Source organism: Equus quagga, chromosome 13 (genome assembly GCF_021613505.1).
Source record: "Equus quagga isolate Etosha38 chromosome 13, UCLA_HA_Equagga_1.0, whole genome shotgun sequence".
In the NCBI taxonomy this organism is placed as follows: Eukaryota; Metazoa; Chordata; class Mammalia; order Perissodactyla; family Equidae; genus Equus; species Equus quagga.
In genome coordinates, this window is record NC_060279.1 from 87,512,225 (window position 1) to 87,623,012 (window position 110,788).

At 46.4% G+C, this 110,788-nt stretch overlaps 3 protein-coding genes, 1 long non-coding RNA gene and 2 pseudogenes across 5 annotated transcripts; 5 read left to right on the plus strand and 1 right to left on the minus strand.

Moving 5' to 3' along the window:
• The first annotated feature begins 5,135 nt into the window (after positions 1–5,135).
• Positions 5,136–15,961, plus strand: LOC124250320 (sialic acid-binding Ig-like lectin 14). Its single transcript, XM_046682127.1, has 7 exons — positions 5,136–5,169; positions 5,235–5,618; positions 5,846–6,124; positions 6,359–6,406; positions 10,824–11,081; positions 11,187–11,322; positions 15,922–15,961. The coding sequence occupies exons 1-7, from the start codon at positions 5,136–5,138 to the stop codon at positions 15,959–15,961; spliced, it is 1,179 nt and encodes a 392-aa protein (XP_046538083.1).
• Positions 15,962–16,620: 659 nt separating this feature from the next.
• LOC124250321 (sialic acid-binding Ig-like lectin 13) lies at positions 16,621–19,220 on the plus strand (annotated as a pseudogene).
• A 4,162-nt stretch (positions 19,221–23,382) lies between these two features.
• On the plus strand, positions 23,383–24,371 carry LOC124250322 (myeloid cell surface antigen CD33-like; annotated as a pseudogene).
• A 3,500-nt stretch (positions 24,372–27,871) lies between these two features.
• LOC124250713 (sialic acid-binding Ig-like lectin 14) lies at positions 27,872–57,619 on the plus strand. Of its 2 annotated transcripts, XM_046682851.1 has the most exons (8): positions 27,872–27,905; positions 27,973–28,353; positions 51,477–51,860; positions 52,096–52,374; positions 52,594–52,641; positions 55,309–55,566; positions 55,672–55,807; positions 55,922–57,619. In XM_046682851.1, exons 1-8 carry the CDS (start codon positions 27,872–27,874, stop codon positions 55,959–55,961), a joined length of 1,560 nt encoding a protein of 519 aa, XP_046538807.1. In that variant the 3' UTR covers positions 55,962–57,619. The 2 variants fall into 2 exon arrangements, with proteins under 2 accessions (XP_046538807.1, XP_046538808.1); XM_046682852.1 differs by lacking the exons at positions 27,872–27,905; positions 27,973–28,353 and adding an exon at positions 51,338–51,409.
• Positions 46,770–51,143, minus strand: LOC124250715 (uncharacterized). The gene is made up of 3 exons (XR_006891599.1): positions 51,054–51,143; positions 47,227–47,271; positions 46,770–47,159 (listed from the first exon to the last, which is right to left on the minus strand). It is a non-coding gene; the product is annotated as an uncharacterized LOC124250715 (long non-coding RNA).
• Positions 57,620–79,241: 21,622 nt separating the features above from the next.
• On the plus strand, positions 79,242–96,553 carry LOC124250323 (sialic acid-binding Ig-like lectin 13). Its single transcript, XM_046682129.1, is given in 5 exon segments — positions 79,242–79,362; positions 79,429–79,806; positions 80,010–80,288; positions 80,514–80,561; positions 96,312–96,553. Coding segments are annotated over 5 exon segments (987 nt in total). The 5' UTR covers positions 79,242–79,322.
• The last annotated feature ends 14,235 nt before the right edge of the window (positions 96,554–110,788 follow it).

Below are 110,788 nucleotides of genomic sequence, written 5' to 3' on the forward strand. Positions count from 1 at the left end.
GGGCCACGTGCTGAGCCACTCCCGGCCCTCCGTGTCCTCTGTTCTGCGTGGAGTGAGTTTCTGCGTGGAGTTAGTTTCAGGAGGCTGGTCTCTGGGATGCTGCTGCTCAGCAGATATGACAGAGGACAGTGGATGGAATGATCTCCAGCTCAGTTGTGATGAGACCGAACAGCTCACCTTTATTCTCTGGTTCAGCTTCAGGAAAACCCAGGGACACAGAAGCACTCTGTCCTGCTGGTGCCAGGACAAGGGTGTTTGTGGTGCTCGTCCTGGTAATCCTGGGTCCTAGACATGATGGGACCTTGAGGGAAGGACCTGAGGCCTGTCCATGGTGTGGCTGAGGCACAGGGGTCCTGAGGATGGGAGACTTGGGGAAGTGGGGTATGGGGCAAGGACAGGGCAGGGGTGACAGCAGCTAAAGATCCCCTCCTCTGTGCAACCTCTGCTGATGCTTCCATGGCGGGGCAGGGTGGGGAGGGGGGGAGGGATTTGAATGTTCCCTGCACTGCATCGCACAATAGCCAAGCCAGGCAGGACCTGGGGCTCCTTGAGGTCGAGTCTGTTCACCTCCCAGCAGAGCTCCAGAATGGAGCTGGGCTCACAGTGGTGTCCGGTGAATGCCGGTGGAACAAACCAGCTGGTCTCCCAACGTGGGAGGTCAGAGAGGTGACTGCAAGAAAGGAGGGGAAGCCTCCCCAAAGATGTCTAGGCATCTGTACCACCTGGAGCTGACACCATCATGGGGTGCAGACATGGCCACCAGTAGGGGTGTCAGGGTGACCACGTGGCAGGGCTGGAGAAAGGAAGGCCAGAAATGAGGCAAGACCTGGAGGCCACTGAGGAAATCGAGAAGTGCCAAGCGTCTCGGGAGCAGAAACAATGAAGGGGGGAGGTGGGAAGAGCCCCCTCCACTGCTCTGCCCCAGGCAGATCTTGCCTCCTCATTGACCCTGGGCACACAGCAGGGTCCTATAGCTGGGACTCTCCCCTCTTGTCCCCTGAGAGTCCAGCCATGTCCAGTCTGCTGACTTGTGCCCAAAGCAGCTGGCCGACAGAGCCTGCAGCCCCACAGTCCGGCTTGTGTTTTTCCCCTCACAGTATCTACCAGGCACGTGCTGTAGATTGTCTGTCTCCCTCGGGATGGGGAACATCTCAAGGGCATGAACAGGGTCTGTTGTGTCTCCTGTTTGCCTCCAGCTCTAACATGGAGCTTGGTCTGTGTTTGTTGAGTGAGTTAATGAGTGAATGGCTGCCTCCTACTCTTTGTCTAAGACACTTACTGATCTTTTATACCCCAGACACTCACACGGAACCTCCAACACCCCATACCTGGAAGAACTCACTGCCCCTAGAGTCTAGAACAAGGATTCTCCATCTTGGCTCTGCTGACCATCGGGACTGGGTGATTCCTGGTTGTCAGGGGCCCATCCTGTGCACCATAGGATGTTTAGAAGCATCTCTGGCACCTACCCACTAGCTGCCAGTCCCACCGTACTCTCAATCTGTGACAATCAAAGGTATCCAGACAAATTCATAGACACACAGAACATAGCGTGGTTGTGACCAGGGCATTGGGCAAGGGGAAATGGAAAGTCATTTTTTTAATGGCCACAATTTCAGTTTGGGAAAATGAAAGATGGATGGTGGTGATGGTTCCAAAACAATGTGAATGTACTTAATGCCACTGACCTCAGCAATTAAAAATGGTTAAAATGGTAAGGTTTTTGTGATGCGTATTTTACCATAATAATAATTTAAAAAGCAGCCAAAGATTTACTCAACCACTTCACCAAAGAAGAGAAACAGATGGCAAGCAAGCACAGGAGGACATGCTCAACATCGCTTGTCATTAGGAAATTACAGATGAAAGCCAGCAGGAGATATACATCTATTAGAATAATTTAAAAACTGAACAAAAATAAAAGATAAATAATCTTGATAATAGCAAATACTAAAGACAGGTGGAGCAGACAGAATTCACACACGCTGCTGGTGGGAACACTAATGGTACAGTCCCCTTGGAGAACAGTTTGGCAATTTAATATAAGGTTAAACCTCCGCTTTCCATATGACCGAGCTATCTGCTTCCTGCATGTTTATTTACCCAAGAGAAATAAAACCGCATGTTCCCACAAATGCCTGCATGTGAATACATACAGCAGCTTTATGCATAGTTGTCCCAAACCCGGAAACAACCCAAAATGTCCTTCAGTTGGTAAGTGTGTTCAAAATGGGGTACGTTGAAACAATGGGGCACCAGCCAGCATTTAAAAGAAATATATTATTGATACACATGCTTAGTAACATGGAGAAACCTCAAATGCATTATTAAAGATGGATGAAGCCAGATTTTGAAGACTGCATTTTGCTGGTTCCATTACTACAACACTCTGTAAACAGCAAAACAAGAGGGATGGAGAACAGATCAGCACTATTTAGGGGTCATGGGTGGAGGGAGCATCTGGCTCCCCAGAGACAGCATGAGGGAACGTCTTGGGTGACGGCTCCCTTCAGTCTCTTGACTGTGGTTGTGGTTACACACTGAAAGACATCTGTCTATCCTCTCAAAATTGTATACGATGAAAAGTGAATCTCACTGTGTCTGAGTTGAAAATAAATTAAAAATAAAAAACAAAATGAGAGCCAGCTCTGATGGCCTAGTGGTTAAACTTCGGCACTCACGGCTTTGGCGGCCTGGGTTCCCTTCCCTGGCACAAACCACACCACCTGTCTGTCAGTTGTCATGCCGTGGCAGCAGCTCACATAGAAGAATTGGAACAACTGACTACTAGGGTATGCAACAATGTCCTGGGGCTTTGGGGACAAGAAAAGAGAGAGAGAGAGAGAGAGAGAGAGAGAGAGAGAGATTGGCAACACATGTTCGCTGAAGCCAAATCCTACCCTGTAGAAAAACAAAAAGCAAACAAAACAAAACAGAAAGCATGATAAGATGTCTCTACATTACCACTAGAATTGTTAAAATTTAAAAGACTGATAATTTAAAACACTTTATCAGTTAAATAAAAGTTAATAAAATAAATAGTTAATAAAATAAAAAGTTTTAAATAAAGTTAAACTTTAAAACTGATAAAGTGTTTAATGAGGGTGACAAGATGCTAGAATTCAGGTATTTTTGCAGACAGGGCTGTAAAGGTTAAAACCGTTTTGGACAACAGTCTGATAATTTCTACTTAAGTTAAGCACATGGTTACTCTTTCATCTAACAGTTCCACTTGTTGCATGTACTATTATTTGAGGGTGAAAATATGTCCATAAAAAGACTTACTTCTTAATATTTATGGCCCAAAACTCAAAAATCTCAAATGTCTGTCAATAGATCAATTAACAAAAGATTGCAGTATACCCACAAAATGGAATACTACTCAGTAATCAGACATTATGAATGACAGAAACATGCAACCTGGATCCATTTCAAAAATAGTGTGCTGAGTGAGGGAAGCCAGACACAACTGAGTACGTTTCTAGGAAAATCTCAAAAAGACAAAATTAATTCACCAAGATAGACGGTATATCAATGGTTACCGGGAGTGCAGGTGGGAGTGATGAGCTGCAAATAGTTGTGGGTTTTCCTTTTGGGGTAGTGGAAACACTCTATCTCTTGATGGTGGAGTCATAACTGGGCTGTATACATTTGATGAAATCCATAGAAATGCAACTTTCAAGTGGATATATTTTACCTTATGTAAATTATAAGTTTCCTTAAAGAAACACGAGAACTCACAGAACCTTCCAGTCCATGAACTTGGTATAACTTTTCTGGACTGTGAAAGCAATTGCATTGGGGTTTCCTTTATGTGCCACACTCTTACTTTTTTGATAACCCAGAACTAGTATTATTTTACTTATAAGAGAATCAATCCCCTATGTACCAAATGAGGGTGCAAAATCTCAGTTAGTAAGGTTGAAGGAACAGTTCTCTAGACACTACTGTATTTGAAACATTTTCCAAATCGATGGTGGCAAATGCATTTATGTCATTGGTGGCAAAGATTTCCCAGACTTATATGACACAGAGTGAGATGCAAAACCACATGAACTGAACCTAAAATTTTAAATGTAGCTGTACATTCCACTCGTTTTCTAGAAATATTATGTTCGTGAGCCATTATGTAACTGTGCTAAGAAGATGATTTCCATGACAGGAAGCACTAATCTGCATGATGAGGATCTAAAACAATTCACTCCAGTCCACACAACGCTGAACGGCGGCATTCAGGGAAAAGATGTTTCCTCTGCACTGGCTCCTAGGACATGTGCTCTCCTCTTTGTTTTATATGAGGATGCTGCATAGTTTTTATTTTAGACACGTCATTGAAATTTCATGAATCAGCATACAATAAGTTAAAAAAAAACCTCTACTCATATTTTAGAAATAACACAGTGTTCTTGCAGGACACACAGCAAACTCATCAAAGACTGAGATCTAAAGCCCAACAGTTGAGTGTTTGGGGAAGAAGTGACTCCATCGGGTGGGGAGCATCTCATGGGCATGGACCAGGCGGGTCATTTCCCTTCTTGTCTCCAGCCTCCCCAACACATAGATGCTCACTAAGTGTTTGGAGAATGAATGAATAAATGATCGGATGCTAATTTCACCTCAGTTAGCACTTCCTTCTTTTCTTCTACCCTAAACCGTCACACAGACCCTAAAGTATTCTTTACCTGGCAGGACTGACCACCTGGGCTTTAGATCAGGCTGTGACCTTCTGTGGCCCAGCAGGAGCTGACCAGCTCCCTGGTGTAGACGACATGCTCAGAAAATCACCCTAGATGGGAGGCCCTTAGAGACTCACTGTGTCCCACTCCTCAGATGGCCTCAGAGGGCCTGGTCCAGGTTCAGGTTCTGGAGGGAATCCCTGAGATGGGGGCAGGACACAGGGTCTGCTCCTTTTCTGCTCTCCCCTGGGTTGGAATCAGGGTCTCTGGATCGTGGGGTGTCTGTCCCATCTGTGCAGAGGGGGAACAAGCTCCAGTCTTCAGTTCCTCTTCTGTGAAAGGCTGAGGTCATGTGCTCCTCCCCAGCTTCCGTTGGGCGTCCCCACAGCCCCCTCACTCCCTAGCCTTCCCCTTCTCTTTTCAAACACAGGAAAGATGCCCAGAACCCTCTACTCAGAGATGCTGCCACTGCTGCTGCCCCTGCTGTGGGCAGGTGAGTGGGCCGAGGGGAGAGGGGCCGGCAGGCAGGAGTTGCAGCTGACCCTTGTTTCCCCTCAGGGTCCCTGACTCGGTATGACACATTCTGGTTGAAAGTGAAGATGTCTGTGACTGTGCAGGAGGGCCTATGTGTTCGTGTGCTCTGCTCTTTCTCCCACCCATGGGATAACTGTACATACGCTGTCCCAGCCCACGGCTACTCGTTCCAGGAAGGAGCAAATATAGACCGGGATGCTCCTGTGGCCACAAACAACCCAGATCGTGAAGTGCAGGAGGAGACTCAGGACCGATTCCACCTCCTCGGGGACCCCCGGACCTACAGCTGCTCCCTGGACATCAGAGATGCCAGGAGGAGTGACTCTGGGACATACTTCTTTAGGGTGGAGAGAGGATCTTTTGTGAGATATAATTACAGAGACCACCAGCTTTCTGTGCATGTGATGGGTAAGGTTTGGGGTCAACGAAATGACATATGGATGGGACTGAGGGCTCCAGGGCACAGCTGGAGGGGATCTCCTACTCCTCACCCTGGGAGGGGCTCAGGGGGACCCAGGAGGATGGGACGCCTGAGCTGTTGGGATGAAGATGGCTGGCTGAGGCAGAGGTTCCTCTTAGAGTGACACTTGGGGTCCCAACTTCCAGGTTTGTGTCTCTATCTCTCCCCTCCTCAGCTCTGACGCAGATACCTGACATCCACATCCAGGGTATCCTAGAATCTGGCGACCCCAAGAACATCACCTGTACAGTGCCATGGGCCTGTAAGAGGGGGACACCCCCCACCTTCTCATGGAGCGGGATGGCCCTTACCTCCTTGGACTCCAAGAATCCCCATTCGCCAGTGCTCACCCTCACCCCGGGGCCCCAGGACCACGGCACCAATCTCACCTGTCGAGTAATATTCCCTGGAGCAGGAGTGAGCACAGAGAGGACCATCCAGCTCAACGTGTCCTGTGAGTGTCAGGCCAGGATGGCCAGGTCCCTGAGGGCAGTGGGTGTGGAGGAGGAGGAGGAGGAGGGGGAGGCAGGGCCTGTGATACTGGGTGCTGGGTCCTGCAAGCTGGCTCTGGGGAGGAAGGAAAGAGGACTCCCAACCCCATCTCTCCCCCTTATTTCTAAAGTACTGGTGGAAAAGGGCCAACACCCACCTTCTTGCCACTGAAAAGGGAACAATTATGTCTGTCCAGATGCGCCACAGAACCTGACCATCAGCGTGTTCCGGAGAGAAAGCACAGGTAGGGAGCAACCTCTCCACTCTAGGGGTTGTGGTGGAAGCAGGGTCTGTCTCCTCCTTTCAGAGCAGAGCTGGGGCCCAGAAGTCAGATGGGAGAAAGGCTCAGGCCAGGTTTTGGGGCAACAGAGGTGGGAAGCCTCCACTTATTCATCAGCTTAGAAACTGTCCTCGACCCACCGATGACCCTGTTCTCAGGGGGCTGGCATGGCCTCTTCAATGTCCGATGGATGTGCTGTCCCCATGCCAGGGACACATCCATGTCCCAAATCCTGCCCTCATTCTCCTTAGGATCTGGATCCCACCTCCTCCTTCAGCCTCCTTGGATCATTTTAATGTTAGTTTCTAAAATAGGAAGCATAAAGTGTGTCTTAGTCTGGTTGCCATTACAAATTGCTCCAGACTGGGCAGCTTAAACAAGAGGAATTTATTTCTCACAGTTCTGGAGGCTGGAAGTCCAAGATCAAGGTGTCAGCCATTGGGTTCCTGGTGAGGACTCTCTTCCTGCCTTGTAGATGGCTGCCTTCTGGTTGTGTCCTCACAGGGCTGAGAGAGCCAGCTCTCTGGTGTCTCTTCTTATGAGGGCACCAATGTCATCACGAGAGCCCCATTCTCATAACTTCATCTGACCCCAATCACCTCCAAAGGGCCCCTCCAGATTCCTTCCAAATACCATCACACTGGGGGTTAGGGCTTTAACACATGAATTTGGGGGAAACTCAAGTCCATCCCCAGCAAAATTTAGTAGGAATAAAACAGTATTCAGAACCTGTGTACCTCCCTCTTGGTTATCTCCCCAAATATAACCTATGCATATACATTTAAACAAACACACATATGTACACATCATACTATACACAGTGCTCTGCATCTTTATTATTATTTTTAATAAACTTTTTATGTGGAGTAATTTTAGATTTAGACACAGTACAGAAAATTTCCATAATCCCTCAGCCAGCTTCCATCATTGTTAAAATCTCCCATCACCTTGGCAAATTTGTCACAACTAAGGAAGTGACATTAGTACATTTCTTTGAATTCAAGACATCTTTGTCTCAAACTTAGTGTGTCATGGATACACGATATTGTATTGTATCAACTCGAGATATTGATGACTCCATAGTTTGCTATTTGGAAGTAAATTATACAATACGGTAATTAATTGATCCCCTGATGGTTGAAAACTAGAGTGTTTCCAGTCTTCTACTCAGACAAATAATACTGCACTGAATAAACTCTTACAAACATTCCCCGTGTGTGTGTGTGTGTGTGTGTGTGTGTCAGATAATTTTCTGGAAAGGAAAGTCCTGGATCAAAGGGCACGAGTGCAGTTTCTACAGATGTTGCCAATCCCACTGCATGGAGGTGCTTCTGCTTCTCCTCCCACCTGCAATGTGCCCCCTTCCCTGCTGAACGTGTCCATCCTCTCTGATCTTAAGTGGACTGACGGTCATGTTAAGTTGCAGTGTCATTTTGTGACTAGGTTGAATATCTTCCATTATGTTTAAGAATGGTTTGTATTTCTTTGCGGACTTTTTCTTGATGGTTTGAAGAAGCTCTTTTCATATTACAGACATCAGCTCTGTGTTAGTGGAAAGGATTGATTTCCAGTCTATTGATGGCCTTTTGACTTAGCATATGGAGATTTTCCCAGGCAGAAACATGCATTTTTCTTCTGAGTTGCTCTTATTGGTGTACCCGGTGTTGGTTCTGACTGGTTGGCAACAGCCAACTGTATCCATCTTTGCCCAACTCTACGTTCAGTTCAAATTGGTGCTTGATATTGACCAAGATGGGAGTATTCACCAAGGAAATTGGCAAATAGTGTAGATCAGGACTCCTGCCTCCCCCCACCATGAATAAGCTGGTTGTTAAATATTTACTAGTAAACCACTGGGTACATTTATCAATGTTTTCTTTTATCTCTCTGACTTTCCCCAGTCTAATATTGATTTTTAAATCTCCCATAATTTCTTCCAGCAGCCTCATATACAAACACTCCCAAACATGCCCATTGACTCAAACCTCACAGAACTATTTCCTTTTCCCCGAGCATGCAGGTCATTTCACACCTCCGCTGTATTTGCACATCTTGTACCTTCCTCCACAAGGTCCTCCCATCAGCATCATCCTCTAACCAGTTCCCACTCAATCTCAGGCTCTGTTAAGCCTCTCCTCCTCCAGGAAGCCCTCCCTGTCCTGAGAGTCTCAATGCACTCCCCTCCTCAGGGCTCCTTCCACTGGATTTGTCCCCATCACAAGCCATGTTGTCATATTGCTCTGTGGGGGCCTGCTTTTGGGGATCTCACCAATGAGGCTGTAAGCTCTCATGCACTTCCAAATTACCAGGTCTTAGTGAAGCATTGTAAGATCAAGTGACATTATATAAAGATTAAATGACGAGGATCTTAGATGAAAATCTGGGATCTGCACTGGCATAGATGGCCAAGACAAGTGACCTGGGGGTCAAGGCAGTTCAGGAGAATGCACAATAGCCACTTGGAAAGGCTGCAATGCCTGCTCCTAGCCCTGTTCCCTTGGGGCTGAGCCAAGACAGTATGTGCTCCTCAGGGAGTGGAAGAGAAGACACAGATCTGCATCATGGAAGGAAAAGAGAGAGAGACAGAGACAGAGAGAGACAGAGGCAGACACAGAGAGAGCCCCTAATGATGTCTTGGGCACAGCTGTCTTTCTGTCTTGCCAGGAGCTCAATCTCTGGGCAATGGCTCCTCTCTTCCAGTCCAGGAGGGCCAGTCCCTGCGCCTGGTCTGTGTCACCAACAGCAACCCTCCTGCCATGATAACCTGGATCCGGGGGAGCCTGACCCTGAGCACCTCGAACCCTGGGGTCCTGGAGCTGCCCTGGTGGAGTTGGGGCACCATGGGAAATACGTCTGCCGAGCTCAGCACCTGTTGGGCTCCCTGCAAGCCTCCTTGAGCCTCTTTGTGACCAGTGAGTGGGAGCACACCTGGGGAAGGATGCCTGGGTCCTTGGGAGGAGAGAGGCTCCTCTGATCCCTCTGCTCTCTCTCCCGACAGACCCCTACAGCTGTTTGGTAGTTCCTGCTCCTGGAAGTGGGGAGGCAGGATCTGGGTGGCATTTTGGGGACTGTTCTTAGAGACATGACCTGGGTCGAGATGGAGAGAATACCCAGACTCCACCACCTGGCTCATGGCCACCCCATCCTACTTCAGGAGGCCTCTTATTTATTTCTGTTCCAGATGCTCCACAGAACCTGACCGTCCACGTCTTCTGGGGAAACAGCACAGGTGGAGAGGCCTGGGTGGAATTGAGGTCTCAAAGGTCTAGTCAGGGGACTGTGTGCAGGTTGGACCGAATGAACCCCCGGCACTCTTTCCCCTCTCTTGTCCTGTGTGAGCTCTCGCCACTTCCTGTCCACTGACAAGACTCTCTAGGGTCTCTGTGAATTCCTTGTTGACCATTCATGTCACCTCCAGTTGCCTCCTCTCTCTTGACCTTCTCTCTCCCCTCACTGTCTCATGACATCCTTTCCCTGGTTCCCTCCTCCTTCTCTGACTGTCCCGTCTCCATCTCCCACGAGGAGACTGAGTCCTCACATCTGGGCATGGAGCATCCAGCCACTTCGTGCACGGTGGTCAATTTGTCCATCCTGGTACTTCCAATTGGACCTCTGCCCTGAAGACCCTCACAAATCCCTGTTGAGCTGAGATTGTCCTAAGTGTCCTCCCCTCCCCCTTCTTGGGCCCTTCCTACCCGAATCACCTGAGTCAATATCCTGGAAGTCACTTCAGACATCTCTGTGTGTCACCCTACACTCCCCGTGACTCAGTGAGTTTTGATACTTGACTACCTGAAAATGTCTCAAATCCCTCTCTTCCTCCATCCACACGGCTGCAGCCCCACATCTGGCCTCCATTCTCACTCACTCTCACCTGGACATGAGTGAGAACTGGACAGGACCAGCCTCCTCTCTGGACTGCCAGCCTCCAGTCTGCATCCTTCCACCTGCCAGATTTTGGACTCCACAGGAATCTCTACATACCCCAGAGCTGACCTTCTTCCTTCCTTGCTCAGAACCCTCACAGAGCCCCATGTGGCCCTCAGGGGAGAAGCTGAAAGCATCACCTTGTGGAAGCCTCAAAGTGGTCAGACCTACGTGTGTCAGCCCCTGCATGGTTCACACACCAAGGTCCACTGCCTGGCATGGTCCTTCCTGCATCTAGACATGGTCAACTCTTCCTCAGATGTCCATCCCCTGTCCCTGTCCTCCATCCTCCAGTTGCCTCTCCTTCCCCCACCTCACTTCATGATCTTCACCCCGCTCAACCCTTGCTTGCAATGCTGTCTCAGGAACACTATTTTCCATTCCTGCGTCTGTGGGAGGGCAGAGGGAGACAGGGCTTCTCAGCCCTGCCCTATGGCTCTCTCTGTCTCCCTAGTCCCAGTGGTCCTGCACAATACCACCTCCCTGCGAGTCCAGGAGGGCCAGTCCCTGCGCCTGGTCTGTGACACTGATGGCAACTACCCAGCCAGGCTGAGCTGGTCCTGGGGAAGCCTGTTGCTGACCCCCTCTCAACCCTTGGATCCTGGGGTCCTGGAGCTGCCGCGGGTGGTCTTAGAGGATGGAGGTGAATTCACCTGCCAAGCTCAGCACCCTGGGGGCTCCTACTACATCTCTGTTAACTTAGTTGTGGAGGGTGAGTACAGCAGGATACCTGCGTTCTAGGTGTGGCCATGAACAGGCTCAGATGTGGACTTTAGGAACCTCATCTCTCCATCCTTCTCCCCCTTTTCTCCAACAGGTATCTCCTCTTCCTTCCTCCACATCTCTGGGGAGCAGCGGGGCACCTGGCCTCTAGCCCTCACCCTGCTCAGGGGGGCCCTAATGGGGGCTGGCTTCCTTCTCACCTATGGCCTCACCTGGAGCTACTACACTAGGTGAGAAGCGCTTCTCAAGGTGTCCTATACCGGGGGACACCTTGGGTGGCTTCACCCGCATTGTCCTCTCCAGAGCACACCCTCCACAGCATCATTGTTGAGCTCTATTTCCCCTGCAGGTTCAGAGGATCCCAAGGGGATAGCTTTGCAAGGTGTGACTGAGCCCCCTTCCTCCCAGCCATTGAGAGTTGTGGGCTCCAGAACCCTGACAGGTGGATGAGGATCCATCAGACCACTGTGTCCCGAGACCTTCAAAGGCACATCTTTGTGGAGCCAGGAGGGGCTGCATGACATGGCCCTGCCTCCTCTCCAGAAAGGACCCTTCACCTCTGCTCTCCAGGACTCTTCCTGATGGTTCTACACAAACGTTTGGAGGGCATGTGAGGAGATAGATATTTTCTAATATTAATTTGAATTATACTTCAAGTAATATGTTGCATCTGCATGCTTGCCTTAATGTGGTTTTGAGAAGCCCACAATTCAACCCCATAATATAATGTTATAAATTCCCCAACATATTATTCTTTAAAAACAGTTCATTTTAAAGGGATAGTTTTTTTCAAGTCTTCAGTGCATGGTTGTGTATTCTAGTTGTTAGTTCTCTATGCGAGTCTCTGCCACAGTAAGACAACTGACAGAAGGATGGTTTGGTTCCATGACTGGGAAATGAGCCCAGGCCATGGCGGTGAGAGTGCCAAATCTTAACCACCAGGGCTGGATGAAAAGATATTTTTTAATTAGAAGAATAAACTCTTTTATATTGATCTGAATATTAACCATTTCAATGGCTCTTCATTCCTTTGTACACATTCCAGTGTCTCTATTGTATCACTTTTCTCTTGCTTGAAGATCTTTTCATATATTTCTTGTAGCGGTGGTACACTGGGGATGAAATCCCTTGGCTATTTTTGGTCCAGAAAAGTGCTCATTTACATTAGCTTTGGAAGGATCTGTTTATTGTGTAAGATATTGTAGGTTGACATTTTTCTCCTTTCAGTTCACGTTCTTTGGCTGCATAGTTTCTTAGGAGAATTCTGCTGTAATTTTCATCTTTGTACTTTGTCTTTGTCTTTGGCTGGTTTGAATATTTTCTTTTTCCCTGAATTTAAATGATTAAAATAACATGTGCCTTGGTGTGGGAGGTGTGTGCGCGCGCATGGGTGTATTCCCACAGCTCCGCTTAAGCCCTCTGTTCCTCCTTGGTGAAATGCCCACCCAACTCTGCTGCCTTCTCTACCACCTTCTCCCTACCCAGCCCCGCACATTTGTCCTCCTCTGGACAATGGCACCTTCATTCCCATGTTAGTTCCTAGAGTCAGGGCTCTGGGAGTCACTCTAGATATCTCCCTCCCTCACCCTTCACACCTCCCTTCAAATTTCACTTCCTGAAAGTGTCCTAAATTGCTTCTTTCCTCCATCACCAAGACAGCTGTCTCCAGGATGGCTGGGTCTCCCCTCCGGAGATCTTGAAACAATTTCCCTCTGGCCTCTTGGCCACCGTCTCTCCCTTCCAACTCTTCCCTAAACTGGCCTCAAGGGGATCAGTTTGATATTTATAAGAACCTGCCCCTTTCCTGCTCAAAACCTTCCATGGTTGCCTGTTATCCTCGGATAAAGTTCATTTATCTGTCTCCCCTCACTGCTGGAGCTAGTTGAGTGTCTTCTTCCTATGTTATACACTTCACAATAAAAAAATTTAAAAAACTAATATTAAGTAGACCTAGCCATAAAAAATGCATGCTGTATGCTGCCATTTACACAAAGTTCAAAAAGGATAAAACCTAAATTTTGAAATTTAGGGGTGCATATTTTGTTGGCAAAATATTTTTCTCTAAGATAAATGCTAGGGATGAGATTAATAACTTTCAAGAAGTCACTGAGGAAACTTCCAAGTTCCCTCTGTGTAAAACCTTGGAATAGATAACTGACAAAGAAGGATTAAAGTTAATAAAAATTTAGATGGGAAAGCTCTTTATAATCACATCAATGCAAAGTAAAGAAAGAATGTAACACTATTTCTCTAATTTTGATACAGCAAAACTGAAAAAAATCAGTCATACAGGCACTCTCATGTGCCATCTGGAGCTGTAAATGAGGAGGGCACTTCTGGAAAATGTTGCATTAGCTTCACATGGAATTGGAGGAATCACCACCACTCCTGACTTTTTGCATCAAGTAAAATGCATTTTGCACTAAGATACAAAAATGCTGAATTTCAGGAACTTTAAAAAATAGAGCTTTATTTTTCTCACATAGTAGGAATTTAGAGTTGGGCTGGTGCTGGCCTGGATTCAGCAGCTTGGCCGAGCCCGCAGGACATTCTGGAGAGTCAAGAAGGGGGATGGGTACAGGGGAAGCTCAGTCCCCAAAGCAGAAGATCCGCCTGTCCCCGATTTTATCCTTCCCAGGCAGGTCATTACCTCTGAGTCAGCTGCTTTTCCTGATCTGAGGCCCAGATCTAGTACCTGTCTAGTCAGACCCCTCCCCTCAGCCCAGTTATTCCTATCCAGGGAGTCAATTCTGCTTCAGCACCACGGACAGCGTCATCCATACTTTTCCCCCAAGGACCAGGCTGTGTCTTGCCTGAAAAGAGCGCTCCCCTCTGGGCCCCCCCCCCCCCCCCCCCCCGATCCTGATGGGAGAATTGGGAGGAGCTTGGAGACTGGATATGACCTCCCAGTCTTGGCCAGCCCTTCTCAGGCTCCTTGCCACCCCCAGGAAATAGCACCTTATATTCCATCAGAGCGGGATTTCTCACATACCCTTGGTTTCTTCCTTCTCAGGGTAAACTCTACCTCTAATCTCTTCAGAAATTTCTCCCTGTCTGAGGAAAGCTCGCATGCCCTCCTCTTACACCTCTCACAGACAGGAAGGGCCTCTCTCCCCAACATGCTGATATATCTGCCTCTCTCCTCCACCCTCTCCCGCTCTGCCTCTCTTTCTCTCACTTAGTCTCTGGCTGGTACCCAAATAGAGTTCCGGAGGGAAGAGAACAAGACTCATGGTCCTTTGCTGACTCTATCTCCGTGCAAAATCATGAAAGATTTTTTAAAATTGTGTTTCAATGTCTGTCAGATAAATGAAGGAATGAAATATCAGGAGGCTGATGGAAGCGTTGTCTTTGGAAGTGACAGAAGACATGCAAAGTGTGAAGGCACATGACTGAGTTTGCTGAGACAGAGAAAAGTGTTCCGTGACATCAGAGATAGATCGCTGTCAGTGCAAGACCTACAGACTACAAGAGGGAGATCAGTAAGGAGAGGGGAATTAGGTGGTAACCCCGTGGAGGAGAATTGTAGAGGCTGGAAGAGCTGTAGAGAAGATGAGGAGAGATATTCTGTACATGTATGTGCAAGGCTAAGAGGAAATGTGAGGATGAGCAAAGATCCAGTCACAAGTTCTGGCTCACCCTGAACCCAAACAGCTCACCCAAGTTTGGCACTGGAGTCAGGGCTCCTGGCTCAGTCCCAGCCTCTGTCCATAGAGGCTCTCACTGCAGATGAATTCAAGAATTCACTCAATGCCTCCTGAAGCCCCAGGCTGTTCCAGCCCTGGAGTGGGTCCAACACAGAAAGGATTCAGTCCCAGGAGAGTCTTGGTGTCTCACTCCTCTGTCCCCATGAGACAGGCTCCAAGAAATCTATCTGGGGAAAAACAGATCCCCAAACTCCACTTACATGTTGACAGAAGTGGGGGCTGGTCTTCAGGAAGTAAGAGGGTGGGTTTCAGGTTACGGGAGGAATGAGGCTCCACCTGCTGTGGTTCCAGGAGAGAAAACCTCAGGTTTCACTTCCCCTGCTGTGGCCTGAGGGAGAGAGCGGTATTCTTGTCGAAGAGAGAAGTTTGTGGCAGAAACCGTAGATTTCAATCTAGAAAGAGCTCCAAGCTTGCTGACCACCTCAGAGTCACCCCCACCTGCCAGCTGGGAGATGCTGATGAGATGGTATCATGGGAATCTAGACAATCCTCTGAAGCCCAGAGATGCTGCTGCCATGGTGGCCACAACTGTGAGGGAGACAGCTCTTCTGGATGGGCTGCAGTCAGAAAGTGTTTCCTGCAGTGGTCCCTGGAGGATGGTGCAGGTAGAGTTTGTCACCTTCAGACAGTGACCATGAAGGAGGGCCTGCCTGTGCATCCTATCCCATTCTCCAATCCAACTCATGGATTTTCTGGCACGGATGTTAGCCCACTCAACTCTCACCTTCACATCGTGAAGGTGGCCAAAAGACACCATAATCCTCTGGCCGCAGACCCTACCAAACGTGGAAGAGAGAATCTAGGGCCAACTCAACCTCCTCAGGGAAACAAGGGCCCACAGTTGATCTCGGAGCTTCATATTTTCCAAGATGTGGGAAAGTGGGAAGACTTCACAATAAATAAATATTATGCGAAATATGACTGCCAATATATGACACTGTCTCTAAAGGTGACAAGTAGCCAACGGTCCCAGAAGAGACCCCTAGAGACAGGAACACACCTGCTCCTTATCTGACGGGTGTGGGAAGTGATCAGGATGCTGGGGCTGAGAGAGGGGGAGGCCAATGCAGAGGCTGCCCCTAAGGCCACACTCTGGCGTCTGAGACTTTTTCTCCTCCCCAGCTTGTACCAGACACCCCAAGTCTACACCCCTTTCACCTGAAGCGCAACCATCTTTCAGTTTAAACAGCACTGTCAGCAGCTTCTGTAAGAGGATTCTTCTCTCCCCACTGGACCGCAAGCCATGCCCCTGCCCCTAAGTACCTCCCCAGATGTTAGGGTCAAGGTCATGATCCCAGCACTGCATGCCCAGCGACCTTCCTAGGAGGCGGTAGGTCTATGGATAGAGCCATTGGAGGAGTTCAGTCCTTAACTAAAAACCTATGTGTGAATTTTCAAGCCAAATCACGGGCAAATAAAGAGGCTTTCCCTGGCTGTCCTCACGGGGAAGCCGCCCTCCCTGCACTCTTGACTCCAGGAGCTGGCCAGGTGGGACCTGCTTCTCCAGTACAGACAGCTGTGCATGAGCCCAGGAGGCAGGACTTGGGGGCTCTTGTCCTTCCTAGTGGCGTTACTAGGGCAAGCCCCTTGTCTGTCTGAGCTTCAGGGTTCATCTGTCACATGCAGAAATGGGCAAGGATGATATCAAATGGGCAGTCACAGCTGATTCTGTGGTCTGAAGTTTCCTTTTCTGGGCTTGTGGCCCTTTGTTCTCACCATAGGCTTCCTGTCTAAGCTTCCTCTGCCCTCCCACATCTGCAACGTTCTCTGCTCTCTCAGAGGCACCCCAGAAGGCAGACTATCCCAGGGCATGAGGACAGGATGTCGCTGCAGCTGCTGCTGTTGCTGCCCATGCTGTGGGGAGGTGAGTGGTCAAGGGGAGGAGGGGGCCCCAATTTGGGGAGGCCCTGGATCTCCAGGCTGAGTTTCTCCTTCTCCCCAGTGCCCACGGCTCAGGGTCAGAGTTACCAGCTGGAACTACGACAGTCCCTGACAGTGCATGAGGGCCTATGTGTCGTCGTGCCCTGCAAATTTTCCTATCCCTGGACAACCTTTGGAACCCTCTATGTGTCTTGGCTCTGGGAAGGAGTGTATAGAAACCGTGATTCTCTGATGGCCACAAACAAACCAGAGCAGAAGCTGCATGAGAGCACCCAGGGCCGGTTCTTCCTCCTCGGAGACCCCCAGGCCAGAAGCTGCTCCCTGAGCATCAGAGACATCAACCTGGGGGACAGTGAGACTTACTTCTTTCGTATGGAGAAATCCTTCAGGAAATACTCATATCTAGATAAGACGTTCTCTCTGCATGTGACAGGTATGGTAGGGGCCCAGGGAAAAGCCCCAGAGTGTGGGACACTGGAAATAGAGAAATGAAGGTTCTGTTCCTCCTGAGGTTGGGATGGGGTAGAGACAGTCAGGAAAAGACCCTGGGCAGGCTGAAAACATGCTGAGCTGTCCCAACCTCCTCTCTGTCCTCACCAGCCCTGACTTACAGGCCAAACATCCATATCTCGGGGCCCTTGGAGTCCAGCTGACCCAGAAACCTGACGTGCTCTGTGCCCTGGGCCTGTGAGGAGGGCAAATCACCCATCTTCTCCTGGCCATCAGCTGCTCTCACCTCCCTGGGCCCAAGGCCCCTCTTCTCCTCGGTGCTCACCCTCACCCGACGGCCCCAGGACCATGGCACCAGCCTCACCTGTCAGGTGAAGTTCCCTGCAGCTGGACTGACTGTGGAAAGGACCACCCAGCTCAACGTCACCTGTGAGTGCCGGGACAGGGTGCCCCCATCCCTTCAGGGGTGGCGCAAGGGCAGAGCTGGGGCAGGGCTTGATGTAGGAATCCTGCTAGTCCAACAGGCAGGGGTCCTCCTTCACCTGTTTCCATGGCTCCTGGGGGGAAAGGCCCAGTGCCCACCCATCTATTGCCATGGATGTTGAGGCTGCTACATCCTTCTGTCCCAGATGCTCCACAGAACATGGCCATCAGCATCTCCCAAGGAAATAGCACAGGTAGGAAATAATCCCTTCTGTCTAGAATTGGGATGGATGCAGGGTCTAGCTGGATCTAGAGCTCCAGTTATCCAGGGATTAAGTGAGAGATAAGTGAGAAACCAGGTACCAAGTTCAGACATGGGGACAGCACAGAGGGAAAGCCCCCACAATTCTCAACGTCCTGCCAGACAGCCCATCAGGTCAGAGACAAATCTACCTCATGGAGAGCAGAGAAAGATGGCACCTTAGCAGTGACCTGGGCTCCTGCCCACTCCCTCTTTCTGGGTTCCTCTCGTAGAGTCTGAGTCTCTCTCAGTCTCTGTGTGTCTAAATCTCTTCCTCTGAGCCAGTCTCCACCTGTATCCTTCCTCTTTGTCTTGACCTGTTTCTCTCATTGACCCTCTGTCTCTTTCTCCAGCACCCACCATTCTGGAGAATGGCTCATCTCTTTCAGTCCTGGACCACCAGTCCCTGCACCTGGTCTCTGTCGCTGACAGCAACCCACCTGCCAGGCTGAGCTGGGCCCAGGGGAGCCTGACCCTGAACCCCTCACAGCTCTCGAACCCTGGGGTGCTGGAGCTGCCTCGAGTAGATGTCAGAAATGAAGGTGAATTCACCAGCCAAGCACAGAACACTCTGGGCTCCCAGCACTTCTCTCTGAGCCTCTCCCTGCAGAGTGAGTGTCCAGGGGCTGCACACTGGACCTCAACCCTCCAAGGCCCCTCAGCTCACTGGTCCCTGGGCAGGTGGCCCCAGAGCCCTCTGTCCAAGTGCTGCAAGTTCAGAGAGTGGGGAGGAGTGAGGCCTTGGCACAGGTGGTCCCACATCCAGTGATGGAGAAGGGCCTGGAGAAGCAATGTCCAGATCCTACTGGGAGCAGAAGGACACAGGATTGTAGTGGGGCAGGTGGATCCATCCTTGTCCTATGTTCCTACAGGGAGATCAGGGCCGTGGCAGAGGTGATGCTGGAGGCCATTGGGGAAGCGGCTGTGAAGACCCTGCTCCTCCTCCTCTGCCTCATCTCCCTCATGTGAGCATTGTCCCAGGGGAAGGGGAGGTGTGGGGAGGGCAGGGGGCTCCTGGCTGAGTCCCAGCACCAGGGCTGAAGGGGCCCAAATGGCTCAAAGCATGAGGAAGGCATGAAGCTGAAGGGGGTGGGCTGGGGGTGGGGGATCCACAGTGGGAGCTACCATGACACGCCCACAAAGTGTCCAGCATGGTATGTACCTGCTGTGCTGCTCACCCGCCCTCTCCCACCTCAGTCACCCCTCCTGACCCTAAAAGGGAAGAAGGGGTGAGTCTGCTGCCCGCTGCACCACAATCCAATAAGACTGAAAGACCCTGGTCTCTTCTCTCAGGATGAGGTCCTGCAGGAGGAAGGCAGCCAGACCTCCAGGAGGCATGGAGGATGCAAACACCATCCTGGGTTAATCCCTAAGGTGAGTGACACAGGTGTCTGACCATCCAATATCTCATGACACACCTTCCCCATAATGGCCCCCAGGATTGCTCTGCTCAGCATGCCAAAGTTGAGCGGCCATCTTCCTCCCCAAATAAACTTCTCTGCTGGGTTGCCCATCACAGTGATGCAAACACCACAGGCTGGATTTGAAGGCCTGGTCTGATCTGTCTCCTGCTGGATTCTTCCCCCAGATTCCTCCCTCTACCTGCATCTGACAATGCCTCCTCTCCCAGCTGAGCCAAGGCCTCTGTGACTCAGAGACTTTGCACGTGCCGTTCCTTCTCCTGAAATGACTTTCCCTCGCCATTCCTGCCTCTCCAAGCCCTGTTTATACCTCAGGCTCAGTGGTAAATGCTACCCAGTATGGGTATGTCTGTGTGTGTGTGTGTGTGTGTGTGTGTGTGTGTGTGTGTGTTTCATTGTATGGCTCTGAACAGATTGACATCCAGGCATTAATTCATAGACTCATTTATCAAGTGTTATTGCACACCTACGATGTGCTAGCATTATCATAGGTGCCAGGCGGACTGATGAACACAACTTCAAAAGTCACTGTCATCCAAAGGCTTTGAAGAGACTCTTTTGTAAAGAGGATACAGGGGATCAAGGAGCACATGAAAAGATGGTCAACATTGTCAGTCATTAGAGAAATGCAAAGAAAAACCACAATGAAATATGACTTCACGCCCATTGAGACAATAATTTTGTGTATTAAACAACACCCAGAAAATAAAATGTGCTGGTGAAGATGTGGACAAATTGGAACCCTCATGCATTGCTTGTGGGAATGAAAAATGGTTCAGCCTCGTGGGAAACCCTTTGGAATTTCCTCCAAAAGTTAAATGTAGAATCAACATATTAGCAGCACTTCCACTTCCAGGTTTGTACTCAAAGGTATTGAAAGCGTGGATATAACAAATACTTGGACACCATTGTTCGTAGCAGCATTATTCCGGGGAGCAGTGGAACCAATCCTGGTGTCCACCAACTGAAGAACAGGTGAACCAAATGTGGTAAATACATACAATGGAATACCATTCAGTCTTAAAAAGAAATGAACAAAATTCTGAAGCATGCTAAACATGGATGAAACTTGAAAACAATATGGTAAATGAAAGGAAACAGAAACAAAAGGATTAATTTTGCGTGATTCTGCTTATATGAGTCACCTACAAAGGCAAATTCATGGAAGCAGAAAGTAGAATGGTGGCTGCTGGGAACTAGAGGATGCGGGATGGGGCATTGTTGTGTAATTGGGCAGAGTTACTGTTTGGGATGACAGAAAAGTTCAGGAAATAGACAGTGGGAATGGTTGCACAACACTGTAAATGTACCTAGTGTCACTGACTTGTACCTTATAAAATGTTAAAAATGGCAAGTTTGGGGGCTGGCCCCATGGCGGAGTGGTTAAGTTCGTGTGCTCCACTGCAGGCGGCCCAGCGCTTAGTTGGTTCGAATCCTGGGCACGGACATGGCACTGCTCATCAAACCACGCTGAGGCAGTGTCCCACATGCCACAACTAGAAAGACCCACAACGAAGAATATACAACTATGTACCGGGGAGCTTTGGGGAGAAAAAGGAAAAAATAAAATCTTAAAAAAATGGCAAGTTTTATTTTATGCACATTTTACCACAATAAGCAAAGGGAAAAAGATGGACTTCCATCATCAAGATGCTGTCATTATGGAGACAAGAATAAAAAATAAATAAAAATAGAGCATGTTTGATATTGATACATGTTTGGAGAAAACCCCTCAGGGAAAGGAGCTTATGACATAATGGAGTGGGTTTTCTGAATTGGAGAGCGTGATGTGATGGAGGTGATGTTTGAACAAAGACTTGAAGGCAGGGAGGAAGCAGGATCTCTGTTTCCCTAAGAGAAAAGTATTCCAGGAAGATGGAAAAGGGGGAGGAGTGAGTGCCGTGGTCCTGAGGCAGAAGCAGGCTTGGTGTGTGGAGGAAACAAGAGGCCAATGTGTGACAGCACAGGGAGGATGGTGCAGACCCCATGGGAGACCATCTCAGGCCAATGCAAGATCCTGGAAGCCTTTGAGGGGAGCAGACACATGAGTACACTCTCAAGTTAGCAGAATCCCAATGGCTTCTATGTTCAGAATGGGCCAGAGTGGGTCAAGGGTAGCAAAAAATAGATGCGGCATATCACTACTGTGTGCTCCAGGCAGGAGGTGATGGTGTCCTGCACCAGGGACAGCATGTAGATGGGGAGGATATATTTGGGAAACATTTTGGAGGTCAAGCCAAGTGAATTTTCTAATGGATGTGGTAAGTGAGGTAAAGAGAGGAGCAAGGATGCTGCTGAATTCTTTCCTCTGAGCAACTGGAAGAATGGAGTTGTGTTCCATGAAGGACATCAAAGAGTAGGGTTTTGAAGGGTGCCAATAATTCTGAGGAACCCCTTGATAGACAACTGGGGATGTCAGCTAGAGGTATGGATATGAATGTATGGAGGGCAGGAGAGGGGTCCAGACTGGGCATGTTAAAATGTATAGCCAGGGGCCGGCCTGGTGGCACAGCAGTTAAGTGCACACGTTCTGCTTCAGTGGCTCGAAGTTCCCCAGTTCAGATCCTGGGTGCAGACATGGCACCACTTGGCGAGCCATGCTGTGGTAGGCATCTCACATATAAAGTAGAGGAAGATGGGCACAGATGTTAGCTCAGTGCCAGTCTTCCTCAGTAAAAAGAGGGGGATTGGCAACAGATGTTAGCTCAGGGCTAATCTTCCTTAAAAATAAAAAACATATAGCCAGTGTAAGGTCATGACAAAAGACGAGGAAAAAAACACCAGAAAACAAGAGGGGGATGATAAGAGAATGGCAGTTCCTCAAAAAATTAAAAATACAATAATAATAAATAATAAAAATAATAAATAATAAAATACCGCTTGACCTAGCAATTCCACTTCTGGGTGTTCATCCAAAGGAATTGAGAGCAGAACACAGAGACATTTGCACACCCATACCCACAGCAGCGTTGTTCACAGTAGCCAAAGGGTAGGAAGAACCCAAGCATCCCTCAGTGGATAGATGGGTCAACACAATTAGGTGTATGCCCACCGTGGAATATTATTCAGTCTTAAAAAGGAAATAATTCTGACACGTGCTATCACATGGGTGAACCTTGAGGACTTGATGGTTAGTGAAATAAACCAGTCACAAAAAAAGGGCAAATACTACGTGATTCCAGTTATATGAAGTATCTGAAGGAGTCAAATTCCTAGAGACAGAAAATGGGATGCAGCGCTTTCTATGGGCTGGGAGGTGGAGGAGAAAAAGAAGTTTCTGTTTGATGGGCATAGAGTTTCAGGTAGTGCAAGATGAAAAGAATTTTTTAATTTATTTGGCTAGACGTCAAATCTAGAAGTCTAGAAAATACCCAGTAGCTACCAGGACCCACTGCAAATTCACCAGTGGCTGCAGCTCTAAAGCCCGACAGGACTGAGTGTTTGGGGAGGAAGTGACACCACTGGGTGAGGAGCATCTCAGGGACATGGACCAGGTCTACCATCTCCTTCCTTGTCTCCAGCCTCCCCAATGCAGAGATGCTCACTAAGCATTTGAGGAATGCATGAGTGAGTGAAAGAATGGCTGCTGCCTCCCTCCACCCCATGACATCCTTCTTTTCTGCTACCTCAGATGCTCACACAGACCCTAAATAATCCTACACATGGCAAAACCCACCATCTCGAACTCTAAATGAGGTTGTGATCCTTCGGGGTCTGACAGGAACTGACCATCTCCTTGGTATAAACATTAGGGCTCAGAAAAGCACCTCGGGTGGGAGGCCCTTAGAGATTGTCCATTTCCCACTCCTTATATGTCCTGAGAGGTCCTGGTCCAGGCTCTGAGGCTGGAGGGAAGCTCCAAGACGGGGTCTGCTACTTGCCTGCTCCCCTCTGGGTGGCACCGGGGGTCTCTGGGCCATGGGGTGTGTGCCAACTTTGTGCAGAGAATGGACAAGCTGTAGCCTGCAGTTCCTCTTCTGTGAATGGCTGAGGTTGTGGTCTCCATCCCAGATTTTCCTGATTCTCTCCACAGCTTCCCCGACCCAACACCCCTTCCTCTTCTCTTTCTAGACACACGACAGATGACCTGAATCTTCCATCTCAGAGATGCTGTTGCAGCTGTTGCCCCTGCTGTGGGCAGGTGAGTGAGCCGAGGGGAGAGGTAGCAGGCAGGGCAGGGGCTGGAGCTGACCCTCGTTTCCCCTTGGGGTCCCTGGCTCAGGAAGAGAGATTCCAGCTACAAGTGCAAGAGTCCATGACGGAACAGGAGGGCCTGTGCCTCTCTGTGCCCTGCACCTTCTCTCGTCCTCGGGAGTACCTGGTCGACTCCGTCTCTGCTCATGGCTGCTGATTCTGGGAGGGGTAAATCCACACCGGGATGCTCCTATGGTCACAAACAACCTAGATTGTGCAGTGTAGGAAGAGACCCAAGGCCAATGCCACCTCCTGGGGACCCCTGGACCTACAACTGCTCCCTGGACATCAGAGACATCAGGAGGAGGGGTATTGGAAAATACTTTTCTCGAGTAGAGAGAGGAAGTACAAAATGGAGTTATAAATCTAACCGGCTCTCCTTGCGTGTGACGGGTAAGGGGCAAGCTCCAGGTCACACCACAGGGAAAGGATATGGGCATCCCAGGCCAGGTCTGGGATGGGAGCCCCCCTCCTGGGAGGGCGTTGGGGTTCAGTGTGTGGGGGTTGGGAGGGAGGAGCTGGACCAAAACCTGAGGCTTCTCTCAGGGCCAAACATGGGAACGAACCTCTCACCTCACCAGCCCTGACTCACATGCCCAAGATCCTCATCCCGGGGACCAAGGAGTCCAGCCGCCCCAAGAACCTGACCTGCTCTGTGCCCTGGGCCTGTGAGTGGGGCACACCTTCCCCTCTTCTCTTACACGTCAGCTGCCCTCACATGCCTGGGACCCAGGATCCACCTCTCCTCAGTGCTCACCCTCACCCCACAGCCCCAGGATCATGGCACCAACCTCACCTGTCAGGTGAAGTTCCCTGCAGCTGGTGTGACTGTGGAAACGACCATCCAGCTCAACGTCACCTGTGAGTGCTGGGCCAGGACCCCTGGGTCCCTGAGGGTGTGAGGGGCAGGAATGCAAGTCTGGGGACACTTGGTTCTTTTGTCCTGGGGGCCTGGCTGAGGAGGGGACCTGGAAGGGTGCCAGTCCTCTCCCTCCTGCATTCTACGACTCCTGGGGTAGGGGGATGCCTACATTTCTCTCACCAAACCCTCTCCAGTGAAAGGGGAAACCCCTCTTCTCATCCTGGGAGCTCAAGAGAACCCAGAAATCCGTATCTTTCTAGGAGATGGCACAGGTAGGAGGGAGCCCCCGCCCATGTGCTAGTGACTCGGGTGGGGTCTCTGGCAGGTCAGGTCAGAACTGGGTGACCTCCATGATGGATGCTGGGGCTGGGCTGGAGGGGCTGCAGTAAGCCATGAGAAGCCCCCTTCAGGCCTCTTCCTTCCATATCCTCCAACTCTGATCTTGCCCAGATGACCAGCAACTTCCTCCCTGTGCATCCTAAATGTTCTCTTTCTCTTCCTCCAGTCACTGAAGGCCTTGGAGGAAGGCATGCATGCAGGCAAGTCCTTTACAATCTCTAGTAATTGGCTAGTCCTGGCAGGAGCAGTTTCAAGGTTAGAAGGCCCTAGATATCAAAACACCAGGAACACATATTTAATGCACGCCTGAACATACTTCTCCTGCTGAGCTCTCTATCTCACCAATGGCACTCTTGTCCCTGGCAACCAACCAGAGATCTAGACTTGTCCCACCCGAGCTCTCCGTCACCTCTTCCTGCTCACATATGTTGCAAAGCCTGTCTGTGCTTCCTCTGAATACAGCTTAATACAACCATTTCTTTTGAGCTGAGCTCCCCTCTTAGTCCATATCCTGCTGCATCCCTCCCATCTCTCCTCCCCAGTACAATAACATTACCTCTATAATTAAATACACTGCTTCCCCACACTGCCAAAAGGTGAGCATCCATACTACTTGGTTGGGCATTTGGGGGAGGGAAACAAGAGTCACCTTCAGGGCTTCGCTCCTCCCACACTGGCCTGCTCACTTGCCTCAAGCAGAGTAAGCTTTTTGCATCTCAGAATCACTGCTCAGCTCTTCCTCATGTGCTTATATCAACCTTCCCTACTCAAGCTCATCCTTTGAGCTCTACTTTTCCACTCATTTATTTAACTCTAACTAGTGTGTTCACCGCTGTGAGGGTTTTGAGCACGTGGTCAGCCATCACCCATGCATTCATCTACTCCTTCAGCAACCATCTTTCACTTGTCGGTTGTTCCGAGAGTTTGGGTAATACCTGTACTTTTACAAATACATGTGTTACAAATGCGAAGTGTTCCTGCTGTAAAGGACTTCCACTTATTGGGGAGGAGGATGAAAATAATGAACAAATAAGTGGCAAAAATGTACAAGTAATAAGTGCTCTTGAGAGAAATGAAATGGGCGAAGGGGAGGGATGGTCCTGGGGTCTGGAGTCTCAGAGAAAACACTTTCCGGAGGTGAAGGAGTGCGGTGTGAGCCCTGAGAGAGGATCACTGAGGGCTCTCTCAACAGACAAAGCAGCAAGTGCTAGGGCTCTGAGGTTGGGGCATCCCTGATGTGTTGGAGAAACAGCAAGTGAGACAGTGTTCCTAAAGCAGACTCTGTGGGGGTGGAGAGTGGGTAATGGGGGGGAGGGAAATGTGGGTAATGGTGAGGAGGAAAGCAGTGTCTGCTTTCCTGGGGTGGAATTTGGGGCATGAGGGACAGGCTGGTGAAAATCTCAAATGTCTGTCAATAAGTGAATAAATAAAAGATTACAGGATATCCACGTAATGGAATACTACTTAGTAATCGACACTCTGAACTAAAGAACCATGCAACTTGATCCATTTCAAAAATAGTATGAGTGAAAGAATCTAAACACAAATGAGTACATTTCTAGGAAATTCTCAAATAGATAAAATTAATTCACCAAGATAGAGAGTATGTCAGTGGTTACCAGGGGTGGACGCGGGGACGATGAGCTGCACATAGGTGTGGGTTGTCTTTTTTGGAGTAGTGGAAACGTCTATCTCTTGATTGTGGGGTCATAACTGGGCTGTATATGTGTGTCAAAATGCATAGAAATGTACGTTTCAAGTGGGTACATTTTATTTTATGTAAATTATAAGGTTCCTTAAAGAAAAACAATGAGAACTCACTAAACCTTCCAGTCCATGAACATGGTATAACTTTCTTGCCTGTGAAATCAGTTGTATTGGAGTTTCCATTATGTGCCACGTTACTGCTTTTTTCATAACCTAGAACTGTTATTGGAGACTCAATTCCTTACATATCAAATCAAAGTGCAAAATCTCTCTCTGTCAGTAAGTTTGAAGGAACAGTTATCTATTTACTACTGTATTTGAAAGGTTTTACAAACAGATGGTGGCAAATGCATTTATGTCACAGGTGTCAAGGATTTCCCAGACGCACATGATACAGAGTGAGATGCAAACCACAAGAGCTGAACCTAAAATTTTAATTGTAGCTGTATCTTGCACTCAAGTTTTGGGAAGTATCATGCCTTGTGAGCCACATGTAACCGTGGGAAGATGTTTTACATGACAGGAAGTGCTCATCCGTATGATGAAGAGCTAACAAAAATTCACTCCAGTCCACAAATCACTGAACGGCAACATTCAGGGAAAAGGAGTTTCCTCTGCACTGGCTCCTAGAACATGTGCTCTCGTTTTTGTTTTACATGAAGATGCTACATGTTTTTTGTTTTGTAGATGCCACAGTAACTTCATGAATCAGCATACTATAAGTAAAAAAGTAAAATCTCATACTCATATTTTAGAAAATTCTCAACATCCTACCAGGACACATAGGAAATTCACCAGTGGCTGCAGCTCTAAAGCCCGATGAGACTGAGTGTCTGGGGAGGAAGTGACGCCACTGGGTGGGGAGCATCTCCGGGGCATGGACCAGGTTGGTCATCTCCCTTCTTGTCTCCAGCCACCCCAACACCAAGATGCTCACGAAGTGTTTGGGGAATGAATGAATGAATGAATGATTGAATGATTGGCTGCTGCCTTCATGTCACCTGGAAACTCTTTCTTTCCTCTGTCCCAGACACTCACAGAGACCCTAAAGAATCCTACACCAGGCAGGACCAACCCCCTGAGCTCTAGATGAGACCAGACCCTCCAAGATCAGGCAAGAGGTGGCCAGCTCCTTGGTGTAGACCACAGTGCTCAGAAAAGCACCCCAGATGGGTGGCCCCTAGAGTCACCGTGTCTCATCCTCAGATGTCCTCAGAGATCCTGGTCCAGGCTCTGGGGCAGGAGGAAACCCCCACATTGGGACAGGATATAGGGTCTGCTCCTCTCTGGGTGGGTCTTGGGTTGTCTGGGTCATGAGGTGTCTGCCTGCTCTGCAAAATAGGGGACAAGCTCGAGCCTGCACTTCCTCTTCTGGGAATGGCCAAGGTCACTGGCTCCTCCTGAGCTTCCTCTAGGTCTCCCAGCAGTGCTGCCCCCAATTGCCTTCTTCTCCTTTCAGACCCAGGACTGACGTCCAGACCTTGCATCTCAGAGATGCTGCCACTGCTGCTGCCTCTGCTTTGGGCTGGTGAGTGGACTGAAGGGAGAGGGGGCAGGTGGGGAGGGGGCTGACTCTGACCCTTGCTTCCCCTCAGGGACCCTGGCTCAGCATGAAAACTACCAGTTGGAAGTGCAGGAATCCGTGACTGTGCAGGAGGGCCTGTGTGTCTCCGTGCCCTGCATCTTCTCCTACCCCCAGGACAAGTGGAATAACTCTGCCCCAGCTCATGGCTACTGGTTCCAGGAAGGGGCAAATGTACAGCAGGATGCTCCTGTGGCCACAAACAACCCAGTTCGTAAGGTGCAAGAGGACACCCAGGGCCGATTCCACCTCCTCGGGGACCCCCGGACCTACAACTGCTCTCTGGACATCAGAGACGCCAAGAGGAGGGACAATGGTAGATATTTTTTCAGGGTGGAGAGAGGAAAGGAAAAATGGAATTACAAATCTATCCATCTCTCTGTGTCTGTGACAGGTAAGAAGCAGGTCCCAGGAATCACCACAGGGGACAGACACAGGGGTCCCAGCGGAGGGATGGGATGCAAGCCGTCTTCGGGGAGGAGATGGGGATGCAGTGTGTTCAGGGCTCAAAGAGAGGAGCTGGGCCACAGCCTGAAGCTTCTCTCAGGACTGCACCTCAAACTCTCACTGCTGATCCCCGTGCCTCCCCTCTTCTTACCAGCCCTGACCTACACGCCCCACATCCTCATCCTGGGGACTCTGGAGTCTGGCCGCCCCAGCAACCTGACCTGTTCTGTGCCCTGGGCCTGTGAGTGGGGCACACTCCCCATCTTCTCCTGGACATCAGCTACCCTCACCTCCCTAGGACCCAGGACCCACCTCTCCTCAGTGCTCACCCTCACCCCACGGCCCCAGGACCATGGCACCAACCTCACCTGTCAGGTGCAGTTCCCTGCAGCTGGTGTGACTATGGAGAGGACCATCCAGCTCAACGTCACCTGTGAGTGCTGGGCCAGGTCTCCTGGTCCCTGAGAGTGTGGGGGGCAGGAAAGCCAGACTGGAAAAACTTGTTCTTTTATCTTTGGGGCCTGGCTGATTAGGGGACCTGGAAGGACGCAAGTCCTGTCCCTCCTGCATTTCTGTGGCTCCTGGGGGTTGAGAGGACACCTACACTTCTCTCATCCCACCCTCCCACTGAAGGGGGAAACACCCTCTTCTCATCTTAGGTCCTCCAGAGAACCCAGAGATGTGTGACTGCCTGAGGGATGTTCCAGGTAGGAAGGAGCCCCCTCCCATGGGACCTTGACTGGGGTGGGGTCTCTGCCACGTTGGGTCAGAGCTGCACTGTCAGAGCTCAGATCCGGGCTGGGGTTGAGATCTGTGGTTGGACTTGAGAAATCCCCATCAGGGTTCCTTCCCCAGTATCCTCCAACTCCAGTCTTGCCAAGAAGACCTGCAACTTCCTCCTTCCCCATCAGAAATGTGCTCTTTATCTTCCTCCAGTCACTGAAGACCTCGGGAGAATTTATTACCAACTTTATTTTTTAGAGCAGTTTTAGGTTCACAGCAAAATAGAGAGGAAGTTAGAGAGTTTCCCTTCTACCCGCTGAAATTTCCCACACATGCACAGCCTCCCCACTATGAACATCTCTCACTAAAGGGTACGTTTGTTACAACCCATGAATCTACATGGACACGTCATTATCACCCAAAGTCCATAGTTGACATTAGGGTTCACTCTTGGTGTACATTCTACGGATTTGGACAAATGTGTAATGACATGTGTCCACCATTATAGTACCATACAGAGTAGTTTCATTGCCCCAAAATTCTCTTTGTGCCCTTTTTTGGCTGTTGAATCCCAGCCCTCCCCTGATTTCTCTCTGGAGCCCAGCTCCCCCTACTTCTTTATTCCCATGGTTTACGGCATCTGGTCCCTTCACTGGACAGTGAATCCCATTGGGCCTTCTCAGCGGTGCCCATCAAACTGTTGACAAGTGATGCCCAGGGACACATCCCTCATCCTGGGTGTTGGGTTCCTGGGAGGCATGGCCAAGCAGTGTATGGAGAGGCATCAGGGTCTGACCTGAAGTTCTGAGAACTCCTCACTCCCACCCCTTTCTGGTGTCATGAAAGATGACCATTGACCTGAGGGATGCAGCCATTGGAGGAGGGCAGAGGAGATTCAGACCTTCTTCCTGGAAGGAAGGAGGCACAAAGACTTCCAGTATCCTATAGAGCTTTGTGTGTGTTTCTCCTTCTTGAAATCCCCTGAGGCCCAGAACTCACAGTCCAGCTGTGGCCAGGTCTGGTAGCTGTTGCAGAAAGACCCTGTGTGGAAAAGAACCTGGGTCTCAGAAGAGATGGAAGTTTCTGGACAGGAGTGTGGGAGCTGGATAAGAGGTGTTGCATGGACGGTGCCCTTCTGGAGAAGGCCGAGGTCCTATGATGGGTGGGAGAAGCTAGGGGTTGAGCCCTGGATGGGAGGGAATGTGGGCCCCTCTCTAAGTGCTGGAGAGGAGGGCACACATGTCTGTTTATAAAGATTGGAGTTCACCTCAAATCTCTCTTGCCCTCAGGGGAACCGGAGACCAGGGCAGGAGTGATTCAAGGGGCCATTGCAGGAGCTGGTGTCACCGCTCTGCTCGCTCTCTGCCTCTGCCTCATCTTCTTCATGTGAGCTGGGTTGGGTGTGAGCCAAGAGTTGGAGCAGAGGAGGGTTGTGTGGGCCCAGAGCAAGGGCGGGGGTGCAGTGATGGTGAGAACCCAGCTGGAACCCTTTGAACCAAGCATGAGTGTGTTCCCAGCCCTGGTTCCAGAAATCCAGGAGCTACATAGGGTGGCTGGTTAAAAAGTCTTGTTATGAAGGCTCCTGGGCTCAGCCCATCCTCAACCTGCCTTAGTCCCTCATGCCAGCCTCAAAAGAGTAGCCTGTGTCAAAGACCCTGCTGTCTCCCACCAGAGTGAAGACCTGCAGGAAGAAAGCAGCCAAGACAGCAGTTGGAGTGGGGGACATCCACCCTGCCACTGCAACAGCTTCCCTGGTGAGTGACGTGGGCATCCTGGAATGCACCTCTCCCTGGGTAGCCCACAGTCATGCTCCATTAGGCATGTCCAGAAAAAAGGTCATCACCCTCCCGCTTGTTTGAAAACGTAGGTTTTATTATTACAGTCATGTGCCATATAACAACGTTTCCGTCCACAGTGAACCACACAAACAATGTTGGTTGCATACCATACAGCCTAGGTGTGTGGTAGGCTATACCACCCAGCTTTGTGTAAGTACGCTCTAGGATGTTCACACAATGATGAAAGCACCTAAAGATGCATTTCTCAGAATGTATCCCAGTCGTTAAGCAATGCATGACTGTATTCGCCTATGTGAGGCCAACAGATCAAGAGACAGTCATTATTCACAGTTCCCAAGAGGACGGGGAAATGCCACACCACACAGGGCCATAGGAGGAAGCACCAGAGTTGGTCAGGAGGCATAGGAAGAAAGGAGAAAATGTGGGCAGGAACTTTGATTGTGGTTTCCATGGGAAAGGCAAGGTGAAGACAAGTAAGTTTAGGACTGGCTAATTTGAATAATTGCAGCAGACTCTGGGGTGCAGGTGCTGTCTCTAGTGTCTGCTACCTGGCCTGCAGTGATTAGGGTGGGAGGATAGTCTGGAGTGTAAGACTTGATCTATGAAGTGGTTGGGGAGAAAGCTTTGGACTTGTTGGTTTGCAATATGAAAGGCAAGCTTGGGGTGGGTCCTTTACCATTTTTAGCAATTGGCTAGCCCCAGCAGGGGCAGTTCCATGGTCAGAAAGACTTAGATGTCAAAAATCAGGAACTCGTGGTTAACGTGCCTCAAAACATACGTATTCTGGGCTCTCCATCTCACCGACGGCACTCCTGTCCTTGGCCCCCAACCACAGACTTGGTCTCGTTCCCCCCAGTTCTCCATCACCTCTTCCTGGTCCTACAGGCTGCAAAGCGTGTCTGTGATTCTGTTGAATACAGCTTAACACAGCCACTGCCTTTGAGCAGAGCTCCCCTCTCAGTCCTTATCCTGCTGCAGCCCTCCCACCTCTCCTCCCCAGCGCATTAGCGTTTCCTCCATAATGAATGCACTGCTTCTCCACACTGCCAAATGACGAGTGCCCAAACAACTTGGTCTGGCATTTGGGGCAGGAAAACTAGAGTCACCTTCACTGCTTCACTCCTCCCACACTGGCTTGCTCACTCACCTCAAGCAGAGCAAGCTTTTTGCATCTCAGAATCATTGCTTGGCTGTCCTCTCTTCTTCACACACTTATATCAACCTGTTCTACTCCTGCTCATCCTTGGAGCTCTGACCTTATGTATTTATTTAACTCTGACTAATGTGGACACAGCTATGAGATTTTTGAGCACATGGTCAGCAATCACCCATACGTTCATCTACTCATTCAGCAACTATCTCCCACTTGTCAATTGTTCTGTGGGATGCAATACCTGTATTTTGAAAAATTCACAATTTACAAATGCAAAGTGTACCTGCTGTCAAGGACTTATCTTTATTGTGGAGGGAATTTAAATAATGAAGAAGTAAGTAGTGAAAATGTACAGGAAATAAGAGCTCCGGAGGGAAATGAAATGGGCAAATGGGGAGGGATGGTCTGGGGTCTGGAGTCTTTGAGAAAACACCTGCAGGAGGTGAAAGAGTGTGATGTGAGCCCTGAGAGAGGATCAATGAGGGCTCTAAACAGACAGAACAGCAAGTGCCAGGGCTCTGAGGTTGGGGCATCCCTGATGTGTGGGAGAAACAGAAAGTGAGACAGTGTTCCTAAAGCAGAGCTCTGTGGGGGTGGGGAGGGAATGAGGATGGAGAGGCATGGAGGCTGCAAATATCACAGGGTTCTGCAGTTCACCATCACTTATGTACTTTGAGAAGAGTGACAATTTTCTAGGTTTGCCTCCGTTACAACTCACACAAAACGTTTCACATCTGAGACCATATGAGTGGAGGTTTTCCCCACAGCAAGTAAATCTCAGTGACATCAGCTGAGCGTGGTACAATTTAACTCAATTGTGATTGGTTGTCACCTGTGCTTCTGATCAACAGGTTGTAAATTGGAGGTTCCACGAACCCCCTCCTTAGGTTCAATCAGTTTGCTAGAGTGGCTCAGAGATTTCAGGAAAACAGTTTACTTGCTGTTTATCAGATTATTGTAAAAGGGTATGAGAATGGATTTGGATGAACAGCCAGATGAAGAGATGCATAAAGCATGTTATATGAGAAGGGGCAAGGAGCTTTCATGCCTTCTCTGGGAGAGGTACTCTGTCAGCACCTCCACGTGTTCACCAACCTGGAAGCTCCCTGAATCTCACACTATTGGGATTTTTATGGAGGCTTCACCATGTAGACGTGAGAGAATATTAACTCCATCTCCAACCTCTCTCCTCTTTGTGGAGGATAAGTGATGGGGCTGTAACTTTCAAGCTTCTAATCATGGCTTGGTCTTTCTGGTGACCAACCCCCATCCACGGGTCATTCAGAGTCACTTCCTTAGAACAAAAGGCACTCCTGTCACCCAGGAAATTCCAAGGGATTTCGGAGCTCTCTGTCAGGAACCAGAGTCAAAGACGAAACATTAAAACAGGAACTGGTGGCTTGCATATATATATATTCTATTATTTCACAGAAATGACCCGGCACTTATTTTAATGAGATCACTCTGGGTGCTGTGTTGAGAAGCTCTGTAGCAAGATAGAGTAAAAGACAGGAGAATAAACAAGGAAGACACTCAGATAATCTATGGAAGAGATGATGCAGACTGTATTAGTTTGCTGGGGCTGCCATAAAAAAATATCCTAGACTGGGTCGCTTAAACTTCAGAGATTTATTTTTTCACAGTTCTGAAGGTTGGACTACAAGATCAAGGTGCCAGCAGGGTTGGTTTCTCCTGAAAACTCTCCTTGGCTTACAGATGGACACCTTCTCACTATGGCTTCACATGGTCTTTTCTCTGTGCACCTACATTCCTAATGTCTCTTCTTCTTCTTATAAGGATATAAGTCATTTTAGGCCTTACCCAAATGTCCCCATTTATAATTAATTACCTTTTTAAAGGTCCTATCTCCAAATAGAGTCACAGTGGGGTTAGAACTTCAACATGTGAATATGAGGAGACACAATTCAGTGGATAAGACAGACTTAGTCCAGGGTAACAATGATGAATCTGGTGTGAAGGACTCAGATTCTGGACACATTTTGAAGGAGGTGCCAACAGGATTTCTTAATGGGATGGTAGAGTACATGTGATCAAAGAGAGCTCACTGCCTCTACTCCATAGGCGTCATAGATGTCAAAGATGAGTCCATAGATCTTCATAGAGGTCAGAGATGACCATAGATGCTATAGATGGCAGTGGATGTCAAACGTGAATCCACAGATACCTGAGATATTCATAGATGTCCCAGATGACTTTATAGAAGTCATAGTTGCCTGTAGACATTATAGATCTCCATAGATGTCAAAGATGACGCCACAGATGTCATAGATTTTCATAGATGTCAAAGATCCATAGACGTACATAGATGTACATAGATATCCATAGATGTCGATTAATGTCCATAGATACCAAAGAGGACTCCAATGTGGCTGCCTTGAGCAACTTAAAGAATTGAGTTGTCAATTCCTGAAATTTCCAACTCTGCAGGAGGAGTATATTTTCAAGAGATGATAAAATGTTGATCTTGTTACTACAAGTTTGAGGTACCTCTAGATGAAAAGCAGTTGGCAAAAGTTTGGAGCCCAGTAGAGTGGTCCAGGTGGGAGACAGAGGTTGGGACTCCTCTACATCAAGGTCTGGTAACTGATGGAACCACAAAGAAGAGAAGGGGTCCACAGACAGAGTTCTGGGAACCACCAGCATTTAGGGTCAAGGAGATAAGGTGAAAACAGCAAGAAGACCACTGAGGAAGAATAAATGACCAGGACGGTGTAAGGTTGGGTCCTGGTGTCCAAGAGGAGATGGAGCTTCAAGGAGGAGAGAGTGCTCATTTGTTCCAAGTGCTAAGAAGTCCAGTATGCTAGGGTCTGAGAAATGACCATTTAAGTTTAGCTAAGTGGTATCACAGCTGATCCTAACAAAAGGAGATCTGGTGGCCTGGAGGAGGCAGATGTCCTGATTGGACTGAGTGTATGAGAGAATTGGAGGAGAGGAAATGGAAAGACACTTGAGAAATGTCACAGTCAATCTAGAGCTGAGAAATGAGTCTGCAGCAGAAAATGGTCGTCCTCCTACATCCCCTGGAATTTCCTGAGTGACAGCACTCTCTTTTGTTGCAATGAGGTGACTCTTGGCGAGATCCTGGATAGAGATTTTCATCCCAGACTCCATTTCCAGTCACTGGAGAGGTACTGGAAAAGTCGTTAATGATTGATCTTGCCTTTGTGGAGAAGCCTCCATGAAAATCCCAAAAGTATGGAGTTCAAGGAGCTTCCAAGTTCGTGAACACATGGAAGTGCTGGGAGGGTGGTGCTCCCAGAAAAGACATGGGAACTCCATGTACCTTGTACCTTGCCCTATGCATCTCTTCCTCTGACTGTTCATCTCTGCTCTTTATCATATCCTTTTATAATAAGCTGGTACACAGTAGGTAAACTGTTTTCCCTAACTCTCTGAGCCACTCTAGCAAATTAATTGAACCCAACGAGGGGGCTGTGGAACCTTCAATTTTCATAGCCAGTTGGTCAAAAGCACAGATGACAACATGGACTTGTGACTGGCGTCTGAAGTGCTGGGGGAGGCAGTCCTGTAGGACTGAGCCCTTAGCCAGTGGGATATGATGCTATCTTTTTATAGCCTCAGATTTTCAACTGTAGGACACCCAACTGGTGTCACAGAGCATTCCTTGTTGTGGGGAATAAAACCCCACATCTCTGGAGTCAGATGAGTTGTGAGTGTGATAGTAGAGAGTGAAGGAGAGACACATAGGAGGAGTAGATTTTCATAAGCACCTTCTTGTGTATCCAGTGCCCGATGCATAGGAGAACTCAGAGAGACCGTGATCAGTATCTGTGTGACCTTGGGAAGTACCTAGCCTCTCTGAGACTTAGCTTCTTGCTCTGTATAATAATAATATTTTCCACGTGAATCTGTGTGAGTGTTCAGAAGAATAGGAAAGCAACCAATAAGTGCTATACTTGTTGGATAATTATATTAATGGGATTTAAGAAATGTTTGATAAAAGGAAGGAAAAATGAATAAACGTTGTGTCAGAGTCAAATTCACTTCACTGACCCTCTCTCTCTTCTCCCTGCCCCGCCCCCATTCCTGTGCTCTGACCACCTTTTTTCCTCTCCACACAGGGTCACCAGCAGGAGCCCAAGTCAGACAGCCCTGCTGACCCCACGTGCTCCGCAGGGACCTCCTCCGCCTTGGAGATGGAGGAGGAGCTGCATTATGCCTCCTCCAGCTTTCACAGGGTGAATCTTCAGGAGAGCACCTAAAGGACCCAGTGAGGAACCAATGGGGGCATCAGGCTCAGCCAGAGCATCCATATCCCCTACAGGAAGCGGGACCCAAAGGCTGATCCTTGGAGACTTTACACCCCCATAGACAATGGGTTTATAAACTGTTGTATGTGAGTTTCCTGCTGTACTGTAACTATATTAGGCTTTGCAATCAGAGAGACCTGGGATCTAATCCATACTCTTTTATTTATCAAGAGTATGACATCAGGGAAGCCACCTTACCCTTCCACATCTTGCTTTCATGATTTGCGAAATGGATGTAAGAAGTCCTACCTCACAGGGTTGCTGTGAGGATTAAATAATAGTACACATGGGAAACACCCTGCAGAAGTCCTGGTACGTTGTGAGAGTTGGGTGCATGCTAGTTCCTTCTCCCTTGAACAGAAAGTTCTCAGTGACATTTCACCCAGTGGCTGGGTGTGCTGTGTCCCAGACACCACATCAGCCACATGTCAGATCACTCTCTTCTCAAAGCCCTCCCGTGGATCCTGCCCTGACTGGGCCTCCAGCATCATCTCTCTATACTCCTGAATCTTCCCTTTCCATCCTGCCTACCTCCTACTAGTGCTTCTATAGGAAAAATCAGATATTAACATTTAGACAATTTCCTAAAACTCACAGATGACCGTAGTTAAAAATACTTCCCTATCTCCTCAGCTCATAAGAATAATTTACAAGCTTCTCAGGTTGACATTCTAATTCAGAGTTAGGAAACTTGTTTTAAAGGGTCTGACAGCAAATATTTTGGGTTTTACAAGCTGTGTGGTCTCTGTTGCAGCTATTCAACTAAGTGCTTTTAGCACAAGAGCAGTCACAGACAACAGTAAATAACATGACTTTGTTCCAACAAAATTTTATTTACAAAGGCGGGCAACCCATGGACTATGGTTTTCTGACATCTATTCTAAGTTGTTCTTCATCTCACCCGGCCTACCTCTCCACTGCCATAGGTAACCCATAAATCCCTCAAGTCTTTCACTAAGTATATGTATTTTGATGAATTCCTCACTGTCTTTGGGCATCCACGTCGTTCCTCTAGGAAGGCCCATCACCATGTCATCATCTGGCTAACACCTTCTTATCCTTTAAAATGAGCTGAGAAATATAGGTCTTGGTCGTAAAGACAAAGGGAAGCAGGAGCTCACATTCTTCCTTCCAGGAAAACCTAATATTTAATTTTAATAAAAATCAGTTTAAACAAAAATAGCCCAAAATTCACAAGCAGCATTCAACCCATCACAGAGGCAAAACATTAGGACATAAGTTCGTAAAGAGACACATATATACAAAAGGGAGATTCTGATGTGTGTAAAAAATGCCTGATCCCTAACTTCCTCGTGCCCTACATCCTCCTACAAAGGAGATGTGAGTCAGACTTCTGTTTATGACAATATCAGGGTGTGTCATATGTTTCAACCATGTGTTGAAAACATTAAAAATTGACAGACATACAATCCAGACAGGATGGTATCGACCCATTTTTCCCTACTGATCCCCTCTATTCACAACTGTAATTCTGTAAATGGTAAAAACTGTAAATGTAAAAAACTGTAAATGGTGCAAGGGACAACTGAAGGAGAATTCTGGAAGGAGGTAAGAAGATGGTGATCTGATTTAGGACCCCAGGACTGGAGGAACAGTACAAGCAGGGCATCTCGGTCCCCCACCCAACAGAGTCAGGACACTCAGACTCACCGTTTCCCAAATCCTGGCTGAGAAAAGGAGGCAGCCAGGCAGGCTCATCCCTCTCCTGGATGGAAGGATAAGCCCTCTGACTATATCAGTTGAGTCCTACACCACCAGCGAGGGGGATCCATTGGAGCCAGAAATAAGTGTCCAGGAGGCAGTTACCTTCCCCTCAGACCTGACACTATCCTCTCCTGCCCAGAGGCACTGGGGCGGGTGGACAGAATGGAAGAAAGGGATCCAGGCACAGTGTCTGATACTCCTGACCCTGACACTCGGTATTCTCCTTTGTCAGATGCGGACTAGCCTCCTCACTTTCATAGTTTTTGTTTACTTTGTTTTGGTGAAGCTGGCATGAAGCAAGCTATTTAAAGTAGCAGTACAGATGTCGGTAAACAGAGAATCTGAGCAAGAACATCCCCTTGCCAAGAGGCTGAGCCAGGAGTCAAATAGACATTGTCCACAGGAAGCACAATGCCTGATAGTGAACAGGAGAGGTGGGAGAAGGAAGAGAGACAGGAGACCAGCACCACCCACTCCTGATTGTCTGTTCCTCCCCTGGCTCCATCCATCCCGACTTCTTTGCCCTCCTGGCCCCAAACTGGGACCATAAGCCACTTCTCAGGCCCATCTGCACAGCTGGGAGCTACCTAAGCTTAAATCAAGTCCCTGTTTCAGCACCACGGACAGCACCAGATCCCCGCAGCCTGGGTCTCCCCAGCGGTCACAGTGCCACCTGGTGGATGGAGCCTCGTGGGCGGCTAAACATTTACCAGCCACCCATGCACAGGGGGAGGAGCTTGGGGAAGGATCTGGTAACACCATAGGTCAATGATGCTGGTCAGGGGTATCCAGGACCTTCCAGTGTGTGCCGCCATGCTCAGATTGAGGGATAGAGAGTTGTCCTGAGGTGAGGATGGTTTAGCCAGGAGTGTCCCCAGTAATTGGATGGAATAACAAAGCCAGTCCGAGGGCATCATTGATTAGAAAGCATTAATCCCTCACTTAGGGGGTCACTATGTTATTATACAGCTGTTGGAAGGCCTTAAGAGAAATAAGCATTCCTTTTAATTTTGTAGCTGTCCCCCTATCCAGCCTGAACACCTGAAGGAATGCTTTCTGTCTTTCTCCATCTGAGCTGATTTTCACTTTCAGTCTGGGAGTTTTTCCCTCTTTCCACGTTTTCTCACATTTCTGTCTGGAGCCTTCTGGTCTCTTGCTAGGTGATCTCAACTACTGCAGGGCTCCCACCCAACTCTGCCCAGACACTTCCTGCAGTTACTAGCCCAGGCTGTCCTGAGCCCCAGCGTCACGAAGCAGCAGGAAGGCTGCGTCCTAATACGGCTGGAAACAGGAACTTCCTGCCCTCCCAAAATTCCCCTAAGGTGTGCCCCTCTGTCAGTTCTGAGCCTGCTCAGGTGTTCCCACTGGGGACTGGCTTTCTCCTCCGTTATGGCCTCTCCAGGATCTGCTACATCAGGCAATCCGAGTCCTCCCCAGGTAACCCCTTATCTGAGTCCTCCAACACCAGAACATTGTTCACCAGCTCATTACCCCCAAAGCCTGCGTTCTTCAGGACTCTGACCTCACTCCTGTTTTTCTTGGCAGGGTTGGGGCCTCAGGAAAGGAGGGATGAGAAAATCTTGAGCCCCTTTGCCCCTCTGGAAAGGGGAAGATCCTGCATACAGGAGCTTGAAAGGAAAGGCCAGACACAGGGACACCACGATCATTGTCTCCCAAACCTCTCTCCCGCATCCGCAACCCACCCCTGCACACTAGGGAAGCACCTTGCTGAGTGGGCCCCACCCCTACACAGAGAAACAAACAAATGAACTTGTTAACCTCTCACTTCTGGGCTCCCAAACTGTTCCCTGTGGTTGTGAGTAGATGGAGGGAGAGGAAGGATATGTACACGTAAGTTTCTTTACCAAAATTAAAGCAACGCTCTATGCAAGAGCTTGCTACCTGTATGTACATTTGGGAAGCCTCTCATTCGGCACGTATCCGTCACCTGCTATGTAAGTTATCATTACTGTGTGCAAAGCAAGTCTACAGTGCTTGTGAGAGAGATGCACATTCTTGCCTCCAAGGACTCACTTTCTATTCTTGGAACTTAAGTACACAGTTAAGGAGACTCGTCGTCTCACCTGCTCTCTGCCCAATTCCAGTCTGTTCTACACAGAGAAGCCAGAGTAAATTCTAAAAACCCAATGCTGTCCCTTTTCTGCTTCTAACTCTCCAGTGGCTCCAAGTTGCTCAAATGGAAATAGCCAAAAACCTTTAAGTTGTCCCAGGTGTTACATGGTCCTCCTTATTTGATCCAGAGGGACCTGTATCTAGTGCCTAGAACAGACTACAAACCAAAAAGCCAACACATGCACAGAAGCACACACAAATTTGTTCATTTATTCTATCAAAGGATAATTTTTTTAAAAGGTAACATCATGGCTTATATAGATATAAAATTAACGTGTGTCAAAGATTTTCTTATTGTGATATAAAAACACATAACATGGGATCTACACTCTTCAGTAACTTTTAAGTGTACCGTGTCATTAACCATAGGCACTGTGTTATGCAGCAGAGCTCTAGAAATTTTTCCTCTTGCATGACTGAAATTTATATCCATTGAATGGAAACTCCCCATTTTATTTAACTCATTAATAGGAAAACCAGGTAGAAATGGAAGAAGCACAAATTTATATGGAGTCAAGGGATGTTGAAATGAATTTGCGAATGCATGTGAAACTGGCTAGGTGGGGGGATTCAAGTGGCTCCACAGCAGACAGAATGTACATGTCTGTGGTCGTGAACTATTTGCATTGCTATTAATTATCCAGAAATTATAACATTGTAAAATAGTTCAAAGGCACTAAAATGCTAGAATCAGACAGCTCCGGAAGGGCGTGCTCTAAAGAATGCATAGTTTTCCATGGAGACAGTCAGTCATCACACTTTGCTTCTTCTAAATTTTCTTGAAATTCATAAAGCAAATATTTTTTGGTCACCTAATGTATGTCAAGCGTTTTTCTAGGGAGAGAAGATTCAGCAGCAAATGGAAGAGACACAAGATCCTTTGTGAAGCTTGCATTTTAATGGTGGGAGAGACTGGCAAAAAATAATTAAGTAGATTATATGTTTATTATATTGACTGGTGATAAGGAGTCTGGAGATAAATGAAACAGGAAATATTATATAGGGGAGAGGGGATGGATCCTACTGTTCAATATGTTGTCCACGGACATTACCATTGAGAAGCTGACATTTGAGAATGCACACATGTGCACACACACAATAGGCATTTACAGAGACACATACACACACAGCTCAGACAAGCAAAGACCACAGACATACATATATACACACATACAGACACACAAACAGACAATTCAAATATACATACAGACACACACCTCAGACATGCACACAAAAACCACAAACACAGACACACACAGATATTCACAAAGACCAAAGAAACACACACACACATCACAGACACACACACAGAAACCAAATGCAGACACATACACAGAACAAAGAAACACACACACGCACCCCATAGATAAACAGACTACAGACACAAACACACAGACACATATACACAGACACACATGCCACAGACACACTCACACAACAGAAACACAAAATGAAGCACCAGCCATTGGCTCACTGGGAAGACTGGGGCCCTGGTTCTCAGACCAACTAGATTCAGTGTCCCAGCAGGAGATGAAGGTCAGGAATGCCCTGTGACTCTGGGCCACTTTCTACCATTTGGGCGACCTTTTCACTGTCTTGACCCACCCGCCCTGTCCACTGCCATCACCATCCACCTGCCGTTGCTGCCCATGCTCCAGCTGACCCTGTGACCTCCCTGTCCTGGCTACCGGACCATGCCTGGAGCAGCATGTGTCCACACTCAGACTGACCACTGGGGAATGGACAGGAAGGTGCGATTGTCATTCGGTCTTCATGAGACATGAAGCCGGGACAGGTGAGAAGGGAAGTGGACTCACCTGAGAGGAGTGGGGAGCAAAGAAGCACAAGGCAAAGAAGAGTGGGCTCTGGGGTGACAGCAGTGTGGGAGGCCCAGATACTAAGTGGCTTCTGTCCCTGGGGCTCCCCCTTGGTCCTGCTGTGAGGATCCCACAGGGGTGCGAGCGGAGTTCATGGAACACACAGGGAGTCCTCAAAGGTGTCTGGAAAGCCCTTCCCCTGCTCCTGGGCTTGTCTCAGCCCCAATGGAACATCCCTTTGGATACTCCAGCTCCTGCCTTGTGACCCCCTCAGAATCCTTACCCATCCACTCTGCCATTTATAACTGGGAGTTCACCTTCTGGCTGCACAGAGTAATCGGGTTTCCTACAAGCCCCTGCCTGTGCTTCCACGATCACACACTGTCCCAACAGGAGCTGGAATGGCCTGGGGTTTCTCTGCCTCCTCAGAGGTTAGAGACATTCTCAGGGACAGAGACAAAGGCTGTCTCATTGTCCCCCTTGACTTCACTCCCCTGAAAGGAGTAGATGCTCCAGATGTGGTTGTCGTGCTCATTCATTCATTAATCACCACTTCCCTCACACGGAGGTAGAGGGACACTTCCCCATTTTTCTCACCTCGAAGCTCCCCCTCTGGCTCCTCGTGAGTCCCACACCTGGCGGGACTATCCCTGTGGGGCATCTAGAAGCTGTGATTGGATGGGCAGTGCCTGCTTTCCTCATGTGTACAGCACTGTGGGAGGCAGAAGCCACGGACAAGGAGCCCAAAGCTCTGGGTTGGGTCCTCTTTTTTGTTGTGCAACCCTTATCAGGACCCCATGTGGAAAGTAGAAATCATAATTCTCCAAGTACCACACCAGCTCCACTAGCATATGGGTATCAAGTTCCTCTTCTGCAGTCAGTCACCTTTCTCACCACAGCCTGGGCTTCCTGCTGGGGCTTCCTCTTGGTCCTGTGACATCAAAGCCCTGTGAATTGTCCCCAAAGATGTTGATGCTGCTGCTGCTGCTCCCTCTGCTGTGGGCAGGTGAGTGAGTTGAGGGGAGAGGAAGTAGGTGGGGCAGGGGGCTCGAGCTGACTTCCATTTCCCCACAGGGTCCCAGGCTCAGGATGGGAGATTCCAGCTGCAAGTGCAGGGGTCTGTGACGGTGCAGGAGGGCTTGTGTGTCCATGTGCCCTGCACTATCTTCCATCCCCAAGCCTATGACAGTAACACTGACCCAGTTTATGGCTACTATTTGGAGAAGGGGCAAGTCCAGACCAGGAAGCTCCTGTGGCCACAGACAACCCAGATCGTGAAGTGCAGGAGGAGACTCAGGGCTAATTCCACCTTCTTGGAGACCCCCAGATCTATGACTGCTCCCTGGACATCAGAGACGCCAGGAGGAGGGACTCTGGACATACTTCTTTAGGGTGGAGAGAGGGTCTTTTCTGAGATATAGTTACAGAGAGAACCAGCTCTCTGTGCATGTGACAGGTAAGGAATGAGGTGAAGGAGAGGATACATGGATGGGTTCTGAGGGGTCCCAGGGCAGCACTGGGAGGGGACCCCCTGCTCTTCATCCTGGGAGGGACCCAGAAGGACACAGCAGGACAGGATGTGGAGGCTGGCTGGGGAGGAGATGGTTGGCCTGAGGTAGAGGTTGCTCTTAGGGTCACGCTTGGGGTCATCACCTCCAGGGCCTGGTTCTATCTCTCTCCTCCTCAGCCTTGACACAGTCACCTGATGTCCACATTCAGGGGACCCTAGAATTTAGCGACACCAAGAACATTACCTGTACTGTGCCATGGGCCTGTAACAGGAGGACACTCTTCACTTTCTCATGGATGGAGGTCTCCCTCACCTCCCTGGGCCCCAAGACTCCCCACACCTCAGTGCTCACTGTCACCCCAGAGCCCCAGGACCACGGCACCAACCTCACCTGTTGAGTGACCTTACCCAGAGTTGGGATGAGCACAGAGAGGAACATTCAGCTCAATGTGTCCTGTGAGTGCCAGGCCGGGACAGCCAGGTCGCTGAGGGCAGTGGGTGTGGGGGAGGGACAGGGGGACTCAAGGCCTGGGGTAGTGGGTGCTGGGTCCTGCAAGCTGGCTCTGGGGAGGAAGGAAAGAGGACACCCAAGTCCACCTCCTCTTACTTCTAAAGTTCTGGGGGAGCAGGGCCAACATCCACCTTCCTGCCACTGAAAAGGGGACAATTATTTCTGTCTGTCCAGATGCTCCCCAGAACTTGACCATCATCCTGTTCCAGAGAGAAGGCACAAGTAGGGTGTAATCTCTCCTCTTTGGGGCTGTGGTGGAAGCAGGGTCTGTCTCCTCCTTTCAGAGCAGAGCTGGGTTTCAGAGCACAGATGGGAGAAATGCTCAGGTCAGGTGTGGGGGCAGCAGAGGTGGGAAACCCCCACTTGCTCATCAACTTGCAAACTGGTCTCACCACACCAATAACCCTGCTCTCAGGGGGTTTGCATGGCCTCTTCCACGTCCAATGGATGTGCTGTCCCCGTGCCAGGGACACATCCTTGCCCCAAAGCCAGGCCCCATTCTCCATAGGATCTGGACCCTGCCTCTTCCTCCAGCCTCCCTGGATCTTGTCAATGCTAGTGTTTAAAATAGTAAGCATGAAGTGTGCCTTAGTCTGCTCAGGCTGCCATTACAAAATACCCTGGACTGTGTGGTTTATACAACAGGAATTTATTTCCCCCAGTTCTGGAAGTTGGAAGTCCAAGACTAGGGTGCCTGCCATTTGGTTCCTGGTAAGGACACTCTTCCTGCCTTGTAGACGACCACCTTCTGGCCGTGTCCTCACAGGGCTGAGAGACAGTTCCCTGGTGTCTCTTCTTATAAGGTCACCAATGTCATCATGGGAGCCCCACTCTCATGACCTCATCTGACCCCGATCACCTCCCAAAGGTCCATGCAGATACCTCCAAATTCCATCACACTGGGGGTTAGTGTTTTGACATAAGGATGAGGTGGAAATGCAGTTCAGTCCCTAGCAAAACTAAGCAAGAAGAAATCAGTATTCAGAACCCTGTGTACCTCCCTCTTGGTTATCGTCCCAAATATGACCTGTGCATATACATTTAAAATCACACATATGTACATATCATACTATACATGCTGCTCTGCATCTTTACTATTATTTTTAATAAGCTTTTCATGTGCAGTAATTTTAGATTTACATAGCACAGGGAATTTCCTTAATCCTTCACCCAGCTTCTCTCGTTGTTAAAATCTCCCATCACCTTGGCACATTTGTCACAACTAAAGAAGTGACATTGGTTCTATTCTGTGAACTAAACTTGCTTTTTTCTCACACTCAGTCTGTCTTGGAGATCCTTCTGTATCAAGTTCGTAGGAAACCTTCTCCATTCTTACTAATGACTCCATGGTTTTCCAATTGGAAGTTCATTATACTGTAAATTACTTAATTGGTCCCCCGTTGGTGGAAAACTATGGTGTTTCCCGTCTTCTGCTCAGACAAATGATACTGCCCTGAATAACTTGTACAAACAGTCCCCACGTGTGCAGGTGTCTGTCAGATAATTTTTTGGAGAAGAAAGTCCTGGATCAAAGGGTGTGTGTGTAATTTCTACAGATGGTGTCAAATCCTACTGCACGGAGGTGCTTCTGTTTGCACGCCCACCTGCAATATGCCCCCTGCCCTGCTGAGCATGTCCTACCTCGCTGACATCCTAAGTAGATTCACTGTCATTTTAAGTTGCAGTTTTATTTTGTGCATTATGTTTAAGAACGATTTGTACTTCTTTGTTGTCTTTTTCTTAGTTATTTGAAGAAGCTCTGTTCATGTGAAGGCCATCAGCTGTGTTTTAGTTGAAATGATTGATTTCCAGTCTATTGATGGCATTTTCACTTAGCAAGTGGTGATTTTGCCAGGCAAAAACATACATTTTTCTTCTGAGTGGCTTTTAGTGGTGTAATGGTGTTGGCTCTGAGTGTTTGGCAAGAACTAATCGTGTCCATCTTTTCTCAAGTCTGGGTTCAGTGGCCTCAAACTGGGTGCTTGAAATTGGCCAAAGTGGGAGTATTTACACCAAGGAAATTGGTAAATGTCACAGGTCAGGACTCCCCCCCACCCCAACCCTAAGTAAGCTGGCAGTTAAACATTTACGAGTAAACCACTGGTTGCATTTGTCAATATTTTCCTTCCTGCCTCTGACTTTGCCCCCTTTCTAATCTGGTTTTTTAAATCTCCTGTAATTTCTTCTGCTGGCCTCATATACACACACTTCCCAACACACTCATTCTCTTAAACCTCACAGCACAAGTTATTTTCCCATGAGCATACAGAGTCATTACACACCTCGGCTGCAGTTGCAACGTTTTTTTATTGAGATCATATTGGCTTGTAACATTGTGTAAATTTAACGTGGGCATTAGTATTTATCAGTTTCTGTGTAGACCTCACCATGTTCACCACCAGCAGTCTAGTTTGTATCCATTGTTATACATATGTGCCCCTTTACCCCTTTTTCCCTCCACCAACTCCTTTCCCCTCTGCTAACCACTGATCTGTTCTCCTGTCCATGTGCTTGTTTATCTTCCATATATGAGTGAAATCATACAGTGTTTGTCTTTCTGTGTCTGGCTTATTTCACTTAACATAATACCCTCAAGGTCCACCCACGTTGTCACAAATGGCAAGATTTTGTCTTTGGTGCTCTGTGTTAGGTGCATATATATTCATAAGTGTTATTTCCTCTCGGCAGAATGTCCCTTTTATCATTATATACCGCCCCTCTTTGTCTCTCATTCTCTTTTTCACCTTGAAGTCTGCTTTCTCTGATGCAAATATGGCAACACCTGCTGTCTTTGGCTTGCCATCTGCTTGGGGTATCATGTTCCATCCCTTCACTCCGAGCCTGTGTTTGTCTTTAGAGCTGAGATGTGTTTCCTGCAGGCAGCATATTGTTAGCTGTTGTTTTTTTAACCCATCGGTCTACTCTGTGTCTTTTGATTGGAGAATTCGATCCATTTACACTTAGAGTGATTATTGATCTGTCAGGGCTCAATACTGCAGGCGCTCTCAATACTCGCCTCCCCAAGACCCTCCTGCGCCGTCACTGACTCCCGTAGTTGCAGCTGGAATATTCCACTCTGAGCCCCAGAACCTGCAGGGAATCGATGGTCAGACAGAGTCCCCACCCCACCGGTCCCCTCTGCCCTTGGCTCACTCACCTGCCCACAGCAGGGGCAGCAGCAGCATCTCTGAGATGGATGGTTCTGTGTGTGAAAAGAGAAATGGAAAGTGAGTGGGAGGGGATGTTTTGGGGACAGTGAGGAGCAACGCCAGCTGCAGAGCTCATCAAGCGGCTCAGGGTGGCCACCTCCTCCCCAAAAGAGGAGGAGGAAGAGGAGAGGTGTTGGAGGAGTTCAGGCTCAGACTTCCTTGGACCTGGAGCTGAAGGTTGAAGAACCAGCTGACGCAGAGCCTCAGGGGCTGCAGCTGGAGCTACAGGGGACTCCCCGTCTGCTCACACCAACGTCTTTGGCTCTGGTCCTGCTCTCTGGACGTATAAACTTAGTTTCAAGACAACCTTGCTCACCTTCCACCCTCTGTGCACCTGTGCCATCCTCCAGGCACTTCCTCACTCCCTCCTCGGTCTCCCACAGCCCCGTCCTCCCCACAGGTCAGCCCTCACCACACCGGGCTGTGACTGTGTCTCTTGTTCCCACTCCTGACCCCAGCTGGTGCTCCTCCAGGGTCGGTCTCACCTCAGCCCAGCCCCCTGGGACACTCCACTCAACAGAAGGGAGACAGGCACCCAGGGTGCCAGAGCAGCAACAGGCTCAGCCAACAAGGGGACCAGCCCCAGCAGAGGCCCGTGGAGTCTGTCCTGTGCTGGGGAGAGGAGAGGAGAGGAAGTGTGGCCGGGATGAAGTAAGAGCCTGCAGAGTCCAGAGCTGGTGCACGGAGGAGCAGCAGAGCTTCCTCCAGTTGCCAAACCTTTCCCTTCCCTTTTCTCCTCCCATCCTCAGAGAGTTCCATCCTGCAGACTGACCACTGGCCACTGCGTGGACTGTGTCCCCTGTGGGCCAGACCAGGCTGCCTGGAGCACTTCACTTGCATGAACAGACTGAATCTTCTTGGTGACCCCCTGCATTAATCCGCTCAGGTTGCCGTAACAGAACACCACTGACTGGGTGACTGAAACAACAGACATTCGTTCTCGCGCAGTTCTGGAGGCTGCAGGGCCGAGAGCAAGGACTCGGCAGGTCCGCTTTCTCCTGAGGCCTCTCTCCTCGGCTTCGGGTGACGCCTTCTCCTCCCTGTGTCTCTACACTGTCTTCCCTCTCTGCGTGTCTGTGTCCTAACCTCCTCTTCTAACAAGGACACCAGTCCTGCTGGATTATGGCCCAGAGTAACGATCTCATTTAACTTAATTACCTCTCCCCCATCTCCAAAGACAGGCAAGTGCCGAGGTCCTGGGGATTAGGGCCTCACATATGAAGTTTGAGGGTGACGCAGTTCAGGACATAACACCCCGTGTGCATTGGCACCTCACTATGCACAGTGCTTAAGCCCCTTCCCAAAGCAGCACAGCGGGCACGAGGGAGCCACACTCAAGCCCGGGGCCATCTGGATGCAGAGCCCCCACCCCGACCCCCTCGTTGGAGGCCTCAGATGAGTAAGCCGCAGGGCAGTGCTGACCACCAGGAGCTTCTTGCTGAGGGTGGAACTCAGAATGGCCACTGAGGAATGGGCAGGGCCAGACATGTCTGCAGAAAACATCGAGCTTTTTTCTCGTATTGGATTCTCCCACAGACGAGAGCTGAGAATTGTGATCCCTCCATGTGACAGATGAGGAAACTGAGGCTTGGAGGGGAGAAGGGCCATAACCCCTGATTCCAAAGCTGAGGCTTCCTCCCAGCGCCACGCTGTGCTGTCATCTTGCTCCAAATGCCCGGCTCTCAGGTCTGACTTGTGCATTCAACACCAGGTGTGCCTGAAGCAGGGGGCTGTGAGCAGGTCAGGAAGCCCCAGGACCATGTGTAGGGGTTATATCCTGCGACACCCCCAGAATCCTGGCCCCGTCCACTCTGTCATTTATACCTGGGAGCTCACCTTCTGGCTGCACAGAGCAATCGGGCGTCCTACAAGCCCCTGCCTGCACTTCCACCATCACACACTGTCCCAACAGGAGCTGGAAGGGCCTGGGGTTGCTCTGCCTCCTCAGGTGTTAGAGACATTCTCAAGGACAGAGAGAAAGTCTGTCACATTGTCCCATTGACTCCAAGATGTGGTTGTCGTGCTCAATCATTCATTAATCATCGCTTCCTTTACCTGGGGGTGGGGGGAGCCTTTCCATCTTTCACTCATTGAGTTTCACCCACTGGCCCCTCCTGAGTCCCACACCTGGTGGAACTGACCCTCCGGGGCATCTAGAACCTGTGATTGGCCAGGCAGTCCCTGCTTTCCCGGTGTGGACAGCAGAGGGGAGGGACAGGCTGGTGAAAGTCTCAAATGTCTATCAATAGGAGAATAAATGAAAGATTACAGAATATCCACATAATAAAATGCTACTTAGTAATCAGACATTGTGAGCTACAGAAACATGCAACTTCATCCATTTCAAAAATCCCATGCTGAGTGAGAGAATCTAGAGACAAATGAGTGCATTTCTAGGAAATTCTCAAATAGACAAAATTAATTCATCCAGACAGAGAGTATGTCAGTGGTTGCCTGGGGTGGAGGTGGATGTGGAGGTGATGAGCTGCGATAGTTGTGGGTTATCCTTTCGGGGTGGTGGAGACGTTCTGTCTCCTGATTGTGGAGTCATAACTGGGTTGTATACATTTGTCAAAATCCATAAACATGTCATTTTCAAGTCGGTACATTTTGTATTATGTAAATTATAAAGTTTGTTAAAGAAAAACAATGAGAAGTCACAGAACCTTCCAGTCCATGAGCATGATGTAAGTTCCTTGACTGTGAAAGCAATTGTATCGGGGTTTCCACTTTCTGCCACATTCTTACTCTTTTTAACAACCTAAAACTGGTATTATTTTACTTAGTGGAGACTCAATTCCACATAGATCAAATGATGGTGCAAAATCTCTCTCTGAGAGGAAAGTCGAAGGAACAGTTCTCTAGACCCAACTGTATTTAAAAGATAATACGAATGTATGGCGGCAAATGCGATTATGTCGCAGATGTCAAGGATTTGCCAGACCCGCAAGACACAGAGTGAGACGCAAAACCACGTGACCTGTACCCAAAATTTTACTTGTGGCTGTAGGTTCCACTCGTGTTTGCTGGAAATATTACACCCTGTGAGACACTTGCAACTGTGAGAAGAAGTTGGTTTTCACGACCGGACATGCTCATCTCTACGGCAAGGATCTAAGAAAATTCTCTCCAGTCCACACAACACTGAACAGCAGCATTCAGGGAAAAGAAGTTCCTGTGCACTGGCTCCTAGGACATGTGCTCTCCCTGAAGTTTTCCATGAAGATGCTACATGGTTATAATTTTCAAGATGCCGTTGCAATTTCAAGAATCCACATACAGTAAGCAAAAACAAAAAAATTTTCCATACTCCTATTGTTAGAAAATAACCAACATCCTACCAGGACACACAGCAGACTCCCCAGTGGCTGCGGCTCTAAAGCCCAACAGGACTGAGTGTTTGGGGAGGAAGTGACTCCACTGGGTGGGAGCATCTCGCAGGCATGGACCAGGTTGGTCATCTCCCTTCTTTCCTCCAACCTCCGCAACAGAGGGATGCTCACTAAGTGTTTGGGGAATGAATGAATGAATGAATGAATGAATGGCTGCCACCTTCACCTCACTTAGCGCTTCCTTTTTTTCCTCTGCCCCAGATGCTCACACAGACCCTAAAGAATCCTACACCCAGGCAGGACTCACATCCAGGCTCTAGATGAGTCTAGACTCTCCTGGGTGAGGCAGGAGCTGACCAGCTCCCTGGTGTAGACAACGATACTCAGAAAAGCACCTTTTCTGGGCGATGGCCAAAAAAGACAGGAGGCTTTTGGAGACTCACCTTGTCCCATTCCTCAGCTGTCCTCAGAGGTCAGTCCAGTCTCAGGTACTGAGGAAAAGCCCCAAAATGGGGGCACAACATGGGGTCTGCTCCTTCTTTTGCTCCTCTCTGGGGGGAATCTCAGGCTGTCTGGGCCATGGGGTGCCCGCCGGCTCTGTGCAGACGGGGGATGACTTTCCGCCTACAGTTCCTGTTTTGTAAACGTCTGAGGTCACCTGCTCCCCCCAGCTTCCCGTAGTTCTCCCCGCAGGCTCTCCTCCCACTCACCTTCCGCTTCTCTTTCCAGACTCAGGAAGGACGTCTGGAACCCTCTGTCTGAGAGATGCTGCCGCTGCTGCTTCCCCTGCTGTGGGCAGGTGAGTGGGCTAAGGGGAGAGGGGACGGGCAGGGCGGGGGCTGTGGCTGATCCTCATTTCCCTTCAGGGTCCCTGGGTCACTATGACAGATCCCTGTTGGAAGTGCCGGAGTCTGTGACAGTGCAGGAGGGCCTGTGCGTCACTGTGCCCTGCAGCTTCTCCCGTCTTCGGAGGTACTGGATTCACGGTACCCCAACACACGGCTCATGGTTCCGAAAAGGGGCAAATCCACACCAGGATGCTGCTGTGGCCACAAACGACCCAGATCGTAAAGTGCAGGAGGAGACCCAGGGCCGATTCCACCTCCTCGGGAGTCCACAGTGGTACACCTGCTCCCTAGACATCACAGACGCACAGAAAAAGGACGAGGGAATGTACTTCTTTAGAGCAGACAGAGTATTTCATAGACCATATGATTACAGAGAAAATCAGCTCTCTGTGCATGTGACAGGTAGGTAGGCAATGTGGTCAAGGAGAGGACACATGAATGGGTCTGAGGGCCCCCAGGGCAGGGCCAGGAGGGGAGTTTCTGCTCCTCATCCAGGGAGGGACCCAGGGGGACCCAGGTGGACAGGATACTGAGTCTGGCTGTGGACGACACAGTTGGCCTGAGGCAGAGGTTGCTTTTTGGGTCACACTTGGGGTCCCCACCTCCTGGGCCTGGTCTCTGTCTCTCTCCTCCTCAGATCTGGCAGAGACACCTGACATCCACACCCAGGGGACCCTAGAATCTGGCCAACCCAACAACATTACTTGTACTGCACCATGGGCCTGCGAGAGGGGGACGCCCCCCACCTTCTCTTGGATTGGAGTCGCCCTCACCTCCCTGGGCCCCAAGACTCCCAACACATCTGTGCTCACCCTTACTCTGGGGCCCCAGGACCATGGCAGCAACCTCACCTGTCGAGTGACCTTACCCGGAGCTGGTGTGAGCGCAGAGAGAACCATCCAGCTCAACGTGTCCTGTGAGTGTCAGGCCAGGATGGCCGGGTTCCTGAGGGCAGTGGGTGTGGGGGAGAGGGAGGCAGGGCCCAGGATAGTGGGTGCTGGGTCCTGCAACCTGGCTCTGGGGAGGAAGGAAAGAGGGCGCGTGACTCCACCCGCTCTTATTTCTAAAGTTCTTGGGGAAAAGGGCCAACACCCACCTTCCTACCACTGAAAAGGGAACAATTACGTCTGTCCAGACGCGCCACAGAACCTGACCATCAGCGTGTTCCGGAAAGAAGGCACAGGTAGGGTGTAACCTCCCCTCTCTGGGGCTGTGGTGGAAGCGGGGTCTGTCTCCTCCCTTCAGAGCAAGGCTGGGGTTCAGAGCTCAGATGGGAGAAAGGCTCAGGACAAGTTTGGGGACAGTAGAGATGAGAAGCCCCCATTCGATCGTCAGCTTACAAACTGGTCTACTCCCACCACTGGCCCTGCTCTCAGGGGGTTTGCATGGCCTCTTCCATGTCCAACGGATGTGCTGTCCCCATGCCAGGGACACATTCTCATCCCAAATCTAGCCCTCATTCTCCTTAGGATCTGGACCCTCCCTCCTCCTCCAGCCTCCTGGGATCATTTTAATGCTAGTGTTCAAAATAGGAAGCATAAAATGTGCCTCAGTCTGCTCGGGCCGCCATAACCAAATACTCCAGGCTGGGCGGCTTAAACAACAGGAATTTATTTCTCACAGTTCTGGAGGCTGGAAGTCCAAGATCAAGGTGTCAGCCATTAGGTTCCTGGTGAGGGCTCTCTTCCTGCCTTGTAGATGGCCGCCTTCTGGCTGTGTCCTCACAGGGCTGAGAGAGCCAGCTCCCTGGTGTCTCTTCTTATAGGGGCACCAATGTCATCATGATAGCCCATGACCTCATCTGACCCCAATCACCTCCCAAGGACCCATCCAGATACCTCCAAATTCCATCACACTTGGGGTTTGGGCTTCGACCTACAAATTATGGGGGGATACATTTCAGTCCCTAGCCAAATTTAGTAAGAATAAAACAGTATTCAGAACACTGTATACTTCCCTCTTGGTTATCTTCCCAGATATAAGCTATGCGTGTACATTTGAACACACGCACACACATGTACACATCATGCTGTACACACTGCACTGCATCTTTATTATTACTTTTAATAAACTTTTCATGTGGAGTAATTTTAGATTTATGTGGTCCAGAGAGTGTCCATAATCCCTCACTCAGGTTCCCTCATCATTAGAATCTCACATCACCTTGGCACATTTGCACTAAGGAAGTGACATTGGGATTTCTGTGAACTAAATTCATCTTTTCCTCAAACTTTAGTCTATCTTGGAGATCCTTCTGTATCAGAACAGAGGAAACCGTCTTCATTCTTATTGGTGACTCCATGGTTTTCCAATTGGAAGAATATTATACTACCAAGTACTTAATTGGTTCCCCATTCGTGGAAAACTATGGTGTTTCTAGTCTTCTGCACAGACAAATATTGCTGCTATGAATAACTTGTACAAATATTCCTCGTGTGTGTGTGTGAGTGTCTGTCAGATAATTTTCTAGAGAAGAAAGTCCTGGATCAAAGGATGTGTGTGTAATTTCTGCAGATGTTGCCAATCCCACTGCATGGAGGTGCTTCTGCTTCTCCTCCCGCCTGCAATGTGCCCCCTTCCCGCTGAGCATGTCCGTCCTCACTGATCCTAAGTGGACTAACGGTCATGTTAAGTTGCAGTGTCATTTTGTGACTAGGTTGAATATCTTCCATTATGTTTAAGAATTGTTTGTATTTCTTTGTGGACTTTTTCTTAATGGTTTGAAGAGGCTCTTTTCATATTACAGACATCAGCTCTGTGTTAGTGGAAAGGATTGATTTCCAGTCTATTGATGGCCTTTTGACTTAGCATATGGAGATTTTTCCAGGCAGAAACATGCATTTTTCTTCTGAGTTGCACTTATTGGTGTACTCGCTGCTGGTTCTGACTGGTTGGCAACAGCCAACTGTATCCATCTTTGCCCAACTCTACGTTCAGTTCAAATTGGTGCTTGGTATTGACCAAGATGGGAGTATTCACCAAGGAAATTGGCAAATAGTGTAGATCAGGACTCCTGCCTCCCCCCACCATGAATGAGCTGGTTGTTAAACATTTACTAGTAAACCACTGGTTGCATTTATCAATGTTTTCTTTTGCGCCTCTGACTTTCCCCACTCTAATATTGATTTTTAAATCTCCCATAATTTCTTCCAGCAGCCTCATATACAAACACTCCCAAACATGTCCATTCACTCAAACCTCACAGAACTATTTCCTTTTCCCCGAGCATGCAGGTCGCTTCACACCTCCGCTGTATTTGCACGTCTTGTACCTTCCTCCACAAGGTCCTTCCATCAGCACCATCCTCAAGTCAGCTCCCACCCACTCTGGGGCTCTCTTAAACGTCTTCTCCTCCAGGAAGCCTTCCGTGTCCTGACAGTCTCAGTGCATTCCCCTCCTCAGTGCTCCCTCAGCCCAATTTGTCCCCATCACAAGACATATTGTCATATTGCTCTGTGAGTACTTGGTTTTGGGTATCTCACCAATGAGACTATGAGCTCTCAGACACAGCTAAACTAGACCGGTCTTAGTGAAGCGTCATTGAAAGACAAAATGGCAAGGCTCATAGAGGCAAATCTGGAATCTGTGTTGGCACAGATGGCCAAGACAGGAGGCGTGGGGACCAAGGCGGTTCAGGAGAATGCACAAGGGCCAGTTGGAAAGGCTGCAGTGCCTGCTCCTAGCCCTGTCCCCTTGGGGCTGAGCCAAGACAGTATGAGCTCATCACGATGTGGAAGAGAAGAAACAGATCTACATGATGAAAGGAAAAGAGAGAGAGAGAGACAGAGAGAGAAACAGAGAGAGAGCCCCTAATGAGGGTCTGGGCTCAGCGTTCTCTCTGTCTTGCCAGGACCTGAAGCTCTGGGCAACGGCTCATCTCTTCCAGTGAAGGAGGGCCAGTCCCTGCGCCTGGTCTGTGTTGCCGACAGCAACCCTCCTGCCATGTTGAGCTGGACCCGGGGGAGTCTTCCCCTGAGCCCCTCCGCACCCTCAAACCCTGGGGTCCTGGAGCTGCCCCGGGTGGTCTTAGAGGACGGAGGAGAATTCACCTGCCAAGCTCAGCACCCTGGGGCCTCCTACCACAGCTCTGTGAACCTGGTTGTTCAGGGTGAGTACAGCAGGACACCTGCATTCTAGGTGGGGCCGTGAGCAGCCTCAGGTGTGGACTTTAGGGAACTCATCCCTCCATCTTTCTCACCCTTTTCTCCCACAGGTATCTCCTGCTCCTGCCCCCACATCTCTGGGGAGCAGTGGGGCACCTGGTCTCTAGTCCTCACACTGCTCAGGGGGGCCCTAATGGGGGCTGGCTTCCTTCTCACCTATGGCCTCACCTGGATCTACTACACTAGGTGAGAAATCCTTCTCAAGGTGTCCTACACCTTGGGGACACCTTGGGTGGCTTCACCCATCTTGTCCTCTCCACAGCATCAGTCTCTCATTGCAGAACTGTGTTTCCCCTACAGGTTCAGAGGTTCCCAAGGGGATAGGGGCTTCAAGGTGTGACTGAGGCCCCTTCCTCCAGGTGGTGCTGAGGTCTGGGCTCCAGAACCCTGACAGGTGGATGAGGATCCATCAGACCACTGTTTCCCAAGACCTTCAATGGCACAGCTCTGAGGAGCCAGGAGGGGCTGCGTGACGTGGCCCTGCCTCCTCTCCAGAAAGGACCCTTCACCTCTGGTCCCCAGCACTCTTCCTGATGGTTCCACACAAAGGGCTGGAGGGCATGTGAGGAGATAGGTGTTTTCTATTATGAATTTGAATTATGCTTCATGTAATATGTTGCTTCTTCATGTTCAACTTAATATGATTTTGAGAAGCCAGTAACTCAATCCCATGATATATTGTTATAAACCCCAGAATATACATATATTTTTTTCTGGTGGTAGTGCTCCTTTGTTCAGAGAATAGCATGGGCACAGGGCCCACAGGACCACAGGGCAGCATGGGGACAGAACCCAGGGGCAGGACTTTATTAATAGATCTTGGTCTTACACTATTGGATAGGGAACTATTCCCAGCCAGACATTTTAAAACATACTCAGGCAAAGTTGATATAACTTCTTGATAAAAAAGTCAGCTCAAGCATTCCAACCTTTGTGATCCTATCAACACACTTTTACATTTCATCAATTCAGTTGTAACCTGAGTCAGGGTCTTAAGGCTAGTCATTATTTTTTCGGTTGTCTTTTTCCTTTTTAATTTGGCCTTTTCATAGGTACCAATAAAAATTATGATGAGAACTCTCACAAATCTTTTCCCCCAATTTAGAAGTTTTCCCAATTTAAATGATCGATTGTCTGGCCACACTGACAAGTAGGATCTTAACAGTGACTCAACCAATAAGCTTAACCAGGAATTCAAGAGGCATCCACAAAAGAGATCCAGAAAGTGCACTCCCAAAAATAGTCTAAGAAAGTAAAGGCCTTCCTTGCACAGCAAGCAACAAAGGTTCAGATAGCAAAGGCCCCTTAGGAAAGCAATTGGGACCCCTTATCACCAACTCCCCTGAGAGCTGACACAGCCGGACAAAGAGTATGTCCCGGAGCCCCAGTCAACGCGACTAGCCACCAAGATGCATGCCGGTACATGCATCCTCCAGAGGGCAGAGACCAGAACGGTCACAAAGCCAACCTCTCAAGACATAGAACAAGACAAAAAGCCCAGACAACCGGCTGTAGAGAGATTCCTGTGTCTCATGACAAACAACAAAAAAGACAGAGACAAGGAAAAATACTATCACTAGGAGGAAAAGGGTCTACAACCAGTGAGTACTCAAATCCTAGAGTCGCTGAATCCAAGAAGCTGGCCTCACCAAAATTTTCTCCTGCTAATCTAAATTTAGAAAAGCAAAAAAACTCACCACTCTTTCTTCCATTGGATCCTGCAGGCAGAGATCTGGGGGACTGACGTGGTAAGAACTCCTACCTGTTTCCAGTTCTCGTCAGGGATCCGGGATCTCTTGGCTGCAGCAGTCCAGCAGCGCTCATTGTCCAGCCAGTGAAATTTTATCCCATCCAAGTCACAAAACTGTAGGGGAGGAAGACATTTCCTCCATCCACTCTGGGTCTTTCTTGGCTGGACAACGAATTAAAATTCAAATGAGACAGAATAACAGGAGAAAATTAAACAAAGCTTTATAACATGTATACATGGGAGAGACCCAGAAAAACTGATTAACTCCAGAATATATTATTTTTTTAAACAGTCATTTTAAAGAGAATTTTTCAATGCAACAAATGAGCTATTTTATATTGTTCCACAAATTAACCATTTCAATAACTCTTCACTCTTTGTATTCATTCCAGCATCTCTATTGTATCATCTCTTCTGCCTGAAGATCTTTCATGCATTTCTTGTAGCCCAGGTGTGCTGGGGATGAATTCTCTCGGCTGTCATTGGTCTGGACAAATGTTCATTTACATGAGTTTCGAACGATATGTTTATTGGGTGAGGAATTCTAGGCTGACATATTTCCTCTTCCAGTTCTTCAAATTCTTCAGCTTGCTTAGATTCTTAAGAGAATTCTCTTGTACTTTTCGTCTTTGTTTATGGTTTGTCTTTTTCTCTTTTCTTTGGCTCGTTTGAATAGTCTCTCTTTTTCACTGGGTTTAAATGATTTGACTAACGTGGGCCTTGGTTTGGTAGGTGTGTCTGTGTGTCTGTGTGTGTGTGTCTGTGTGCGTGTGCGTGCATGCGTGTATTCCCACAGCTCCGCTTAGGCCCTCTCTTCCTCCTTGGTGAAGCGTCCACCCCCGGCGCCAACTCTGCTGCCTTCTCCACCACCTTCTGCCCACCCAGCCCTGCACATCTCTCCTGCTCTGGACAATGGCACCTCCATCCCCCTGTTAGTCCCCACTGGGAGTCACTCTAGCCACCTCCCCCCCTCACCCTCCACACCTCCCTTCAAATTTCACTTCCAGAAAATGCCCGAAATCTCTTCTTTCCTCCATCACCAAGGCTGCTGTCTCCATGAAATTTGATTCTCCTTTCCTGAACATCACAATAGTTTCCTCTCTGGCCTCTTGTCCTCCAGTCTCTCCCTTCCCGCTCTTCCCTACGCTGGCCACAAAGGGATCGTGTTGATATCTATAAGACCCTGCCCCTTTCCTGCTCGAAAACCTTCCATGGCTCCCTGTTGCCCTGGATACATTTCAAACTTGTCTGTCTTCCCCTACTGCTTGAGCTAGTTGAGGGTCAGGACTGATTCAAATCTGTCTTATTGTATGTTAGTTTGTGAATGAGTTAATGAATGAATGCATGAAGTGAGTGAAAGTGTGTGTTACTTTTCCTGCCTCATCTGGACCCTATTCTGCCTCTGGCGCCCATATAGGCCGTCCTGAGACCCAGCTCTTGTGGGCCACTTCCAGGCGGGTCCCAAGACCTTGGCTCTCTGGTAGCTGGCCAGGTCGGACCTGCTTCTCCAGTGCAGACAACTCTGTGTGAGCCCAAAAGACAGGACTTGGGGGCTGACGTCCTTCTTTGCTGCCTTACTTGGGCAAGCCCCTTGCCTCCTGCAATATTGCAATTTATAAGAAATATGTATTTTGTCATTCAGGTGACCAATATATATTTCTCTTATATATGTGGACTCCATCCACAGTTCCCGGCTCACAGCTCCCAAAAACCTTTGGAATTTCTAGTTTGTGCTAATTAAGGTGACTTTTGGATCCTAGCCAATGGTGGGGGCTGATGCCAGGGGGACCAGCCATGTTATCAGAGGATTGGAACTTGGTAGCACCCCCTGATTTCCAGGGAGGCTAGAAGGTTTGAGGTTGAATCAAGGCCAATGACTCGGTCAATCATGACTACATAATGAAGCCTCCATGAAAGCCCACAAGGACAGCTGGGCAGTCTTTTTCAGAGAGCTTGCGGGTTGGTGAACGTGTCAGGGTTCTTGGAGGGTGACACACCCAGAGAGGGCATGGAAGCTCTGTGCCCCTCCCTTCATACCTTGCCCTAGACAGCTCTTCCCTCTGGATGCTCATCTGTATCCTTGATTATATCCTTTAATAAACTGGCAAACCTGAGCAAGTGTTTCCCTGAGTTCTGTGTGTCATTCTAACAAATAAATCAAACAAAAGGAGGAGGCCATGTGAACCCCCAGTTTGTAGCTGGTTGATCAGAAGTACAGGTAACAACCTGGACTTATTGCTGGTCTGAAGTGGAGAGTGGTCTTGTGGGACTGAGCCCTTTACCTGTGGAACCTGATTCTATCTCTGGGTAGACAGTGTCAGAGTTGAGTTGAACTCTCGGATGTCCTGGTGGCATCCAAGACCTGCTTGTTGGTGTGCAGAAGCCTCCACACACTCACGTTGGAACTGGGTCCAGGCACCACTCTGCAGATGGGTATGAATGACTGGAGATTGTGAAAGCTGTCCAGACTGGAGATATTAAAACGGACAGCCAGTGTAAGATGATGACAATCAACAAGGTAAAGAAAAACAAGAGGGATGCTGAGAGGATGGGGAGTCCTCAGTAAATTAAACATAGATTTACCATATTACCTGGCAATTCCACTTATGCACATCCATCCAGAAGAATTGAGAACAGGGACTCAGATACTTGCACATCCACGCTCACAGCAGCATTGATCACAACAGTTAAAAGGGGGAAAAAACCCAAATGTCCCTCATCAGATGGATAGATAAACACAACGTGGTGTATACCTACCGTGGAATGTTATTCGGCCTTAACATGGAGAGAATTCTGACACACGCTACCACATGGATGAAGCTTGAGGACACGATGTGAGTGAAATAAGACAGTCACAGAAAAGACAAACACTTTATGATGCCACTTACATGAAAGATCTAAAGTAGGAGAAAATTCCTAGAGACAGAAAATGGGACAGTGTTTGCTAGGGGCTGGGGGATGGAGAGAAATGGGACATTTTTGTTTAATGGGAATAGAGTTTCAAGTTGTGTAACTTGAAGAGAGTTTTCTTTTTATTTTTGGTCTACAAGGAAAAAAATTCCAAACTAGTATTTTAGAAAATACCCACTATGCTTTCAGGTCACACGGCAAACTCACCAGTGGCTGCAGCTCTGAAGCCCAACAGGACTGAGTGTTTGGGGAGGAAGTGACTCCACTGTGGGGGGAGCATCTCATGGGCTTGGACCAGGTCAGTCATCTCCCTTCTTTTCTCCAACCTCCCCAACACAGAGATGCTCACTAAGCGTTTGGAGAATGAATGAATGAATGAATGAATGAATGATTGTCTGCTACCTTCATGTCACCTAGGACCCCCTTCTTTTCCTCTGCCCAAGACTATGACACGGACTGTAAGGAATCCTACACCTGGTAGGATCTGCTCCCTGGTGTAGACAACACTGCTCAGAAAAGCACCTCAGATGGTAGGTCCTTAGAGACTCACCATGTCCCTGTGTTAGAAGGGATTCCTGTGATTCTGGAAGGGCATGGGATCTGATCCTCATCTGCTCCCCTCTGGGTGGGTCTCGGGGTGTCTGAGCTGTGGGCTGTCCACTCACTCCTGCAGAGGGATGAGGTCTTGCCTGCAGTTCCTCTTCTGTGAACGGTCAATGATGTGGGCTCCTCCCATTTCCCTTGGGTCTCACAACAGCATCCTCTCCCACTCGCCTTCCATTTCTCTTTTCACTCATGGAATGGACATCCAGAACTCTCCAACTCGGAGATGCTGCTGCCCTTCCTGTAGGCAGGTGAGTGGGCCAAGCGGAGAGGGGGCTGATTGGGTGGGGACCATCATTTCCCTGCAAGTTCCTGGGCTCAGAGCAAAATATTTGGACTGCAAGTACAGGACTCAGTGATGGTGCAGGAGGGTCTGTGTGTCCAAGTGCCCTGCACTGTCTTCTACCCACAGGATGGCTGGAATGACTCAACCCCAGCTCACGGCTACTGGTTCCAGGAAGGGGCAAATCCATGTGAGGATGCTCCTGTGGCCACAAATGACCCAGATCATAAAGTGCAGGCAGAGACCCAGGGCCGATTCCAACTTTTGGGAGACTCCCAGCCCTACAATTGCTCCCTGGATATCAGAGGAGGAGGGACAATGGGAAATGCACTTTTCAGGTGGAGACAAATAGAACAAAATGGAATTATAAATCTAACCCTCTCTGTGTGTGTGACAGGAAGGAGTGGCCTCCAGGTCATGCCATAGGGGAAGGACATGGGGGACATGGGGCAGAGCAGGGATGGGACCCTGCTCATGGCAAGATTTGGGGGTACAGTGTGTCAGGGCTTAGAGGGAGAAGATGAACCAAAGTCAGGCTTCTTTAAGGGCCACACCTGGGACCCTTCCTCCTGATCCCCGTGTCTCCCCTTCTCCTCACCAACCATGACCCATACATCCCACATCATCATCCTGGGGATCCTGGAGTCTGGTGCCCCAGGGACCTAACCTGCTCTGTGCCCTGGGTCTGTGACCAGGGCATGCCCCCTATCTTCTCCTGGACATCAGCTGCCCTCACCTCCCTGGGCCCCAGGACCCTCCTTTCCTCAGCGCTCACCCTCACCACCATGGCCCAGGACCACGGTGCCAACCTCACCTGTCAGACGAAGTTCCCTGCAACTGGTGTGACTGTGGAAAGGACCATCCAGCTCAACATCACCTATGAGTTTGGGGCCAGGACACCCACATCCCTGAGGTGTTGGGGGCAGGAAGGCCATGCTGGGGACCTAGAAGACACAAGCCCTGTCCCTCCTGCATTTTTGTGGCTTCAAGTGGGGGGGGTGCATTTACCTCCCCCCATCCCTTCCTGTCACTGCAATGGGTATCCCCTTTTCTCATCCTAAGTTCCTCAGAAAACCCAGCAATCAGTGTTTGCCTAGGGGATGACACAGGTAGGGAAGAGCTCCCCCTGGGCTGTAGGGAGCAGAACCTCTTTCAGCTCAGGGCAGGGTCAGGTCCCTGCCTCACCCTGGACTCACCCCGGTGACCAGAGAGCCCCTTGTGGGTGAACCCAGTGGTCCCTCCCACCCTCAGCCCCAGTGGCCTCTGTGAGCAGCTGTCCCCATCTGCTCCTCACTCCCCTCAGACTTCACCCCACCTCGGCTCCACAAGGAGAACAGGGCAACATTCCCATGGCAGAGCCTGCCTCTCAAGGCCCCTCATCTTCAACCTTTGGACAATTGCTCCATCCTCCACTTTTTATTTTCCCTAACAATCATTAATTTAAGTATTTTTGAACAAGTAATATATTCACCTGTCCCAAATTTCAAAATGCACCGCAGAGTCTGTCCTCAGATGCCCGGTCTCCTCCCGGGAAGTGACCAGTGTCTGCAAGCTGCTCTCAAACTTGACTGCTTCCCCTACAGGATCTCAAGGGTCCTTTGGTGTTAACAGCACAGATGTCCCCATTCTTCTCCCTGACAGTGGAGTTTTCCGTGGTTTGGATGGATTCCGATTCTGCATCTTCTGTTCATGGGAAAATCATGGTGTTAAGTTTATTCAACCAACAGCAAGGCTGCAATCAGCAATCTTCCATCTCCTGTCACACGTGTGCGTTTATGTCTGTGGGATAAATTCCAACAGCGAAAGAGCTGGATCACGTGTTCTTTCTGTATCGAGACCTACGGCCACGTTGTTCTGCAGCTAGGGCGGAAAAGTTTACATTCCCAACACAGAGAGCTGAAAGTGTGCTTTCAGCAACCCAGTTTGAGGTAAAACCTTCACTTTTGGCAGTAGCAGGTGAAAATCAGTATCTCCATATAGTTGTTTTTATTTATATGTATTATTTTATTATTGAGGAAAAATTCACTAAAATTAAAGTCACTATTTGACCCATTTGCAAGTGTAAAATGCTTGGTTTTTAGTACATTCACAATGATGCCCAACCATTGCCTCTATCTAGTTCCATCCATCAATGTTTTCATCACCACAAAGAGAAGCCCTGTGCCCGTGCCACTCTCTGTACTCCCCTCCCCCGGCCCCTGCAACCCCTACTCTGCATTCTGACTCCATGGATTTGCCTATTCTGGACATTTCACGTAAGTGGAATAGTACAAAATGTGGCCTTTCATGTCTGGCTTCTCTCACTTCACAGAACAGCTTGAAGCTGGATCCATAAATCTTGTATCAGTAAATCTCTTTTTTTAATTTCATTTATTTTTTTATTTTTTTGAGGAAGATTAGCCCTGAGCTAACATCCGCTGCCAATCCTCCTCTTTTTGCTGAGGAAGACTGGCACTGAGCTAACATCCGTGCCCATCTTCCTCTACTTTATATGTGAGATGCCTACCACAGCATGGCTCGCCAAGCAGTGCCGTGTCTGCACCGGGAATCCAAACCTTCGAGCCCCGGGCCACTGAAGTGGAACATGCGCACTTAACTGCTGCGCCACCGGGCTGGTCCCTTTTATTTATTTATTTATTTATTTATTTATTTATTATTGAGTTCATGATAGTATACATGAATGTGAGATTTCAGTTGTACATTATTTCTTGACTGTCACCACGTAAGTGCTCCCCTTCACCTCCTGTGCTCACCCCCACCCATTCCCCTGGTAACCACTGAACCGTTTTCTTTGTCCATGTGTTTGTTTATTCTCCACACACGAGTGGAATCATCTGGTGTTTGTCTTTCTCAGACTGGCTTATTTCGCTTAGCACAATTCCCTCCAGGTCCATCCATGTTTCTGCAAATGGGATGATTTTGTCTTTTTTATGGCTGAGTAGTATTCCATCATATATATATATACCACATCTTCTTTATCCAATCATTGGTTGATGGGCACTTGGATTGTTTCCATGTCTTGGCTATTGTGAATAGTGCTGTGCTGAACATAGGGGTACATATGTTACTTTGGATTGTTGATTTCAGGTTGTTTGGGTAGATACCCAGTAGTGGGATAGCTGGATCGTACAGTAGTTCTATTTTTAGTTTTCTGGGGAATCTCCATGCTGTTTTCCACAGTGGCTGCACCAGTTTGCATTCCCACCAGCAGTGTATGAGAGTTCCCTTCTCTCCACACCCTCTGCAACATTTGTTATTTTTAGTCTTAGTGATTATAGCCATTTTAACAGGCATAAGGTGATATCTTAGTGCAGTTTTGATTTGCATTTCCCTGATGATTAGTGATGGTGAACATCTTTTCATGTGTTTATTGGCCATCTGTATATCTTCTTTGGAAAAATGTCTGTTCATCTCCTCTGCCCACTTTTTGATCAGGTTGTTTGCTTTCTTATTGTTCAGTTGTGTGAGTTCCTTATACATTAAGGAGATTAACCCCTTGTCAGATATATGATTTGCAAATATTTTCTCCCAATTGGTGGGTTGTCTCTTTGTTTTGATCCTAGTTTCTTTTGCGTTGCAGAAGCTCTTTAGTCTGATGAATTCCCATTTGTTTATTTTTTCTTTTGTTTCCCTTGTCTGAGAGGCCATGGTATTTGAAAAGATCCTTTTTAGTTTGATGTCAAAGAGTGTACTACCTATATTATCTTCCAGGAGTTTTATAGTTTCAGGACGTATCTTCAAGTCTTTGATCCATTTTGAGTTTATTTTTCTGTATGGTGTGAGATAGTGGTCTACCTTCATTCTTTTGCATGTAGTTGTCTAGTTTTCCCAACACCGTTTATGGAAGAGACTTTTCTTTATCCATTATATGTTCTTGGCACCTTTGTTGAAGATTAACCATCCACAGATGTGTGGTTTTATCTCTGGGCTTTCAGTTCTGTTCCATTGATCTGTGTGCCTGTTTTTGTACCAGTACCTTGCTGTTTGGGTCACTGTGGATTTGTAGTATATTTTGAAGTCAGGGATTGTGATACCTCCAGCTTTGTTCTTTTTTCTCAGGATTGCCTTAACAATTCGGGGTCTTTGATTGCCGCATATGAATTTTAGTATTCTTTGCTGTATTTCTGTGAAGAATGTCACTGGGTTTCTGATAGGGATTGCATTGAATCTGTAGATTACTTTGGGTAGTATGGGCATTTTAACTACGTTTATTCTTCCAATTCATGAGAAAGGAATCTCTTTCCATCTCTTTAAGTCATTATCAATTTCTCTCAGGAATATCTTATAGTTTTCATTGTATAAGTCCTTCACCTCCTTGGTTAGCTTTATTCCTAGGTACTTTATTCTTTTAGTTGTGGTTGCAAATAGAATTGCAGTCTTGAGTTCTCTTTCTGTAAGCTTGTTATTGGAGTATAGAAAAGCAACTGATTCTTGTAAGTTGATTCTGTACCCTTCAACTTTACTGTAGTTGTTAATTATTTCTATTAGTTTTCTGATGGATTTTGGGGGGTTTTCTATATATGAGATCATGTCATCTGCAAGCTGCAAGAGTTTCACTTCTTCCCTCCCTATTTGGATTCCTTTTATTCCTTCCTCTTGCCTCATTGCTCTGGCCAAAACCTCCAGTACTATGTTGAATAAGAGTGGTGAGAGTGGGCATCCTTGTCTCATTCCTATTCTCAGGGCTTGCGCTCAGTTTTTGCCCATTGAGTATGATGTTGGCTGTGGGCTTGTCATATATGGCCTTTATTATGTTGAGGTAATTTCCATCGATTCCCATTTTGTTAAGAGTTTTTATCATAAATGGCTGTTGGATCTTGTCAAATGCTTTCTCTGCATCTATTGAGATGATCATGTGGTTTTTATTCCTCAGTTTGTTAATGTGATGTATCATGTTGATAGATTTGTGGATGTTGAAACATCCCTGTGTACCTGGTATGAATCCCACTTGATCATGATGTATGATCCTTTTGATGTATTGCTGAATTCGGGTTGCCAAAATTTTGTTGAGAATTTTTGCATCTATGTTCATCAGCGATATTGGCTTGTAGTTCTCCTTTTTTGTGCTGCCCTTGTCAAGTTTTGGTATCAGAGTGATGTTGGCCTCATAGAATGTGTTAGGAAGTGTTTCATCCTCCCTAATTTTTTGGAATTGCTTGAAAAGGATAGGTATTAAATCCTCTCTGAAAGTTTGGTAGAATTCCCCAGGAAAGCTATCTGGTCCTGGGGTTTTATTCTTTGGGATGCTTTTGATGGCTGTTTCAATCTCTTTCCTTGTGATTGGTCTATTCAGATTGTATGTTTCTTCTTGACTCAGCATTTGGAGGTCATAAGAGTCTAAGAATTTATCTGTTTCCTTTAGGTTATCCATTTTGTTGGCATATAGTTTTTCATAGTATGCTCTTGTAATCCGTTGTATTTCTGTGGAGTCTGCTGTTATTTCTCCTCTTTCATTTCTGATTTTGTTTATTTGAGCTTTCTCTCTTTTTTTCTTTGTAAGTCTGGCTAGGGGTTTGTCAATTTTATCTATCTTCTCAAAGAACCAGCTATTTGTTTCACTGATCCTTTCTACTGCCTTTTTTGTTTCAATAGCATGTATTTCTGCTCTGATTTTTATTATTTCTCTCCTTCTTCTGACTTTGGGCTTTATTTCTTCTTCTTTTTCTAGTTCAGTTAGGTGAAATTTGATATTGCTTATTTGGGATTTTTCTTGTTTGTTAAGCTGTGCCTGTATTACGATGAATTTCCCTCTTAATACAGCTTTTGCTGCATCCCATATGAGTTGGTATGGCATGTTATCATTTTCATTTGTCTCCAGATATTTTTTTATTTCTCCTTTAATTTGTTCAGTGATCCATTGCTTGTTCAATAGCATATTGTTTAGTCTCTACGTCTTTGTTAATAGTTGCTTTATGAACTTTGGTGCTCCTGTGTTCGGTGCATAGATATTTATAAGCGTTATTTCTTCTTGGTGGAGTGTCCCTTTGGTCATTATATACTGCCCCTCTTTGTCTCTCTTTACCTGTCTTATCTTGAAGTCTACTTTGTCTGATATGAGTATTGTGACACCTGCTTTCTTTTTTTTGCCATTAGCTTGGAGTATCGTCTTCCATCCCTTCACTCTGAGCCTGTGTTTGTCATTGGAGCTGAGACGTGTTTCCTGGAGGCAGCAAACTGTTGGATCTTCTTCTTTAATCCATCTTGCCATTCTGTGTCTTTTTATTGGAGAATTCAATCATTTACATTTAGGGTGATTATTGAAATATGGGGGCTTAATGCTGTCATTATGTCACTCGTTTTCCAGCATTTCCGTTGTTTCTTGTCCTGTGTGTTTTGGTCTACCTATTGAATTATGTAGTTTTTCATGATGTGTTTCTTAGTTTTTTCCTTATTTATTTTTTGTGTGTCTGTTCTGCTTTTCAGTTTTGGGCTTATCCTGAAGTTTGTATTCAGAACCTCATGCATAACATAGTCCATTTTCTGATGGCCTCTTATTTATTTAGTCTAAACTGACTCAGTCCCTTTCCTCCTCCCCTCCTAAGTTATTACTCTCATATCTTATTCCAACTTGTGTTGTGAGTTTGTGGTTAAAGTCACAAGATTGTCTTTGTTTTTGGTATTTTCCTTCCCTTTATCCAATAGTTGAATATTTGCTGTCCTATTCTGATTCTATCTATTTGTCTCCTTACTCTGTTTTGTGAACCCTTTCTCCCTTTTTTTCTTTGTTCAGGTATGAGGGCCTTCTTGAGGATTTCTTGTAGGAGGTGGTCTCATGGCTACAAAGTCCCTTAGCTTTTGTTTGTCTGGGAAAGATTTAATTTCTCCCTCATATCTGAAGGATATTTTTACTGGATAGAGTGTTCTTGGCTGAAGATTTTTATCTTCTAAAGTTTTGAATATGTCATTCCATTCTCTCCTAACTTGTAAGGTTTCTGCAGAGAAATCTGCTGAAAGTCTGATAGGGGTTCCTTTGTAGGTTATTTTCTTCTGCCTTGCTGCCCTGAGTATTCTTTCTTTGTCTTTCATTTTTGCCAGTTTTACTGCTATATCCCTTGCAGTAGGTCTTTTTACACTGACAAATCTAGGAGACCTGGAAGATTTCTCCACACATATTTCCCTCTCATTCCCTAGATTTGGGAAGTTCTCTGCTATTATTTCTTTGAGCACTTTCTGTTCCATTCTCCTTCTCTTCACCTTCTTGAATACCTATATTTCTTATGTTGCATTTCCTCATTGAGTTGGATATTTCTCAGAGACTTTCTTCATTTCTTTTTAGTTTCAGTTCTCTCTCCTCCCCTGTCTGGAGCATTTCAACATGTCTATCTTCAATTACGCTGATTTGCTCCTCTATGATGTCCACTCGAGCATTCAGGGAATCCGTATTTTGTTTTATCTCTTCCATTGTGTCTTTCATTTCTAGTGTATCTGATTGATTCTTTACAGTTTCAATCCCTTTTGTGAAGTAGCTCCTGAACTCGTTGAGTTGTTTCTCTATTTTCTCTTTTTCCTCATTGAGTTTTTTGATGACAGCTATCTTGAATTCATCACCACTTAGTTTACATATTTCTGTGTCCTCAGGACTGAGGTCTGGGTGCCTGTTTTTTCCTCTCTGGTCTGGAGATTTGATGAAGCGTCTGATGTTGGAAGGTGGGCTCTTCCTCATTCTGATATTATTTGGTTGCAGTTACAGCCTATCGCCACTGGATGGGGATCTAGAGCTGCATATTCTGAGCCCTCAGTCTTCAGCAGAGACGGCGCTGGGTGGGTTGGGGGAGGGGCGCTTTCTCCTGTGTGTAGTCTGGAGTTTCTTGATCAGTTCTCGCTGTCTGGTCTCCTGGAGTCTTGGCTTGAGGAGGTCACCCTGTGCAAAAGCTTTTGCCCTGTTAGAGGGCTTCCCTCTAGGCTGCAAGGGCCCTAGGGAGTCCTGGGTGATCCCGCAGATTCATGACCCCACCCCGACTCCTTCCCTCAGGGATCCTCCTGTGGCACTGACCACAGTGTTCAGGGGAGGGAGTGAAGTTCTCTCTTACCCCGTTCCAGCTCCTCCAAGGTGTACTCTAGCCTCTCCACCCTCCATTGTGTGGCTGCATGTCTCTCTGAGATTTTTGTGTTGTTAAGATATTTTCTGTTGGAGTACGGATATTTCTGTTGGAGTGCTCCTTTGTTTGTTTGTTTGTTTGTTTTTTGAGGAAGACTAGCCCTGAGCTAACATCTGCCAATCCTCCTCTTTTTGCTGAGGAAGACTGGCCCTGAGCTAACAGCTGTGCCCATCTTCCTCTATTTTGTATGTGGGACGCCTACCACAGCATGGCATACCAAGCGGTGCCATGTCCGCACCTGGGATCTGAACCAGTGAACCCCAGGCCACCAAAGCAGAACATGCGCACTTAACCGCTGCACCACAGGGCCGGCCCCGGTGGTTGCTTATTTTTTGTTGTATATTGGAGGAGAGAGAGTCCCAAGCATGTTCACTCTGCCATGATGCTGACATCACCACCAGTAATTCTCTCTTCTCTGTCTGAATAATGTTCCATTGTATGGATGTACCACATTTTGTTCATCCATTGATCAATTGATGGACATTTGGGTTGTTTCCACATTTTGGCTGTTGTGAATAATGTTGCTATAAACATTGGTATACGCACTTTTTGTGTGTGTGAGGAAGATTTGCCCTGAAATTACATCTGTGCCAATCTTCCTCTATTTTATGTGGGATGCTGCCAAAGCACAGCTTGACGAGCAGTGTTAGGTCTGTATCCAGGATCCAAACCTGTGAACCCGTGCCAGTGAAGTGGAGCACATGAACTTAACCACTATGGCACCAGGTGGCCTGGTATACACACTTTTGTTCAAACATGGTTTTCAGTTTTCTGGGGGATATAACTAGGAGTGAAATCGCTGGGTCAAATGATACTTTCTATGATTGAATTTTTGAGTGAATGCCAGATTGTTTTTCACAGAGTCAGGTTCATTTTACGTTCCTACCAGCAGCATACAAGGGTTCCAATTTTTCCACATCCTTGACAACATGATTCTCCCAGGCTTTTTTTTTTTTTAAATTATAGCTTCCTCTTGGATGTGAAGCACCAGCCTTAGTGGTCTAGTACTTAACATTCAGCACCTCACTGCTGTGGCCTGCGTTCATTTCCCAGTCATGGAACCACACTGCCTGTCTGTCATTGTTGTACTGTGGCAGCTGCATGCTGTTTTGATGATGACAGCTATGTCACCGGTGTTTCAAATACCAGCAGGGTCACCCATGGTGGACAGGTTTCAGTGGAGCTTCCAGACTAAGACAGACCAGGAAGCAGGACATGGCCACCCAATTGTAAAAAGAAAATTGGCCATGAAAACCCTATGGATAGCAGTGGAACGTTGTCTGATACAGCACAAAAGACAAGAGGATGGCACCAAATGACCAAGTAGGGCTTGCTCTGATGCACACAGGGTCACTGACAGTCAGAATTGACTGGTTTTGGTTTGCATTTATTTAAGGACTAATATGTTGTTAGTTTTTTCAGGGACTATTGGCCATTTGTATATCTTCTTTGGAGAATTTTTTTCAAGTTCTTTGCCCCATTATTTGAATGGGTTGTTTGTATTTGAGTTGTAAAAGTTCTTTGCGTATGCTGGATTCCACACCTTTGTCAGATCTACAACTTGCAAATAATTTCTCACATTAAATGTGTTGGCTTTTCACTTTCTCAATAGTGTCAGTTGATAAACAGAAGTTTGTCGTTTTGATGAAGTCCAGCTTATATACTTCATCTCTGTCCAATTTCTGGACAGTCAGGACATGGGGCTGGGTAAGCCCTGGGCTCAGGTGGTCCCACATCTGGTGATGCAGGAGGGCCTGGAGGACCAACATCCGGGTCCTGCTGGGAGTGGAAGGACACAGGATTGCAGGTGGATGGGTGAATTCATCTTCATCCTACTTTCCCGCAAGGAGGTCAGCGCCCATGGCAGGGGTGGTTCTGGTGGTCGTCACGCAAGTGGCCATGAAGACCCAGCTCCTCTTCCTCTGCCTCATCTTCCTCATGTGAGCATTGTCTCAAGGGGAAGGGGAGCCGTGAGGAGGGCGGGGGCAGTTGTCTGTATCCCAGAACCAGTGCTGGAGGGGTTGAGTGGGTCAGGGGGCAGGGTGGGGGTGTGGGATCCACACTACAACCTTCATGCCCCACCTCCCGAGTGCCCGGGATGACAGCTACCTGTGTGCTCGAGACCCTCTGTGGAGCCAGACCTGCCCTCATCCCCTCAAGCACCCCTCCAACCCTTGAACTGGAAGGAAAGTGTGAGCCTGCTGCCCACTGCATCACAATCTGAGAGTGAAGGACCCTGGTCTCTTCTCACAGAGTGAGGTCCTGCAGGAGGAAGGTGATGAGGCCCACAGGAGGATGCAAACGATCTGAGTTAATCCCTCAAGTGAGTGACATGGCTGTCTCACCACCCAACATCCGGCACATCTCCCCCAGGATTGCTTGGCTCAGCATGTCAAAGGTTAGTGGCCAGCTTCCTCCCAATACCTACTTCTCTGCTCAGTTTCCCATCGTAGTGATGACACCACAACCCCCATCTCTAAGGCCAGGACTTGGGTAGAGTTCTCCACTTTACCTCCCTCCCTTCTCCTCTATCCATCCATCCATAAGTCTTGCCCATCCTTCCCCTACACAGCTCATATTGCTGTCTGTCTCCTCCCTATCCTGACCCTGGTGGTTCCTGCCACCTCATCTCTTTCCCGGGTCTCTGAATCTACCTCCTGCCTCCATCTCTGTCCTCAACACAGGCTTCCAGACTGTGTTTCCAGAGACCATCATCGTCCACACCCTGCACAGTATGAACAGCTACATGTCCTCTCCATAGTCAGAGACTGAGCTGCAAACCCCACAGGCTGGGTTTGAAGGCCTGATGTGGTCAGTCCCCTGGTGGACTCTCCCCCAGATTCCTCCCTCTCCCTGCATCTGACAACATCTCCACCCCGAGCTGGGCCAAGGCCTCTGTGACTCTGAGACTTTGCATGTGCAGTTCCTTATCCTGAAATGCCCTTCCCTCCCCATTCCAGTCTCTCCAAGTCCTGCTCATCCCTCAGGTTCAGTCATAAATTTCATGCAGTGTGTGTTTGTGTGTGATTCTTGTATGGTTCTGAGCAGAGCGACATTCAGCCATTTATTTATAGACTCTGAGCAAGTATTACTGAACACCCACTATGTGCCAACATTGTTGTAGGTGCTGGGGGTGCATTGGTGAAAGCAGCATCGAAAATCCCTGTCATCCAGACTCTGTCCTTCTGGCCCAAAGAAGCATAGAAATCAAGATAAATAAATAAGAAATAACACTGGAGCCTGTTGGATGGCAATATGTGTTTGGAGAAAACTCATGCAGGGAAAGGAGGATATGACATGTTGTGGACAATTTTCCACATCTGAGAGTGTGAGGAGTGATGTCGGAGCAAAAACTTAAGATGGTAAGAAAGTAGGTTCTGTGTTTGCCTGAGAGAAAATTGTCTCAGGAAAAGGGAGGAGAGAATAGACAGCAAGTGGAATAGTCTGAGGCAGAAGCACGCCTGGTGTGTTGGGGACACAGGAGGAAGAAGTTTGACAGCAGAGGGAGGTAAAGGGAGGGGAGAAGCTGGGAGGATGGTGCAGACCACGTGCTGGTGCAGAGCATGTGAGGCCCTGCAGGAAACGCAAGAATCTGGAAGCCGTGGAGGATGTGATTGAACTTTCATTTTTAGAGGGTCTCCATGGTGTTCTGTTCAGAAAAGGCCCGAGTGGGTCCACAGCAGCAACACGCAGACTGAGAAGGTATTGCTGAGTTCTTCAGGCAGCAGGTGATGGTGACTTGACCCGGGAAGGTGGGATGGAAAGGGAGGATATATGTTTAAATGTATTATGAAGATGGAACTAACAGGGTTTTCTAATGGATGTGGGGAGTGAGGGAGGGAGAGGAGAAAGGATGATGCCCAAATGTTCTCCCTGAGCAACTGGAAGGCTGGAGCTGTGTTCCATGGAGGACGTCAGAGAGTAGAGTTTAGAAGGAGGATGCTCATTCTGAGAAGCCACTTGACATCCAACTGAGGACGTCACCAAGAGAGCTGGATATGAATGTCGGGAGATCAGGAGAGGGGTTCAGACTGGAGATGTGAGAACGAAGATCCATGTAAGTGATGACAATAGATGAGGCAAACAGGAACATACAGCACACAGAGAAGAGAAGGGCACAAGGAAACACATTTGTCCTTGGTGATCCCCACACAGCAGTTTCAAAGGACAGGCAGGAAAGAGGTGCCAACTTGATTGGAGCAAGTTCAGGAGAGAATTTGTGGTGGGGAGATGGGAAGAGTGGATACAGACAACCCTTTGAGGAATATGGCTGCAAAAAGGAGAAAAGGAACGGGTCTGTGAAGAGGCCTTTCTCCGTCATTGTCTGCATTCTCCCTGGACATAGGATCTTTCTGATTAGCTCCTGGGGAAACTGTCACAAATGACCACACACGTGGTGTGTCATAATAAAAGGAAATGTATTCTCTCACAGTGCTAGAGGCCAGAAATCCATAGAGAGGAGGAAAAAGATATTCCCTCTGCCCTTATAAGTTCTTGACTGAGACCCCTGGAACACACTATAGATTGGCAAATTAAATGCATACAAATATAGTTAATGTATGGCACAGGAGCCTTCAGAAGGAAATGAAGACTTGGAACTTGTGGTTAAACCTGAGTATTTTCCTGCTAGATTTGATGCAAAGAGGAAAACCGTGGAGAGATATGATAGGACAAATAGTGTGAGCTCAGTGGAGTAAACTGGGATGAACGTAGCAAGGCCTGTTCCTTCAGATTCCTCTCTGCGGCCCTTGATCTTAGGAGATAAGATGCTCCTTTTCTCCAGATACAGGGAGGGCACCTTTCAATGAAAGTTTATGACCCACTTCAAGAGAAGGTCAGAAAGTCCTTCCTGCACATTCATTTCTCAAATTCCTCCAGCTTGAAATAGTCAATAGGCAAAGGTGCCACAGCTTGGGATAAGGTGTCCTGAACCCCATCATCCAAACTCAGTTATGCTGGGCAGAAACCACGTTGTTCATAGGTCACAGTCCCTCAGTGGCTCAAGGAGAGAATCTTCCTCTTACTTCTCCCAGATGATTGTGCTGCCAGCATTCCTTGACTTGTGGCCACAACACTGTATCTGTGGTCACAGTGCCCATCCTCCTCTGTGTGTAGAATACTACCCTCTACTTCTCTCTCAGAAGGACACTTGTGACTAGATTTAGGAACCAACCCAGATAATCTAGGATCATCTCCATAGTTCAAGATCCTTACCTTAATGACATCTGCAAAGACCCTTCTTCCTTAAAAGGGAACATTTACAAGGTCCAGGGATGAAGACCTGCGTATCTCTGGGTGGTTGCACTTCTCACGTGACCCTTTGCACCCCGAATGCCCCCATCTGGACTCCAGATATTCCCCCTTTTAATCTTCTTTGCTCTTCCCTCCGTGTCCTGACACACTAATGGGTCACTTTATGGGTAGCACATGTCTTGGGAAATGGGGACCTGCTGTTCTGTAAAAGCCACTACAAAGAGACCAAAAGTAAGAGACTGGGAGAAAATACCTGCAAATATGGATCTGATGGGCGACTTCTATCTAGAATATATCAAGGACTCTCAAACAAAACATAAATAAAGAGAAGAACCCAGTTTTATATATATTAAAACAACCGGCTACTCAACAACAAAACAAACTCCCCTATATAAAAATTGGCCAAGGAATTTGTGACAACATGGATGGACCTTGAGGATATTCTGCTAATTGAAACAAGTCAGAGGGAGAAAGTCAAATACCGTATGATCTCCCTTCTAAGTAAAAGATAAAAATAACGACAAACAAACACATAGCAACAGAGATTGGATTGGTGGTTACCAGAGGGGAATGGAGGAGGGAAGAGGTCAAAAGAGGTGATTAGGCGCATGTGTGTGGTGATGGATTATAATTAGTCTTTGGGTGGTGAACATGATGTAATCTACACAGAATCTGAAATATATTATGATGTTCATCTGAAAGTTATATAATGTTATAATCCCATGTTACTGCTATAAAAATTAAAATTAAAAAAATTAGCCAAGTATTTGAATCAACATTTCTTCAAAGATATAAAAATTCCCTTGGAAACATGATCAACATTATTAATACTTGGAAAATGCAAAATTATGACCACACAGTGAGGTACCCTTCACACCCATTAGGGTGACTGTTTAAAAAATGAAAGATAAGAGAAATAAGAAGTGTTGGTGAGGATGTGGAGAGAGTGGTACTCCTGCGCTTCCCTTTTGAGATTGTAAAATGGCGCATCTGCTTTTGATAACAGAATGGCACTTATAAAAAGATTAAAGATAAAATTGCCATATGATCCATAAATTTCTCTTCTGGGCGTGTGCACAAAGAATCGAAAGCAAGAACTTGAATAGTTATCTGTACACCTATGTTCTTAGCAACATTATTCACAATAACAAAAAGGTGGGGGGCTGACCTGGTGGCGCAGTGGTTAAGTGCACACATTCCTCTTTGGCGACCCAGGGTTCACTGGTTTGGATCCCGGGTGCAGACATGGCACCATGTGGCAAGCCATGCTGTGGTAGGCATCCCACATAGAAAGTAGAGGAAGATGGGCACGGATGTTAGCTCAGGGCCAGTCTTCCTCAGAAAAAAGATGAGGATTGGCAGATGTTAGCTCAGGGCTGATCTTCCTCGAAAAAAGAAAAAAAGGTGGAAGCAAAGCAGGGGTCCATCACCAGAAAAATGGATTCACTAAATGTAGAAAACACATGGAATATTATTCAGCCTTATAAAGGAAGGAAATTCTGCAACATGCTGCAACGTGAATTGAAGACATCACATTAAGTAAAATAAACCCGTCGCAAAAGCACAAATACTGTGGATTCCACTTAAATGATGCATCTGGAGTAGGCAAATTCACAGACACACAGAAAATGGAATGGTGGTAGCCTGGGTGGTAGGCAGGGGGCAGATAGAGAGTTATTCATATAATGGGCACAAAGTTTCAATTTGGGAAGACGAAAAAAGTTCTGGAGTTAAATGGTGGTGATGGTTGTACAACAATGTGAATGTACTTAATGCCACTGACTGGATTAAAAAGGCTAAAATGGTAATGTTTTGATATGTATATTTTATCATAATGATAATTTTAAAAAAGCAACCAAAGATTTAATCAGCCACTTCACCAAAGAAGAGAAATAGAGAACAAATAAACACATGAAAACATGCTCAACATTTGTTATTAGGAAAATACAAATTAAACCCTGGATGAGATATACACCTATTAGAATAACTAGAAAAAAACAAAGAAAAAGAAACTCTGACAATACCAAATTCTGAGCTGCCAAAACTCACACATTGCTGGTGGGGACAACGATGGTACAGTCACTTTGGAGAACAGTTCGGCAATTTCATACAAAGCTATAGCTACACTTACCGTAGGACTGAGTAATCTGACTCCTAGATATTTACCCAAGGGAAATAAAAATGTATGCTCCCACAAAACCTACATGTGACTGTTTATAGCAGCTTTATTCATAGTCACTCCAAACCAGGAAACAGCCCAAATGTTCTTCAGCTGGTAAGTGTATACAAAACAGGGTATGTTGAAACAATGAGACACCAGGCAGCAATTAAATAGAACAAATTATTGATACATGTATCCAATAACCCGAGAACCGTCAAATGCATTATGCCAGGTGAATGAAGCCAGGCTTTGAAGACTACATTTTGTCTGATTTCATTTCTACGACATTCTGTAAACAGCAAGACAAGAGGGATGGAGAACAGATCAGCACTATTCAGGGGTCATGGGTGGAGGGAGCACTTGACTCCCCAGAGACAGCACGAGGGAACGTCTTGGGTAATGGCTCTTTTCAGTCTCTTGACTGTGGTTGTGGTTACATAACGATATGCATCTGTCAAACCTCACAGAATTGTATATGAGAAAAAAATGAATCTAACTCAACCTAAATTTAAAATAAATTAAAAATTAAAACCACAATGAGACAGCACTATACTCCCACTAGAATCATTAAAATTGAAAAACCTGAGAATACCAAGTGTTAACGATCATGTGAAGCTGCTAGAATTCTGGCACTTTACAGACAGGTGTGTAAAGGTTAAAACCATTCTGGATAACACGTCCAAAATTTCTACTAAACTTAAACATGTGGCTACTCTTTGATCCAATAATTCCACCTCTTGTGTGTACTCATGAGAAGAAAAATACGTCCATGAAAAGATTTACTCCTTGATATTTATTCCCCAAAATTCAAAAATCTCAAATGTCGGTCAATATGTGAATATATAAAAGATTACAGTACATCCACATAGTGGAATACTACTTAGTCATCCGACATCGTGAACTACAGAAACATACAACCTGGATCCATTTCAAAAATACTATGTTGAATGAGAGAATCTAGACACAAATGAGTAAATTTCTTGGAAAATCTCAAATTGGCACAATTAATTCCCCAAGATAGAGAGTGTATCAATGGTTACATGGGGCAGAGGTGGGAGTGATGAGCTGCAAATAGGTGTGGGAAAACATTTTGGGGTTGTGGAAACGTTCTATCTCTTGATCGTGGAGTCCAACAGGGCTGTATACATTTGTCAAAATCCATAGAAATGTAAGTTTCAAGCGAGTACATTTTATTTTTTGTAAATTATAAGGTTCATTAAAGAAAAACAATGAGAATTCACTGAAACTTCCAACCCGTGAACCTGGTATTCCTTTCTTGACTGTGAAACCAATTGCATTGGGGTTTCCATTATGTGCCACATTCTCATTTTTTTAAATAATCTGGAACTAGTATTATTTCACTTATTGGGGACTCAATTCCTTACGTGTCAAATGAGGGTGCTAATCTCCCTCTGTTAGTAAGGTTGAAGAAAGAGTTATCTAGATACTAATGTATTTCAATGATTTTACAAATCAATGGTGACAAACGCTATTATGTCACAGATGTCAAGGATTTCCCAGATGCATACAACAGAGTGAGATGCAAAACCACGTGAGTTGAACCTAAAATATTATTTGTAGCTATAGATTCCACTCACATTTTCTAGAAATATTATACCTTCTGACCCACATGTAACCATGAAAAGAAGATGTTTTCCATCACAGGAAATGCTAACCTTATAATGAGAATCTATAAAAATGTATTGCAGTGCACACAACACTGAAGGACACCATTCAGGGAAAATAAGTTTCATCTGCATTGGCTCCTAGAACACGTGTTCTCCCTTTTGTTTAACACGAAGATGCAGCATGGTCTTTATTTTGGAGATGCCATTGTAACTTCACGAATCAGCATACAAGTAAAAAGAAAAAAAATCCTATAATCATATTTTAGAAAACACCCAGGGTGCTGTCAAGACACACAGCAAAGTCACCAGTGGCTGCAGCTCTAAAGCCCAACAGGACTGAGTGTTTGGGGAGGAAGTGATGCCACTGGGTGGGAGCATCTCACAGGCACGGACCAGGTCAGTCAACTCCCTTCTTGTTGCCAGCCTCCCCAACACAGAGATGCTCACTTGGTGTTTGGGGAATGAATGAAAGAATGAATGAATGGCTGCTACTTTCACGTCACTTAGGACCCCCTTCTTTCCTCTGTCCCAGATACTCATACAGACCCTAAAGAATCCTACACCTGACAGGACTGACCAGTTGAGGTCTAGATGAGGCTTGGCCTTCCATGGTCCAGCTGGAGCTGACGAGCTCCCTAGTGTGGACAACAGGGCTCTGAAATGACCTCAGATGGGAAGTGCTTAGACTCACAATGTCCCAAGCCTCTGGTGTCCTCAGAGTTCTCGGTCCAGGCTCCAGGGCTAGAGGGAAGTTCCAAGATCAGGGCAGCACACTGGGTCGGCTCCTTGTCTGCTCCCCACTGGGTGGGTATCAGGGTCTCTTGGTTGTGGGATATCCACCATGTCTATGCAGAGGAGGAAAAAGCTGCAGCCTGCAGTTCCTCTTCTGTGAAAGGCTGAGGTCGCGTGCTCCTCCCCAGCTTCCTCTAGGTCCCCCAGCAGCGTCCTCTCCTACTTGCATCCTCATTCTCCTTTCAGAGACAGAGCTGATGCCCAGAACCCTCTATCTCAGAGATGTTACAGCTGCTGCTGCTGCTGCCTCTGCTGTGGGCAGGTGAGTGGGTCAAGGGGAGAGGGAGTGGGTGGGATAGGGCTGCAGTTGACCCTCGTTTCCCTGCAGGGTCCCTGGCTAAGGATGGGAGATTCCAGCTGCTAGTGCAAGAATCCGTGTCTGTGCAAGAGGGCCTGTGCGTCTCTATGCCCTGCACCTTCACCTATCCCTGGAACTCCTTGACTGACACTGTCCCAGCTCACGGCTACTGGTTCTGGGAAGGGGCAAATATATACCATGATGCTCCTGTGGCCACAAACAACCCAGATCGAAAAGTGCAAGAGGAGACTCAGGGCCGATTCCACCTCCTTGGAGACCCCCAGACCTACAACTGCTCCCTGGACATCAGAGATGCCAGGAGGAGTGACAACAGAAAATACTTTTTTCGCGTGGAGAGAGGAAAGGAAAAACGGAATTACAAGTCTAACCTCTCCGTGCGTGTGATGGGTAAGGAGCGGGATCCAGGAATCACCACAGGGGAAGGACATGGGGGTCTCAGGGGAGGGCTGGGATGGGACCCCTCTTCTGGGAAGGGTTGGGGTACCCTTCAGGGCTTAGTGGGAGGAGCTGGATGAAAGCCTGAGGCCCCTCTCAGAGCCGCACCTTGGACTGTCCCTTCTGATCCCCGTGTCTCCCCATCTCCTCACCAGCCCTGACCCACACGCCCCACATCCTCAGCCCAGGTACGCTGGAGTGTGGACACCCCAGGAACCTGACCTGCTCTGTGCCCTGGGCCTGTGAGCGGGGCACACCCCCCATCTTCTCCTGGACATCAGCTGCCCTCACCTCCCTGGGTCCTAGGACCCACCTCTCCTCTATGCTCACCCTCACCCCACGGCCCCAGGACCATGGCACCAACCTCACCTGTCAGGTGCAGTTCCCTGCAGCTGGTGTGACTGTGGAAAGGACCATCCAGCTCAACGTCACCTGTGAGTGCTGGGCTAGGATACCTGGGTCCCTGAGAATGTAGGGGGCAGAGGGCCAAGCTGTGGACTCTCAGTTCTTTTGTCCTGGGGCCCTGGCTGAGTAGAGGACCTAGAAAGACACAAGCCCCGTCCTTCCTGCAGTTTCGTGGCTTCAGGGTGAGGGGACGCCCACGTTTATCTCCCCCAACCCTCTCCAGTGAGAAGGGAAATCCCCTCTTCTCATCCTAGGTGCTCCAGAGAACCCAGCCATCGGTGACTGCCAAGGGGATGGCACAGGTGAGAAGGAGCCACCTCCCATGGGGCATTGACTGGGTTGGAGTCTCTGCCAGGTCAGGTCAGAGCTGGACTCTCAGAGCTCACATGCTGGGGCTGGGGTTGGGGGCTGCAGTTAGACATGCGAGGACCCCTCAGGCCTCATCCTCCTATATTCTCCCACATCAATTTTGCCTGCATGACCCACAATCTCTTCCCTATCCATCCTAAGTCCGTTCTTTATCTTCCTCCAGTCACTGAAGGCCTTGGGGAAATTTTTTGCTGGACTTTATTTTTTAGAGTGGTTTTAGGTACACAGCAAAATTGAGAGGAACTTAGAGAGATTTCCCCTATACCCGCTGCACTTTCCCATACATGCACAGCCTCCACAATTTCAACATCGCCCACCAGAGCGTACGTTTGTTACAACCCGTGCATCTACATGGACACGTCATTATCACCCAAAGTCTACCGTTGACATTAGGGTTCACTTGTGTTGTTCTACCTTCTATAGGTTTGGGCAAATGTGTATTGACATGTATCCATCATTGTAGTATCATACAGAGTAGTTTCATTGCCCTCAAAATCTCTTTGGGCCATCTTTTGATTGCCAGTCTCCTGCCCTCATCCTGACCTCTCTCTGGAGCTCAGCTCCCTCCAATGCTCTATTCCCATGGGTAATGGCATCTGGTCCCCTCACTGGACAGTGAGCCCTACTAGGGCTTTCACAGCAGTGCCCATCAAACTGTTGACGGGTGATGCCCAGAGACACATCCCTCACCCTGGGTGTTGGGTTCCCAGGACACATGGCCAGGCAGGGCCAGGAAAGCTGTCTGGATCTGACATGAAGGTCTGAGAATTCTCAGGTTCCACCCCCTTCTGGAGATATGAAAGTTCACCTTTGACCCTCATGGTCTGGGTCAGTGGAGGATAAGAGAGGAGATTCAGACACCCTCCCTGGAAGGAAGGAGAGACAAAACCTTTCAGCATCCATAGGGCTCTCTATGTTGTATTTCTCTCTCTCTCTGGAATGCCTATGGGGCCCAGAGCCTCATGGTCCTGCTGCAGCCAGGTCTACGGGCTGCCGCAGAGAGACCCTGAGTGGAGAAGAACTTGCGTCATGGAAGAGATGGACTTTGTTGGACAGGAGTATGGGTACTGGACAGGAGGTGTCACATGGACTGTGTCCTTCTGGAGAAGGCTGAAGTCCTATGACGGGTGGGAAGACCCATTGGCTAAATCCTGGATAAGAGAGGAAGTGTGCCCTTCACTATGTGTTGAAGAAGAGAAGACATGTGTCTGTTCATCAAGATTGGAGTTCACCCAAAGTCTCTCTTAGCTGCAGGGGAACTGGTGACAAGGACAGGAGTGCTTCTGGGGGCCATCGGGGGAGCTGGTGTCACTGCACTGCTTGCTCTCTGCCTCTGCCTCATCTTCTTCATGTGAGCTGGTTTGGGTGTGGGCCAAAAGTTGGACAAGAGGGACCTGGTGGGGTTGTGAGGGCCCAGATCAAGGGTCGGGGTATGGTGGTGGTGAGAATCCAGCTGGTAGCCCCTGAGCCAGGCAAGAGTGTGTTCCCGGCCCTGCTTCCAGACATCCTGGAGTGTGAGTACCTTGTTACAAAGTCTAGTTATGAAGCATCCTGGGCTCACCGCACCCTCGACCTGCCTTGGTCACTCACTACAGCCTCAAAAGAGTGACCATGTGTCAGAGACCCTGGTGTCTCCCATCAGAGTGAAGACCTGTAGGACGAAAGCACCCAGGACAGTGGTGAGTGTGGATGACAGCAGATCAGCTTCCCTGGTGAGTGATGTGAGTATCCTGGCATTCTGTCTGCCTGCCACCTCTTCTAGAGGTGGCCCACGGTAATGCTCTGGGGCAACAATGATGAATCTGGTGTCAGAAGTTAGATTCTAGATACATTTTGAAGGTGGAGCCAATAGGAATTGTTATTGGAGTGATAGAGTACTTGTGGACCATGATCAAAGTTAGCTCACTGTGTGTACCTCATAGGTGTCATATCTGTCAATGATGTCTCCATAGATGTCAACCAAAGTCTTAGATATGCATAAATGATATAGATGTCCATAAATGTCAAATATGGCTCCAAAGATCTCATAGATGTCCATAGTTGTCAGCAATAACTCCATAGATGTCATAGATATTCATAGATGTCACAGATGTCCACAGATGTCAAAGGTGATTCTATAGATGTCCGTATATGTCAAAGATGACTCCATAGATGTCATAGATGTCTATTGATATCATAGATGTCCATAGATATCAAATATGACTCCATAGATATATAGATGTTCATAGAAGCCATAGATGTTCATATATGCCAAAGACAACTCCATAGATGTCCATGGATAGCCACAGATAGCCATAGATATCGTAGATGTCCGTGTATGTCCATAGACACCAAAGAGGACTCCAATGTGGTTGCCTTGAGCAACTTAAAGAATTGAATTGTCAATTCCTGAAATTAGCAACTCTAAAGGATGAGTACATTTTCAAGATGACATCAAACTTTATTGTAGTTACTATAAAAGTTTGAGGTACCTCTGAGACACCCAAGTGAGGATGACAAGTAGTTGGCAAAATTTTCGAGCTCAGGAGAGGGGTCCAGGTGGGAGACACAGAGGTTTGGGGGTCCTTCACATCAAGGTCTGACAGTGGATGGAACCACAAAGAAGAGAAGGGGTCCACAGACAGAGCCCTGGGACCCTCCAGCGTTTGGAATCAGGGAGATAAGGTGGAAACAGTAAGAAGACCACTGAAGAAGAATAAACAACCAGGAGGGTGTAGGGTTGGGTCCTGGTGGCCAAGGGGAGATGGAGCTTCAAGGAGGACAGAGTACTCATTTGTTTCATATGCTAATAATTCCAGTAAGCTAGTGTCTGAGAAATGACCATTTAAGTTTAGCTAAGTGATATCACAGCTGGTCTTCACAAAAGCAGATCTGGAGGCCTGATGGGGGCAGATATCCTGACCAGAGTGACTTCAGGAGAGAATGGGAGGAGAGGAAGTGGAACGACTCTTTGGAAAATGTTGCCGTTAATCTAGAGCTGAGAACCCAGTCTGCAGCAGAAAATGCTTCTACTCCTAAATCCTCCGGAGCTTCCTGGGTGAGAGCACTATGTTTTGTTTTAATGTGGTGACTCTTGGTTAGCTCTTGGATGGGGATTTTGTTCTCTGAATCCATCTTCATAGACTTGAGAGGGTCTGGAAATGCGGTTAATAATTGATCATGCCTATGTGAGGAAGCCTTCATAAAAATCCCAAAAGCATGGGGTTTGGGGAGCATCCAATTTGGTGAACACATGGAGTTGCTGAAAGGGTGATGCGCTCAGAGAGAATATGGAAGCTCCAAGCCTCTTCCCACCTACTTTCCCCTATTCATCTCTTCCCTTTGGGTGTTCATCTGTATCCTCTATCATTCCCTTTTAAAATAAGCTGGCATAAAGTAGGTAAATTGTTTTCCTGAATTCTCTGAGCCACTATAGCAAATTAATTGAATCCAATGAAGAGTCCATGGGAACCTCCAATTTATAGTCGGTTGGGCAGAAGCACAGGTGACAACTTGGACTTGAGATTGGCTTCTGTGGAGGGGGCAATCTTGTGGGACTGAACCCTTAGCTTGTGGGATCTGACGCCATCTCAAAGTAGATAGTGTCAGAACTGAGTTCAATTGTAAGACACCCAACTGGTGTCACAAAGAATTGCCTGTTGTGGGGGAAAAAAACCCCACACATCTGGTGTCATAAGAGTTGTGAGTGTGACAGTAGTGTGAGAGTAAAGGAGAGACACACAGGAGGAGGAGGAGTAGATTTTAATAAACACCTTCTCGTGTATCCAGTACCCAGCACATATGAAATCTCAGACAGACCATGATCAGTAGCTGTGTGACCTTGGGAAGCACATAACCTCTCTGAGACTGAGCTTCTTTCTCTGTCAAATAATAATATTTTCCACATAGGTCTGTGTGAGTGTTAAGTAGAATTGGAAAGAAACCAATAAGTGCTGTATTTGTTAGATAACTGAATAAGCGGGTACTAAAAATGTTTGATAAAAGAAAGAATAAATGTCATGTCGGAATCAAATTCACTTCATTGAAGCCTCTCAGCCTTCTCCTCTCCCCCTCCACTGCTCTGACCCTCTTCTCTGGTCTCCACACAGGATCACCAGCAGGAGTCTAAGTTACACAGCCCCACTGACCCCACAAGTTCTGCAGGTACCGCCTCCCCCTTGGAGATGGAGCAGGAGCTGCATTATGCATCCCTCAGCTTTCACAGGGTGAATCCTCAGGAGGGCACCTAAAGGACCCACTGAGGAACCAACGGGAGCATCAGGCTCAGCCAGAGCGTCCATATCCCCTACAGGAAGCAGGGCCAAAAGGATGATTCTTGGAGACTTCACATCCCCATAGACAATGGGTTTATAAACTATTGCATGTGAGTTTCCTGCTGTACTGGAACTATATTAGGCTTTGCAACCAGAGAGACCTGGGATCCAATCCATTCTCTCTTATTTACTAAGACTATGACATCAGGTGAGCCATCTTACCCTTCCATGTCTTGGCTTCCTGCTTTGTAAAATGGGAGTAAGAAGACTTACCTCACAGAGTTGCTGTGAAGATTATTAAATAAAAGTACATATGGAAAACACCCAGAATAAATCCTCTTACATTGTGGGAATTGGGTGCATGCTAGTTCCTTCTCCCTTGAACAAAGCAGCCTTAGTGACATTTCACCCAGAGGCTGGGTGTGCTCTCTCCCAGACACCACATTAGCAAAATGTCAGTTCACTCTCTTCTCAAAGCCCTCTCATGGATCCCTGCCTGACATGGCCTCTAGCATCATCTCGCTCCACTCCTGAATCTTCCCTTTCCATCCTGCCTGCCTCCTACTAGTCCTGTTATAAGCACAATCAGATACCGTTTAGGAAATTTCCTAAAGCTCAGAGCTGACCATACTCAAAATACTTCTCTATCTCCTCAGCTCAAAAGAATAATTTATAAGATTCTCAACTTGACATTCTAAGTTAAGGGTCAGGAAACTTTTCTTCTAAAGGGCCAGATAGCTAATAGTTTAGATTTGCAAGCTGTGTGGTCTCCAATGCATTTATGCAACTCCATGTCTGTAGCCAAAAGCAGCCATAGACAATGTGCAAATGAATTAACATGGCTGCGTTCCAACCATATTTTATTACAAAAGCAGGCAGCTCAAGTGCTGTGGTTTTCTGACCTCTCTTCTAGGTTGTTCTTCATCTCATTCTGCCTACTTCTCCATCACCACATGCTTACCCATCAATCCCTCCAGTCGTCCTCTAAGGACCTGCATTAGGACGCATTTCTCACTGTCTTTGTGCATCCACGTACCTCCTCCCTCCTGCAGGAAGGCCCATCATCAAGTCATCATCTGGCTAACACCTCCTTATCCTTCTAAATGAGCTCAAAAATATATCTGGGTTGAGAAGGTGGAGGGAAGCAGGAGCTCATAATCTTTCTGCTAAACAAACAGTAATATTTTAATTTTTATAAAAAACACTTTAAACAAAAATAGCCCCAAATTCACCAGCAACACCCAAACCACGAGAGGGATAAAGCGTTATGCCTTAAGTTCATAAAGTAATCCTTAAATAAACAAATGGAAGATTCTACTGTGGTGTAAGGAATGCCTGACCCCTAACTTCCTCCTGCCCGACATCCAGAAGGGAGAGTTGGGTCAGACTTCTGTTTACGATAATGTCAGGGTGGGTCCTATGGGTCAACCAGTCTGTTGAAAACATTAAAAATTGGTGGTTAGACTTGAATCCAAACAGGATGGCATCAACACATTGTTGCCTGCTTTTCCCCCCTATTGACGTAAATCCTGTAAATGGTGCAAGAGGCAACCAAAGGAGAACCCTGGAAGGTGGTAAGAGAAGACGAGCTGGTTCAGGGCCCCAAGACTGGAGGAACAATACAGAGGCAGGGCATCTCTGTTCCCCACTCAACAGAGTAAGGACACACAGATTCACTGTTTCCCAAATTCCGACTGAGAAACAGGAGGCAGCCAGGTAGGCTCATCCCTCTCCTGGATGGAAGGGGAGCCCCTTTAACAATATCAAGGGAGTCCACACCACCATCAAGGGGATCCATTAGAGTAAGAAATAAGTGTCCAGGAAGCGCTTACCTTCCCCATCAGACCTGAGACTATCCTCTCCTTCCATGAGACATTGAGACAGGTGGACAGAATGAGAGAAAGGGATCCAGGCATAGTGTCTGATAGTTCTGACCCTGACACTCAGTTTTCTCCTTTGTCAATGTGAAGGCTAGCCTCCTCACTTTCAGAGTTATTTTTGATTAATTTGGTGCAGCTGGCATGAAGTAAGCTATTTAAAGGAGCAGGACAGAGGCCAGTAAACACAGAGCCTGAGCAAGAACATCCCCTTGACCTTGGCTCAGCCAGGTGGGGAGGGCAGACATCGTCCACAGGAGGGACAATGCCTGAGAGTGAACAGGAGAGGTGGGAGAAGAAGCAGAGAGCGGAGACCAGTACCATGCACTCCTGATTTTCTGCTCCTCCCCTGGCTCCATCCAGCCCCACCTCTTTGCCCTCTTGGCCCCAAACTGGGACCATAAACCTTACCTTAGACCCTTCTTCAGAGCTGGGAGATACCTGGTCTCCAATCCTTACTCTGCATCAGCACCAGAGACAGCACCAGTTTCCTTGCCTGGGTCTCCCCAAGGACCAGAGTGTCCCATGGTGGATGGAGCATCCTGGGGGCCCAACCATTTACCAGCCCCCAGTGTAGAGTGGGAGGAGCCTGGGGATGGTTCTGGTGACATCCTAGGTCAATGATGCTGGTCAGGAGTGTCCAGGACCTTCCAGGGTGTGCTGCCATCCCCAGACTTGTGTTCTTCATCCTCTAGAGTTGTTAGCTACGGATTGGGTGCTGTACTGAGGTGAGGATGGTTTAGCCAGGGGCGTCCCAGGTAACTAGGTAGAATAACAAACCACTCTTTGGGCATTATTGATAAGGAAGTATTAATCATTCAAAGGAGACCTTATGCCATTTTGTAGTTGTTGTAAGACCTTGAGAGAAATAAACTTCCCTTTAAATTTTGTAGCTGGCCCCCACCCAGCCTGAGCCCCACCCATCCCTGCAGGAACGCTCTCTGTCTTTCTCCATCTGAGCTGATTTTCACTTTCACTCTGCCACAGGTTGTTCCTCTTTCTGCGTTTTCTCACATTTCTGTCTAGAGCCTTGTGTTCTCTCGCTAGGTGGTCTCAGACTCTCCAGGTCTCCCATCCAACTCTGCCCAGACACTTCCCGCTGTTACTGACCCCAGCTATCCAGAGCCCCAGAGTCGTGAAGCGGCAGGAAGTCTAGGACCTGATAGGGTTGGAAACAGGAACTTCAAGCCCTCCCAACATTGCCCTACATGTGCCCCTCTGTCGGTCCTCACCCTGCTCAGCAGTGACCCCTGAGGTCTGGCTTCCTCCTCCCTTATGACCTTTCCAGGATCTGCTACATCAGGTCATAGGGCCCTCCCCAGGGAACCTCTTATCTGAGTCCCCCAAACACCAGAACAGGGCTCACCAGCTCATCACCCTCAGAGCCAGCATTCTATAGGACTCTGACCTCACTCCTGTTTTTCTGGCAGTGTTGGGGGCTAGAAAGGAGGGATGAGGAAAACTTGAGCTCCTTTGCCACTCTGGACAGGAGAAGGTCCTGGACTCAAGAGCCCAGGGGGGAGGACAAGACACAGGGACATCATGATCATGATCATTGCCTCTCAAATCTGTCTCCCCACCCCCACCTCACCTCTGCACATTAGGAAACCACTTTCATGACTGGGTCCTGCCCCTACACAGAAAAACAAACAGACAAACTTGTTCACCTCTCACTTCCGGGGTCCCAAACTGTCCCTCCCCTGTGGTTGTGAGGAGATGGATGGAAAGGAAAGATATGTACATGTATGTTTCTTTACCAAAATTAAAGCAATGCTTTATGTGAGAGTTGCAACTTCCATTTTACCTTCGGATAGATTTGGGAAGCCTGTCATTTGGCACATATCCAAAACCTGCTATGTAATTTGTCCTTACTGTGCTCAAAGCAAGTCCACAGTGGTTGTGAGAGATACACATTCTTGCCTCCAAGGACTCACTTTCTATAGTTGGAACTTAGGTACACAGTTAAGGAGACTCGTCTTCTCAACTGCTCTCTACCCACCTCCAGTCTGTTCTCCATGGAGAAGCCACAGTGAATTCTAAAAACCCAGTGGTGTCCCTTTTCTGCTTCTATCCCTCCAGCGGCTCCCAATTGCCTAATAGAAACAGTCAAATCCTTTAAGATGACCCAAAGGTGTTACACAGTCCATCTTATTTTGCCCAGGGGCACCTATTTGTAATGCCTAGAACACGCAACAAAACAAAAAGCCGACACACACACAAGGCAAACACAAATTTATTCATTTATTATATCATAAAATTATGACTCTCATATAGTTATAAAATTAAACAAAAAATAATATTTTTTATTGTTGTAAAAAGACACATAACATGAGACCTACCCTCTTAGCCAATTTTTGGGGGGAAGGGGGGATGGAACGTGGGCAATTTATTTAATTTTATTTTTTATTTTTTGTGAAGACTATTTGCCCTGAGCTAACATCCGTTGCCAATCCTCCTCTACTTTTTTCTTTTTTGCTGGAGGAAGATTAGCCCTGAACTAACATCTGTGTCAATCTTCCTCTACTTTGCATGTGGGACATCTCCACAGCATGGTCAATGAGTGGAGTGGGTCCGCACCCAGGATCCAAACCCATGAACCTGGGCTGCTGAAGTGAAGCGTGCAGAACTTTAACCACGGCCGTGGGACCTGCCCCCTAACCAGTTATAAGTGTGCAGGGTTGTTAACTGCAGGTGCTATGTCATACAGCAGATCTCTAGAACTTTTTCCTCTTGCACGACTGAAATTTATACCCATTGAACAGCAACTCTACATTTTATTTAACTCATTAGTCGGAGAACAAGGTGGAAATGAAAGAAGCGCACATTTACATGGAGTAAAGGAATGCTAAAATGAATTTGTGAATGTATGTGAAACTGGCTTGGTGGGGGGTTTCAAGTGCCCCCCAGCAGACAGAATATGCATTTCCATGAACCTGAAGTATTTGCATTGCTATTAATTATCTACAAATTAAAGCATTGTAAAACAGGTCAAAGGCAATAAAATGCTACCATCAGATAACTTCGGAAGAGTGTGCTCTACAGAATGCATAGTTTTGCATTGGAGATAGTCAGTCATCTCATTTTTCTTATTCTAAATTGCCTTATAATTCTTTTTTTCATTATTTTATTAAAATCATAAAGATTTACAACATTGTATAATCCAGGTGTACATTATTATTTATCAGTTTCTGTATGGACTGCATCGTGCTCACCACCAGTAGTCTAATTTTTATCTGTCACCATACTTATGTGTCTCTTTATCTCTTTCAATCTCCCCCTAGACCCTGTCCCCTCTGGTAATCACAAATCTGTTCTCTTTATCCCTGTGTTTGTTTACCTTCCAAATATGAGTGAAATCACGTAGTATTTGTCTTTCTCTATTTCGCTTATTCAAAATAAGGCTTATTTCACTTAACATCATACCTTTCAAGGTCCATGTATGTTGTTGCAAATGGGACAATTTTGTCTTTTTTATGGCTGAGTAGTATTCCATTGTGTATATATATACACATACACACACACGGCATTTTCTATTATGAATAATGCTGCAATGAACACAGGGGTGCATAAATATCTTTGGATTGTTGAGTTAGAGTTCTTTGGATAGACACTCAAGATTGGGATGGCTGGATTGTATGGTATTTTTGTTTTTGATTTTTTGAGAAATCCTCATACTTTTTTCCGTAGTGGCTGCACCTGTTTGCATTCCCACCAGCAGTGTATGGGGGTTCTCTTTTCTCCACACCCTCGCTGATGTTTGTTGTTTTTTGTCTTGCTAATGATAGCCATTCTGAGGGGCATGTGGTGACATCTCATTGTGGTTTTGATTTGCATTTCCCTAGCAATTAGTGATGTTGAGCACCTTTGCATGTATCTGTTGGCCATCTGTATGTCTTCTTTGGAAAATGTCTGTTCACATCCTCTGCCAATTTTTGATCAGGTTGTTTGTTTTGTTGTTGTTGAGTTGTATGAGTTGTTTATATATTTTGGAAATTAACCCCTTGTCAGATACATGATTTCCAAATATTTTCTCCCAGTTGATGGGCTGTCTTTTCATTTTGTTCATGGTTTCCCTGCTTTGCAAAAGCCTTTTAGTTTGATGTAGTCCTATTTAAGTTTTTATTTTGTTTCCCTTGCCTAAGTAGACATGGTATTCAAAAAGATGCTGCTAAGACTGATGTCAAAAAGTGTACTGCCAATATTTTCTTCTAGGAGTTTTATGGTTTCAGGTCTTACCTTAAGTCTTTAATCCATTTTGAGTTAATTTTTATGTATGGCACAGGAAAATGGTCTATTTTCTTTCTTTGCATGTGGTTGTCCAGTTTTCCCAACACCGTTTATTGAAGAGACTTTTCTTTTTCCATTGTATGTTCTTGGCTCCTTTGTTGAAGAGTAACTGACCATAGCTGTGTGGTTTTATTTCTGGGATTTCAATTCTGATACATTGATATGTGTATCTGTTTTTGTGCCAGTACCATGCTGTGTTGATTACTATAGCTTTGCAGTATATTTTGAAGTCTGGGGTTGTGATGCCTCTAGCTTTGTTCTTTTTTCTCAGGATTGCTTTGGCTATTTGAGTTCCATATAAATTTAGGATTCTTTGTTCTACTTCAATGAAGATTGTCACTGGAATTCTGATTGGGATTGCATTGAATCAGTAGATTGCTTTAGGTAATATGGGCCTTTTAACAATGTTTATTCTTCTGATCCACGAGCATGGATTATCTTCCAATTTCTTTTTTCTCTTCTCCAATTTCTTTCAATAGCAGTTTCCATGTAGAGGTCCTTCATCTTCTTGGTTAAATTTATTCCTAGATATTTCATTCTTTCTGTTGTGATTGTAAATGAGATTGTATTCTTGACTTCTCTTTCTGCTCATTAACTGTTAGTGTATAGAAACGCAACTGATTTTTATAAGCTGATTTTGTACCCTGCAATTTTGCTGTAGTAGTTGATTATTTCCAATAGTTTTCTGATGATTTTTAGGGTTATCAATAAATAGAATCATGTCATCTGCAATCAGTAAGAGTTTCATTTTTACCTTTCCTATTTACAAGCAACTTATTTCACTTTGTGTCCAGTTTCGCTGGTCATAACCTTCAATACTGTGTTGAATAGGAGTGGTGAGAGTGGGCACCCTTCTCTTCTTCCTGTTCTCAGAGGAATGGCCTTTAGTTTTTACCATTAAGTATGATGTTGGCTGTGGGTTCGTCATAGATGGCCTTTGTTATGTTGAGGTATTTTCCTTCTAGAAACATTTTATTGAGAATTGTTTTTCAGAAATGCAAGTTAGATCTTGTCAAATACTTCCTCTGCATCTGTTGAGATGATCATGTGAGTTTTATTCCTCATAATGTTAATGGGGTGTATCACATTGATTGATTTGTGGGTGTTGAACCATCCCTGTGTCCCTGGAATAAATCCCACTTGATCATGGTGTATGATCTTTCTAATGTATTGTTGTATTCAGTTTGTCAATATTTTATTGAGGATATTTGCATCTATGTTCATCAGCAATATTGACCTGTAATTTTCCTTCTTTGTACTGTCCTTGTCTGGTTTTGGTATCCGGGTGAGGTTGGCTTCATAGAATGAGTAGGGAAGAGGTCCATCTTCTTCAAATTTTGGAATAGTTTGAGAATGATAGGAATTAAATCTTCTTTGAATGTTTGGTAGAGTTCTCCGGAGAAGCCAACTGGTACTTAATGAGATTTTTTTTGTTTGTTGTGGTGGGCCCACATTGCTATGAATTTCCTTCTTAGAACTGCTTTTGTTGTATCCCATAAGAGTTGGTATGCTGTATTTTCATTGGTCCCCACGTATTTTTAATTTCTCCTTTGATTTCTTCATTTATCCAATGGTTTTTTTGGTTGCATGTTGTTTAGTCTCACATATTTGTGGCTTTCCCAGCTATTTTCTTGTAGTTGATTTCTAGTTTCATAGCACTGTGGTCAGAAAAGATGCTTGAAATGGTCTTCATATTCTTAATTTTATTGAGGCTTGCCTTGTTTCCCAACATATTGTCTATGTTTGAGAATGTTCCACGTGCACTTGAGAAGAATGTGTATTCAGTTGCTTTTGGATGACATGCTCTATATGTATCTATTAACTCGATTTGATCAAGTTTCATTTAAATCCACTATTTCCTTGTGGACAATCTGTCTGGATGATCTATCTATTGCTGAAAGTGGGGGGGTGAGGTCAACCACTATTACTGGGTTGCTGTTAACTTCTCCTTTTCATTCTGATAAGAGTTGTAATAGTTGTTTTATATACTTCGGTGCCCCTGTGTTAGATGCATATATACTCATAAGTGTTATGCCCTCTTGGTGTAATGTCCCTTTTATTATTTTATACTGCCCCTCTTTGTCTCTCCTTGTCTTTTTTATCTTGAAGTCGACTTTGTCTCATATAAGTATGGCAACACCTGCTTTCTTTGGTTTTCCATTTGCTTGGAGTATTGTCTTCCATTCCTTCACCTCAGCCTGTGTCTGTGTTTAGAGCTGAGATGTGTTTCCTGGAGCTATCATATTTTTGCATATTGTTTTTTAATCCATCCAGCTTCTGTGTCTCTTGACTGGAGAATTTAATCCTTTTACATTTAGAGTGATTGCTGATATATGAGAGTTTAATACTATCATTTTATCTCTTGTTTTCCAATTGTTCTATATAACCATTGTTTCTCTTCCCTTGTATTTCTGACTGCCATTTCATTTTGGTAGTTTTCTGTGGTTGCTTTCTCTTTTTTCATGAATTGTGGCTCTGCTTGGATTTTTTTTATCGATTACCACGAGGTTTGTATAAGACATCTTGTAAATGAGAGAGTTCATTTTCTGATAGCCTCTTATCTCCATTAGCCTAAGTAGGTTCCATCGCTATCCTCTTCCCCTTCTGAGTTATGGTCACAATTTATTCTGTTTTGTGTTGTGAGTTGGTGTCTAAGTTGAGGTGTTTATAGTTACTTTTGATGTTTTCCTTCCTTTTATCTTTTAAGTTATAATTAAGTATTTGCTACCTTGTTCTGAAAGAGGGCTGTGGTTTTCTGATTTTGTCTGTCTTTTTTTATCTCCTTGCTTAAAGCTTTGTAGACTTTCATCTTTTTGTTTCAGGTAGGAGAGCTTCCTTCAACATTCCTTGTAAGGGAGGTGTAGTGGTGATAAACCTCCTCAGCTTTTGTTTATCTGGAAAAGCTTTTATTTCTCTATTATGTCTGATGGAAAATTTCACTGGATAGAGTATTATTAGCTGAAAGTTTTTGTCTTTATTATTTAAAATATATCATTCCATTCTCTCTTAGCCTATAAGGTTTCTGCTAGAAAATTCACTGAAAGAGAGACAAGAGCTCCTTTGCAGATTATTTTCTTCTGCCTTGCTGCCCTTAGTATTTTTTAATTTTTCATTAACTTTTGCCAGTTTTACGATTATATGCCTTGGGGAAGGTCTTTTACCATTGATGTAATTAGGAATTCAATTTGTTTCCTGTATTTGTAAGTCTGGTTTCTTCCCCAGGTTTGTGAAGTTCTCAGGTATTATTTCTTTGAACAAGCTCTCTGCTTCTTTCTCCCTCGCTTCTCCCTCTGGAATGTCTATAATCTTTATCTTGCTTTTCCTAATTGAGTTGATATTTCTCAAAGAATTCTTTCACTTTTTAAAGATCTTATTTCTCTCTCCTCCTCCATCTGAAGTGTTTCTCTATGTCTATCCTCTAAGCCACTAATTCTTTCCTCTATAATATCAGCTCTATTTTTTTAGGATTCTAGGTGATTTTTTATCTTGTTAATTGTGTTCTTCATATTCAGAATTGCTGCTTTCTTTTTATACGTTCAATTTTTTGGTTAAGTATTCCTTCTTATTATTAATTTTATTTCTGAGCTCATTGAACTGTCTTTTTGAGTTTTCTTGTAACTCGTTGAGTTTCTTTATGACAGCTATTTTGAATTCTCTGTCATTTAGGTTGTAAATTTCTGCGACTTCATGGTTGGTGTCTGCAGACTTGTCATTTTCCTTCTGCTCTGACTTGTGCTGCAGTTTCTCCTTGCGTTTGATGAACTAATCCTTTGCCAGTGCATTTGTAGTTATATCAGTTTGCACATTCCATCTGTTACCAGTGGGGGAAGTCAGGAGCTGTGGTGCTGATCCCACCCCACTTCCTGAAACTTGTTAGGTACAATAGGTGCTTCCCTTGGCTGAAGAAACATTCATAGGGGAGCTCAGGGCTGCCGCCTCCTCTTCTTACAGTCACACCAAGGTGGGTTCTGACTTGCACAACCTCGGTGTCACTATGGGTGCTCCTTGATCAGAAAGCATTTGTGCATGCTTTCTGCACACAGGGCTGCTGGGGAAGGGTGAGGGAGTGCTCACCTGTCTCCACTACTTCCTGGATAGCCAGTCCATCCACCTGCAGATGTACAGCTCCATGGGTCATCTTGTAATGCTGTGTGAGCATCCTTCATTGGTCAACGAATGTCCATTTAATTGCAGTTCAAGGCAGGAGAGAGAAAGGGAACAGTTCACTCTGCCATGTCACTCTGTGACTTGACATTTTAGTATTCATTCTTGGAAACTTTTTTCAAGTGAGAGGAATCAGCCATTGCTCTGTCATTGAGGTTGTGATGCCTTTACTCAGTATGCTGTTGCCGTTTCTTGGTGGTCATTAATTGTTGTAATGTTTAGGGATCTATTTATGTCTGTGGTCGCAATTACCAATCTCTTTTCTGTGGCTTCTGCTTTACCCACTTTGAGTTTACAAAGACAAACACTTGCTTTTCCTCCTGTGGCTTCATCTCTGTAGGACCACCCCACCTCCACCCCATTCCCTCCAACCCTGCAGATCTATTTGCTTTTCCCTGGACATGCACAGGCCTTGTTCCTCTTTGTGCTCTCTGTTCCTCCTTCCTACAATTCCCTTCCACCCATATCATCTTTCTGCCCCTGCATACCCCTCATACTCGACTTCACATGCTGTCCCCTCCAGGAAGCCCTCCTGGCCCTGCTAGTCTCATTTAGATTGATATCCTCAGAGATCCTGCAGCCCAGTGTCACCACAATCACATGTATCCTGCAGTGTTGTTAGCACCTGTTCCCAAGTCCCCACTCCCCACCAAATTGTGAGTTTCTAACAGTGAGCCCCCTCAGAGATATCTCATTAAGTCAGTCAACTGGTGTCAAGTGAAAGCAGAAATGATGAAAAAGTTTTCAGAGTCAATCTGGGTTCTGATTGAATGGAACATAGATCTGAGTTAGGGCTGACAACCTGTATGGGCATCTAAAGAAGCCCAAAACCCCCCTTCTGTGGTTTCTGGGACCTGAATCCAGGAAGACAGTCCATCAGAGCAGAGATGAATCTACATTATTGAGTGCAGAGAAAGATGGGGCCTAAGCAGTGACCTGGGCTCCTGCTCACTTCCTCTCTCTGGGTCCCTCTCAGACTCTGGGCCTCTGTCAGTCTCTGTCTGTGTGTCTGAGTCTGTCCCTCTCAGCCAATCTCCATCTGTATCTTTCCTCTTTATCTTGATCTCTTTGTCTCTCCCATCTTCTGTCTCTTTTTCTCCAGCACCCACAGTCCTGGAGAGTGGCTCATCTCTTTCAGTCCTGGACTACAAGTCCTTTTGTCTGGTCTGTGTTGTCAACAGCAACTCATCTGCCAGAGTGAGCTGGGCCCAGGAGAGCCAGATCCTGAGTTCCTCACAGCCCTCAAACCCTGGGGTGCTGAAGCTTCCTTGAGTGCACATCTGAGATGATGGGGAATGCATATGCCAAGCTCAGAACCCTATGGGATTCAGCACTTCTCTCTGAGCCTCTCTGCAGAGTGAGTGTCCTTGAGCTGCACACTGGACTTAAACCCCACAATGCCCTTCAGCTCACTGGTCCCTGAGCAGGTGGCCCCAGAGCCCTCTGTCCAAGTGCTGCAAGGCCAAAGTGTGGAGTGGGATGAGGCCTGGGTGTGGGTGGTCCCATATCCAGTGATGGAGGAGGGCCTGGAGAGCCAATGTCCAGAGTCCTGCTGGTAGCGGAAGGACACAGGATTGGGGTGGAACAGGTGAATCTGTCCTGGTCCCACTTTCCCACAGGGAGATCAGGGCCCATGGTGGAGGTGGTTCTGGTGGCCACTGGGAAAGCAGCTATGAAGACCCTGCTCCTCCTCCTCTGCTTCATCTTCCTCAAGTGAGCACTGCCCCCGGGAGAATGGGAGGCATGGGGGAGCAGGAGGCACTTGGATGAGTTCCAGAACCAGTGCCAAAGGGTGCTGGGTCAGGGGGCAAGGCATGCAGGAGGATGACTGGGGCTGTTTGGGGTGAGGATCCATACTGACAGCCATCAGGCCCACTTGAGTGTCCAAGATGGGAGGTCACTGTGTGGACAAGACGGCCTGTGGATCCAGACTTGTGCTCTCCCACCTCAGTCACCCTTCCAGCCTCTGTATAGGGAGGAAGAGGTGATTCTGCTGCCCGCTACAGCAGGATCTGACTAGACTGAAAGATTCTGGTCTCTTCCCTCAAAACGAAGTCCTGAAGGAGGATCAAGGCATTTCTCACAAGTGGCATGTGGGACAAAAACCATCCTGGGTTAATCCCTCAGGTGAGTGACACAGGTGTCTCACCTCCCAACTTCCCACTGCACACCTCCCCAGGGATGGTTCCCATGAATGCTCCATTCAGTATGGCCAAAGTAGAGCTACCATCTTCCCCTCCAGGGCGACTTCTCTGCTGGATCCTCTCACACACTGATGACAGCGTGGTCCCCATCTCCAAGGCCAAAAGCAGCATGTGGCTCTCCATTTCACCTCCCTCCTTTCTGTGTGATCTAATAAATCATAAAGTCTTTTCCATCCTTCATCCTAATCACGTCTCATTTTGCTACCCATCTTCTCCCCATCCCGACCCTGGTCAGTTCTAGGGCCTCATCTCTTCCCTTGGTCTCTCAACCCACCTCATCTCTGCTTCCACCTCTGTCCTCAACACAGGCCTCTAGACTGGGTTTTCAGAGACCATCTTTGTCCTGGACAATGAACAGCTATGTATCCTCTGCATGGCCAGATACATAGCTGCAATCCCCTCAGGCTGGATTTGAAGGCCTGGTGTGGACTGTCCCCTGCTAGACTCTCCTCGAGATCCTTCCCTCTTCCTGTATCTGGAAATGTGTCCACCCTCATCCGGGCCAAGGCTCTGAGACTTTGCATGTGCAGATCATTCTCCTGAAATGCCCTTCCTTCCTCATTCCTGCCTCTCCAAGTCCTGCTCATCCCTCAGGCTCAGTCATAAATGTCAACAAGTGTGTGTGTGTCATTGGAAAGTTCTGAACAGAGTGACATTCAGTCATTTATTCATAGACTCATTTAACAAGTGTTATTGCACACTTCCAATGGGCCATCATTGTCACAGGTGCTAGAGGTGCATTGGTGACACAACTTCAAGACTTACTGGCATCCAAAGGATTTGAAGAGACACTTATGCAAAGAAGACACATAAATGACCAAGGAGCCCAAGAAAAGATGGTAAACATCATTAATCATTAGAGAAAGGCAAATCAAAACCACAATGAAATATGACTTCACACCTGTTAGGACAGCTATATATATATTTTTTAAAAACAGAAAATCACAAATGTTGGTGATGATGCAGGCAAATTGGAACACTCATACATTGCTGTGGGCATGAAAAATGATGCAGCCTCATGGAAAATCCTTTGGAATTTCCTCCAAAAGTTAAAGATAGAATCAGCACATGACCCAGCACTTCCACTTCTAGATATGTACTCAAAGGAATTGAAAGCATGGGTGCAGTGGATCCCTGCATGCCATTGTTCATAGCAGCATCATTCCCAGTAGCAATGGATCTAACCCTAGAGTTCATCAACTGAAGAATGGATGAACCAAATGTGGTATATACATACACTGGAATATCATTCAGCCTTAAAGAGGAAGGAATGATATTCTGACACATGCTACCACATAGACGAACATTGACAACAATATGGCAAATGAAACAAGCCAGACATAAAAGAACAAATATTGCATGACACTGCTTATATGAGCCACCTACAAAGACAAATTCATAGAAACAGAAAGTAGAGCGGAAGCTGCTTGGACTAGGGGATGAGGGTTGGGGAGTTGTTGTGTAACTGTGAAGAGTTACTGTTTGGGATGACAGAAGTGTTCAGGAAACAGAGAGTGGTGATGGTTGCACAATATTGTGAGTTTACCTGGTATCACTGACTGAACCATATAAAATGTTAAAAACATCAAGTTTTATTTTAGGGATATTTTACCACAGTAAAACAAAGGAAACAAGAAGCATTCCTGTCATCAAGATGCTATCATTGTGGAGAGAAGAATAAACAATAAATAAAAGCACAGCATGTCAGATCTCTACACGTGTTTGGAGGAAATCACTCAGGGAACAGAGACTGTGACATAATGGGGTGGGTTTTCTGCATTGGAGAGTGTGATGTGAGGGAGGTGATATTTAAACAAGGACTTGCAAGCAAGTAGGAAGGAGGCTCTGTGTTTCCCTAAGAGAAAAGTACGCCAGTAAGATGGAAAAGGGGCAGGAGTGAGAGTCATGGTGCTGAGGCAGAAGCAGATGTGGTATGGTGGAAACAAGAGACAAATGTGTGACAGCACAGAAAGGATGGTGCAGACCCCATGGAAGATCATTGCAGGCCAATGCATGATTCTGGAAGCCTTTGAGGGGAGCAGATGGATGACTAGGCCCAAGAGTTAGCAGGGTCCCAATGGTTGCTATATTCAGAATTGTCCAGAGCGATTCAAGGGCAGCAAAAAATAAATGTGGCATGTCACTACTGGGCACTCCAGGCAACTGCTGATGGTGTCCTGTACCAGGGGCATTGTGTAGGTAGGGAGGATACATTTGGGAAACATTTTGAAAGTCAAGCTGACTGAATCTTCTAATGTACGTGGTAAGTGGGGGAAAGAGAAGAGCAAGGATGGTGCTGAAATCTTACCCCTGAGTAACTAGAAGGATGAAGTTGTGTCCAACGGACAACATCAGAGAGTAGGATTTGGAAGGGTGCTAATCATTCTGAGAAGTGACTTGAAAACCAACTGGGGATGTCAGCTAGAGATCTGGATAAGAATGTCTGGAGATCAGGAGAGAGGCCCAGACTGCAGATGTTAAAATGTATAGCCAGTGTAAGGTGATGACTATAGATGAGATAAAAAAAAAAAAAAGAGAGGGGATAATAAGAGAATGGAAGTGATTCAAAAAATTAAAAATAGAGGACCAGCATCAGGGCAGAGAGAGCTTTCCCAGTAATCTCTCCTCTCCACCATACAATGAAAAATACATTTATACTCCAACAGAGGACATCCAAACACAACACAAAAGACATCTGAGAGGCCCACACAGCCATATGATGGAGAGCAGAGAGGCTGGAGCCCTCCTCAGAGGAGGTGGAATGGGATAAGAGAAAACTTTGCTCCCTCCCCAAAAGACTGGGTTCCAGGACCACTGGTGGCCTTTGAGAGGGAAGAAACATGGTAGAGGATGTTGGTTCGTGGGAACATCAAAGATCCCTGAGGACACTCACAGCATAGTGGAAAGCCCATAATAAGGTGAAAGCTAACTCGGAGGTGACCTCATCAAGCCAAGACCTCAGGAGAGCAGATAGTTAGGGCAGATTGAGGAAATTCCGACAGCATGCAGAAGAAAGTGCCCCTCCCTTCCACCTGCTCAGCACTAGCTCCAGTGCCTGGAATGTTGGCAGAACACAGAGGGTTCAGAATACACAGCTGTTGATCCCCACCCAGTGGCAATAGGCAGGAATTGCCACCAAATAATACCATGATGCACAGAAACAGAGCCATGCCCTCTAGCAATATCAAAAATTATAAATATCAAAAATTACCCAGAAATCAATCTTGAGGACACAGAAATATGTAATCGAAATGACAGAGAATTCAAAATAGCTATCAGCAAAAAACTCAGGGAATTAAAAGAGAATGTAGAGAAACAATTTAACAAGTTCAGGAGTTACATCACAAAAGAGATCAAAGCTATAAAGAAGAATCAATCAGAAATATTGGAGATGAAAGACACAACAAAGGAGATAAAACAAAATATGGATTCCTCAAATACTCGAACTGACATCATAGTTGAGCAAACCAGCATAATGGAGGCTAGACATGTTGAAATGCTCCAGATAGAGGAGGAGAGAGAACTAAGACTAAAACTAAATGAAGAAAGTCTCTGAGAAATATCCGACTGAATTAGAAAATGCAACATAAGAATTATAGGGAAACCAGAGGGAGAAGAGAAGGAGAATGGAGCAGAAAGCTTGTGCAAAGAAATAATAGCAGAGAACTTCCCAAACATAGGGAATAAGATGGAAATCCATGTGGAAGAGGCTATCAGACCTCCTAAATATGTCAGTGTGAAAAAAAATACTGTTAGGCATATAGTAGTGAAATTGGCAAAAGTGAATGACAAAGAAAAAATACTAAGGGCAGCAAGGCAGAATAAAATAGCCTATAAAGGAACCCCTATCAGGCTTTAAGCAGATTTCTCTGTGTAAACCTTACAGCCTAGGAGAGACTGGAATGACATATTCAAATCTTTGAAGGACAAAAACTTTCAGCCAAGAATACTCTAGCCAGTGAAAATATCCTTCAGATAAGATGAAGAAATGAAAACTTTCCAAGATAAACAAAAGCTAAGGGAGTTCATAGTCATGAGACCACCCCTACAAGAAATCCTCAAGAAGGCCCTCATACCTGAAAAACAAAAAGAGAGAAAGGGGTTACAAATCATGGTGTAAAGAGATAAATAGGCAGACAAAATCAGAAAATTGTAGCTGTAACCAGAACAGGTTAGCAAATACTCAAGAATATCATTAAAGATAAAGGGAATGAAAATACCAAAAACAAAGATAATCTTGTCATCTTACTCACAAACTCACAACACAAGATGGAATAAGATGTGAGAAAAACAACTTATCAGGGGGAAATGAAAGGGACCGAATGAGTTTATTGTAAGGAAATAAGAGGCCATCAGAAAATGGACTATCTTATCTATACAATTTTGAATATAGAGCTCATGGTAACCACTAAACAAAAAAGCAGAACAGAGACACAAATAATAAATAAAGTTAAGAGAAAGGAACACAACATAAAAAACTACATGGCTCAATTGGTAGGCCAAAATACACAGGATGAGAAAAGGAAATTCAAGAGAAATGGAAAATGAGTGGTAAAATGGCAGAGTTAAGCCCTCATATGTCAATAATCACCCTAAACATAAATGAATTGAATTCTCCAATAAAAAGACACAGAATGGCGAGATGGATTAAAGAATAAGACCCAACAATATGCTGCCTCCAGCAAACACACCTCAGCTCCAATGACAAACACAGGCTCAGAGTGAAGAGGTGGAAGATGATACTCCAACCTAATGGCAAACAAAAGAAAGCAGGTGTCACAATACTTATATCAGACAAAGCAGACTTCAAGATAAGACAGGTAAAGAGAGACAAAGAGGGGTAGTATATGATGATTAAAGTGACACTCCACCAAGAAGACATAACACACAAATATCTATGCACCCAACACAGGAGCACCTAAGTACATGAAGTAACTATTAACAAACCTAAAAGAAGATATTCATAATAACTCAATGATAGTAGGGGACTTCAACACTCCAATCGCATCAATGGATCGATCATCCAGACAGAAAATCAATAAGGAAACAGTGGAATTAAGTGAAAAGCTAGATCAGTTGGACTTAATACACATATATAAGACACTCCATCCAAAAACAGCAGAGTACACATTATTCTCAAGTGCACATGGAATATTCTGAAGGATAGGTCAGATGTTGGGAAACAAGGCAAGCCCCTATAAATTTAAGAAAATTGAAATAATAACAAGCAACTTTTTCAATCACAATGCTGTGAAGCTAGAAATTAATTACAAGAAAAAAGCTGAGAAAGAGACAAAGATGTGGAGACTAAATGACAGGCTATTGGACAACCAATGGATCATTGAAAAAATTAAAGAAGAAATCAAAAATTATATGGAGACAAATGAAAATGAAAACATACCATACCAACTCATATGGGATGCAGCAAAAACCGTTTTAAGAGGGAAATTCGTTGCAATACAGGCACACCTTAACAAACAAGAAAAACCCCAAATAAGCAATCTCAAATTACGCCTAACTGAATTAGAAAAAGAAGAACAAATAAAGTCTAAAGTCAGCAGAAGGAGAGACATAATAAAAATCTGAGCAGAAATAAATGCTATTGAAACAAAAAAGGCAGTAGAAAGGATCAATGAAACAAAGAGTTGGTTCTTTGAGAAGACAAACAAAATTGACAACCTCCTAGCCAGATTTACATAGAAACAAAAGACAGAAAGTTCAGATAAATAAAATTAGAAATGAAAGAGGAGAAATAACAACAGACTCCACAGAAATACAACAGATTAAAGGAGAATACCGCAAAAAGCTATATGCCAACAAAATGGACAATCTAGAGGAAATGGATAAATTCTTAGACTCTTCCTGCCTCCCAAAGTTAATCAAGAAGAAATAGATCATCTGAATAGACCAATCACAAGTAAAGAGGTTGAAACAGTAATCAAAAGCATCCCCAAAAATAAAAGCCCAGGACTAGACAGATTCCCTGGAGAATCCTACAAAACTTTCAGAGAAGATTTAATACCCATCCTTCCCAAGCTATTCCAAAAAAATTAGGGAAGATGGAATGCTTCCTCACACATTCCTTGATGCCAAAATCACTCTGATACCAAAGCCTGAGAAAGACAACACAAAAAGGGAGAGCTACAGGCCAACATCACTGGTGAACACAGATTCAAAAATCCTCAACAAAATATTAGCAACCTGAATACAGAAGTACACCATAAAGATAATACATCATGATCAATTGGGATTTATACCAGGGACACAGGGATGGTTCAACATTCGCCAATCAATCAATGTGATACACCACATTAACATAATGGGGGAATAAAAGCCACATGATCATCTCAATAGATGCAGAGAAGGCATTTGCCAAGATCCAACAGCCATTTATGATAAAAACTCTTAACAAAATGGGAATAAAAGGAAATTACCTCAACGTAATAAAGGCTATATATGACAAACTCACAGGTAACATCATACTCAATAGGGATAAACTGCACGCAATCCCTCTGAGAACAGGAACAAGACAAGGATGCCCACTCTCTCTGCTTTTATTCAACATAGTACTGGAGGTTTGGGCCAGAGCAACGAGGCAAGAGAAAGGAATAAAAGGAATCCAAATAGGCAAGGAAGAAGTGAAACTCTCACTGTTTGCAGATGACACGATCTTATACATAGAAAACCCCCCAAAAAAATCCATTGGAAAACTAATAGAAATAATTAACAACTACAGTAAAGTTGCAGGGTACAGAATCAACTTGCAAAGATCAGTTGCTTTTCTATACTCCAATAATGAAGTGACAGAAAGAGAACTCAAGAATACAATTCAATTTCCATCAAAACAAAAAGAATAAAAAGTATCTAGGAATAAAGTTAACCAAGGAGGTGAAGGATTTATACAATGAAAACTATAAGACAATATTGAAAGAAATAGATGATGACATAAAGAGATGGAAAGAGATTCCATGCATATAGACTGGAAGAATAAGCTTAGTTAAAATGTCCATACTACCCAAAGCAATCTACAGGTTCAATGCAATACCAATCAAAATCCCAATGACATTCTTCATGGAAATAGAGCAAAGAATCCTAAAATTCATATGGGGCAACCAAAGGCTCCAAATTGCTAAAGAAATCTTGAGAAAAAAGAACAAAGCTGGAGGTATCACAATCCCTGACTTCAAAACATACTACAAAGCCATAGTGATCCAAACGGCATGGTACTGGTACAAAAACAGGCACATGGATCAATGGAACAGAACTGAAAGCCCAGTGAAAAAACCACACATCTATGGACAGCTAATCTTTGACAAAGGTACCAAGAACATACAATGGAGAAAAGATAGTCTCTTCAATAAATGGTGCTGGGAAAACTGGGCAGCCACACGCAAAATAATGAAAGCAGACCATTATTTCATGCCATATACAAAAATAAACTCAAAATGGATCAAAGACTTGAAGATAAGTCCTGAAACTATAAAACTCCTGGAAGATAATATAGGTAGTACACTCTTTGACATCGAACTTAAAAGCATCTTTTCGAATACCATGTCTTCTCAGACAAGGGAAACAAAAGAAAAAATAAACAAGTGGGACTTCATCAGACTAAAGAGCTTCTGCAAGGCAAAGGAAACCAGGACAAAACAAAAGGATGACCTGCCTATGGGAAGAAAATATTTGCAAATCGTATATCCAACAAGGGGTTAATTTTCCATAATATATAAAGAACTCTCACAACTGAACCTCAAAAAATGGGCAGAGGATATGAACATTTCTCCAAATAAGATATATAGATGACCAATAGGAACATGAAAAGATGTTCAACATCACTAATCATGAAGGAATAAAAACCACACTAAAATAGCACCTTTCAACCATTAAAATGGTTATCATCACTAAGACCAAAAATAGCAAGTGTTGGAGATGTGGAGAGAAGAGAACCCTCATCCACTGATGGTGGGAATGCAAACTGGTTCAGCCACTATGGAAAACAGTATGCAGATTCCTCAAAAAAACTAAAAATAGAACTACCATATGACCCAGCTATCACATTACTGGGTATCTATCCATAGAACTCAAAATCAACAATTCAAAGAGACTTATGCACCCCTATCTTCATTGCAGCATTATTCACAACAGCCAAGACGTGGAAGCAACCCAAGTTCCCATTGGCCAATGATTTGCTAAAGAAGATGTGGTATACATATAAAATGGAATACTACTCAGCCATGAAAAAAGACAAAATCATCCCATTCACAACAATATGGATGGACCTGGAGAGTATTATGTTAAGCAAAATAAGCCAGACAGAGAAAGATAAACATCATATGATTTCACTAATATGTGGAAGAGAAACAAACACGTGGACAAAGAGAACAGTCCAGTAGTTACCAGGGGAAGGGGGCTGGGGGACAGGCACAGGGGATGAAGGGGAGCACTTGTATGGTGACGGACAAGTAATAATGTACAGCTGAAATTTCACAATGTTGTAAACTATTATGAACTCAATTTTAAAAAGTAAACATTATGATAAACTGCTAGATTTTTCCAAATAAAAAAAATCAAGAACACGTGGTTAACACACCTCCAAACGTACTTCTCCTGCTGGGTTCTCCATCTCCCCAATGACCCTCTTGTTCCTGGGTCTCTGGTACCCAACAAGAGACTTAGCTCTGTCCAACCCCAGTTCTCCATCACCTCTTCCCGCTCCCATGTGCTGGAAAGCTTGTTTGTGCTCCATCTGACTATAGGTTAATACAGCCACTCTCTTTCAGCTGAGCTCCCCTCTTAGTCTTTGTCCTGCTTCAGCCCTCCCATCTCTCCTCCCCAGCACATTAGCATTACCTCCATGATGAAATGCACTGCTTCTCCACACTGCCAAAAGATGAGCAACAAACAACTTGGTCTGGCATTTGGGGCAGGAAAACCAGAGTCACCTTCAGTGCTTCACTCCTCCTACGCTGGCCTGCCTGCTCAGCTCAATTGGAGGAAGATTTTTATATCTCAGAATCATTGCTTGGCTGTCCCCAATTACTCACATTTCTATATCAACCTGCCCTACTCCTGCTCACCCTTTGATCTTTGACGTCCATTTATTTATTAAACTGACTAGTGTGGACACTGCTGTGAGAGTTTTGAGCGCTTGGTCAACAATCACCCATGTATTCATCTACTCCTCCAGCCATGATCTTCCTTTTCTCAATTGTTCTGAGAGCTTGGGTAATATCTATATTTTTACAAATACATACGTTACAAATATAAAATATCCATGCTGCCAAGCACTTACATTTATTGGGGAGGGGGATGAATATAATGAACAAATAAGAAGTGAAAATATGCAAGAAATAAGTGCCCTGGAGGGAAATGAATCGGGTGAACAGGGAGGGATGGTCCCGGGGACTTGAGTCTTTGAGAAAACATCTTCAGGAGGTGAAAGAGTGCGGTGGGAGCTTTGAGAGAGGATCACTGAGGGCTCTCAACAGATGGAGCAGCAAGTGCTAGGACTCTGAGGCTGGGGAATCCCTGATGTGTTGGAGAAACAGCAAATGAGACAGTGTTCCTAAAGCAGAGCTATGTTGGGGTGGGGAGTGGGTAATGGTGGGGAGGGAATGAGGATGGAGAGGCATGGAGGCTGCAAATATCACAGGGTCCTGCAGTTCACCATCATTACTTATGCATTTTGTGCCATCCATTGCTTGTGTTTCTGTGTGTGCCTCCTTCACTATTCGCACAGAACACTTCACTTCTGACACCAGATGTGGGGTGGGGGAGGGGGGATTCCCCACACCAAGAAATTCTCTGCAACACCAACTGGGGGTCCTACAATTTAACTCAATTATAACACTATCTGCTTGGAGATAGCATCTGGTTTCACATGGTAAGGGCTCAGTCCCACAATTCTGTCTCCCCCTCCCCACTTCAGACGCCAATCTCAAGTCCAGGCAGCCTCCTGTGCTTCTGAGCAACAGCTATAAATTGGAAGTTCCTACAAATCCCTGAATGGGTTCAGTTAATTTGCTAGAATGGCTCAGATAATCAGATAATTCAGGACAACAGTTTGCTTGCTGTATACTGGCTTACTTTAAATGGCTAAGATAAAGGATACAGATGAACATCCAGATGAAGAGATGCATAGGGCAAGGTATGTGGGAAGGGGCTGGGGCTCATATGCCTTCTCTGGGAGCACCACTTTCTCAGCACTTCCATGTGTTCACCAACCAAAATAAGCCAGAAAGAGAAAGACAAATACTGCATGATTTCTCTCATGTGTGGAAGATAACACATATACAGATAAAGAGAACAGATTAGTGGTTATCATCGGGGACCCTTCCCACATGGGAAGGGGTGGGCGAAAGGGGTAAAGGGGCACATACGTATGGTGATTGACAAAAATTAGACTGCTGGGGGTGAGCACATAAGGTTTATTCAGAAATTGATAAATAATAGTGTACACCCAAAATTATACAATGTTATAAACCATTATGATCTCAATAAAATTACTGGAAAAAAATAAAATGATGTATGAAGACAAAAAAAAAAAAGAGAATTTCTACCTGGAAGGGTTGCTGTGAGCATTAAATAAAGGCACATATGGAACAGACATAGCAAAAGTCCTCTTACACTGTGAGAGTTGGGTGCCTACTGGTTCCTTCTCCCTTGAACAGAGAGACCTTAGTGACATTTCTCCCAGAGGCTGGGTGTGCTCTGTCCCAGACACCACATCACAACATGTCAGTTCACTGTCTGCTGGAAGCCCTCCCATGGACCCCTGACCTGACTGGGCCTCCAGCATCATCTCCCTCCACTCCTGAATCTTCCCTTTCCATCCTGCCCGCCTCCTACTAGCCCTACTATGGGCACAATCAGATATTAACATTCAGAAAATTTCCTAAAACTCAGAGGTGACCATCGTCAAAATTCTCCATCTCCTCAGCCCAAATGAATAATTTACAAGCTTCTCAACTTGACGTTCTAAGTCAAGGATCAGGAACATTTTTTTGGTAAAGGGCCAAGTAGCAAATATATCAGGCTTTGCAAGTTGTATGTCCCTTGTTGCAACTATTCACCTCCCTGTTTGCAGCACAAAAGCAGCCATGGACAATCTGCAAGTGAATTAACGTGGCTGCGTTGCAACAAACTTTTATTTACAAAAGCAGGCAGCCCACGGACTGTAGATTTCTGACCTCTGTTCTAGACTGTTCTTAATCTCACCCTGTCTACTTCTCCATTGCCATATCCTAACCCATCAACCCCTCGAGTCATTCTCTAGGTACTCACGTTCTGTTGCATTCCTCACTGTCTTTGTGCTTCTGATGAGGATTTTAGGCTGGTTAATTTTAAAACTGCAGATGAGAAGCAGACTCCGAGGAGTGGAATTTGCTTTCCCTTTGATGAGAGACAGTTGCGTTTGTGAAGGAAATCTCCATGCCTCCCTCTTTGCACCAGGAGGAAGGGGGGATGGCCTTATCTATGGAAACTCTTAATGGGGAAGGCAAGAACTTAAGTTGTTTACTGTCTGGCAACCTCACATAACTGACTCCCCCCGCCCAAAATCCTCCTTTGTCTTTGGCTGAGGATAATATCTAAGCGGTGGCTTCTGCCATTTACTCAATCCGGTTTGATTCTTATCTAAAAGTTGTGGGACCGCCCAATGGCTGGACCCTACCAGCACTGGTACCATTTTAACTTTTTTTGTCTCGTAAAGAGATAACTCACATACCTATGCCTTAAATTTAGCCTCACTCTCCACCCAGGTTGGCAGCAGTAGCAGGGGCAGCAGCAGCTCCCCATGCCAGCAGCATCTCTGACTGCCCGTGGGTCCCGTCCCCACGCAGCAGCCCTGACTGCCCATGGGTCCTGTCCCCATGCTATTCCTTACTATTCTCTAAATAAAAGAGCACTACTGCCAGATCTTGAGAGTCCAAGAAATCTTTCTTTCGACTCCTCGGCTCACCGACCCCGCATCATTTCCACATCCCTCCTCCAGGAAGGCCCAGCACCATGTCATCATCTGGCATCTTCTTATGCTTCAAAATGAGCTCAGAAATATATTTCTGGGCTGAGAAGGTGGAGGGAAGCAGGAGCTCATAGACTTCCTCCTAAAAAAAAAAAAAGAGAATATTTTAATTTTAATAAAAATCAGTTTAAACAAAAATAATCCAAACTTTGCCAGCAGCACCCAACCCATGACAGAAACAAAGCATAGTGCCATAAAGTTCATTAACTGATTCTTAAATCAACAAATGGAAGATTCTGATATTGTGTAAAAAAGGCTGATCCCTAATCTGCCTTTGGCCTGCCCTACATCCAGAAGGGAGAGTAGAGTCTGATTTCTATTTGTGATAATGTCAGGGTGGGTCATATGGATCAACTTGTCTGTTGAAAACATTAAAAATTGACTGTTAGACTTACAATCCAGACAAGATGTTATTGCCACATTGTTTCTTGCTTCTCCTCTCTAGTCACAACTATAAATCCTGTAAATGGTGCAAGAGGCACCCAGAGGAGAATTCTGGAAGGTGATAAGAAGAAGGGGAGCTGGTTTAGGACCCCAGGACTGGAGGAACAATATAGAGGCAGGGCATTTCGGTCCCCCACCCAACAGAGTCAGGATGCTCAGACTCACCATTTCTCAAATCCAGACCAAGAAACAGAAGACAGTCAGGTAGCACTGTGAAATAGTTCAAAGGCAATAAAATGCTAAAATCAAATAACTCCGGAAGGGTGCGCTAAAAAAATGCATAGTTTTTCATTGGAGATAGCCAGTCATCTCATCTTCTTCCAAATTTACTTAGAAATCTTAAAGCAAATATTTATCGATCATCTAATATTTGCCAAGCATCTTTATAGGCAGAATGGATCCTGCAGTGAATGGAAGAGACACAAGATCCTTTGTGAAGGTTACATTTTAAAGGCAGGAGAGACAGCCAAAGAATAATTATGCAGATTATGTATATTATGGTGACTGGTGATAAGGAGTTTGGAGAAAAATGAAACAGGAAAGATAATATAGGGAATATGGGAAGGATTATACTCTTCAGTATGTTCCGTGGACATTAACATTGAGAAACTGACATTTGAGTATGTACACATACACACACACACAATAGGCACTTTACACAGACACACACAGCTTAGACATGCACAAAGAAAAGATCACAGATGCACGTATATATGCACACAGAGGCACGTATGATACAGGCTCAACATAAGGTTGACATAAGAGAAGCCATATTGTAGAAAGGAAACCATATTGTAACTTTAGGTGTCCTCTGACTGCCCAGCCCAGAATGTTCTATAGATTTTGTGGCCCCTCCCAGCTGTTTTAAGTTGCTAACTGTTCTTTTGAGTTCCTTAGGAATGTGATGAGCCC

Excerpts from the sequence above, each read along its gene's own strand:
- LOC124250320 (XM_046682127.1), top strand. The coding sequence starts at position 5,136 with ATGCTGCCACTGCTGCTGCCCCTGCTGTGGGCAG. Across the intron at positions 5,170-5,234 it reads GCTGCCCCTGCTGTGGGCAG|GGTCCCTGACTCGGTATGAC; the intron begins GTGAGTGGGCCG and ends GTTTCCCCTCAG. Across the intron at positions 6,407-10,823 it reads GTTCCGGAGAGAAAGCACAG|TCCCAGTGGTCCTGCACAAT; the intron begins GTAGGGAGCAAC and ends CTGTCTCCCTAG.
- LOC124250713 (XM_046682851.1), top strand. The coding sequence starts at position 27,872 with ATGCTGCCACTGCTGCTGCCTCTGCTTTGGGCTG. Across the intron at positions 51,861-52,095 it reads GCTCTCTGTGCATGTGACAG|ATCTGGCAGAGACACCTGAC; the intron begins GTAGGTAGGCAA and ends TCTCCTCCTCAG. Across the intron at positions 55,567-55,671 it reads TGTGAACCTGGTTGTTCAGG|GTATCTCCTGCTCCTGCCCC; the intron begins GTGAGTACAGCA and ends TTTCTCCCACAG.